The sequence below is a fragment of the Strigops habroptila genome, chromosome 4 (genome assembly GCF_004027225.2).
Source record: "Strigops habroptila isolate Jane chromosome 4, bStrHab1.2.pri, whole genome shotgun sequence".
NCBI classification, from domain to species: Eukaryota; Metazoa; Chordata; class Aves; order Psittaciformes; family Psittacidae; genus Strigops; species Strigops habroptila.
Window position 1 is genome coordinate 40505596 of NC_046358.1, and position 144179 is coordinate 40649774.

Sequence of the window (144179 nt, forward strand, 5' to 3'; positions counted from 1 at the left end):
ACTCTCTTACACTCTTTTCTATATTTTTGCATTGGATTGTTTGTGTCAATGTCATATTCGTATGTAAAGTTAGAACTCTGCAGTTGAAAATTAGCAACTGAGAATATTCTGCCATAAACAAACACAAAATTCACTTCTGATTTGAATGCATAATTGGAGCAGATGTTTTTCTTTCTTTAACAATTAATAGTTTTTGGATGCATTTAAGATATTTGCAATCTCAGCTGAGTGGTTTTCTCTGTCAACAATTTTTCTGTTTCTGAATCACAAAACTGACTAGATAAAAAGAATTTATAAAATTATTTAAAAATACTTTTTTATTTACATTATTCAAATTTTTAAATTTGAAATTTTAAAAATAGAGCTTTTAGGCGTATTCACTCAGTCACTTTAAAAATAACCAAATCTGGTTTTTGAAATGTTTATTCTTTTGGTCTGTGAGTCTTATGTCTCACATGTCACTTCAGTGTCACATGACAGACTACTTTTATACTATTAAAATAGAAATATTTATGTATAGTCCACTTGGTTGGGAATAGAAAGCTTGTGAAGGTGTGTGAGAACAGGAAAGATGAATACACCCAGTTTGAGTGGGCCCTTAGTAAGCAATGCCTGGCCTGCGATCTGATTAGCTGGACAGATTCAGAAACCACTGTGTAAATCAAAAGCTTTGGGCCCAAAGAAAAAGGACCATTATGAGTATTAAAAAATCTGTAGTCTTTCATTTTTTATGTGCTCAGTCATTTAGTATGAAAATACTGAAATTAATCTTTTTGTAAATTAAGAACTGCCATAACTGCCAACTCTTCCGTCTCATAGTCTTGTGGTTATAAGGTCTGCTTACACCTTCTCTTCTGGACCTCAGTTTTATAAATTCTTGAGCTTCAATTCCAAAAAAGTCTCTTGAATACTTTTGATATCATCAAACCCCTCCAGCTACTGTCTGCCCTTTATCTGCTGTTGTGGAGAAGCGTGGCTGTTCACAGGCACATCCAGCACTTGGATCCAAGGAGATGGGTCATCTGTCTCCTCTGTGTTGCCCTGCTTCACATTTTTTGCACAGCAGCCTCTTCTCTGTGGAGAGATATATTGCCTTGTTTCCTCATTTTGGCATCAGGCTGCTCATGTCTGCCCTGTCAGATCTGCAACAGCTGTATGCTTCTGATGATATGTATAGAGCAGTCAGAAAGTGATCCTGGGGATTAAAAAACAGAAGGTCTTGTGTTTAATAGGTGCTGACCTACACGGGGATGAATTTCCAACCCCCTGACCACCTGTCACTCCCATCAAGCACTGTGGGAATTAACAAACATTACAGGATTTGGCCCAGGAATAATGGGAGCAATTTGTAAAATGGGTTGTCAGATGCAGACTGTTACCAGTCTGCAAAGTTGTGTGCAAAAAAGTTCAAATGCTGATTGAAAACTTGATCCTTATGTTGCAAACCTGACTGGGTATCAGTGTGGGTATTAGAATAATTTCTACTGTGCTTCCATTGCATTTCAATGTTTAAGCAGAAAATTAGTTTAAAGCTATACTAAAAATAAATTAAAACAAAAAACTTCTTGTAAAATTATTAAAGTTGCAGTCAATATGTTTTCGTATACATGGAAAAAGGTTAACTAACATTTCAGTAAAAAGGCGGTTAATTTTACTGTTTCGTCATTACTGGTACTAGGATATGTACAGCTGCAGTGGTGGGAGAGTTCACTACATTTCTTAGTGCAGATGCCATTTCATATAGGGAGCAGAGATACAGGAAGTTGTGTTTCTACAGACTTTATAGTATATATTAATAGAAGGATCATAGTTTTTTTAAAAGGAGCATAGTGGGCCAAAAGTGTAAAGTTAAGTGTCTTCTCTTGTTGAAGAAAGAGGTCTGTGATGTTGCCATTTTGATGAGGCCGTTACAGTGCCAGTAATCTCTGCAAAAATAGTCTGTTGACAGGCACCCACAAAAATGAATAAAAAGAAGCCAACTATCAGTTACAAAATGCTGCTTCTAAACCCTCATTTCTAACCCTGATCATTCAAAACAGCAGCAGAAGCAAAGCTCATCTGAGATCGATTCTGATAATGAGAATTACTTGGAAGAAGCTTCACATTTAGCTTTTAAAATTAAGAAAATTTCACAAAAGGAGTGCTGGTGATCAGGATTGGCTTTTGAGTTCTGAGATGATTTACTGCAATGACAGGAGATATTGAACATCAGTTTAAAATATTTTGGTTTTTTTAATAACAGATTACATTCCTGAGAGCATCTCTGAAGGAAGCTCTGAAGTAACATAGGGGTGATTCAGCAGAGGAGTGGAATTCCTGGTCACATAAGGCAAACTGACTTTAATGCAGTTCAGATATGGCCATCGTCATGATTAACTATACTCTGAATTTCAACATTCCATTTCACCTTACTTTGCTAAAACCTGTGGCCCGTCTTCTTAGTTGCATGTGCCTCTCTTGCCCCAGTTTCCTTCCTTGAAAGAGGTGACTAAGTGTAAAAATAGGTGGCTATAAGTGTATCTAGATGCTTCCAGTCAAACCCAAACTACCCACTAGATACAAGCTGACTTGCACCCTGAAGCAAGCCAGCTGGATCAGTAAGCAGTGAAAATCCATCAGGGAAAAGGCAGAAGGGGAACAGAATGGGTCTAGTTCAAATTTAAACTTCACAGTGTACACAGACATGGCTGTGTTCCTGTCCACAGAAACAATTTGAACACCTATGCGAATACGGGTCATTAAAATATGGATATGATCTGTATGTCTAGAAACCTAACTCAAACCTAACAGACTTTTAACGTTTTCAGCTTATAGGAAGATTTTCATACTTTTTTCTCAAAAGTAAAATCCAATGACACTTCTGTTCTTAGGCTTCAAAAATAGAGACAGATTGATATGCAAATGTCCTCTTGTAACTAATCCTAGAGCCCTGTGTCTGCCAAACTGCCAGAACTTCACCCAACTGCTACAACTCTTGGCAGAGCAAGACATACACACACACACATATATATATAGGTTTACAGAACATTCTGCCATCATATTATTCTGTGGTCTGGAAAAAAGTGGTGCTTGAAAGTTTATGCAATGTTGCTATGAAACTTTTGAATTACAATGTAGATATATTCTATCACAGAAATTAGAAATAATTCACAAAATACTAGAGCATGATAGGTCCATGCTTATGATTCTCTTTCTTTGGTGAGAGGTACAAAGTGAGAGATGAAATAATTTATTTACAAGAATACTGGAAATGACTAGTTTCTGTGGTTTTCTGCTCATTGGGACAAATTATGATTTCTGACAGGGCCAGATGGAGCTGCGGTCTGGGCTAGCAGCATAGATCCTTGTCAGCAGTATAGAGGCCTCTAGTCCTGTTGGCCTTCATCTCTCCCAAAACTTGCATCAGTCCTCTCTGCTGAACCATGTGGCCTGCTCTTGGGAGATCAGGGCTTTGCTAGTTTTGGAAATAAGTCAGCTAACCTCTCTATACCTAAGTTTCCTCATCTCTAAAAATAGGGATAATATTTCTCCGCTTGGTGAGGTTACTTTAAGACATCAGCTCTTGCACATGTTTCTGCTGTTATTTGTGAGTTTGGGATCAGCATAATGGGAGTACTCCAAGAGACTCAGAGGGATCAGGCAAAATCTCAAAATTTCACACATTTATTTATGGTCAGATAATAGGTGATTTTTCTGTTAATTTCTAAAACCGAGACATTAATCAATTTATTAGTCAGTCCTTATGTACATGTTGATGCAGGTCTGATGCCACATTGACTCTGATGCCTTCGGTGGTTCTTCCCTCTGAGATTGAGATGGCTAGGCTCAAGAGCTTTACCCAAGGGAAACTTTAAGCTTTCCTGAGTTCCATGGTGTATCACTGATGTTTATATATGCTTTTCTGTGGGTCAAGATCTGTCTGGTCCAAAGCATTTTTCCCCTTTCACGGATCAGCTTCTGTTCCAGCATGTCGAGGATGTGTTAACAGCTGGGTGTCATCGCTTGGGTGCCAGCCTATTGCAGCTTGTTCAGAGAAGTGCTAACTGCTGGCAGATTGTGTGCCAGTTCTCTGATTCCTTCTAATAGTTGTGGACTGGGTGTTGTCAACTTCATTTTAACAATTTTTATGCATCTATACAAACAAGATATTACCAGGTATATTTTGCTTCTTACTCTAAATTGGTCTTGTAGTAAGCCTGGGTACAAGTCAAACAGAAATAAAGTGCAAATAGACCTTCGTGCTACATTGAGATCACCTGATGAAAACACTATAAAAATGTAAAATGTTAGTGTGGCAGCATAAGAATGTAACATTATAAACAGAGATATAGAAAACTTAGTTTAAAAATACATTAGGAAATGAAATATTACTAGTACTTGAAATGGAATGGCATCCAGAGCTATGATACTTTCTTTTTTGAGTACCTTTTTGAGTACTAACATAAATACTTCCTACTTGGAGGGGGTGGAGGAAGGGAGATGGGATGGCTGTATCTATACTGTAGAGGAGTTAATCTCTGCAGGTGTGACCTCTAATGTGTTCTGTCTGTCTCAGGCAAATTGCAAGCATGTGTACTATCCCATCACACATTCTGTTTTCCTGCAGAAGGAACTGGAAGTGTGTCAGCACAGAGGAAGATAAAATCCTCCCTAATCGATTCCCCCAGATAGTCAGTGAAACAGAACTGTGGAAACCCACTTGCCTTAATGCTGGGCTGTGTCCCTCACACTGTGCACCTAAGACCAGGACTAAGAAGTATGCTGTGGAGCATAACTGCCTATACTTACAGATACTGCCAGGGAGAGCTGTATCACGATGGTGACTTTGCCTCACTTCTTGGCTTCTACTGAACTTGAATTAATTCCTTTCTTCTCTTTTTTTCCCTTTTTTCACCCTTCACTTCAAGCTCCCCAGCGTGCAGACATGATAGCTGACCCTTACCCAGTAGAAAGGGCTGCAGACAGCTTCATCTCAGGGCACAGGGCCTCAGCTGGTAGAGATTGACAGAAATTAACTTCTAGCAATTTATTTCAGCTGAGGATCCTATTGGTCTGCTGGTTTGTTCTATAACCCTTTCTGTAGTTTGGCTAACTAGTTTCTTTTTTCTTTCAGCTAAATAAAAATTTCTAGGTTTAAACTAAAGCCTTGTGGCTCAAATGATTCTTTTTTTCTTGCTAAATCTCTGTTGAAATAATTTCTGTATCCAAGGACATTCTGCAAATTTGAATATGAACACCTCTGAGCAAGTCAATGTCTGTTTTACTTGTTTTTTATCATATTGCACTGAAACTGTCGACATTTAGTCATTCCAAATGCTTTTTATACAAGCCTGAAGTGTCAAACATGTAGTCAAGCAAGAGAACTTCTTGCGTATTTGAATGTATTTCAGTGAAAAAGTATACCTAGAATAAATAAATGTAAGTGATGCCTGGGTAGTTTTTTTCCTATTGGACCATGCAGTGAAAAGCTGTAGTATTCCTTCATGCTATTTCCATTTTAACCATGTGACGTGCTTAGCATAATCGGAAGCTAATTTTGGTAGACATCATAGGAAAAAAAAAAAAATCTTCTTTCTTCTTTTCTTTCCAAAATGAAAATTTTGCAACATCTGTAAGCCCTGCATGAGGAAAAGTCTTGGGCTGCTATACCTGGGAAGGCAAGAATAAATACGCTGTAGTGAAATTAGTGTAAATAAGGAGAGGGTGTAAATGGAGCTGTTTCACTTTTTGTAGAGAAGCTGGGGAAGGACCCAAGAAACATTCTTGGATTATTTTGAAGATTAAAAGGATTTTGTTAGAACTGTACCTATTTTTAGGAAAATTTACCTAGCACACAGTCTTCGACGCTTGTGGCAGAGGGGTTGGAACTAGATGATCTTTCAGGTACCTTCCAACCCAAACCATCCTGTGATCCAACTCTCTTAGTATATTTCCCAGGCTGGTAAAGTAAATTGAGAATTTCAACAGCATGTTTACAAGTGAGGGAGGTGCTAGTGAAAACTAAGCATTAGTGTGCTGGGGAAGTGCATGGAATGTGTCTCATAATCAGTTGTATATCGTGGAAAGGAGTGAGCCTTGGTGAAATACAGGGAATTCACTGTAAAGTAGGGCATTTTCTGTGTGGCCTAGGTGCATTACTATGAAGGAGGCAAGCACGGTTCATTTTTCTATAACTTCTAGTGTTAGAACACGTCCATAGCTCTTCAGATCCTTGTAAAAATCTTGCTGTAAGCCCATGAAAACCACATTTCTGACTTCTCTGGGAATGATTGATCCACCACCTGTACTGTACCCTGATGTACTTCTGATTATACCTACCCGAATGAGAGCTCTGCTGGGAGGTAGCCAGGTATCAGCAGAGCTGGCATATAGGGGTTTGCTTAGATGGATTGGAGATAAGGAGGAGGGGGAGATGCATGCAGCTGTAAGTCTTCACTGATTAGAAAGATAAGGTATGCATATTGTGGCAAATACATGATCCAGCTGTAACAAATCAGATTTACCTTCAGTCTACCAACTGCTTTTCGGTTAATATAGTCTTCAACTTCTTTGCCACCAGATTTCATCAGTCAAAATGTTATTGAGCCATGCACTTCCGAAGGGCTTCCTATTTGAAAGTGATTATATAAAACCATTACAAAACCCATATCTTAATGCTATTAATTTTTTGTGCAATTCAGCCAAAGGCATGTTTGTTGAATTTTTCATGAGATTGGTCTGGGTTATGCTACGACATGATTAGTTATATGTTGTGCTTTACTACAATTACAACCTTCAGTCAAGCTATTTACTTAAAATATTTAATACAAGTAATTTTACTTTGTGAGTAAAGAAAATAAGAACATAATATAAATCTAAGACCAGTGGGACTGAGGGAGAGGAAAAAAAAAAAAAAATTACAGTTTTCAGAGTTCCAGGAGCTAAATCCAAGCCAAAGTCTTTTCAGATCTTTGGTTCTGAGAGTTGTCTTATGGAGGGGTCTCTAGAGTACTGTGCCACCAGATCTACTCTACTTAATGTGGAGGTAACACTGAAGTCTGTTGAGTTTTGGTATATGCTCTGAGGAATGCTCCAGTTTCTATGTGCTTTGGATTAGCTTATACCCTTCTTGGAAAGTCTTTTAGTGCTGATGGAAGCACTCTGCAGTGCACAGTGGTCCCACAACTCCTCATCTTAACAGCAATGCCTTGTTTACCATTTGCTTGCCGCCTTCTGTGCCCTGTGACCACAGCAATGAGGCACATGGGATTAAGCATCCCAGTTTTCCAGACTCTTCTTTGCATTTGTTGCATCCTGCTGTGATTGCAGCTGGTTACTGTGGTGTGAATTGCATGACGGAGCATCCCTCAGAGCTGCTGACGTTCAGTAGTAAGGGCTCTGAGTGATTGATGGCCTGGAGTGCAGGATTACTGGTCTCTCCTTCCCTAAACACTGAAGGCAAACATCCTCACCCTGCATAAATTGGCTCATCTCTGGCTTTTTTTCTAGAAAGCTTTCTTTGTAGGGTCTATGTTTTTGTTGACACCAGCCATTGCCTGAGCCATCAGCTATAGCTGACGTGGCAATGGGCAAATCCTTTGCAGTGCCGGGAAGTGCACATGATTTTGTTGGGTTTGTTTTTAACTCAGACAGGAAAAAAATGAGAAACAAACTAGAGGAAAAAGGACCGCACTTTGGAGACCTACAGCAACAGGGTTTGTTTGGAAACAGAAGCAATGTGAAAACATTAGATTTTATGGTGTTCTAAACCCAATATTTCCTTCTGACAGCAGCGGAATTGTTGTAAATCCCCTTCTCATCTTGTATCTCCCCCAATTCATCAATCTCATAACTAGCTCACGGAAAAAAAAATTAATTAGGTGAGATTGAAGAAAACCAGTTAGTGCAAACAAAGTTATTTTTTATATTCTGATATTAATATCTCTCCTAGTGGCAAGTGACTTCACTGATTGTTCATGGCTGCTATCTTCAGTGTGCATGTTATAAAAAAACCTTACTGTTATTGTTATGCTCCCTAAGCTTCAGTAGAAAACAGAGCATTTTTAGGATGGGGATAACTCCAAATTCATGAGCAGCTGGAAAAAAAAATTGACCTTGGAAACCCATCATGTTTCAGGAAAAATGTAGGTGGCCCTCCATCCTTATTTCATTGCACAAATGGTTTTTTTCTCATTTCTCAGTGACAGTTTGTTCACTCTTCAGTGCTCAGATCTGTCCTTTCTCCATGTGAATTTCTTCTCAGATTTGTTCTGCCCACTGACTTTTATCTTTCTTTTTTTTGTCAGCTCTGAGATTATTTGTTCTGTGCTTACTCTGGTCTTAATCTTCCTTGCCACAGGGCCAGCCATAAGAGTCAGAGGTCATATACCTCTGGAAGAAGAGATGAATTTCCTTCCCCTGAAATCTGAAGTCCTTTCATTTCTCCCCTTTCCTCAGCCTGAATTTCCTGTAAGATCAAGCTTCTGGCGGTCAAGACAGAGACAGTACCTGGTTTTTGTAATATTTCTACTTGCTTATTGGCTAGGAAATTAATCTTTTCTCTCTCCTGTGGTTTGGGGTAGTATATTTGAAAAATTTCTGTAGAACAGTGTTTTAGGCTTCTTAACAAATTTGCCTTTTTTTTTTTTTTTTTTTAGTTTGTTCACATTCATTTTGCAGGGACTGCTCTTACCTCCATGTTTAAAATTGGCTTTTCACTTTTCATATTCACTCACCTCACCATGACCAGAATAATTCATCTGGTACATATGTGATCTTTCATAAGGCTTCCTTTTTATTTTATTTTCGCAAAACTGAGGAAAATTGGAAAAGGCATTTGGGAAATTTTTCCTGCTTCAGAAAAATAAGATTAACTCACTTGAACGCTTTCCGAACTCTTTTGGCTCACCGTATATCCAAAATAGCTCGACATAGAACTTCCAGATGAGTATATTGATTTAATCTGTTGGCTTTGGCAAATATCAGTAGTGTTGAGTAGACTATCTTCTCGCTGATAATAGTTAAGCAGTCGTGGATGAAATTACTTTGTTGTTAGAACAGTTTCCACATATGTGAAAGGCTCTGAAAGGCTCATAATCAAAGCCATGGGTAGTAACAGTAATCTGACCCTCAGTTTTGTTGCAGTGTGTACAAATTTTGGAAATTCTGCAGAAACTTCAAGTAATTTTGTGTCAGTGTGTGTTTTTAATTACTCAATATAGACTGTGAACCTTTTACTTTCCAATTTTGAATGTGAATGTTACTCTTACTTTAAATTCTTCAGATATGAGGTAAGCTTTTGCGCTTAAAGCAAACAAACAGGCAGGGCAATTGACATCTTGGATAAAGATGAATTTTGTGGCAACATCACAGCTGTGGAGTGCCAGCAATGCAGCTTGTAAAGCCCAGAGGGCATTATTTACTGAATGCTTGAAGCAGCATTACATGAGGGTCAGCAAGAAATGAAACAGTTTTTACTGCTAAAATTTTACATCTAAGTTTTTAAAGTATAACTTCAAAGTGAATCACTTTGCCTTTGTAATATTTCAGTAGTTTGAGGAGGAAAAATAATATAAAAGTATTCTTCTGTCCCTTTTCTATGGCTTCATTATGTTACTGACTTTCAGGCTTCAGTGAAGCAAAAATCCTTGCCCTCCTGATACTTAACACTGTTCAGACTTAAGTGGTGTCAAATCACTTGTGCTTTAACGTTGATGAAAATTTCATTGAAACAAATTCTTTCATTGTGGCACAGACTAATCTCTGACAGCAGGGGGGGTATGTTGTTCAAAGAGGTAAGTGCAGAAAAATGCTTGCTTGAGAGAAGTACTTGAAGGCAGAGGGTGTATTCTAAAATTGTCATGTCTAATGGTTCTTATTTCATGTGATTGAATTTTTTAAGATCCCAGTGGAGACTTAAATAATAATATTCCCATACATGGAGGTTGGGGGGTGGATTTTTCTACCTGAAATCTGTAGGACTTCTGAGGGAAAGACACCATGAGGTCAGTAGAGAATAGTTCAGTGTCTTTCCCCACCTCTCCAGGTTCTTGATTTTCTATCAAGTTGGTTTAAATGGATTTTAATCCTCTGGCTTTTAACTATGTCCTGTAGTATTTTAGTGAATGCCAAGTGGAGATTTGTAAGTGAGAAAGAAAATCTGCATGTGAAAAATGTCTGGGGAGCAGAGAAAAGAAGCTAGAGTGGAAAAGAGACCTTGGTAAAGTCATTTGTCTGGAGAAAATTAGAAGTCAGCAATGGGCGATACCATTAGCACGAATAGTGAAATAACTTCAGTATGTCTCCTTAGTTTTCTAGTAGTAGCATAATAAATGCTGAAATGATAAAAACTGCAGTTAGGATTAGCAAGCATGCATAGTTTGCATTTTCAAGTAAATAAAAAGACACTCAATATTTACTTGCATTTCAATTGTGTATCTTTTCTGTCTGTCATGGTGGTGAACAATACCTCGAGGACCCATTAGCAGAGGGGTAGCCATCCTTTTAAATTTGGGGTTGGTTCCCCCCTGTTGCTGAAGCATTTGGTTTTTGGAAGACTCATTATTTCTGCTCTTTTATTCAGCTGTGAGGAAGTGAGACAGGCAATTGGGATTTTGTTGTATTGATATCCCACTGACTTGTCTTATGGGCAGAGATGTATATTGTACTGTCCTTGGTGTTTGCAAATACATAACTCTGAACTCACAGTTGGCGTTGTAGTTTTATTTGGAGAAAATGTTTGTGTGTTTTATGTGTGTATAGTAGGAATTTTCAGGTTGATCTGTTACCATTAAACTCGTGATTAAAAAAAATAAGCAAGCTAGGACACAGATGTCATATCTGCAAAGTGTCAATGAGATCAAATGCTCAGATACAGTAAGTGTAAGGGGGTTTGATTGAGGCTTATGATATATTGACAAGGGGTTTGATTGAGGCTTATGATATATTGACAGCTTGCACTGATTTGTTGGCATGAGTCAAAAGTGGATGGAAATATGCATTAGAAACAAGATCTGGGCTGCCAAAATGTTTTGTCTCTGAAGCTGCTGGTACTGACTGTGCTGGATATGCCGGGCTGGATGGGTTGCCTGGGCTTGCTAATACAACTGTTGTTGTTTCCTGTGTTTTGCTGATTTCAGTTGCAGCAGGATTAAGATAATAATGAGCACTTTCAAAAAAAACTCCATCTGTTTTATAAAAGCATGTGCATGTTTTATTAAAATCAAAGTAGTCTGCAAATGTCTAACTTTGACCTCAAATTACAAGCCTTTAGAGCACATGGTACAGGTGACAATGAGTATAAACATGCACTAGACCTGGTTGAAAACATTTTTAAGTAGCCTATGTTATTATTAAGCATGTAAGGTTGTTAAAATGTTCTTAGTGAACTCTTCGTAAAGATAGCAGTAGTCTGAGGGAGGGGGGTGAGAGGTTGGTGGTGGGGGTGTCTGTGGTTTCTTCGTTATTGATGGAAAGAACCATCAAAGGTTTTAATAGCTGTAGCAATTCATGCATTTGTGTAGTTTCTGATGAACGAAACAGAAGAACGTGGTGGCTTCCTGTGTGTCGGCTTGTGGCAGGGCATGCACAGGTGCTTACCAAGGAGGCTGATGGAAGTGTACTCTCCTCAGAAGCATGGGCACTGCAAGGGGATACACAGCTGGGAAGTATCCCATTCATGTCAGGACTGCTTCACCCTTCAGGCAGGAACTTGAGAAGTCTTTTCTCCTGTGGCTTGCACAGTGATTGTAATTTGTGGGATTTTAAATAGATTAATCTCTGCTGATTATTCTCAAATGTTTGGACTTTTTAATAGAAACATGATGCATCCAAAAACTTATGGCATTAATTTAGGACTTCAGAGGAAGTTCTACAACTTCTGGATGGTCATCTTTTTGCAAGGGCACAGCTTGAACACGACACAGCTTCATGTGTTCAACCTCAGAATGTAAGCGCTCTTTTCCACGTGTTTACTGTGGGCAGAACTAATAGTCAACAACAGCAGATATTGCTGGCCACAAGCAATTTACTTCACACACATGTAATTGATTTTAAATTACAGCATATGTATTTGGATTTAGCTAGCGCAACAGAGAAATTTGAAGTTACATTATTTCAATGCAATGTAAAAGCATTGATGGAGCAGCATTAGGACAAGGGTTTTTTGGGCAAGGGTTTTTCAGGCAGCGGTGGGCAAGACAAACACTGGAAATAGTTCAATTGTGTTTATATGAAAGGTGCTGGTGTAGCACAGAGGCCTGGCAGCAATACATTTATGGTTGGTTATGAGTAAAATAATGTGTGTTGCTGCCCACAAACCTGCATAAGTGGATATGAGGGGAGCACTGAGTACTGCAGAGGTATGCAGCAGCGATCAGGTCTTTTGTCAGATAGGAAAAATCAATGAGATTGGGGAAATTCTTGAGTTTTTTGCTGCTTAGTCGTTTATTATTCAAACTTCTGGTAACTAAGTTCAATCTGAACAATTTTTCTTAACTTAAGGTCCTTCCCAACCCTAACTATTCTGTGATTCTATGATTGCTTCAGTGAAGGCATGTTTCAAAATGAAAGCTGTTTAAAGGTCAAACGTAGTTTGTAGCAGCGTTACCTTGTACTCGTTCTTTGGGAAGCGCATTCAGACACCTGATTGTAGCAAAAATATTTTTAAATATTTTTAAAAAGCAAAAGCTCTTTCTCTACGTGCTAGGAAATGTTAGTTTTGAATTCAAGTGAAATACGTTATTTCATTAGAGCTGCAGAGCAATGTATGAAAAACAGATAAGATTAGTGCTGTTTGTGCACTTTGATTTAATAAGGTCCATTTTCCTTTTGGAGATACCTTTCTTGGCATCCTGCCCCTCTGCCTCAAACAGAAGTCTTTAGCTACACATAGCTTACCAGCTTAAGTACACTTTAAAAATGGTAATTTAAAAGCCCTGTATAGCCAAAATAGCTCTGTTCCGGAACGACTCACAGCATGGTCTTTAAACAGAACACCCAGCTACTAAGTTGTTCTGTGTCACCTCAAAACATCTGCTGAAAAACAAGGCTATAATAGATACATTGTCCTCAGATGAGGGTTTTTTCTTTCTTTTTTTTTTGGTTTAGTCTTGTTAAATAGCCAGTATTTCATTTCAGTAGAATAGGGCCCTTTTCTCTTGCAGCAGGAAAACTTTCCTCCTACAAGGATAATTCACTATGCGTGCGTGCCTGTACTTTCTTTTACATCTTTTCTTTTAAGAGATTCCAATTAAGAGCTAATCTAACTCAAATGGTGGCTGTTTACCCCTCTTAGATGTTTCTTTCCTACCGTGCATATGGCTCTCTACTTCCTTCACACTCCTTCAGTGGCACTGATGCTCTTATCTCAGTCTCGATAAAAGGACGGTGTTCACATGGGTGGATATGGTGCATTTTCCCTTTACTCTCTGTATCACCACTCTAAACGTCTGCTGCTCTCTAGGTTTTGTTGTTCATCCACTCAAAGGAAGTACCATGTATTTCTCCTACAAGCATACACTCTTCTGCGGTACGTGGAGCACCAACACTGTCCTATGGAGGAGATGACCAGATCACTTAGGTCCTTATGCTATGGCATTGGCTTCCACCCAAAACTCCCTCCTTAAAAGTAGCGTGTAAAACGAGATGAAGTATGCCTATTCTATGAGCAAGCTTTGTAACTGTTTTTAGGTCTATGGGTCTAGAAATTCAGAAGATATAAATGGAAACTAAAGGTAGCTTTGAGATTCAGAGAGCTCGTAACCCAAGAAGACCCTTTGGAGGTAGTCAGCAGAGAAGGAATCTCCTGAGGCCTTTCTTTTTATTCATCCTTTGATCATAGTGTTTGCCTCTGAAATGGCAAAGTTTAAAGACTATCTATAAAAGCGTCTGCTATGAGCTAGCCCCTGAGAAATGATTGTATCTGTAGGCAAACCGGAAATAACATTTCCGCTGCCACATGAACTTTCAGACAGTTGAATTCTGATCCCAGTGGGGAAAGGAAAAAGGAACAGTGAGTTATGAAAAACACTTTTGTTAAAACAAATTTTAAAAAATATTCCAAGCTAATTGCATTCCATTGTAAGTATGGCTCCTGCTGCACACCGACCCTTCAGGTTTAATGTAAATAGCAAGTAAAATCACTTGATGTCACTTGATTAGTAATAATTTTATTTTAATTCACATCATGTCAACTCTTTTCCCATTTCAAAACAACTGGCCTACTGACTTCTTAAATTTAGACATGTTCAAGACTTTTGCAGTATCAAATAAAACAAAAGTACTTGCATAAGGAAGGCAACATATTAATATAACTGTGGTGTGGAAAATGTTAAGATTCCTAAATCCATGTTTTGTGTTTAATCATGAAATTTGCTTTGGCCCTTACATGTGTGGAAACATATTACTGCATGTCTGCCATTGTAGTACATAAAGTACTGGTGTTTCTGATGAGTTTTGACGAATTTGGGGATGAACAAAAGACGCAAAACGACAGAAGATACTGCAGGTAGATATTCTTTGACTGTTGGTCACTCAACTTTTACATCAAGTTGCACGTTCTTGTAGGAATATCAGTCTCTCTAAAAGCCTTGGGCACCTGACTGCATGCATTGCAAGACAGCCTGTTGGCATAAACGGATGTTTTCTTGTGCTTTCTGCCAAAATAGCTGTAGCGGTATTTGTAGCAAAAGAGTATTTTAGTTTATAGCCGCTTCTGTGTGATACATGAACCTGGTTAAGATTTTGTTTCCTTTCCAAACCAGGCTTTCCAGTAAAATATCAGCAGGATCATAGAATGGTTAGGGTTGGAAGGCACCTTAAGATCATGAAGTTCCAACCCCACCACCATGGGCAGGGACGCCTCACACAAGACCGTGTCACCCAAGGCCCTGTCCAACCTGGCCTTGAACACTGCCAGGGATGGAGCATTTACCACTTCTCTGGGCAACCTGTTCCAGTGCTTCAGCAGCCTCACAGTGAAGAACTTCTGATCATTGTAATGTTTTTAATCTCCACCTTTTTTTTTTTCCTTTTTTTCCTGGTGATCTATTGCCAAACCATTAAATCTTTTGTATACCTGCAAAATTTCATACAGTGGAACTTTAGCTGTTGCACCAAACAATGTGCAAGATCCTGAAGTCATTTGAACTGCCTTTTCTGTTTGGGTAGGCAGCATTTATTTTTCCTGGTATTCAGTACTGTGCCCAGATACTAGTTCCTTGGTAGCCAATTCTTCTAATGAAGAATGCCAATGTGTCCTCAGTCTCATCCCTGGCTTAGTGGGATGTGACTTTTGGATGCTGGAGTCTCCCTCCTGGCTCTGTTTGGTGACAGATATTACCAACCATACGTGGTCACTAGAGGTTCATGGCTCAATGTCCTGCTCTTCTGGCCACCCTTCTATGGAGAAGAGAGGAGGAAGAGAGAGTGATGTTCCCTACCCTTGGACCATCCCTGGGGTGGGGCAAGGTCCTCTACTCATGGCTACTGTAGAAAGAGTGTGGGAGCCTGTGTAGTGTGTCTCTGTAGGCTTGCTGATCGATAGCATTACTTTCTGCCCTTGCCTTTCATTTTAGGGGAAAATCTCCCTCTTGGAATTGTACTGGAGTCCTTTTTATGATCCCTCCGCCTTCCCACACTGCTGTCTGAGTGATCGTTACACCCTGATGCCTCGGGAGGGGCCTGTTCTCCATTTTCCCTTCAGGCTGAAACCTCTTCAGTTCCAGTCCTTGCCTGTGGTCATGTTGAAAAACGAGTATTTAATACTTGACTTTTCTGGAGCTTTCCATAAACCAAATAAGTTAGCCCCAAGCTAACTTATTGTCAGCTCCATGAACCCTTCTTCTGGCTTGTGTCATCCCAACACCTCCTGATGCAGGCATTCAGCTGGAAGAAGGAAGGTGCTTATCCGGACCTGCCTCTTTCATAGTCTCTCCTGGCCCCTACTGATGCCCGCCGTGTTGCCCACCCAGGCAGCAACACTTTCTGTGCTGTCTGACTTAGGCCACGGCACTGGGCCTTACTGAACACTGCTCCTCAAGCTTTGGATGCACTGGCGTTTGAGCAGCCATGGAGTCTTTATCACAATCTGCGTGCTGCAAGCTGTGATCCCGACCGTGCTGTGCTGAGGCTTGCAGCTCTGGCAATCACAAGGTCGCAGACACAGCCAAAATTGTTTTCCAGTGAGCAAGGGAAACTAAGATGGTAATCAAGATGCATCTGCAAATTGCAGTCAGTCCTGCCATCTCTCTCCAGTTTTACCTCTGTTGTGAGGAGGGGAAAAAAACAACAAACCTGCTTGAGAAGTTGGACTTAGGTGCGTGGCTGCTCACTTACAGGCTTCTTTAGGATGCAGCTGCAGAAGTGGAAGTCTTCTTACATTTAGAAGCACTAGGCATGATTGGAAAAATTGGAATACTCTGTATAGAAGGGGTAAATTTTGGGGAATCAGTAAAAACACTTGAACAAAATGGAATCCCTTTAACACAATAATTTTAAGCAAAAGGAAGGAGAAGACTAGATTAAGGTTGTCTTTCAGTGAATACCTCTTGAGGTCATTTAGCTTTTCTATTGTCGTTTTGAAAATACATATAAATATCCAAACAGCATCAAAATGTGACATGTTAACTAAATGATAGAGACATTTGTCCTTGATTTTTTACTACGAAAATTGCCAATGAATGCAGTCCAGGTTTCATCCTTTCTGGATCTAAATCAGCCAGAGTTGCATTTATTTCCTTAGCCCTGTTTTCATTCCCAGAATGAATGTTTATTAGAAATAGGTAACAGAAAACAAGGTCATCGTGTGCCAAAAGATTCTTCTAAATCTGATGTGTTTTTTGTTTGGGAACTTTAGATGTGCAAATATTTCTGTGGGTTTGGGAAGGGAGCTAGCTTTTTCCTTTGAGGCATCAATACGAGCATTTTGGGGCTAAATCCTTGTCTCTGCTGGGACAGGTTTCTAAGGTCCTGTAGAAAGCCTGGCTAGGTTACTGGTGAGCTTGGCACTTGAAGCCCAGATCCTGACCAGAGAGAGACTGCGCTGAGGGAGGCCAGGCCAGGGGAATAGCGGAACAAATTACTAATGACACCTAAAAAAGGAAAAATAATTTGGAAAACATCATGGATTTGGTGTTCGTGGTTCAAGTGCCGCAATTAGAAAACCATCAGTTTTCATCAGGGTTTCACTGACTGACTAAGCTGGATCCTATCCTAAAGCATAGGGACTGTGCTTTTGATCATTGGCATTGCAGTGAATTGAGGGGGAGAGGTAAGGAAAAAAAGACAGAAACTTAATCCTAACCAATACGTGAGAGATTTTATCATTTAGGAAAAAAAAAAAAGCCAAAACTGAACAACTTGCTCTGCAGAAGGGTGACCTCTTTTTGGTTCACCTGTTTTCATACTGGGCCCTGAGCCTGCAGAAATTCAACTCTTCCAGCAAGGAGTGAGTGTGGCTGAAGGTGTGAGCGCTTGCTCCTCTCTCCGAGAGCCCTGGGCTGGTAACACTGCTTTTTCTTGCCCTATGCAAGACAAGATTAATGGATGAGATTCCATTCACTGGGGAGAAACATGGTCTGCAGAACCATCAGAAAGCTGGTGACGTGGCTAGCAAAGTAAGAGCTGCACAACAATCTCGTGGAATACAGCGAGGCCCTACACAGCAAGTGTTTGTTGTCTTTGACGTTTCTAGAGGATTTCCAGTTGTTGGTTGGTTGGTTTGTTTTCCCTTCCTTTTCTTCAAACTACCACATATTCCTCATGTGATAAAGGTGACTTCCAGACTGATGGAGATAGAAAACCCACAGAAGGTAGATTTATGTAGTTACCTGCCCTGTGGAGTAGTGCTTATCTTCATCAGAGTGTGGCCACAGCGAGGGAAGGCTGGCTAGCCAAAGCTTTTGTCACTGGGAAGAAAAATATATCCTCAGTACTGGAACTGGACAGCAGATGACTTCTAGGAGTAGGTACCTCTCCCTGCGAGTTACCAATTCAAACTGCACCTGAATGAACAGGACCTGTGGCTGACTAACGACTGATGGGAAATGGATCAAGGTTCCAGTTCTAGGATGGACTCACATTGCAGCTGGAGCTCAGTAGCTTAGCTGTCAACAACCCCAGGAAAATGAAGCAAAAGAGATCCTCCTAGAGGACTGGAACATACTGGTAAGGGAATCTGAAGTAAATATTGTACCAGCGGTGTCTCACTTCATTCACATCTAGGAAGTGAGGGTGCCAGCAAAACTGGCAATACAACACTTAGCTTTGCTAATATACAAGCTCTACACAAAAAATCCTGTGTTTGCCTGTGAAACATTTTGTGCCATAATCCATTATCTTTGGCTGATCTCTCTCATGTGGTTTTGTGATCAGCTCTGATTGATAGTCTTTGTTAGGGACACATAACAGAAAACACGAATGCATAAAAGAACAAACAAAACAAGTAGGATGACACCAATCATATGGGATTTATAGATGGAAGAAAATGTTGCCATTATTCAATCTGTTTTATATGGTGTATATTTGTAGGCTAGAAAAAGTATATAAACAGTTACTTGCATTTGAAACAGACAACTGTATGTTGATTTATGGTTTAAAAAGTCTTTTGAGAGGCACGTATCGAATTGAATGCTTTGATTCTCTTTTTAAATCAGTGCTATGCTTGCAGTGTAAAAAACCCTAAATCCAAAACAAAACACAGCAACTACAGAAAGAATCCACACCAATTCTTGATAAGGGAAGCTACACGCCTCTCTGGCACTTCATTTGCATCTAGGTTATTTTCATCCATTTATTTTCATGATACATACATAATACAAGAATTTGGAGCAGCAAATACTAGTTACATTGCATGGCCATCCTGAGGTGATAACAAGCAATTTTGTTTAAAAGCATTATGTGTATGATCTATCCCTTAGATTGCCAAAACCAGGAATGTGCACGTGCATGAGATGGGAAGGCTGAGGTAAGACTTGGGACTGATCGTCCTGCTTATGGGATTTGTCTGGTTTTGCAGGATAAAGATCGCTCCTCCATTGCCAAACCAAAAAAGCCAACCTATGCAATTACTAAAAGGAGCTGGGGTAAGTTCAATATAACATTTTAAAATGTAAAATTTGGTCCTGCTTGGTCTTCAGAAGGGGAAAGACACAGACAGATAAAGCTACAAAGTTTATAATGAGAATTTCAAACTACCTTTTTTTAAAGTGCCTAATTCTGAAAAACAGAGGCACTATATTCATCATTAATTCCCAAAATAGCCAAGTAAATATTCTAAAACCTTCAAATTAAAACAAGAATGTGACTAAGTGAAGGGTTATCCTTTCAAACTGAATTCTTGAAGTGACTGAGTATATGCAACCATTTGTAAGATTTGCCTCTACTTCCTGAAAGACAGATGTGCCAGTTTTCCACAGGTGAAGGCCACAGTGCTTATTTTCTTCCTGAGAACAAGGACAGCACTTGAAACTCAGTCTTGTGCTGCCTTTGCTTACCTAAAGGGGAAGATAAAGCTCAATTACGAATTGCCAGTCCCAAGGCACGGAAGCTGGCTTTGCCATTGGCACAGCCCCACCAGCCAGCCCTGCCCGAGGTTTATCAACAAAGAGTAGGCTAGAAAAGTTCCAGAACTCCCTGGTCTGCCATGCAGCCACCTGAAAGATTTATTAGCAACATGAACACTGCATGGCAGGGGGGGTGGAACTTAAGATTCTTTCTAACCCAACCCATTCTGTGATAGATGATTCCATGGTATAATTTTATTTAAAAGACCTGCTGAGCCGGGCATACGCACAAGCCTGTGAGGAACCTCCGAGGATGTGAAGGGCATAGGGACTGGCTATAAACTGAGTAAGCATGCCAAAGAGCCAGCTCACTTTTAACATTGTTTGCCTCTAGATCAACCATGGAGACTTTTTGTACAACCTTCTACATTCCTAATTCTACAAGAGGTATTCAGGGAAAAGGGCTATGTAACAAAACCCAGCATGCCGTAACTTAGGTTGGGTCAGAAGGGAAGAAGCATGATGAGTACGCTGTTAAGAGTGGTAAATCTGAGATTTTAATGGTAATGGAGAGCTTTAGGACTACTACTATGATAAAACCAGAAAGCTAGTTTGGAGAGGAAAGAGAAGAATGTTTGAAGTGCCAAAATTGTGTTTATTAGTTAAAAAAAAAACAAACCCCAAAACCTGAACTGACCAGTGCACGCTCACAAGATCCAGCTATAAAGCTGGGCAGAAATGAAACCCATCTCAGAGGCAGTGTAAAAACTGCAAATTAAGTTTTTGATCACTGTCACCAAAGTAATTTCTGCTGTCTCTACGTAGTTTACTGAAATAGCAGAATCTGCAAGCTGTGATTTAGGAGTGCTCCTGGTTTAAATGAGGAGGGTCAAGATCTGGACAAAAAGCTGTCAGCAGATTTTTCAGAAGCTGTCTGTCAGCTGCAAGGTTAAAACTCTTTGCACAGGAAGCACAGTTTTCTTGGGGATGGATTATTTCAAGCTCCTGGAACACACTTCCACAGGAAGCAATAAACACCTTACATGTCATTTTCTTTTCCAAATGCACTTTCACCTTGTTTTTACTAACAAATACATAGGGAATTAGCATAACAAAGTGCATTTGACACAATGAGTCCTTGCTGACTGATGGATGGGAGAGCGCTCACATACAACTATAATTAACACCACAATAAATGCATTTATTGACTCGGTAAGGTTAGAAGTTTATAGTAGTAGTGTGGAGTAGCTTACAGTACTCAGCTGAAAAAACTAAATAACATTATTGCTTTTTAATACCATGGACTAGATTATGCATATTTTTACTGTGATACTTTTAAGGAATAGATCAACTGCATTTTTTGTATAGGCATGCTGGGGAAGAAGTATTGCCTTTAGAGCAAAATTAACATTCACCATTAAAGAACAGTGCAAAAAAAAAACCTGCTGAAAAATTTACAGTAAGCCACTAATTCTTAAGATCTCACAGTTTGTTAATAAAATCACAAGTATGTTCTTCTAACTTCTTCAGTATGTTAGGCCTCATTTTGAAGATGTATTATTGCTTCATCAGTAGCAATGCTGCTTTCAAAGAGGACATTTCTAGAGGCACAGACTTATATCTATAAAGAAATTTTGTTCCCTTCTCCCAATTCCCACATGCGCTCTTCAGAGCTACCCTAGCTGGCAAAATTATTTTATCATGAGATTCTTCAAATTATTTAACTGCCCCTACTTAATGCAGTTGTTAAAAACTGTATTTTAAATATGTGCTTATAATACAGTTAAGAGCTGTTCTGTGAGTATCACTTGGTTTCTTCCCAAACATAACAGTCAAAGCAGTTACAATAAAAAGTGCAGAAGAAAATTGTTAAAAATTCAAAACTGTAAAGTTTTACAGCTGAAACTGTGACTTTATAGGCAAGTAATTTTCTCTTAACCTTAAAAGCTAAATTTTACTGTATCAGAAACTTGTACTTCAAGTGTATCTTTGGACCATCAAGAAAAGACTGCACAAATCTAAGTATAATGGCTTTGGTAAAATAAAAGGGTAAGAACTTGAAGTAGTAATTCTCTTGCACTAACGCTGTTTGTCTGTGGTCCTAAAAGGCAGTTTTGTCCTTTTCAATTCTGTTAAATAAAGATAGTCTGGCTTTCAAGAAGAAAATATCTCCTAAAGAAAGACTTGACCTTTTATTCAAGCTATTCTTTGTTTACTGTAACAGAAACTATAGATGAGAACTTGAAAACGCTGTGCTTTTCAGCCAGTTCTGTCATACAACATAGCTCATGTCGCATTTAGAACGTAATAATGTGAAACCGACCCCCACCAAAAATATAGCAGGTTTTAAGGTTTATTTCTGAAATGTTGATATACACCTTATTAATTACAGATATTTTTTAAAAGTTATCATATTAATGAAATGGGGTTAAGTTTTAATATAATGACAAAATTATAGTTACGAAGATATCTGAATGTTGTAATAATTCTCTGTTGTCACTTTGCCATCCAGGTAATGGTGGTTCAGTCTTATTTCTGGCCAAGTTGGGACAGCTAAACATGAAGAGACAGAAAACCATTAGGCTGCTAATCTTATTCTTTCAGTCAAACCAATATCCAGTTCATACAGTAAGTACTTCTATCCTATGAGCTTTATTTGCCTCTTACAGCCAAAAGTATGCTGGTAATAGAACATGTACGCATACCCTCACACGAAAGGATCTAAGCTTCAAATATTAAGATTTCAATAAATCCGGGAAATAAAGGTACAGTGTACACAGTGAAGTCAACAAAAAAGTTAATTAAGCTGACTGAAGAGTTATAAGCTGGTAAGTACCATTTTTCTCCAAGTGCAACAAGAATTAATTTAGTTTTTTTAACATGTAATTTTGCTTAACAATTTATTCTCGCCTTAGTAGGAAGTAAAACCATAGGTGGTGACAGCTACTGAAGGGCTGCTATTTGCTGACCACCACGAATAATTTTTATTTTGCATTTGTATTGGAATGAGGCATAGAGACGTAATGGTGATTATAATGTTTTTAAACACAACTAGAAGATATGATTTTTTTAGTATAGGTATCGACAACATCAAGCTCCACTTGGCCAGTATTTATAAATACCCAAATTTGGGATGAAGGTTTAAACACCACAGTTAAACAGCAGTTTTTGACTTGTAAAAGTCTCTAGAATAGCCTGTAAAGACATGCTATTTGTGAAAATATCAGGAATGGGGTAATTTTTTTCATTAGTATTTATGTAAAGGCAATTATTACAAACTTGTTTACCTGCATTACCTTGAACTCACATTGACAATACAGGCCTTCAAAAGTTAATTAAAAATAATGACTCTAAACCCCCATTTCAATCAAATGAAAATAGATAAAAAGAACATGTATTAATCTTTCCCAAATTAGTTTGTGTGGGGTTTTTATATATATATATATGAAAATATAAATTTTTTTTTTGTTTGTTTTTTTAATCCATGGAGAAATATAAAGGTAAATAGGTCAATGCACAGCTACGGAGGTAATAAATATTACAGAAGTTATCAAAGGTACCTACCTGTTTTATAAACTGTATAGCATTAAAAAGTTCACTGCAGCCGTACAGGATGTGTTTGCCTTGTTTACCCTAAAAAAAGACAAGACAAAGAAATCAAGTGTTTAACAGAGTTGCAGAAGTGAAAAACTAATGGTATACCAAAAAAGTTCCCAAACCCCATCTTGATGATGTTGAAGTCTTACACTTCTGGCTGGAAAATGAACAGTTGTTCCACCAGAGGAAAACAACCCTGTAATTAAAGTGGAAAATGAGAGACTAGAGGCAGAAAGAAAGTGGGAAAAATGGGGCATTTCACACATTTAAACTCACTAGAATGCCAAGTTCTCTGACATATCTATGAATGGCCTGGGGAAGTTAACATCCCTACCTGAGCAATCCTGACCCCTACAATAACTTGGCACTGTGCTAAAAATAGTAATGACATTTACTGTTTTTGTTGTATTAGAACCTGAAAACTTCAATCTGCAATCGATTTCCCTATGATGATGACGATAAAGCCAGCACATTTTTTTGGTAAAGAGACTCTGAAACAAAGTGTTACGCTGATTTCGATTGGGTGCATAATAAACCTAGTGTGCAGTTTAACAGTATTCACTTAATAGTAAGGCTACCAAAAGGTTATGTTAGTATTTTGGAAATGAAAATTAGTTTAAGTAATACATAGTTTCAGACTGAGTTAATTTCCAGTGTTGGGCTAATAATCCCATGATTCCTCAAAGTTTAAGCATAGGCTTGAGAAACCTGTTTTACTGTTAAATTATTTTGCATTTTCCCATATTTAGGTACAAAATAGGAAAATAAGTCCTTGCTTTCACATATGTTATGAATTGTGCTGCTTCAGCAGAGAGTACCAGAAGCAGATTTGAACAGTCCTTAGCTGGCAGTCACACACTAACTGGGGAGATGGTAATCCTGGTTCAAGTCCTCATCTTTATTAATTTTGAGTCGTTTGTTGTAATAAGCTATTCTTGTCTCTGAGCAGGATCTTGAGCTTGCATCTTCCCACATTTCAAGCCAGCATTTTCTTAATCTTGATGCCTGAACAGGTCTGGTTTTGATCTAAACTGGTATTTTGACGGATTCCACTTTCAGCAGTATGACTGAATAGTATTTGTTTCTGCCTAGTACCAAGAAAAAAAATTAAACTATACAAATAAGCAGAGCACTGGAACAGGCTGCTCAGGGGGCTGGTGGAGTCTCCCTCTCTGGAGACATTCAAAACCCACCTGGACATATTCCTCTGTAACCTGCTCTATGTGGCCCTGCCTTGGCAGAGCGGTTAGACTATGGTCTTCAGAGGTCCCTTCATGCCGTAATGATTCTGTGGTTCTGTGAAATGGGACTGTTGTCTTTCCGGCAGCTCTAAAATACATTCCAGCCTGTTGTATATATTCTTCTAAAAGTGAAAATTTTAAAAAGTGTATGCTTTTTTTGAAGTTAATTTCTTAGTGCATTCAAACAAAGATCTCTATCTCCAAATGACTATTGGAGCCAAGTCAAAAGCACTCAACATCTAAAAAAAACAAACCCAAAACCCAATTCAACACTCTGCAGTCCAGTATTTTTTCATGACTGAAAATCTATGCTGGATTTAAATTTCTTGTGATATAACATCTATCACAAATTGGAACAGATTATCAAGCAGTACCTTTCCAGCCACATACAAAAGGACATTAAAAGACATGCTAAACTCTCCTGTATAAAACCATATGCTGGTCTACCCTTGAGGGTCTCTATGGCTTTCAATTTTGATGACACATTTTCAGCATGTTGAACCGAACTTGGCCAATGTATTTATTTTAAGGCATAATCTGCCTTGCTGACATAAATATTTGCTTTTTGATGATGTGAGATAGTCCGTTATAGCACAGAACTGCAAATAATTGGATTTGAGGGTTTCTCTTAATTCTCCTACAAAAACACCCAGAATGTCAAAGCCGAATGAACGTTGCTTCCTGTTTTAGGAAGATTTAAAATACTTTCTCTGTGCTTTCAGAGGCAAACTGGCAAAACAGATAGTGCTTAGAAAAATAAAGCAGTGAATAAAATCGTTGTGGTATCTGCTTGCAAGAACAGAGCTTTTTTCTGTTCTTGCAAGCAGATATCTTGCAAGGTACCTTCTGATTCCTCCTTTTTATTCTGGAGGAAGACTGATTGAATATTAGAATAATTAATAAGCTACATCTGTTGAAACAACAGATGCTGGAAGCGTACCCCATAGAAAACGCAAATGTTACTGGATAAGCCTGTAAGAGCAACCTGGGAGAGGCAGATAAGTCTCGGGGGAGGGGGAGGGGAGGTGGAATTAACGCTTTCGATAACTTTTGTTTTTTTCACGAGCAAATGGCTCAGTGGAATCAAAGTGGGGGAGTCTTATCCCCTGAGAGGTCATCTCCCACTGACCAAGTAAGCACTCTGGTTGGAGAAACATACAGAGCTCTTCAGCTGTGACAACAGATGATGAAGAAACCACTATCCATGGGTTCCAGAAGAAGAAAAACCACATCCAACCTCTGGCTCTGTAAGATCTAACATTACCATTCCCGTAGTTTTTAGTTCCTTCTGTCCTCTCCATCTGTTTACCAAATAACCTCCTCTTTGCCCTCTTGTTCCTCAGAAACTTCAGCTTCCTGCCTCTTTGTATGAAGTTCCTCACTGAATGCTATAATTAGTTATCAATAAGAATGTAAGTGCTAAGCCGAGCCTAGATGATTTCTTTAACTTACATTCCTCTTCATTCCTTTTCCCTACCCAGACTAGCTCTGTTCCAAAACAGCTGCCTGTTGGAGGTGGGGGGGAAACAACTTGGCACACATGTTCTGACTTTAAGTTCTTCAAGATTTACCTGGTCTTGTGCTTGTTGTGTGCAAGAAGTGGTTTTCAGTGACTAATGTTCCTTTTTTTTTTTTTTCTTTAAATCCTGGAAGTGCTTGAATTCCACCTCTACGCCCCAAGAACTGTGATGATGCAGCTACTTTTGTCCATCCACTGACTAGGCTGCTAGGGTAGCCAGCTGGAACCAGAGACATTAAGTCTGTTATATCGGCATTACAGAGCCAGTTACGGTTTTTTTCCTTTTGCATATAACACCTCTTATGAATTCTATAGAAGCAAATGATGCAGCATATCAAGATTGAAGTTCCATTAACTCATCAGCGAAAACTTCTAAATGGGGGTAAATAATAAATGCTTAGATATTGATGCCAATCTGATCTCTGCTTTGACAGACAGCATCGTATTTGCATTATGTTGGCTTCTGAAACAACAGACATTATGTTCAAGTAAGACTGTTGTAAAATAAGATACTGTTATCTGTAGGCTTTGTTTTGAACCGACTTCATATTGCTAAGTTGCATATCAAAAAGCACTGTCGTATCTCATTTGCAAGATTTAAGAAAACTAGAGAATTCTGTGCAGTTCCTTACTTTCAAGGCTATGATACGCTACAGCTGCTTTATTTAACAACAGCAAATGAAAACTAGTGACAGGACTCTCGCACAATATGAACAGCCAAACTGACAGTGCTTGATGTATAGTACAGAAGACAGGTTAATTCAGTTAAAACTACATCTGTAACTTCAGTTAGCTACATCAGTTTTCAACCACGCTAGTGTGTATGAAGACAAAATAAAGCAGAATGCAGTTCGCAATTCAAAAGTCCAACAAGAGCAAAAATACTGGAAACGGTAACTCTTTGTTGATCTGAATTAATAATCCACATTTTTCTACTGATTTCTTATATACTTTTTTCCCAGGATCTGTATATAGTAAGAACACTAAGCCTAGTTTCATAGACTCAATCTTCTACATACTAAATGTTACAGAAAACCTCCTAAAACTGGTTTCTATCAGCAAGTTGTAGACTATAAATGACGAAAGTGCACATACCTTTATGTAGTCAATAAGATTTTGGTATTCAATATAGTTGCCTCCTCCGACTACAAACACTATCGCCTAAAAGGCAACACATACATAATCAGAGTTTGTATTCAAATTCTTAACATTTCAGTAGTAAAATACATACCAAATCATCAAAGCTACAATAAAAATAATCCTAATCACACTGCAGTCCAGTAAGAACTGGATACAGAACCACTAGCTTCCTACCTGAAAGATAATAGAAGAGTTTTAGAAGGATGCAGAATAGCAAGCTGAGAGCTTTTAGCACGTCACTATCTTCTACTAAGAAATATTTGAAACATATGCAGTTCCAACATGTTACTTTTTTTGTGCAGAGCTGTCTCCAGTGTCCATAGGAGCAGTGAAAATATTTCCATGTATGAGTAAGAATAATTTGGGACACAAATAAAATACTTCCATTACAAGGGAATACACTATTTCCTGATTTCCCCCCCTCCCACTTACTACTGGTAATAATCTATAATATTACAGGTAAAGGCCATCAGTATCTTGTGGGCTATGTTTAAAAGGGAACAATTAATGAATAGAAAAAGGAGGAGAATAGAAAAATTGCATCATTTTTGTTAACATTCACTATCCAAAATTGTTTGACTACAGTATATGAATTTTGTAGAGATTTTGTTACTATTGACATTTTTGCTATGATCATCTGTTAGCCAATATGTATGACACCACACAGTATTTCTTTTGTTCAGGATAATTAGGAGAAATCTGAGACATTTGTATACTGCCAAGGTAAGATTTTGCTTATGAAACTTGGTAGTAAGATCAGATAAGTGAGATGTTTACTATTTGCAAATATTTATGTTGAAAAATACTGAAAGTTACTGGCATTGATATAAAATGACAACATCTACTGTTGTTTTGCTTTCTTCCTTTAATTGCAGAGACTCTTTAAAACACTGTCACTTAAAGCAGTAGTAAACACTGCTCTTTAAGGCAGGACAAAGGATTGAATCTAAAGAGCATTGTAAAGATCTGGTATTAAAGTGGGGGGATTTGAACTGCTGAGCACGCAATTACGATACTAATGAATCCCTGTAATTACCTTTAGAAGAGTTTTCTAGATTTTTTTTTCTTGAGTATTAGTTAATGCTTACATAGTCCTTTGAAGATAAAAAGACTTCTTCAGAATAACAGCTAATTATAATCAATATTAGATAAAACTAGTCTAAGTGGCTTTTGCAAACAAGACCTCTTGTTTTGGCTGGTTTTTTTTTTTTAATCTTGATCATCAAAAATTGCTGGTACTTCAAGAATTTTGTTTTGGGTTTTTGTTTTTTTTTTTTTTTACACATGGACATTGAAAAATAATTTATGTGACTTACCTCCTGGAATGGATTTTTGTTTCTTGGAACTGAGCTATAAAAAGAAATACAAACTACACTTTATATTTTGTTAAGACATTACTATAAATATGCAAAATAAGTATCATGTAAACATATTTCTGGAATGCAATAAAACATTAGACAAAGATGTAAATAGAACAGTAACCGACCTCCTGCATTCATTCTCCAAGTATTTTATTTAAAAGGTATGTTATGAAAAATCATTCATTCTACAGGACTGAACACATGGGTAAATAGGAGTTTTACTACACCAGTTTTAAGGTTGCTGTTTGAATCATAAGCTTTATGACAACACTTTAGAGCTTAAAAGTTCCAACTCTGGTGCTGCTAGGCAGGAGCAAATACAATGAGTAAAAAATGTCATCAGTGTTAGCACAGTTCCTGACACCTACAAATCCTGCCTATTGGAATCTTAACTAGGTAAGGCCAGTCAGTTTGCAGTGCCTGCGTTATATACTTACTGATGCTTCAAAACTGACTATTGGCAGCAAGTATGTGTTCTGGTGTCACAGCAACATTAGGAATAAAAAGATTTAAGGAGGAAGAGGTAAGTTACAGTTTAGGTGGTATAGGCTCTTCCTTTCCACCTGAATACAGTCTTAGACACAGGGAGGTAGCAGGGCGAGGGGGAGAAACCTCTTCTCCTGCATCACCCTGCACCTTCAGGAGGAAGGGAAAAGACAAAGACAAAGCTCTGAAGGGTCAGTTTGCTCTCCTGCCCGTTGCTCACACATTGCTACCAGCTTCCTGTCCTGTACTGGCCTGCAGCCTCAGGTAGTCAAATATGTTCTAACATAGAATAAAATGTTCTAACATAGAATAAAAGCAGAGCATTTTTTCCTTCAACTTCTCTTTTCCCTTATTTCAAGAAGTTTACTTTGAGTGATGAACAACAATTGCCTCAACATAGACTTCAGTGTATCAGAAGTTTTTTTTTAAGAGGGAATAGTTATCTCTAACATGTTGTTTTGATCTGTCATGAATACTATAGACTCAACATAAGTAGAACTGTTACCCCACTTCTCTCGTTTAATATGATATGACAAAATCGTATATGCTTTGTGCCATCCTTTCATTTCTGGGGGCAAGGACTGTTTATACTTGAGGTAAGCTTTACACAGGATATAGAGATACTGTTTTGCTAAGACTGAAATACAGTAATGCAGTTCCTACTCTGTTTAAAAAAAAAAAGGGTAGAAACACCAGTATTAAAACACTAGGCTGGAAAGAAAACTAGTCATTTTTAAATATAATTCCCTTAATTATACTATTTTATTTTGTTATTTCAAACTAGTAACATTCTTTCAAGTCAGCTAAGCTACATTTTTTTATCATCCACATAAATATCTGAAGGGAGAATTAGACAAACCCCTGTATGGCTATGCATATTTACATGAGAAAAACCCTTCAGCTTTAACAAAACACCTTTGTACAAAATTCCTTAAAAATACTACACAAGCACAACAAAACAATGAATAATTAAAATGAAACACAAAATACTGACGATTTTCTTCTGCGATGCTTTGGAGATCTGCTTATCTTTAAAATTATATAGTCTGTAATAATACTTTCCAACAAAACACATATTATCTGAAATTTGTTTCCTGTTACTAGTTATGCTGTCAGAAATAGACTTTTCATGTTTCAAGACCAGAGGAAGCAGGGACAGATTTCGATGCAAATAACTAAAACCAAGTCTGGACCTACTTTATCCATATTCATCCTGTAACAAAGCCGTGCAATTAAATGAGCTGATTACTTTTCCCAGAGGTCGATGAAAATTATTTTTAGAAGGTATGTTAAAGCAAAGTATCTTCTGTTTCTAGGGTACTAGAGATGACATTATTAGCCACAGTTACTGGTCAAAGATATAAAACAAAATGTATAAATTTATAAACTTCTAGTTTAATCCCTCTTGCTCTCTTTTATTGGCGAAATGAACACTATCCAACTCTCCCTTAGTACGCACATGAATGGAAAAGGTGCACCTGCACATACAAGAGCAATTGAAGTCAATTTTTAATGATTTTTTTTTCAAAGTAATTAATACACTACTAAGGAAGGGTTATATTCAAATAAAATTTGTATCTATCTGTTTAAAAAGTAATAGTACACCAAAAATTTTCTATCATCATCTGATGACTTTTTAATTTAACAGTGAAACCCACGAAGTTTCAAAGAAGCCAAGCAGTACAACTGTAAAGAATTCTAACATTTATTACTGCTAAATTTTAGCGCACATTGCTGTGACTGAATCGACGTACATGTCAGCAGCATGTTCAGTCACTGGAACAAAAGATTTTTTTTCTCTGCAGTGTTATAACAATTTATCTGGTTGAGCCAAGTTCCTGTTGTGAACACCAACTGTCTTGACTTAGAATTAATGATTTAAATTAATTACTCGTAGTCAGCAAGGAAAATAAACCCAAATTTCTTAAATTAGCCTTTTCACAGGGTACAAGGAAAGAAACAAAACTCATAGTAAACTCACCTGTCACTGCCTCGTAGCATCTTGGGGTCAAAATACCGGTAGTCATCTGTCTCCTACCAAAATGTACATTTTTATCTCAAAAGATTGAAATTTTGGCTTATGAATTTCTGCTTCTATCTATTACATTGAGCATCATTCAAACCAATGTCATTTCCCATTTAGCTGTCACATCATTAAAAATTAATTGTGGTGTCCACTAATATTTATAGAGCAGCATAAACAACAGTGAGAAAGCTATGAAAGGTGCTATTCAGCTTTTTGTTTCTGGTCCATCTAAAATTGACTGTTACACACTTTCCAAAAAATACACTGGTTTCATAATAAATCCCAACAGAAAGACAGCATGCAGAAACTACAATTAAGGTGTTACCAGCTTTGGAGGAACATCACATGGTTATAAATGCTAAAATTTTCCAGATTACAGAGATCTGCTATTGATTTAATCTTCTAAAACAAAACATTTCTATGGCAATGAATGCTAAATACAAGGCAGACCAAGATCTGCTACTGTTACGTAAGTTACCCTTTTCATTTCATGATTTATGACTACTATTAAACCAAAATTAAGCTCTTGAAGAAAAACGAGTTCCACAAGAATTCAAAAAGTCTGTCTGTCTAAACTATAGAAAAAAAAATTTCTTCTTTACACAAAACACTGAGGCACTTCCAGTATTTTTATTGGCAACAAGCAGGATTTTTGCCAATTATTACAGATGAAAAACAAAACTTCTTAGTAACTCCTTCTGACAACTACTTGGCTTTCTTCTGTTTCTATACTACATTTTCATCCAGGTACTGTGAAGTTTAGTTTGTGGATAAACTCCATGCAGGACTACAGTTGATTTCATCTGGGTGCTTACGTGCAAGATCTCTTGTGTTTTAATGGTTCTATAGAGCAGAAATAATTCTCCTTGATTAGTAGACAGATTATCTCAGGAATTTATTAGAGCTATATAAAGCATAACCATCTTTAATACTACAAAACTTCTAGTTTACATGTGGTATTTACACACACAGAAAATAGATCTATTTGCTATTAAGGACATTTACATAATTACATAAAATAAGTCTCTTATCCTCAAGTTTGGCTTTTAAAAAAGTTTAATTTACATCTAACTACCCACTGAATCTCTGTAAAATACTTTTGTATGCTCCACTGGTAACGTCAATTGTATTTGTAAAGTCTGCCAGCACTGACGATTTTGGCATCCTTGTCCGCAAAGGTGGCATAGCAACTTTGGAGCAATGAGAGAGCTGGGAACAGATAAATATTGCTAGACCAAAATTGAGAGGTTTTTGAGGAACCTTTAACTCAGATAAAGAGCTGCAGCTTCCCTGCTTGTCAAAATGAATTCAAATTAATGCCAGAACTAAAATCAGAGTTTAAAAAACCCCCACAGAATTACAAACATTTCCTCCTGAATATATTACTGCTCTGTTTTTTCGTTGTGGGCTTGTGTAAGTAGGCACACTAAAAATGGTAAAGTAATAGAAATGTGATAAGCTAGTTTTGGGTTTTTTTTCTGTCATTGTTTAAATACACCGTTCCTGCTGAAATAATTTCTGCAGATGCAGGGAAAGAAACCCTACTAGATTTTATTTGATTTAAGAAGTAGTTAGTGTGCCAGTAAAAACAACTGTATAGCAGTTTCCTTACACACAACTGAATTTGTGACTTCCCCAACCAATTCAAGAATAAAACTCATACTTTTGAAATGATAAACTTAATTTTTAAGATTTCAAATTAAAATGGTAAAAGACCCATGGAACTATCCTTTACTTTCAGCATGTATCTGTTTTTCTGCAGAAGCTAACATGACTAGTTTGGATTAAGGAAATCCCCCACTTCTAGATTTTTTTCATTGTAATACATGAAAGGTAGTCAGTCACATCCTAAGCCTGAAAGATACCAGTCATTGAAAAGGATGATACTAACCAAAATACAGTTCCATTCATATATATCACCCATAAGATTTATCTACCTCAAAGTCAATACAAATGTGTATACTGTATTGATGGAGGCTAAACCCCTTTTATGGCAAATTCCCAAAATATTAAAGGTTTTATTATCAAAGACTGTCCTTTCTCAAGAGTCAAACCATCTTGTGTAAGATATGTAGAAGAACCTCCATAATTCTATACTAAGTGGTGGTCAATGTCCTATCCATGGTTTAAAATTTGTGTATACTTGACAAAATGATTGTTTCTGTGCTAGGAAGATTCAAGCTTTTAATCAATCTCTAGTGGTACCAAAACAAAGCAACTATGTTATTAGATTTATGAACAGAACATTCCTTTATGAAAACATAATCCCCAAAGCAATTGCTTAAAAACCTGCTTTGAGCAACAGATCTTTCTACTAACACCTCCCTCCTCCCCTCCAAGCATATAGGTTGCTTTAAGGTCATCCATGAATGTTTCTAAGTACTTCAAGAAAAAGTGTAACTATAGTTAAACAATCTAGACAAATTAAAAAAAAATTACAGGATGGTATTATCGCCCATGAGAACTGCTCTATCTGTTCCTGCTTCTGAAAAACTCAGACAACACAGGTGTAGACTCATTTCCTGGTAGCTGTCCTCATGAGAGAAAGGAAGCAGCAGGGACAAGTAACATACAAAGTGATTGACAGACAACCCTACAGAGCATATAATTCTGAATAGGCTTAATATTTCAACTGACAATATTTGTGAATGTTTGTGGTACAAGTTGCACATTTAATATACTTTACTGCATTTTATATTTAGAAAGATTATTTACATTCATTGTAGTAATTCTTCGACTTCTCAATAATCTATTCTCATTTTGCTTTGCAGCTTTCATCTGTACATCTTACTGACACTGTGGTCAGTAAGATTCAATGAACTATACAGGAGATTTTTTTTCTGTGTTGTAAAAAAAAAATTAATTAAAATGTTAAGCTTTTTTTCCCCTTTGTATTTTGCCTGTGAAGCAATAGTTTTTTATTGTGGGGAACAGAAAAGGGCCTCAAACACCAGAAGAGGAACAAAGGCCACAGTAGAGCATTTCCACGCATTGACCTTTTCCAGATACAATTTCACTTCTGTTGATAGTACAGCAAATCTGAACATACCACAATGACTCTCTGGTTTGCTTCTGTTAGCGGAAACTTACTCAGAAAGTTGCTGTCGGTTTTCCTGGAGGTGAGGAGAATCATTCTTTGGGGCTTGCCTGTTCTATAAATCGAAAAGTACGACTCTCTGTTCTGGAACATGAATTCCAGTCTCAGACATGGCAGTGAAAAATGAAGCCTCTGTGTGACAGACTGGCTCAATCTCTACATTTTCAAGTGAGAAGACCAATGTTTTCTTCAAATTATCAAAGTGATCATGGTTGGTTTGTATGTGACAATAGCAGGTGAGCAAAAAAACCACCCCCTATGACTTGTAAACTTTTCCAAAACAAGTGTTAAACTTGCAGCCTGAGGAAGCTAGTTGTTGATTTTGCATTATTTTTCACCTACTTGTAAGTTATCTGTAATTTCGGCTTTCTGTATTAAGTGTTCTGAGTGACCTCTACTGGTTGATCAGATAAAATTAGCCCTGTACGTATTTTCCAAGTCTTGCAAATAAGGACAACATTCTGCTGCCACTGAAAACAGTGTCAATTTCTTGGTTCATTAAAGAAAGCAAATTTTCTGCTAACAATCATAAGATATACTATTTATGAAGCACAGTTTAAGAAAAGACAGGATTACTTGCATGTTGATAATTTTCATATTTCTCTCTCTTTACATATAGTTAATAACTGAAGGTGAAAGTAAACTAAGAGGAATGTTTTAAATCTACTAACTAGTGTGAGATATTACTTTTGTATCTATATAATGCTGATGTCACTAAACCAGGAAGACTGAGATGTGACAAACATATTAAAGCTTTCCAAATGACTTTTAACAGGTGATTTTTTCAGAATAATTTTGTGCACAGGATGGTGGTATATAAGAGTTCTGAAGGAACAAAATACATGGAAAGAAAAAACAAACTGCTTTGACTATATATCCTGTATAAAAATACTTATTTTTAGCTATTTTTAGCTAAAAATTCTAGTAAATGTCTTGACCACACAGCTAACACTTAAGTGCTTCAAAAGTTTGTAACTTATGTAAGTCTGAGTAAATTTTCACAGAAATAAGGGGAAAAGAGGACTTTTCTGACACAAAACTAACTGCCCGCAAACATAAAGCCTGCATTAGTACTAAAATATTTTCCTCTAAATTGCAAAGCTTTAAAGATGTGGGAAATGGAACTCTCTGACACATTTCTTTGTAACTACTTTCCTTCTGAAATCACACTCTTAAAAAAAAAAATCATCTTGATGCGAAGAAAATTTCAGCCCACAATTTAACTTTTAGAAATTTAGGAGCAACAGAAACTCAGGATAACACAAGATTAATAGAAGCTCAGAATAGATAAAAACCTCAAAACCATTAGGTCCAATGAGACACAATAAATTGTCATTGTTTAAAAACCATTTCTATGCAAAAAAATCTTACGAACAGCATGACTAGATGTAACTTCGTTATCATGGGAAAAAAAAATAGCCATGGCATATTACATGACAGCCTCAAGATTTCATTTGTTCCACCTCCTTCCATGTGAAGACAGTTATACTCACAGGGTTTGACTTCATCTCCATAAGGTTGTCCAGTATACGTGTGACTGGCAGATTCTGTAAAACATAGCGTGAAATTAATGGAACACTGAAATGCTTACCAAGAATTATTCACAGGAAAATTATTATTTATATTTATATTAGTTTACAGAGCATTTGAAATACTACTTTAAACTGGTTTTCGCTTATATTTTTGTAAAGGGTGAGCATTTTTATCATCACCTGAACTACCTTTCTGCACAGAAAGCGCAAACATCTGAGGAGCATCGAGCTAGGGGAGGCACAGAAAGTGCAAAAGAAGTGTGAAGATAGGAACAGAGTTGTGTTTAGGTATTGCTAATATATAAATTCTTAAGTTTTTGCAGTTCAAAGAAAGAATTGTAAAGCTGAAGACGAGAATTAAGGGTGTGATTCTGAAAAAGAACTGATGTCAAAGAAATGAGTAAAAGAAGCAATCCTGACAACAAATATTTGGATGAACTGGAAAGGAATAAACTGAGATGAGATTCAAGATGACTTTTCGTTATTTAAGATGGGAAATGTTAGCTTGGACAAAAGATCTGAAGTATTCAACAGTCAAACCACTTTAGTTAGAATAAACTGAGGGAGAGTTTACATAGCAACGGAATTGGAAATGTGTCTTGTTGACAGAATATATCAAAAAAGAACATTCCAAAGAATGATCTACAAATAACACTGAAAAACACTTTGTAAAAAACCCAATGTAAATGCCCAAATGACTGAATGAGAAATAAAAAGTTAACTTTAATAGAAATACCACAGACCTACATCAGGCTTAAAAATATGAGAAAGAACAGCATTTTATTTGGCTACCCCAAAACACCTGGAGAAGGAATTAGAAGCCAGGGAAAAAATATCCTGAAAACATTGGCATTATAGCTTCTTGCTCACTCAGAACCCAAAACAAAGGAAACCATTTTGTCAAGAATAATACTAACTTCTTAAAACCACACATGCTAAAAGAAATGATAAAGTGATTAATAAAAGATGAATAGGAGGTCTCATTTAGAGCAGAAATATTATCTATTGTTGCAAGTTTATGAACTAGTCTAGTTTGAGTTCACAGCTGCTCCTTTTCTGATGCCGAAATGAGTCTTAATTGCACATACTGGAATCTAATTTCTTATGACTGGAGGTATTCAAAGAAAATTTGAACATTATTCATTACTTTTCTAAAAACTGGAAGCTACAAAGTGACAGATCTACCCACCAGCAGAGGTTCATGTTTGTTTTTTTTTTTTTACTATCCAACTAATATTATTAATATGATAGAGGCACGAAGTTCTTTTTCTAAATGTTCCCAATGCTCATGTAATAGGCTTTCTTTGTTTATTTCAACTTACTTGTTGCTTCAGTACCAAGTTCTTCACTCCTTCCATTACAAACTGTGATCCTGTATTCATAACACGTGAAAGCAGACTGAAAAACAAAATAAAGATTATCTGTAAGACCTTCTTTTTTACATTTTCATTCTTAAGCTTTATGCTGACATCAAATTCCCATTAAAGTTGATGGGACTAAAGGACCAACTAATTAATATGGTCACGAAATATTTTCTTCAAACCGCATGACAACCCAGCATACAGGAATACACCTATAAATTAGCAGTTAGATCCTCACCTATCAGTGGAAGTCTTGAGTTCTAGTCTTTAATCCATTGAACAGTTTATTTTACAACTTCAGTAATGCACGGATTTGAGCGCTCCTTTCAAGTGGGTATCCTAATCAATTAACAGAGATTCTCAGTGTCTCCAACCAACCAACCAACCAGCATTTTTTCCAAGTGAGACAGCACTGGAATTCTAACCACACTGCACCACAGTTTCTCTACGACAGTGACAGCGCATTCCTGAAAGTAAAGTTGGTAATGAGGAACCAAATCCTCTCAAACATGGAAAGACCCAACTCCCACATCCTGTATGGGATATAGGTACCCTTAGCACAGTCATTACCTTTTCATGTCTTGAAATAAATAACTACACCTTTCAACAAGCAGATAGACACTCAGTCCAGGACATCCTAATGAAAAAGCAGTGTGTTCTTACACCCCTGACATTCTCCAAGCCCTGGAGAGAAACAGTTTTGAATACACAGGACTGTCCTTATCTTCTGCCACTGACTAAATAAGGTTCAAGATGATGGCTGTCATAGATCCATTTCCCGGTGCCAAATTCTTCTTCTATGAGAGTATGTTTAATGTGCAGGTGCAGTTATCACTATATTAAATTACTTTGTGGATTTAGTCACAGATACTTCTATTTTCCTGTGTGTAAGTCCTATGCACTGTTAAGGGGAGATGAATGCTTGTAATTGTCTGTAACTTAAAACTTCTTACAAATAGGGAAATGTCTTATTCTGGGCCTTGTATAGCACTAGTCACACTTTCAGTACTACTAAAGCAAGCTAAAAAAGCCTAAAGGCTTATAGAAAATTCATCAAAAGCATACCCCAAAGGTTTAGGCGTAGTGTTTCCATAGCTAGTTGGAGCTGAAGCCATCTTAGTGAAAGCCCTGTGAAAGCAAGGACAGAAATCAAATGCTTATCTCATAGCACATACTGCTGTAGAATGTTCCACTCTGGTCATCCAAAAGTGAAAAAACTTCTACTTCTTAAACTCTTTCAGGAAGTAACTATTTATTACATGCATCTCTCTTGTCTAGAAATGCAACAGTTAACGAACTGAAAGGAATTTGATTTTGTACTTAAAAGACAAAAACTTTATTTTGACACCATGTAAAACTAGAGTAACTGATTAGGCAGCATGGCCCTTTGGTTTAAACCAATAAAGTCTGGAGTCTGAACTAGCACAGCTTTTCATTTAGTAAAGCAAGTTGTTTCTGTCTTGGATCATTAAGTACACTACTATCTGTCATGTTCGAGAGTGTTCTGGCATTACTGGAGTCTAGTTTTAAAATAAGATTTGTATGTACTACCATAACAATGACAGCAAAAAATCATGCCAGAATTAATAGAATCATAGGATCATAGAATACTTAGGGTTGGAAAGGACCTTAAGATCATCTTCTTCCAACCCCCCTGCCATAGGCAGGGACACCTCACACTAAACCATGTCACCCAAGTTAACATTTAAGGATAATTTATGATTTATGCGAAGTAACACATAATTCTTCGGTAACAATGCTGAGTTCTGTGAAATATACCCAGTTATAGCCTCACGTAGGAGAAAAAAGAAATTACTTACTTCCATTGTTTTATGTAGCTCAAAGGAGCAAGATTACAACCTGCATCCGTCAATGCTTTTTTATACTGCTCCAAATCAATCTGAAAGTATGAAGCAGAGAATTGCAAAAGGCTGAAACTACTCTTAACTCTCTTTATGTGGAAAGGCAAGGTATCCTTATCTATATATTAAATAAGCAGTGTAAAGTTATAGCATTAACCAAAGCTAAACAGTAATTAAACGGGTCTTACTCCCATCTCCTACCAAGTAAGAAAATACAACTTAAAATGCAATTTGCTATGAGCATCTCTCCTTATGCTTAACAGTATTTGTAGAATTAAATCTTGTGCACTTTCAGATATGGGAAACTTTATATCTTTTATATCAGCATCTTTAAAAAACCTGACAGAATATTGCTTTCTGTAAAATGTCCCAACAGCAAACAAAAATGAAGAGGAGTTAATATACATTTGTAACAATACATTTTTTGCCTAATCCTACATTTTTCTTCTACCACATATCTCTACTGTATAATAAAAATCTTTCTTGAAATCAATCATCATAAGTTCAAAAGAAATATTCAGAAATTGTTTCCTGAATTACCCAGATATCGGCACAAGAAGCATTTCTCATTCATCTGCTAGTCAACTGACCCCATTATTCTTGAATATGTCAGGATAGAGTGAAAAGAGTGATATTGACATTTTGTTTTATCTACTTCTATTGAGCAGTGAAGCAGCATAATAGAAAGCATGCCAAGATGTGCCTTGCAGTAACTCTGAACTAAACATTCAAAAAAATAATCTTCCTTCTCACTAATCATTCATATCCTTTGAAATGGTGGGTAAAGCTCTGTGAGCAGATTCCCTGATAATACTACAAGACTTATTTGAAGTTTTAATATTTCCTGGGCATTTCACACTTCTCTTCAAGAGAAGAAGAAATACCTACTTAGTGCTGAAACGATATCAAAAAATCCTGTGCGGTAGCATTTGGTGTTGGAAGCTGTAAAGAACACACATACCTCTGAAGGTGCCTGAGCTGAGCTTATGTAATAGATCAAAAACAATCGCATTTTGTCTTCTGGAGTTCCCGCTGCAGTGAAGAAAAAATAAACATAAAAAACTACAGTTGTAACTATGCTGCTATGTTAAATGCTCTTCAGTAATTGTATATATGCACAGTCAGACTTTTAGTTAAGACAGTAATTGTTATCTACAAACATGGCTTTGTTCAGTGCATAAAACGGCAGAAAGACATTTAGCAATTTTATTCTAAGATGGGTTAGACTGGCTCACTGTGCCTGGAAGTTTACTTAAACTTCCCCATTTGCTTGTAGCAAATATTATTCTTCAAATAACATACTAAGTTATGTAGTGGGCATTATGTCTTTATGCAGGGATTGCAAGCATTAGCAGGGAGTAGATCCATGAAAGAAAAGACTAAAGAAAAATCATAGAAGTAAAAGCCACAGCACATTATTTTTTAACTCTACAATTTGTTTATGCAGCTCTGTGGTTGCCTGCACTGAAACACTTGAGGGCTGCAAAAGCACTAATGTGAACTTTTGGTCAGGAAAAAATGTCTGACCATCCAGCTTGCCGTTAGGAGGGATTTCACATCCTCAAACTTCTTTTACACACCACTCACTAGAGAAGAACACTGCTACAAATTCTTGGGAAGCATTATCAATGGCAATCAAACTACTTCTCTGCCAGATCAAAATGCTGATGTGACCATCCCTGTGTTATTTAGATTATCACCTACTACAGCAGATTTTGAACACTATCTACTTTTTTCTAGAAGAGAATCACTATTAGTAAAGACCACAGTTTCAGAAGAAGATTTCAGAAGTACAACTTCTCAAAACAACATTTTGAATTTGCAATTCAATTCTTCACTAAAAAAGTTTGATACCTTTAGATATAATGTTTTATAAAAATTAACTTTCTTGTACTTGTGGACAAGAAAAAAGTTTTTTGGTTTTTTTTTCCCTTTTTTATTTTGTTTTGTCTTCCCCCCCACCCCCGGAATGTGGATCATGTCAGCAGGGGATCATCTAATCTAACCTGCAACTTTTGTTTCTATGCGAGCATATATTTAGTTTGGCAGAAGTTAACAGTAAGTGCTGTCAGAATGAACATTTTATGACTTGGTACATTTTTTTCCTTGGAAATAAGTTTTATTAACCTTTACCAAATACCAGTAAGCCAGAAAATCAAGAACTGAAGAAACTTTGTATTATCTAAACCAAAAGCCAGATTTCAAAGTGGACATCCACTTGGAGCTCACATGGGTAAAAAACGCACTTAAACATTCTAAATATACAGTGTAACTGACTCTGGTTTCTGTAACTGACCTGGAAACTTGGTTTCCAGCTTGACAGTTTATAGCTTGTTTCAGTACTTTGCCGGTCACTAAGTTTCAGTTTCGACTGGAATATGCTGGGCCTATTTACGGTATCTACAAAACTAGAAGGTTTGTGCTCACAGGAGTGTAACTGATATTTTGTCTTACTAAAAGATCAGAAATTAAAAAAAACTAAATCTGCGACTGCATTATGTACACTTTACTAAAACTAAGGGAAACCACTTTGTTTGGCAAAAGTACTTTACTCTTGACATACTACTGATGTAAATCATAGCTGTGATAAGACCCAGGTCAGTTGCCTGTAAAATGTTCACTGTTTCTTTTCTAGGCTATGGTCCGTGACAGCATAGAGAGGGGGAGTGCTGAATGTTCCGAAGAAAACTTAACTTGGTAAATGTAGAACAGAACAATTTTATTTTCCACTCAAAAACCAGCAGGCAACCTTTAGGACTACTAAAGCAAAGCAAAATCACTGCCTCCCATTTTATCACTACTTCAGGATATAATAATATCCACTGAACTGGGAGGCAGCTAATAATAACCAAAAAGCAGTATTTTAGTATGACATAGTAAGAAACGGGATGCTGAAGCCTGAAGCTCTTAAGTGGTCTAGTCTAAGTGCTTTTGAGAAGACCTTTGCAGATACCATTGCCCACAAGACAAGTATTCCCACAGTATGCAAACAAGTAGTCCACCACTGAAAGCACTGTAAGACTTGGTGCATTAGTCCTTCAAAATATTTTCTGCTGGTATTTCTCAGTCAACCACACAATAGGAAGCTGTCCAGTTTTGCAAGATTGCATGTGCAGAAATAACCACTGTGATTTAACCTAAATCCTTGTTAGTTACCTTACACCTAGACAATGCATATGAAATGCTAATGTGCAACTGCAAACACTTGAATACTTAGCTGATGAAGGAAATCTAATCTTTCTCTTATGTAAAACCCAGGAACTTTGCTAATAAGAATGTTGATATGATACATAAGGCTTGGAAAACAATTTGCTTTATATTGCAATGTAAAAATGCACAGAAAATGTGGATTCAGGTAAAAAGTAATTGATCCAGTAGGAAATTCTAGCAAGCATAATAATTTCTGTTTTCATATCTAAGTTCATGCAAATATAAAAGCTGAAGTGAAAAACAGTAAGTGAATGGTTGATTCTGAACATGGAAAGGGACTAGTCTGTATTGATGCTTAATAAAAGTACATATTCTTATTAGCTTCATATTAACAATGAATGTCTGTACTCAATTACAGACGGTGCCTGACATCAGATTTCCTGACGGCCTGCTAGTTTCTAGACTTGATTCAGTATGAGATCTGTAAAATTTTAGCTTAGGCTTCCACTAACCATGTACTACTACTTCTACTGCCTTTTGATTCTATAGTGCAGACACTAGTAAAACATTTCTTTTTTAAGTCATATTCTTTCTATAGATATGAAACATTGTACAAACTCCAAGCAGACATTATGTCCAGTATGTAGCTACAAGACTGCACACATAAGCATGCAGTAAAAAAAACATTTTCTTAAAAGTGCATACTGGAAAAAGAGCAGGAACCCTGGGTCTCTCAATGCTTGATGTTTCCCAATACACTTGCCAATATGCAGACAGGCCAGTGATCATAACTTAAATTTTACAGTCTTGCTCTGCAGGTTATTTTGTTCCAGCCAACTGGTATCGGATCATACTGAAATCCATCAGAGGGTTGTGAGAGGTTAAAATGATAGTTGATGCTATGATACTATGAAAACCCATTCTAGTCTTAACCTTTTACAGAGGGACCCCTAGTGACTCCTGCTAACAGAGAACCCAAGTATCACCCAGTGTGGAAAGCCTTGTCATGTATAAGCTCTATATGGAAGAGAAGCATCGCACTTAAACAATAAAAAGAGACACGACACAGCTGGGTCAATGCATGCAAAACTTGAGTCTCTCAGTGAACTGGCCAATGTATGTATGTGTTACAAAATGTGCAGTAGGATTTTAAAGAATCGGTATTGTTTAGACCACACAATTCATAGAATCATAGAATAGTTAGGGTTGGAAAGGACCTTAAGATCATCTAGTTCCAACCCCCCTGCCATGGGAAGGGACACGTCACACTAAACCCATGGTATAGTAATTAATACTGGAGAAGCACAAAAGTAAAAATATTTTGGCCTTCAGAAACAAGGGGTTAAGAAGGGATTTTAGTGGAGCTGCAAAAGTGGCCAATATTTTGGTTATCACTCAGTCGTAATACTAAACTCTCTAGACTGCTACTATTATCACTAAAAGCTGTCTTCTTTACAAGTCTTGCACAGGTTGCACATAAGCTCTTTACCAACCCTGAAGTCCCAGCAGGTACAGATTTACAGTATATCTTAACAAATTTTAAAGTACTCACCATCTGGGTCAGAAATCATGTCCAGAAGAGATTTATCCAGAGTGGATTTGCTCATTATCTTCTCCTCATACTCAAAATACACATCCAGCTTTCGACTCTGTTTAAGTGTTAGGGTTAACATCTTAACGCTGTGAAAGAATACTTATTTCCTCTTTAAAAAGTTTTAGTTATCAAGCTGTTTTTAAAAATAACTTTTTAAATAAAGTATCAGTAAAAGTGCATTACAATACGCTTTTATTAACTCTCAGAAAATTCATGCTTATGTAATTCTCATATTAAAAGTGAAAATGGAAGTTAAGCAAGGTAATTCTGACATGCAAAATTTAAACTGGAAGAGGAGCTTTGTTTTCAACTATGGTTTTGCCATGGCTGAAAACTACATGCCATCATACATAGTGTTATGCTGTAATAGGAAAAAATAATGGTCAAGGGAATATTATGTCACATATTGTGCTGAACCTCAAGTCTCTCAGTCAACAAAGCAATTACTCAATGCAGATAAATGTAGGAAATTCCTAATTACATTAAGGCATCATCCCAGAGAACAGCTGGCAGCTTGGGCTGGTACCAAAATAACTACTTCAAATCAAATTAGATTATCTTGCTAACACTGGAAAAGCAGTTTCTCATTATACAATGACACATACAGATCAAGATGAGAAAACCCTATTTTAGGGAGGATGGCACAGAGACTGCACAAAAGTAATGAAGCAAAAGCTTTATGGAAGACATCACATGCCCGTGCAACTAATGACTGCATTGCAATACATCTGCACTAACAGCCCAGCTCTGCACTTCTCAACCATCGTATCATGCACTTCAATACAATCTAAAGATAGAAAAATGCATTCCAAAACTTAATCCGTTACATCACACATCATTATGAGCATTTGAACATTAGAATGTAGCATCACAAGAAATGTTACAACTACTCATCTTACAAAACCTTAATATCCAGTAATTAACTAAATACTGGTGTTTGGACACAATCAGCTATGTATTGGCTCAAAGAGGACACCAGCAGAGCGGATCTCCATCTCGTTACCTTGGAAGTATTTCAGCTCCACATAATGCTCTTTGGGAGACTGCAATGATATTGCCAGTGAGGCAAGAGTCACTGGTGCTCTTCTTGGGTTAAGAGATTCAAGAAGTTTTGTCTTATAATGCTGAGGCATGCAAAACTGCTATGGCACCTTCTAACCCACTGCAGTGGTTGCTGTAATGTCAGCAACACCAAAACTTTAGAAGTCTCTTTTTCACATGGTTTTGAATTCTACTAAAATTATTCCTGAGATCACAAATAAAGAAATGGAATTTAAAAAAAAAGTATTTCACTATCCCCCCGAAAAAGGGAAAAAACAAAGAAGAAGAGACAGAAAGGTACTTCTCTAGCCTAAGAATTTTAGGATATTTCACCTTCTGAGTACTGTAAGCTCATAAAAAAAGGAGCTGGAGATGAGACTACAAAATAAAAGAAGAGGTAAGTCACAAAAATATTTTAATATTAAAAGGCTTTGGCAAACAGCTTATGATGCAGATAGCTATGTAACATTTCTATTTCTCATTCACCATCTACTGAACTAATTAAGAAAACCAGTTGCTTGCAGAAGAGCAACTTAAGTTAAAGCTTTTGTGGAAGCTTGTAATTACAACTTATAAAATTAATTACCATGAAGATTTCTCAAAAAATGACCACTCACTAAAAAAAGAGCTAGAGCTTCTTTCAAGCTGTATTTACCTTGAGCTCAGGTTAGAGGAGAAGTCACAGCCAAATTTTGGTAGTTATGCTACTGTAAAACCTTGGATTAATCCCGTATGTAGCCAAAGTTAAAGTGCTTATCAGAGGCTATATTACACTAGTTTAACATTTTAATAGATCTGAACTACCAGCCTCTTTCCAAGACCTTACGTCAGACGTAGTCTGGCATCCAGCACGTCAAATGTGTTCTGTGACTTCAATTCTACAGCATCTTGGAGACTATCTGCATTATAGTTTTCTTAACTCTCTCTAGAGAGATAAAACAATTGCAAAGAAACTACTGCAATTTTTCTAGCCTTTCCATTACATTCACTTGATTTTTGTATTTTAACTACATCTGTATCTCCTTACATGGACATAAATTCCATGTTTTTAAGTTTGAGGTATTTTTCCCAGACAAAAGGCATCCAACAACCAAAGGATTGTCTTGAATTGTGGAAACTCAATGCTGTTAAGATAAATATATTATTGTTGAATTTGGCAATGCCCATATTATCTTAGCTGGTGATCTGTGTAAGACAAATTTATTCAGAAGGAATGTAAAAACGTAGAACAAAAAAATATTCATTAATTCACTATACTTGTTTACAGATCAACTTTGAAATAAAATTATGTAATTCAAACATGAGAAACATAATTGTAAGAACTGATTTACAATTGTTAACTTATTTGAAGCAGAAATTAGGTAAAATTCTGCTCAACCATGTGCAACTTTATGACTGTTTGACCATGACTGCTGAACAAAACGGACTAACGGCAGCAAAGAAAACTCACTGGTTGCGCGTATTTGCTATACTTTGAGCCTAAACTGAAACATTCAACGTGCACGTACACTCATTGTCTTAAAAAATACTGGACAATTACTTTTGAAATGTGAACTCAGCAGTCTTTGGAGGGGACCAAACTGAAAATCCTAAAACTTCAGGTGCTTTATTTCTATCCACAACAGGGACATCAGAGGTAAGCAGCAATATAAAAATCTCAAGACTCTCTTTTCAATGTGACAAAAGCACAAACTATAAAGAGATGGATCAATATAGTGAGTCCATTCAGCTGCTTCCTCACCAGATAACCAACGAAGGTTACTAGCAAAGATGCTAATTAGTTTTTCTTATACTGGCTTCCTAGGATTTAGATGGCCATCAAATCAAATTTCATACAGATTACCGAATAGCCTTAAACACTACTAGTTACCTTCTGACAGATTTCCCAGATACGCCACATCAATGAGACAGTTACTTCCTGAAGAGCTAACTTGTCTAAGAAGTGCTGATAAGAAGCAGATGTCCCATTTAATTTAAGTAAGTGCAATGGCAAACTCAAAGACATGCCAAGAGGAAAAGCTGGGGAATAGGAGCTAAACAATCCTGTAGATTCAATTATAAAAAAGACAGCAAAGAAGAGGTTCTTATCGATGCCAAACTGGCAAGCAAGGTGAAGAAAAATAGTAATAAAACACAGTAATCAAATCAAGATGTATTCACATTTACAGATATTCCCTTTCTGCGTCCTGCTCTTAATCTCCTACCATGACATCTTGCTCCACACCAACTTCATTCAGGAGACCTTTCTGTCTGCCAATTTAGAGACAGGACCTGTATTGCAGTTAAAGTGCTACACTTCAGCTCACTTTGTCTTTTTTAGTTTGGGTTTTGCCTGTTTGGCTTTTTTTTTTTAATATATGTGATAAAGCTTTCCACTTAGCATCTTTAGAAACAGGCTGTTCAGAAGCCAAAATTTCTTTTAGGGAAAATTACTGAAGCGCATGGGAATCTCTACCTGAGCACTGTAGTCCAAAATGAATACAAAATTCCTTCTTTTTTAAGCAGAGAATTGGAAGCAGGACCCACTGATATCTCTTGGAGGGTCACTTTTGTAAGGACTTGCAGGAGGCTCTCCTATCCTCTTTACAGTACCAAATTCTTCCTTTTGGAGAGAGAGAGAGAACATGCAGAAGAAGAGAAAAGAAATTTTCTAAGAAATTACTGGAATTTCTCAAAAGATACTGACAGAAAACAACCAGAACTAACAGTCCCCAGAATGAGTGAGGTTGGTCAGGTAATTATAGCGTGCTCCTAGCAAGAGGAAGAGAAACCCTGGGAGAAGGCTGAAAGTGGCAGCTCCACCAGTTCCCTTTGACTGAACTGCACAGAATAATGCCAGAAAGGTCACTGTAACTGAACTCAGAAAAAGCTGTTGTTTACTGTAAAGTTACTCAATTATCAGTTCTGAACTATGAAAAAACTGCCTGGACCACTGTAACATACATATTTCACAAACACATACTGTTTCTGTTTACATGGTAAGACAAAAATGTAATCTCATTTAAAACAGAGTAGTTACAATAGTGGAATTCCCTTACAAAATATGAACTTGATAACTTGAAAGTCTATTGGCAATGATAGTAATGGAGTCATTCAAAGTATCAGGTCTTGAGATCAAGGAAATTCAGATATACATGATAAGAAAATTACGTAGGAATTAAAAAAAAACAAACCCTAAACCAAACAAATGTACGTAATCTAAGACAGGTAATAATTCAAACAAAAATCTGCCACTTATACTCACACGTATAGAATTCTAGCAAGATGTTATGTAATCTATCCCCTCTCCAAGTATTCATTTTAGAAAAGTGTATGCATACATCTTTTCACAGGCCATGATTTAACATACTTCAGTAATCCTTGTATTCATACTAGAATGACATGCAAAGATAGGAATTATTGAAACTCCAGAGCAGCTAGAAAGATGCTCATATTTCTAGTGCTCAATCTGTTATCTGTTGGATACAGTCCTTCAGTCACCAGCTTCTTCAAAGAAAAAACAATCAATGCAAAACAAGGATGCATTTGTTCTAAGCCCTGACAATACATACTTGATGGTTCACTTTGTGAAATAAGTGATGCATTCTTTCCACTATTTCACTAAACACTAAGATATGCCAGAAAACTGCCAGGACCCTTAAGTATGTGATTAAGTTCTGTTTTCCTCTTGCTGTGTTTTAGAAAATGATCCAACAGAATGTGGAAAGCAGCTGTAAACTGAACACGAAAGTATGACCACAAGAAAAAATAAATTCCCTTAGTATATCTAAAGCAGGTCTCATAGTATTCTTTGCACTGCTTCATATATATGTAGTGAAGAAAAACGCTCAAATACTTAATGTAGTAAAAAATCACAATGCACCATGCGAACAGCCTATTTTAAAGTATGAATGTGCTTCCAGATTATTTTAAAAGTGAAAATATAGTAACCCAAAAAAGAGCATGGTGCCTTACTAGCTCCTCATGACCTGGGCACTTGCCAAAAGAATTCTCTCTTATCCTAATCTGGTTTAACTATTGAACTGTATATAAATCCTATTAACCACAGCCTCAAGGTGACATCAGAATTTCTGTAAAAAGTACTGGCTGAGATACTGCCCTTTTTGAGAGTACTTCTGTGGAATCCATGAGGTAGCATATCATCCTGCATGTTAAAATTCCACAGCTTGAGATAGAAAGATACTTTTTGTAACACTGGAGAGTGAAAAGAGGGGAGAAAATGGACAGGACAAAGCAGTTGGAACAAAATTTACTTATCATCATTATATTGAATAAACTGCATGCCTATTTGTCTCACGATCTTCTTTGACAGTTATACAATAAGAAGGTAAAGAGCCTGAGCACTTTGCAATACCAGAATTAAAAATCATGTATGCAGAAACAGATCACCACTCTCTGGGAACTCTCCAATAGCAGGCTCCCTGTCAGAGGAGAAAGCCTAAGGGCAAGTAAGAGTGCTACAGCAGAAGCACCTAGGGTAATTCCTTCAACCTCTAGGCAACAGAAAAGTGTGTCACTGTCACCTAATAGAGAATGACCAAGTGCATCTGACTCCAGTCCACTGCTAAGATGACACTGGCGATTAAAACTCGTATTACTGCCGTTCCACGTCTTACTCTGACACCTGGCTTCTAGCCAAAAAATGATACATAAAATACTACTGATGTAGACCTTAGCGTCTCAGTATCTTCCTTAGAAAAGTGAATTTACAGACAAGGCATCAAATAAAATACCAACATTGTCAACTTTTTTTTTTTTTTTGCCATGGTATTAATGTACTGCTTTGAAATTGCCAGATATGAACACTGACATGCTTAATATTGCAAAAGCACATAAACTATCTCCTACAGTAACGAGCCAAACATAGACACACTTACATCTCTTTCCCAATTTTATAAATATGTAAAATTAATTTCATTAAAATTCAGAATGAATCCTTTGTTCACTTACAGTAGTTAGTTTAAAAAAAATTGATAGCAGTAATAACTGAGGACACATCTTAGGCACTTTACAAATGGTAAAGTTAGCTTTGAAACACATCACCTTCCATGAGTTATAAATAGCATGGGGTAAAATTTCTAACTTGATTTTCAGTGAGTCCTGGTGCTTGTATAGCTTTCAGAAACAGAATTCCAGTGTTTCTGAAAGTCTCATCTGTAATTTCTGTTCTCATACTGCTTGAAAACAGATCCATCTGCCAAGTTATCCTAGTAGTAACCATGGTCTTAACACTGAAACCGTCTGCAAGTTCTCCAATACGAGAGCAGCAGACTCAAACAGAAAAGAGGACAAGCATCCTTCTGAAGTGCTTAAATTATGCGCAAGACATCTAACAGACCCTGCTGCAAAGACCAGTTTAGCAACTTGCATCATTATTGCCACACCTCCAGATATCATTTTCATTGGTGAACAGGAAACAGTACCCTTCTGATAAACACATACAGAACAGAAAATTGTTTAGACTGAAGTCATAACTTGCCATGACACATCTCTGAAGTAAACAAAACACTTCCACCAAACTTATTCTAGAAAGACTTCAACCCACAATAAAGTTGTGGCCATCATAAAAGAAGAGAGTATACTAGTAAATTCTGATAATAAAAAAATTCCTATGTTTACTTCACTTTCCAAGCAGAGGCATTCAAAATTCATTCCCTCTCAGCCTTTAACACTAAGTAATGTTATACAGTGATTTCTGCAAAAGGTAGCACAATTGAGAAGGCTCACTTTCTTATCTTAGTTCACCTGCTCAAATATATTTCTCCATGTAAGGAGCACTACTGACAGAAAACTGAAGTTGGAGACCAATCATACCTTTATATGCTCCAAAACAGCTGTTGCAACATTTGTATGAAGATCAATGAGCCTCTTCTTTTCCAGAAGTTCTGGAAGAGAGCTGAAGAGATTAAATACAAACTAACCTGCTGAGTTGCACAGTTAGTTGAATTGTGTATTATATACAGTTGGTACAAAAAACTTTACAGCATCACAGAGCAGTTTGGGTTGGAAGGGACCTTTAAAGATTATTAAAATCTAAAATTACAGAATACAGGAGGATTGGAACTGAAAAATTACAAAGTATAGATATAATAATTCTCATAACAGAAGGATATTATCCACGTGTAATGTAGTAAAACAGGTTTTTACCTTGACTAGCAATTTAATATACCTTGACTAATAATTTAATACTCCTACTGAAAGCTTGTGATCAACAACAGATATATGCCCTGCTTACCTACACAAATAATCTACTAGAATTATGGTTTATATAAGCAACATTTAGTTCACATCTGACACACAAAAGTGTCGATATCTGCCAAATAGTAGTTATACACTTTTCTGAAGGGGGCCAAGATTTCCCTTAATAATGCCAGATACAGAAAACAGTCATATAGAGGATAACTGAACTGGGAAACATCCTGATAAAGTTTTAGTCATACAAAGAAAGCTTTTCATGCTTGTCACTTCATACCCTGCTGCCTTAATCTGAAAACCAGCATCCTGAGAAGTACAAAACTTTAAAACTTTATAGGGGAGCTTACAAATACCTGCTTGCTTTTTTAAAACTGATCCATCACACATCCTCTGTAATTCCAATCAAATTCTAATTACGGCACAACATACAAAACAACTTTTCAAATTCACAAAGATATAACTGATGCAGACACATGATGGATTTCAAAGGACACTGGGCATATCACCCCATCTATCCTCAGAATAAGAATCATTCCTTCTTCCTTCTGATTAGGGTCTTCACGAAAGGCAGCAAATTGAACATTTCCCTTCTCCAAGGCATCAGTGGAACGAAAACCAGATTTACAATGAGGAACAAGTCTAAATCTCAAACTTTCAGTGTCATCCATGGCAGCTCAGTCTCCAAAGGCAGGGAGTAAACTTCCCATGCAGAGTTCTTAATGACTATAAATCTTGCCAACAGATGTTACAGTAATTACATTACTCAAAATGTAATTGACTACACACTGTGCAAAGCAAGCGGATGCTTCAGGAAGTGGGTTTCACTAACAATTTATTTAAGGAAGGAATGCAGAGGCAGGTAGTTGGGTTTCTCTGGTGGAAAAGTGTAAGCAGATCTATGATGCACTTAAATTATTCAGCTTTGCTGAGGAAACACTCCAAATCCATGTGTAGAGGGCTCATGCACACATGCTGTGGAAGTTGCATGTGTAAGTACTTGTCAAGGACATTGCATTAATCTTTACCAGAATTATAAAGCATTTTAACTCTAGTACTAAGTTGAATAGCCTACTTTTAAAGCTAGCTATTTTGAAGGATATAAAAAGTGAAATGACAGAAAGAATTAGAAATGGTTCCAAATTAATTAGACAATAAGGCATCATTGATTACTTACCTGACAGCTGAAGTTAGCTTAGCTGTATTATCAGAAAGCATACTTATTGCTCCTTCATCCTCCCCTTCTATACCCTGGTTTTGGGGAAGGGTTTGGAAAGAGGAATAAAAGTAGTCACAATAAATACAAAGATCTCATGTGCAAATACAGTCAGTACATTTAGAACCTATTTTCTTATAATGGTATTAATGTCTGGATTGTGTTTTTTACAGTTAGTATGGAAGTTATACAAATGTAAAGCAAATACATGCACGAAATTGAACCTTCTCATGAAATCTAGTACTTCTAGTCCTACTTTTAAGATTGTATTAAGCCTAAAACTCAGCATGTGGTGATAATTTAGGGGGGAAGGGGGTGACAGGGGAGGCTAAGCATTTCTGCAAGTCCTATTATGATTTACATAAAGCATATATAGGGAATAAAACTTACCATGATACTTTTAAGTCTTTTGACTTCATCTTCTTGGGCTCTGTAGGATTCCAGTTCTTGCTGAACTGACTCAGCTACCTCTGGAAAAGGACTAAGGCAATACTCTGCATTAGGCTTAGTTAAATCAACAAACTGAAATGCCAGAACCAGACAGGCTGCATGATCAAGATGATAATGGAAATATTTTCAGAAATATCAATACACAAATCATGCAGCAGTGTCGAATCAGTGAAAATAACAACATCTTACTGTAGGTTTACTTAAACTTTCTAAAATATATTCACTGCTTTCAGTATTTCCATAGAAATCTCATAAGAACGATTTTGTGCTCTGTAACAAAAAGCTAATACACAATATGGACAATGACCATTCACTATGTGGTGGGTTGACCCTGACTGGACACCAGGTGCCCGCCAAGCCACCCTATCACTCTCCTCAGCAGGATGGGTGGGGAGAAAATAAGATGGAAAAACTCCCCAAAACTCACGGGTGAAGATAAATGCAGCTTAATAAAGAAAAAGCAAAGGTCGCGTGCGAAAGCAAAGGAAAACAAAAGACTTTCTTCTCCACTTCCCATTTGTAGGTGATGGCTGGCCACTTCCCAGGAAGCAGCTGCTCCAGAAGACAAATGTCATTAAAACAAAAAAAAAATAGAATGTCCCCCCTTTCTCCTTTCTTCTTTTAGCTTTTATTGCTGAGCAGATGTCATATGGTATGGAATATCCCTTTGGTCAGTTTGGGTCAGCTGTTCTGGCTATGTCCTTTCCCAAGATCTTGCCCCACTTGGTGAGGGGAGAATGTTGGAAAGACAGCCTTGATGATGTGCCAGCGCTGCTCAGTGGTAGCTGAAACACTGGTGTGTCATCAACACCTTTCTAGGTACCTATACAAAGCACAGCACTATGAGGCTGCTAAGGGGAAAACTAAGTCCATCTCAGCCAGACCCAATACACCTTAAAAATAAAAACTTCATTTTCAAAGAAGCTTAAAAATAGAACTACCATAATATGAAGAATACTTAGAATTTATATATTAACTATATTAATATAAAATTTGTACCTATACAGCTTACCTGCCCTTATGCTTTTGCCAGAATTTATCAGACATAGTTAAATCATAGGACTTCTTATTTTTTTTCTTAGGTCTAGCACCTGCTGGAGAACTTTCTGTTCCTGTTGATTCTTCCAAGTTAACTCTATTCAAATGGAAATCCTTAAAAAAAAAAAAAAAAAAAAAAGGAATCTTATGTAAATATTTGATAGTTTTTAATTATTTAATCAATTTTTTATATTCAATCAGTTACCTTCTAGAATATTTTCTAAAAAATATCAACACAGCTATTTATTAGAATTTCATAAGACGGCAGGACACAGTTTACTAACTAGATAGTAACAACAGCAATGTAAGAACTCCAAAATTACTGACACTCATTGAAAAAACATCAAAAAAGCAACAAATATTAAGCAAAGACATCTGATTGTCTCACATGCAATCAGTCTGTGACACTACACTCTGAATACTGTTTTCTGTACACAAAAACATTTATTTAGCAATAACTGAGCTCTAACAACTGGCCAAAACCTTAAACTATAAAAGTTCCTGGTTGCAGACATAGAATGTTTTGAGGGCTGAATTTCACTTACGTAACGACAGCAAATGTATCAAAGCTGCAAAGAAGCTCATGACGTCAGCAGCAGGAACATCCACTGTGAGGACTATTTAGTTATGCTTTCACAGTTCTTTTCCAATTATTTTAAACACTAGTGAAATAGTGAACGCATGATAAAGCAACAGTTTGCAACAAAGCTGCCATTTCTTCATATAGCTTTTCTTCCACGGATGCATGAACTTAGAAACTGCATCTTTTTTGCTAGGTGACAGAGTTATGCTCACACAGTATGTCACCACATTGCTCTCTGCATGTCTTCTGGTTCTTTACCCCATTACTTTTGCCAAGGACAGTTCTGTGTTTCCTGCAGCATACATATTCCCTCTGCTGACTTCATTCTAACCCTTTTCAAGAACATTTAAAATTCGAAGGTCATCTATGCTTGCCAAATGATTATAAAGAGTCAAATCTTCAACTATGCAGAACCTGCCATGCATCACTTAGAACAGACGAATGTTTTCCAGAAATAAAACTCCACCATGTCACTACAGTAACAAGAACTAGACCACTGTAAGTTAAACTGTCAAAATTTTAAAATGGCTTTAGTTATCGCTTGGCAGAGCTCACACTTAAAATGAAATACTATAAATGAACCATGCCAGAATAGGAACCAAACTAAGCAGCTACTCAAAGGAAGTATATGCAGTGAATGAGCACAAACCTCATCTTAAAAGACACGTTTAATGTTTCAGAAAAAAAAGAGTATTTTTTCAAGTATGTATGTTTAACAAAAACTTAAAGGAAAAAAAAGATTCATTTTATTGCAAATTAAGCTGTGATTTTAAATTGGTTCACCAGTGGTTAAATTAACTCACCAGTGACCTGAGTTTCCAAGTTAGTTGTGGCATTTACAAGTTTTACCAAAATAATTCTCATTGATTAGTGTTCCTCATTTCACCTCCTCATTTTGTCTTTATAAGACTTTCTATCCATGCTTCCCATTTTTCTGTACCCACTTGTGAAACGTTTTTTATTCAGAAATGGGAATCTCCTCATACAAGCCTGTTTATATGTAGAAACACCACAATTATAATCTAAATGGATCCAGCATACAACTTCGTGGCTGGGTTAGCATTTAGTTCAACATCCCACAGAATTTCTGGACTGTTGTAACAGAGCTTAAATAAAAAATGATTTTAAATGATTTAAAAATGCAGTTTACGTAATCATCACCTCAGTTAACACTTTCGCTGTTACAATTTACGGCCTTTTCAAAGGCTACTGCGGTTATTTAATGAAATACTATGCTCGGTACATGAAGAACCTGGCATGCTTGCCTTTAAAGTGAGTAACTTGACTGGTTTGGAAATTAAACTTCTGCCCTTGACATGGAATCACAGGCCACATGGTTACAATTTCACAATACAATCCTGTCAACTCAATAAAAATTAGATGCAATATGCAACATTTACCAAGTTGTTCCAGAGAAACTACTGCAACCTCATGCAGCACAGACAAATATCCCATGATTCTCAAATCATTCATCTAGTGTCATTCTAATACTTCTCCATATTTGTAGCACTAGTTGTCCTAAGCATCCACTACCTCTTTGATCCCTCTGCATCTTGATGCACCCAACTCCTACCCCAAGGCATACTTGAGGCCACCCAACACTACCTTCTTTACCTGGCAGCTGAGTAGGAGGCAAGTATGTGGAGCTCTGCATGGATTTATTATCTAGTAAGTGAGCATTTGCAGATTAAATGGTTGGCATGTGACAAACTGAAGTAAGCACAGACCTTGTGCAATAGTGTTTACACTGGTAAAAATTCTAATTCAGGTTTCCACCCCTTCTTCATTCCCTTCTTTCACTGATTTTCAAAAGAAATGTGTAGAAATTCAGTAGTTCTGTTTGCAAGTCTCTAGGCAGCTCAATAGTTGTTGGAGAAAATAATTGTGAGGTTTTCGTATATGCCTTTCCTAAAGCAATCAGGCCAAAAGATTTTTATTTGTAAAAAGCACCCTTAAGTTTAAGAGGAAAGGACTTTTCTTAAATAATGAATTACATAAATCAGAATTTAAGAGCGTCCTAAAACATCCCATTAGTGCCAAAATATTTTCATTGTAGAGATGCAAGTTTCTGGACAACACTGTATGTATGACTATGCAGTTCACAACCAACTCTGTATACAAACACATATGTACATATGCATACTTTACATATTCTTCTAACACTCTCAATAATAAAACCAAAATACGTCTCAAAGATATTTAAATTACTTGTATGACTAATTCTGGAGTATAAAAAAGCCTCCAGATTGTAATTATTCTTACTCATATATCTTTCATTATTTACTTCATGAGTATACATGAAATGCATGAATCTTAGGTAAACCATATCTGCTTTCATTCAAGAACATTTCTACTACTACTACTACTACTACTACTACTACTACTGGTTTTATAAAATAAACTTGAGGAAACAAAAGTGATTTAAGGCTACCTGAATTTCCGAAAAATTATTATATTAAAAATACACTTGGTATCTCTATGCTGGACACTTACACCACCTTGCGGGGAAAACCAGAAATAGGTATTTTTAGAAATTCAAACATATTAAAATCAGTTTAAAAACCTCATTAAAGGTGTTTATTTTCCAAAACTGAATTGCACTTAATGGAGTCTGGAGTTTACATAACAGAAAAGATCACTAACTACTGAATTAAAACATAAGACTGCTGAATAGTCTATCTTTCGATAATATCAAGATTTCAACTTTTTAAACATTTTAGAAGTTACTGCTAAATAAACTTTCTGGATAAAATCTTCCAAGTTGTTTTTTACTAAACAACTTCCAAATTAAACAGACAAAACAGATTTTTGTATTATGAGAACATCTGGTATTAATAACAAACTGAGTGAAAAAAAAGTTTTGGTAACAAAATCAGATTTATTCTTACCAGAACATCATGCACTAAAGCTTGGTATGTCCATGTATGATGTAGAGGAGTTGCTAAATCTATGTTTCTGTCAACAAGGACTAATAGGGGCCTTTGGAAGCTGAAAAGATGACACTGTATTAGTATTTCTTCAAACATGTTTAGAACACCTCAGTAACAACCTCAGTGATATCAGCCACCTTCTGCATCATGTACTTCAAGCTAAAAGCCAAACTGCTTACTGCAGAGTTCCTCCAGCCTTCCCCAAAGCATCTGGGGCTGATGACTGCCAGAAATTCCATTAATCACAGTCTTAGTAATGATAAAAAGATTATTTCTTTTTGTACTAAGTGAAATTACCAATGCATAAATATTGTTACTACTAAATATAGTTACTACTAGCCTTTTAGGTTATTAGCTAATATGTCTTCATGTGGATACACATTTGCATGCCAAGCAACTGTTTGAGTGGCTATTATTCCACCTTGATGCCCATTATAAAACTCAAATATAAAAATCTCTCTTTCAAGGGTTTTTAATTTCATCCTTCTCTTTGCTTGTATATGAAGTTCATAAAGAAAAAAATTATGAACTTCTAAGATGCATTGTGGTAATTCCATCAATACTCAATTTTACGGAAAAAGCATGCAGACATGCCTAAATGTCTTGGGTTATGGCTACATGAAAAATTTATTGTGAAGACAGGAAGGCTGTGAATCATCAGAACATTATTGCAACCATTTCTCTTAAGCACATTAACCCTACAGTAAATGCGATGGCTAAATTAGAGTGTATTTAAACAAAGTAAAACCATATTAATTCCATGCTCTGGATTTCCTTGCGGTAAGTATTTTCATCTCAAGAGCCTTAGTCATCCAATTCTGAAAACCAGACTACAGATCTGAAGCTATTTAACTGGTTAAATGTTCTCATGTTTCCCTTTCCTGGCATTTTGATTTTCTGAAAAGGGAAAACTGTGGTTACAATTCAGTTCCAACGAAAATGGGGGAATTGGTATTTCACAGCTATTCTCTCTCCTAATACCTTTCAATCTCATTCAATTTTGCCACCCTTGATATTTTCTGTCTTTTATCCAAGTTCTGCTCTCAATTTGAGATAAAATTATGATGACTATTTTATATCCAGTTAGCGGATCATAACAATTTCCTTCAGCTACAGTCTTCCCAACATGCCTCCTCACCTTTTCATGTACAGTGTAAATGCCTGTAACACACTTTCCTAAAGCAGCCTGTGGAGAATTCAGCTATCTGAGGGATACACAGGAGGCTACTGAAAACACATTCTCAGTTGCATGCGAACATCCACAATGTCTTTTTCTCACTCCTCTTTCCCCTGGAAGGATTCAAATGGCCATGACCTAACAGTCGTTAACTATCTATTTATCCAAGTGGTAGTCCTTAAGCAGTCCTCCTCTGGTAGAGACAGGAATCAGCTGAGAAACACTTGCTTTTTACATAACTACAACAGTGCTCACAAGTGAGAAAATGGGCATTTCTTTCTTTTTAATGGACTAAAGATTGCTAACAGATATGTTCAGACATCCAACTGGATATTGTGGTCCTGTAAAATTGGCGTATTTGCCTGGTTCTTGATGAGCTTAGAGGGTGAACAAAATTATGTGGCTTGTTAAATAATTCTTGTCTCACTGTTCTAGGACCGCACACTTATTAGCTATAAAAGTTTTCAAACTGCTTATGCCAAGAGATTGGAAAACTCCCTTAACAGTATGTAAGCTCTTTCAATATAGAACTTGAATTCCTGTAAATTCAATTTTCAGCACAGTGGTGACTTATCCTAATGAGATATTTCAGACAACTGAAATATGAAAAATAAAAATACATAGTTATTACTAACATCATACCTGAACTGGCCAGCTCCAAGTGTGTCACCTGTAAAAAGGCTGTTTCTGGCATCTCTTAGATTTTCTCTGAGCTTCTTATCTAATTTCTGGGGGGGGGGGGAGGGAAACAAAACAGCTTTTAATAAACCAATGGTTTCCTAACCTCTTTATATGGTCAACATTTACAGATTTATTGTGCTGGTTCTGTAGTTTATAAATGTCTTAGCTGCAGGAAGCCTAAATATGCTGTACACAGGAAAGAAATCTCTTCTTTCTGTTTTCTCCCTCCAGCATTTTTATCTACACCCAGGACTACACAGAAGACGTTTCCTTTATGTGCACTAATCTCCCCCCAGGCAATCAGCACCCTTTCCCTAAACATGTGAATAGAAAGTACCAGTAAGAGGTACCAAGACATTGCCACACTCTTTCATAAAAATGAGGTTACCCTCAGTATGAATGCATGCACGCTGAGTGCTTAGGTTTAATCAGTATTAAGGCTTCATGGACAAAGAAAGATGTGTAAAAGATGGAAGAAATGAAGAACAGTGACCCCCAATGAAGACAGTGCTGCAGAGACTTTTAACTGTGATTTAGGTTGGTAATTTCATCCCTAATTGCTGATTAAGTTCAGTCAAGTTCAGTTTAGTTTGATATAGTAAAAATGTCTTGTACTTACGGGGTTTCCCAGTAAGATAGATAAGAATTTCTAAGACACACAGAAAAACCCAGGCCAGACAGCCATGTTTTAAGCTCTGTAGGTACACCTTAATGGTTGTAATTATAATGCCTGTCAAAAAATCTTTATAAACTCTAGATTAGGAATGATTATTCATGTTTAATTTTCTCATCAGCTGATTCCGTAATATTACAACTTCCACAGATGGGTTCCATGGAACTAGAATCAGAAAGGAAAACTGGTATACCTCCTTCCCAGTTTTACTTCCTTCATAAGGAAAAGGATACAATGACACTAGATGTCTGCCTAGTATTGAGAAGATTAAACAAGGTGTCAGGAAAATTTTAAAAACAGTTTCTTACCACTGCCACCATTTCAGCTGCAGTTCCTCTTGAGCATCTGATTATAGGAATAGCTCCTAGTAAAAGATACATTGACTTCTACATGTATTATAATTTTCAGATTTTAAGTTAGTGTACTTTCACATTTTTAGTGACATACTGAGATGAAATTTTTCAAGTGGACAATACAAACTTATATTAAATTTGTCTTTTGCAGTATTTATCTATGAAATAAAAAATATTGAATAGAAATATTAAATAAAGTTTTACAAAAGTAAGTGAATACCTCATACAGGAATTTATGAGAGGTACAGTGTGCACTAGAAAGATAGCTAATGTGCTGTGGAGGGGACAAACTATTTCATATAGAAGCATTTAGTTTCAAAAGGTTGAAAGTCACATGAAAATTATAATAAAAATCCCAATAACACATCACAATACGTCAGTTACAACTCACTGCAGGGTAAGGTTATTTTCACAAGCATGTTTTTCACTGGCTTTCCGGTTTCAAAATTTTTAACTACGATTTCTCACAGCTCATATAAAAATATGAAAATTCTAATACCATAGAGTTTAAGTGACTGAGTAAAAGAGATTTAATTTGTATCATGCTAACACTTGAAAGAACTCAATATGTCCTAGGGAAGCTCCCTTGAACGGACTGCCCTATAGCGATCCCCAGCTCCCCATGTAGGAATGCTATCTTAGACTGACTGATTTCAGTGAGAACTTGTATTAAATGTCATCGCTGTGAAAAACATATGAGCTAAGCATTAAGAAAACTCACAATGAAAATAAGCAAATTTAAAAAAATAAGTAAATTAAATATATCTTCTTATTCTTCCAGTTATTTCACTTAGATCTTTGCAGAGTTTATGTAAGCTTCACCCCTCCCCCCCCTCTTTTTTGCGTTATTTGTTGTTTGGGGTTTTTTTTTTGAGAGCTACAAATCTAAAATCCAGTCTTAAAGCACTATTAATCTTCACTGCAAACTAGGATTTTGTTAAAACAGTGAATCCAAACCTTTGCATTTCAGTATTCTTTTCCTATTGATACTGAAGACTAAGACTCGACACCCATGTAGGACAGACTTTATTGTCTTTTGCAGTGATGTATAGCAAGATCATTAACCCACCCCATGAACTATTGAGAATTCTGTCACAGATCTAATTCTGCTTTTCATTTGCTATATCTCATTGAATACAGATCTTTTCTAAAAGGAAAGCATATAGAAAACATGCTAAAATTTGAAAACTTACCAAGTGTAACAAAAAAACAGAAGAGACTATCAACAATAGTGTCCATTATAGTTTCCATTTCTGTGTCCGTTATATCTGGTCGGTTAATGGCTAAAACAGTGTGGAAAAGAGTTAAGACTAGGGTTAAAGAAGTTTATGCCACTTTAATATGAGAAAGCAATCCTCTTCTTACCTAATGGCTGTTAATAGCCAACAGCTTTTATTGCAGAGATCAAATTGTGAAATGGCCCTCTTAGCACATCCATTTAAGAAAAAAAACATGGGAGAACTTAATTGTTGCTCACTGTATAAGGTCAAACACTACACAATCTTTTCCAATGATCTCTGACAATGCATACTGTAACTTCTGGATTGTGTCAGTACTGCATTATTAAAAACCTCCTGGAAAACCACATTACAGAACAGAAATGGCTGTCTACTTGGAAACCATTCTTCAGATATAACATCCTCAATAATTACTTGTATAATTTAAAGAGAATTACAGTACGCAGATATCTATATTTAAAGATTCCAAATGCCACCACTTGTAATGGAGATTCCTTTTCCTTCTTTACTTTTTTTTTTTTTAATAAATTTACAGTCAGTCTCTAAGTTAGGGATAATTCCCAAGTTTTAAAACATTTCACACTACAAATGGAATGATTTCCCTCACACATTTAGGTCAGAAAGAGAGACATGTAACAACATTTCTATTAAATAATTAACACTGACAGGAATATAACAGCCAACAGGAAACAGCAAACCTAATCTTATCAGAGGTCTCGAGTTAAGCACTATCTCTGAAGTCACGCCATAAATCCCACGCTTGTTTGTTTTACTTTACCTTTAAAATTTTCTCACATAACTACCTGTCTTATACTCTTCCTTCAAAAATGAACTTCAAAGCTCTGAACATTAAGCCTTCCATCCTAAACTTATGCACGGGCAGCTACAATCATTCTCTAACTTTAAAGGTGTTTTTTCCCCTCCGGCTTTGTCCTCTAAGAACTTCAGGCAGATGAGTTGTATTAGCAATTTATGTCAGCAGCTATTCTTAGTAAGTCAAACTTTTTACTACGCTGCCGGGATGCAGCAACAGACGTGCCCCTGTTGGCAATTTTTTTTCATTCTGAGTCCAAGTTTCTGAAATATCAGCACCCAGAAAGACAGCCTGTTCCCAGGATCTGTATTTTCATATAATTCCTAAAGCTTTGAAACAACTGGGACTATCATTCTGTAGTTACCTTCAACTAATGGTCTCCCAGTTTATATGGGGAAATAATCTTGGTTTTAGTCCCCTGCCTTTCTCATTTTTAAAACTTAATTCTCTCCCTATTATTATGTTTAATATACTCATTTACGATGTTCCAGTAATCTACACACTGTTGGTGCCTTCTAATTTTGTGTAACAAACATGCACATTTTATGAGCACATACCTTTTTTTTTTTTTGTACCACAGCAATCAACACAAATATTCAATATTAGTGCTGCATAGGTCAACCTTTGAGAAACTCCATTAATAATCCTTCAATAAAATGTTCTATTGTGTTTTCTATATATTCCTCTCTCTCCACTGTAACAAGTTTATGGGGATGCATCTATTACAGGAAAGTAAGCTTAGATCTCCTACATTTTCTTCTTGTTTTACAAAATTGATCCATATTTGGTAAAGAAGCATTCAAAAAGCATCAGTCAGGATGTCAAAAACATGGACTTTATACCAATACTGTGTACTCTTCCTTCTACACAGTCCTAGAAAAACAGAACCAGAGAAAGCCTGAGGGATTATATAGTCAGTCCTCTTACCCAAAGATGAGTTTTGCCCAAGGAAGTTGTGAATGCTCCATCCCTGGCAGTGTCCAAGGCCAGGCTGGACAGAGCCTTGGGTGACATGGTTTAGTGCGAGGTGTCCCTGCCCATGGTAGGGGCGTTGGAACTAGATGATCTTAAGGTCCCTTCCAACCCTTACTATTCTATGATTCTATGATTCCACTGTTACTTCTGTATTGAAACTAATTCCCAAAGCCTCCCACTCATAAAAATGCCACAGCATTTATAGGTACTCTATTCTAATATTTCACTATCTTTTATGTTAGAAAGTGCTCTTAATATCTGACCAGAAACTTTCTTGTTGCAATTTAAGCTCTTCACTTCTTGTCCATTACTACATGGACAGAGAGAATGTGTTGCCTCCTTTCTGTCTGTGAAAGCCTTTTACGCAATCGAAGAATGTTATCATGCTTATTTGTCCTGATATTACCTCTCTGTAAATGCCATCATACAGCCAGGAAATCAGGACACTGAAAATTAACCTTTTCTGTCATATTTGTTCTTAGTTCACCCGTTCAGTTACATGTGTGGCCACACATGGCAGTGCTGCTGCAAAAACAGTAGCTGTCTTTCCTCACCACCAGATTTACACTGACTTGTGCAGATTATGAAACTATATACAGACTGGCAGTTTCTTGCTAGGGTTACTCTCCAAAGGCAAAAAAAGACCATTTCTTCGCCCCTGCACTCCTATTGCCTCACACAGTGAGATGAATCGGATCAGTGCTCTAATGGAAACCTAATCATTCTCTATGGGAGATGAGATTTCTGTTTGATCAGCTTTTGGAAACAGCCCACTTCTAGATTGATTTAAATACAGTGTGAAACCACCTGTTGTGTGGCAAATTTCAGTGGCCTAAGAGTGGAAAACAAACCGCACAGAAACATACAAAACATTTTCTGTCATTTAAATTCGAATTCCTTGTCAGCTAGCTGGTATCTTATGAGAGCTGCTCAAGTATCTCTACATACACACAAACACATCACAAAACAATTATTACTAAAACTCTTAACAGCAGGTTTTAGTGGGAAAAAAAAAGTCTGCTTTTCAAACAAAAATGCCCTTCAGAAGAGGCTTTTTTTCTCTTCTGTGAGACAGAACTCAGTATTACAGATCCAGTTTTAAAGAAAGGTACCAGCTCTGGGAATCTGGCAAGAAAGGAGAAAAATCTCACCACTAAATGTTAGGCATATGGAAAATTCTCATCTCTACCTGGTCACTAGTGAGTATTCTGTGCATCTAAATAAATCAGGAATTAATTCTGTAACCCTGTGTGTAGACACTGTGACTACACTAAAGTAATGAGGAGCTGCTGCTAAAAAAGGGCTGTCTTGCCTCTGACTTACACAATTCTGCTTCTTCCCTTGCGCTGGATTTGCAGATCACACAAATGAGCTGTTATTTTCTAAGAAATGAGTCAACTGAACAAACATTCTGCAGCTCCAACACTACTACTTCTGATGTAAAAGTAGGAGAAGACGAGGGAAACTACACCCGGGGCAACAAGACAACCCACCTTGTAATAGCTAGCCATTTGAGCTACAGGGGCAGGAGAGGTAGAGTGGTAGTTCTCTGTTGATTTAGCATATTGAATGGGTCAGAGGAACACAAAAAAAGGGAGGAAAACCATGTGGACAGTTATGCCAACTAGTATATATGTTGACTTGAGCTGCCATAGCACCATAGATGTAGAGGTAACTGACCTAAGGCAGCCACTTGTTTTCCCTGCTAAGTTCCAGAAGAGGTCCAACAGAAGCCCCAAGAGAAAAAAAAAGGCTTCCATGAGGCTGACTTCATTTGCAACTCAGAGACTTCAGGAAAAAGCTGACATGTTTGGCTCACATGCTTGCAGAAGCAATCAGCATTTATTTTCTAGAAAGTCCTTTCCCAGATTCTTCCTGGTGCTACTCTAGCCCCTGATACTAACCATCTCCCCTTGCACACTACCACATTTTCATGTCTTGAATAAGAAAAGGAGATACTGACTGGTCACTGTCTAAAAGATACAAGAAACTATCAGTTAAAGTCATCTTTACTGTTCTTTACAGTGAGGGTGGTGAGGCACTGAATGGGTCGCCCAGGGAGGTTGTGAATGCTCCATCCCTGACGGTGTTCAAGGCCAGGCTGGACGGAGCCTTAGGTGACATGGTTTAGTGTGAGGTGTCTCTGCCCATGGCAGGGGGGTTGGAACTAGATGATCTTAAGGTCCTTTCCTACCCTAACTATTCTATGATTCTATTCTATGATCTTTCTTGCTTTGTATTCCTTACAGAAACTTTCCAACTGACCATTCACACACAAACAAAACACTTAATTACTTAAGAACTGCAGATTAGTGGTGCCTAAGCACAGCAGGCACCCGCAGCATCTATCTACATGTATAAACAATACAAAATTTTTCCTATATTACTTCATGCAGAAAAAGGCCTACTATCCATTTTATATCTATATTGCAGTTTTGCTTGACTAAATTTGTTATTTAAAGATACATAGTATTTTTCAGTATTATAATAGCTGTGTTGTAAAGATGCTGAAATGAATATCTAAGAACTGCTTCCTTTATGACTCTAAACTACATCTAGCAGATAATCCTGAATTCTGAGCAGATCAAAGCAAAATAAAATCACTGCTTGGTATTAGCTACCACTTCAAGAGTAAATTTCAATATTAGACATTTTGGTATAATTTTTATACAAATTCTACTTACCACGATAGGAAACAAGTTCTTTGTTTTGGTTACACAATACAAACATGTCATCTTCTAAAGTAATAAAATTAAGATACTGATCAAACACCTAGAAATCAAGGAATAATGGTCAGAACAGCCCAGAGTGAAGCATAAAAAAAATCTCTCTGTGGTTTATTGCTACTTCTTTTTGAACATTTTACAGAACTACCCATTAAAATAAAGAAATTAAAGATATCATGTATCAAGCCCATGCAAGGATGGAGTGATAACACAAAACATTAGAGCACCTGAAAAGTGCTGAAAGAAAACAGTTCAAGTATTTCCGTGGACAAATTTTTAGTAGCCAAGCATCACTGAAAAAAACACATATGGAGGACATTATAAAAATTACAGGTTTATTTTTTATTAATATGAAGGACTACAACATGAACAGGGCTGAGCTCTCAGGCAGGATAAAGGAAAGAGGGCAATATCTAAACAATGAGAGATTATAGCCCACGAATTCTAGTTTTTCTGTAATATACCTGTACATTCAGGAAAAAAGTTAAACCTCTCTATAGCATGGGATATCACAACCGTAAAAAACATTTAAGAGGGTTAGTTCACAGCGCTACACCAATTTACTCCTGCTGGAGACCTCAGGTTTAAGTAAGACTAGCAGTTTTCATTTCATTTCACTTCACAAGAGTTTCTTTCTCTCATGTCAGTAGTACTCTCTAACAGGAGTGAGAACAGGTGAACGTATTTAAGTATATAAGAAAGCAATTAGTTAATAATTTACAGGTTTTGGTACAGACAGTGAACAAAAAGAAGAGGGTAAATACCTGACACCTGCCTTTAAATCATAAAGGTGCAGGAGTGTCCTGAGTAACAGTGTGTATGTATGAAACATCCACCTCTACAGTACACTGCTTAATAAAATCACAACTGCACTAATACTACACTTTTAGTGTATTTAGGAGCTAAAAACTCCATCCCATTATATATGCACTGGATGCACTCATTGAGCTGATGAGATCAGGAATACTCTGAAACCACTCTATTTCCCCTCATCATTTAGCATAAAGTCTTGCAGCATTTGAACTTTTGACTAAGCTGAAGTACAGTACTAAGCTGCATTACTGAGATGACTGTAGATTCCCTTTGTCACCCAGTAAATCTATGTCTAACATTGAATCTAGCCAAACATTTATTTTGTTCATGATTCAGTCAGAAAAGCTGTATTTGGCACTGACGTGGCCACGCAAGAATGCAAAAACACCTGCAATGGTAGTATCTTTAATATTAGAGACTGAGGGATTTTCTTACCTTAGCCACCTGAGTTACTGCATTAGCGCCTATGGCAGCATTTGCAATATCTTCCAGTTTACTTCTTGAAATGGCAGAAATAAAGTTTAGATAATAAGATTCATAAAGCTGGTTTCGAAGATCCTGAATGAAAGGAAAAACACAAGCTTTTTCCTGAACAAATACTAATATATGTCTGACTAATTAAAAAACATTCACACTTTTACTATGTGATGTACCAATTAACCACAGTTGGATAAATTTTTGGAAGTGTTTAGCTCTCTGTTCATACAGCCCTGTACATCATGTTTCCACTACATAACTAAACATAACCAACCTAGCACAGAACTGCAAAAAACAGGAAATGAAATTTAAGCTGCCAGACAGCAACTACTATTCTGTAACTTACCACTGACCAAAAATCCCCTTTCCTCTCTTCCCTTCCCAGAGAATGTGAAAAGCTGAGGTTAGCCTAGTCCAAGCCTCCCGCTCAAAGCAGAATCAAATAAAGCAAGTGGCTCAGGATTGTGTCCAGTCAAGTTTTGACCATCTCCATGGATGGAGACTCCACAAACTCTCCAGGCAATTTGTTCCAGCGTTTGCCACCCTCATTAAAATAGCTTTTTCTTATGTCTGAATGGAATTGCCTGTATTTCAATTTGTGCCCACTTCCTCTTGTCTTTTCACTTCCAGAAGTCTCTCTCCAAAAGAGACGATGTACTTACCTTTCTACTTTCGGGGAAGTTGAAGTTTTGTGTGTAAAAATTATGGGTAATATTTTTTGACAAATATAGAATCATAGAATAGTAAGGGTTGGAAAGGACCTTAAGATCATCTAGTTCCAATGCCCCTGCCATGGGCAGGGACACCTCGCACTGAACCATGTAGCCCAAGGCTCTGTCCAGCCTGGCCTTGAACACCGCCAGGGATGGAGCACCCACAACCTCCCTGGGCAACCCACTCCAGAGCTTCACCACCCTCACTGTAAAGAACTTCTTCCTTCCTTACATCTAATCTAAACTTCCCCTGTTTAAGTTTGAAGCCATTACCCCTTGTCCTACCACTGCAGTCCATAAGGAAGAGTCCCTCCCCAGCATCCTTATAGGCCCCCTTCAGATACTGGAAAGCTGCTACGAGGTCTCCACGCAGCCTTCTCTTCTCCAGGCTGAACAGCCCCAACTCTCTCAGCCTGTCTTCATATGGGAGGCACTCCAGCCCTCTTATCATCCTCGTAGCCCTCCTCTGGACTCGCTCCAACAGCTCCATGTCCTTTTTATGTTGAGGACACCAGAACTGTACGCACTACTCCAAGTGAGGTCTCACGAGAGCAGAGTAGAAGGGCAGGATCACGTCATTTGACCTGCTGGTCATGCTTCTTTTGATGCAGTCCAGGATACGGTTGGCTTTCTGGGCTGCAAGCGCACACTGCTGGCTCATGTTAAGCTTCTCATCAACCAACACCCCTAGGTCCTTCTCTGCAGGGCTGCCCTGAATCTCTTCTCTGCCCAACCTGTAGCTGTGCCTGGGATTGCCCCGACCCAGGTGTAGGACCTTGCACTTAGCTTGGTTAAACTTCATAAGGTTGGCATCAGCCCACCTCACAAGCGTGTCAAGGTCCCTCTGGATGGCATCCCTTCCCTCTAGCGTATCAACCGAACCACACAGCTTGGTGTCGTCAGCAAACTTGCTGAGGGCGCACTCAATCCCACTGTCCATGTCGCCGACAAAGATGTTGAACAGGACTGGTCCCAACACCGACCCCTGAGGGGCACCACTCGTTACAGGTGTCCAACTGGACATTGAGCCGTTTACCACAACTCTTTGCGTGTGGCCATCCAGCCAGTTCTTTATCCACTGAGTGGTCCATCTATCAAATTGATGTCTCTCCAGTTTAGAGACAAGGATGTCGTGCGGGACAGTGTGGAACACTTTGCACGAGTCCAGGTAGATGACGTCAACTGCTCTGCCCCTGTCCATCAGTTCCGTGGCTCCATCATAGAAGGCCACCAAATTGGTCAGGCAGGATTTCCCCTTAGTGAAGCCATGTTGGCTGTCACCAACCACCTCGTTGTTTTTCATGTGCCTTAGCATGCTTTCCAGGAGAAACTGTTCCAAGATTTTGCCAGGCACAGAGGTGAGACTGACTGGTCTGTAGTTCCCCAGATCTTCCACCTTCTCCTTCTTGAAAATGGGGGTTATATTACCCTTCTTCCAGTCATCAGGAACTTCACGTGACTGCCACGATTTTTCAAATATGATGGACAGTGGTTTAGCAACCTCATTCGCCAGCTCCTTCAGGACCCGTGGGTGGATTTCATCAGGTCCCATGGACTTGTGCATGTTCAGGTTCTTAAGATGGTTTCGAACCTGATCCTCTCCTACAGTGGGCCTAAGGTCTTCATTCTCACAGTCCCTGCATCTGCTTTCCAAGACTTCGGTGGTGTGGTCAGAGCATTTGCCAGTGAAGACTGAGGCAAAGAAGTCACTGAGAACCTCAGCCTTCTCCAAATCCATGGTAGCGAGTTCTCTCAATAGCTTCTGGAGAGGGCCCACATTGTCCCTAGTCTGTCTTTTATTTGCTACGTATCTATAGAATCCTTTCCTGTTATCTTTCACATCCCTTGCCAAACTTTATTCTAATATATAAAATATATAAGCTATATATATGCTAATATAATATATAAGCTATATATATGCTAATATATAAGCTATATATATATGCTAATACATAAAAAATGCAAGAAAAGGTGTTCAGACATGCACAAGGAGTAGATACAGAACAGCCACACTCCAGTGCGTGCAGGAGTATGCCACATGCTCTGCTTTGTGTGCTCATTTGAAACATTAAGAATGCAAGTTACCTGGCACATTCTGTCAATATTTTCTTCTGTTGGCATTACAAAGTAAACAGCTGGAACATCTGGAATAGCATCCCGATCTGAATGCAAAAGCCTGAAAGGAAGAAAAAGTACATCTTTAATGTGTTCCTCCTCTGATTTGTGTAAAATTGTAAAAGTTAAAGAAATTATTTGTATAGACACATTTAATTTCCTACAATTTCTCCCTACATTTACCTAGACTTTTTTGTAAGAACAAGACATTAAAAAAATAGCAAAAATCATACTTGTATTTTCTTCGACTCAATAGATGTCAATAGAAACATCCATTAATAGATGTCTCCGAAGTTTATTCAAAGCTTGAGGAAAGGCTTCATAAATCTTCAAAAATAGATGAATTCATTCAGAGGAAGGTAAAATACTGCATCCACAAAGTTCATATACCAATTATAAATTCTTGACATGATAACAAAAAACTTGCATATCTCATAGTATTAAACTTGCCTTTACTGCTTCTCACATTTCTCTCACATTTCTGCTGATATGTCAACATGTTAAACTGTGTTTCTGTTTCTAGCCTTCACTTAGGAAGGACAATGAACTAAACAAATGTAATCTGGAGAAAATGAAAGGGAAAATCTCTTAAAACAATACTTAAAGTTTCCATCTGTTTGACAAGAGACAATTAAACTCTAAGTGTAAAAAGAGAAGCAGAGAACATGCACAGCCCCATGAAACAGTTTGTGCCAAAATAATTGTTACATATATGAATACAGAGGGATTTGTACTGACAGATTCAAAAAAATACCTATTGGATAATTTTTATTTTTGAAGAGGGGCTTCCTGTACTTAGTAAGAAATCCTATTGACCAATGTATGGAATCATCTCTCCACTCCCCGATTCTGAATAATACCATCAGATTTTAGGAACAAGTCAGGATATAATCTTTATTTCAGTAGTTATTCATTGAATGATTTTCAGTGTTCATGATTTTGGGAAATATTAAATCAAGTTCTTTTTAGGGGGAAAAAAAAAAATCCCAATTTTTTAAAAGTACTTACAGATGCAAAGTGATCCCCATATCTCTCAGCTCTTTCACTGACAGCAAAGGTGAGATTATATCTTGGCCAAATCTGTCATAAATGAGAACCTGAAAAAGATATACATCTTCTTACAAAGTGCTGTAAAAAGTGGATACTGCAGAATATGGGATACAGTGGATATAGGAATTCCAGTTCAAGGAACTACTACTCTAACCTGAGAAGTGCTAAACAGTTACCAATTAACAATTAACAATTAATTTGGCATGGACTTCCATGCATGCTTATTAACAAATAACTTTAAAAAAGAGTGACGAGAAACTCAGTGATAAAGGGGTAATAATCACTTCCATCTCCTGAATAATGTCAAACAGGAATTTGCTGTCAGAAATTTGTTATTTTAAGTGCAGAACTTCTCTGACTGCATTTGGGAGAAACAAAGGAAGAAACAGAGAGGGGAAAAAAAGGAACTAGTGAGAAAAGGCAACAGAATAGATGAAGAGATGAAGAGAATATATGCTTTATAGTAGCAAAAACTTCTCACACATTACAAGTTAGTTACTTTTTTAAAGCTAACAAAGACAGCTTGAGCTCAGCTTGTTCTAAATTTAAGGCTATCAACAGTTCTTCCCTTTCTGTGGGCTTCACCTGTAAGGTATCACGCAATGAGAAATATACCTAAGTATATTTCAAAAACATCCTCCTCAGTTACCCATTAAAATATTGCCTACATAGTCAGTCACTGGGTCTTCAAGCAGCCAGTATCTCAAATATGTATTTTTCTAAGCAATTCTGATACTCAATTCTGTATATTCATAACACATGAAGAATTATTTTGTTAAAGTTCATAAAATAGAGAAGATGCTTGAGTTAAGTAAAATTTGAAAATCTGAACTTTTTTTTGAACACTATAAAATTCTCCTATTCCTATTCAAATAGTTCTTACCTTCCATACTGGTTCTCCTGTGCTGTTTTTAACAGGAGGAACATTGAAGTTCAGCATACGTTTCAAAGCCACTGGAAAATAAAGCAGAATAATGCTTTATTATCCTTACACTTCAACAACAGAAATTAAACTCCTTAGCAAGATTTTATTATACATATCCTTTGAGAGGAAAACCATCATAAAATATAAATGCAAAAGTCACGTTTCATTATTTTTCTCCTTCGTGTGATGAGAAATATTTTCTAAGAGGATTTGCTCTATGTTTGACTCCAAAGTGACACAAAGGCCTCAGAGAATTTGTTGGTGAAGAGTAAGGCAAAGAAAGCATCGGGTACCTCAGCCTTATCCGTGCCCACCACCATTAAATGACCAGCTCCATTTAGCAATGATCCAACGTTTCTCCTTATTCATATTTTCGCTACTAATGTCGCAACAGAAGCTCTTCTCATTGCTCTTGACATATGCTGCAGATCTCAACTTCAGTTGAACTTTGTCTTTCCTAACACCATCCATCCATGCCCAGGCAACGTTTCTGAAGTCCTCCTTCACAGTCTGTCCCTGCTTCCTCCTCCTTTGCACTGCCTTTTCAAATCACGCTACCAGCAGTGAACCTTTCATTCATGTTTAGGCTGAATGCTCTTTGGGGCAAGGATCAGGTTTTTACCATGCTTGATGATATGCTTTGACTGGTTATGAACCAGGGTAAAGGTCACAACAAATAGTGCACATATGTGGTAATACAAACACCAAATGATAATAAGTTCTTTCCTTTTTCTGAGTATGTTTTAGTTGTCCAATCTACCTCCTTGCAAATGACCTCCACAATGGGAGACAACATGGTTCAGTGGTAAAGCTTGACCGAAATAACGTTAACAAGGTGAAAGACAACAGAAAAGAATAAACCTGTATGGAATAAGAGCTCAAAACCAGCAGGCTGTATTAGAAAAGTAGCAGAGTGAAGAAAAGTAAATGATTGTAAAGGAACTTTAAACAGCACTATAATGATAGATGGCCACAGGAATGAGACTACAGAAAGTAGACTTCTGGTACAAAAAGAAAAGGAAGAATACTAGTAAATATTTAAGGTCCACACAGAAATTTTCTGTGAAATTTTCTGAGATTTTCTGGCAGATGATTTTAGGCATTTCATGTTAAATAAATGCACCCAGAATCCTCTGTACCACCAGAAAAACACTGCAGTTGTTGAGGAGAAGGTGTCAAGATTACAGCTCAAACTACTAACCAAAACCTTGGGGAGTAAGCGAAGTAGAGGACTATGGAGTTGTCGTCCTCTACGCTTCGTGGTATGTTCAAATGGGTGGCTTAAGATTCCATAAAACAGCATTAAGATCGAGAAGCAAGAGTCAATTTTGGACTCAGAGCAATATGTAAGGAGGGCCAGAACCCTTTACCCACACAGAAAGCCTCCCGTGTAATTGGTCGTATCTAATCTCGCGCTCCCAGTTACCTGACGGTCAGTACACAGTCCGACGGCCCTATATAGTCTTAGGAGGAGCATCGCAACTGCAGCTTTGGTTTTGCACAATTAAACGGTATTTCCCATTGATCCCTGCCACGGGCAGAAAGGCAGCCGAAACGAGGGAGCACACAACCCGCTGCCCGCGGCCTCGGAAGGGCTCCGCGCACGTCCCGGGCAGCGGGAGCCCCTCCCGGGCGATTTCCACACCGCGGCGGCACCTCGGCCACGTCCCCAGGGCCGCGCGGGCACCCGCGGCCCTGCGCCTCTCAGCGGGGCCGAGCCCCCTCGGCAAAAGCTGCGCCCAGAGGCCCCTGTAGCCCTAGTCCTGCCGCTGCAGAGGCGGCTCAGCGGTGCCCCACCGGCCGCCGGGGGAGGAGGAGGAGGGGGGAAAATGCCACCGCCCTGTTGCCAGGAGAGCCAAACCGGGCGCGAACCCCCCGACGGAGGCGAGGCGGCGCGGAGATGCCTCCATCCCGCCCCGGGGCCCCGCCAGGGCCACGACAGGGGAGGCAGGCGGGAGCCCCGGCTGCAGCGCGGGCCCGACCTTGAGCCCTCCCGCCCCGCGAGAGGCGGCTGCCACAGTCCCCGCGGCGCGGCAGCCGCTCACCTGTCTGCTTCTCGCGGATGCCGGCCGCCATCTTCCTCCCCCGCCAGCCCGGCCGCGGCGCCGCGCCCCGCCCACCACCGCGCACGCAGCCGCCAGACGACGTGGCGGCCCGTACGGCGGCGAGGGGCGGGTCCCCGCCGACCCTCCTCAGAGACGTCCCCGGAGCCGCCAGGTGCGGTGTATCTGCTGGGTTCCGCGCTGCCGCCCGGAGCCCCGGAACCAGCCCCGGGCTTGAGGGAGCTGCATCCTGTGGTTTAAATTGGGGCCTGTGCTTTGCCGCAGCTAAGAACATAAGAACAGACTCAGATCTTTCAGACTACAGGCTGGGGCTTTCACCTTTGTTTTCTCTACCCCCATCCCCAAGCAAAAGGTTGCATTAACAGTTTTTGCTCTTCTCTCAGACTGAATTTCCAAGAATCACCTTAAATGCTTAATGGTCGAGGGCAGCTCCGTGGCACTCATATTAACTGCAGGAAAAGGACTTTTTTATGTTTGAAAAACAAAAAAAAAAAAAAAAAAAACAAAAAACCAAACTTTTGTGAGTTATGGAAAAGAAAAATAGTTAAAGGTTACTGGCCTCTGCCTCAGGTAGCACATACCAGCACGCAGCCTTCCTTCGGCTCATCACACTGTTACAGCTGTGCCCTTACACAAGTCCTGCAGTGGAAAGAGCCTCACTCCAAGTCAGTTTTGGATACAAAGGGATCGGTGTAAACATGCTATGGATGTATATAAAGATGTACGCAGGTCCCCAAATGGAACTACAGACAATAGCGATAACATTTCCAGAGCTAACACCCATTAAATCATCAAAATAATACCAGTGAAGTTACATATTTATTCCAAAAGAAATTTAACTTTTTATTGCACTTCGAATATATACATGGCAGTTATTTCCCACAATTACCAATTACTGCAACACTGATGCTATACCTGCCAAGTAGTGTTGCTTGAAGATGCAACATTTCAGGCACTGATCCTGCAGTTCAAGTTAGAGCTAAAACTATTGACAAAATTATACTTTGTGTAATATTCCAATTACCATAAGTTTTAAAAAGAGCATTGTTTCTGCAATACAAAATGAGAAGGTTCCATTGATTTTTTTTTTTTACAAACATTAATATTTTGACAATGATTTTTTGTATACATATGATTTCAGAAGTTTTGCATTCCCTTAAGTGAAAAAAGGGTAAAGCTTGAGCTTTGAAGCGCTTTACCATATAATACAGAATCTAGAAACTTTAAAAGCATATTTTGCAGCCTGCAGTGTCATTTATTTCTACTTGAATGAGAATTTTTGATACCATTTTCAAAATGCACATATAGAATATGTGAATTAATGACATACTCTGCCCTGTATTTTACATATACCTCTCTAAATCCTCAAGTCTTCCAGTCCCAAGACTGAACATCTTAATGAAAAAAGTCAAAGCTGCAGCACACAATGGTTTAGACCTTAAATATGAGCCGATGATACTAATTTTCTTTTGACTATATTTCACTCACTGACCAGTTAAAAATGCTAACAGCTTTTTCTAGCAAGCATCTTTTGCATGAGTGAAAGCAAGTCACAAATTTCTTATCCCTTCATTTTTCAAACATATCTAATACTCGAGGTTTGGTTTTTGGTTTTGTTCTTCAGACCACTAATACTAATCTATTATTGTTTTCTAGAAAACGATCAGTCTAGAAAATAAATAGCTTATTTGTTGTGCTAATTCCAGATGGAAGCTCAGGGTTTGATGCAAAAGCTGCAGGGTGAAGTTCTTTGGCCAAACACAAATGACTGCAGTAGTTCTCTTGTGGCCTTGACAAATCTTGTAACAGCTGTAACTTCTACAAAAATCTATTTAATACACAACGCTAATGTAGATGCAGTCAATGTCCTTGTGTTACAGAAATACTGAAAGTAAGCAACTTCCCTAAACTATTTTCCAGATGTGCCTCAGGTTGAAGTTTATGTAAAATGAAAACCACCTGATAATATTGCACTTCAGTGACCTGCTATAGCAACTGAAAACCTGATGGTCATTATAGCTACAGAAATTGCTCTTATGGTTTCCAGTCAAGAGACCTTTCTGTGGTTTGAGGGATTGGAAGTCAGCTTATTCAATGGAATTTTAGTGAACAGTTAAGAGTAATTTTAAGATTGGTCTATACAAATGTTGAAAATGAGCAGAAAAGTTCCTCTCCACGGTAGTATTTAGGAATACAATTTGAATATATCAAGTATTATATTAGAATGTCTAGATTGAGCTGATCAAAGCAACAAGGAAAGAACTTGTCTTGAATGTTTACACATCAGTATTAGAAAATGAGAACAAGTTCTAAGAAAAGTCTTCTCAAGCAATATTGAAGACTTTGTGAATTCCATGTTTTGATAGAGTATTGTATAGCAGAGTTTTAAAGTTAACTTACAAATGACATTAGTTCTACCTTTACATAAAACCTATCAACTGCTGAATTCAAAACTAATAAGCAATAAAACATGTGAACCCTATTTTTAGCTCAGGTACTTTTTGAAGCCTTATATTCACATTACCTTTCTTTCTCCACTGAAGGTTTTAAAATGCAGTTTATAACTTCCAAGTTCTAAACCATTTCCCTTGCAACTGCTGGTACCAGAAGTCCAAGAACTGTCCTTTAAAATTAAGACACTCGTGTTGCTAGTTCTGTAAGTTCTGTACTTCTCATACAGAAAAATAACATAGTATTACAGAAGACATTTATCTCTGACTAGGCAAGACAAAGGAAGACTCCATTGGGTACACCACTGATTTTTAAAGTATAATAATCTACCTGCAGGAGTCACATTGCTATGTTTTAAAAATATGAACATACAACATGAATCATTATGCAGATAAATTTGCAAACCATGGTAACAGAGCATTCTGAAGGATAAGAATATAAAGAAGTTATTAGCAGTATGACATTTAAAAGTTACACAAAGACAACAAACGTGGAATATTATTGGAGAAAAAAAATCAGAATGGAATGAGAAAACACTGTTTATAAACAGTCGAATGACATTCTCCAAGACCTCATATATTTATTTTAAAGGAGACTTTAATATGCTTTTGGCTCAGAACCAGAAAAACCTTCCCCAGATCAAGAAAGAAAGAAGCTTTAGCACTTTAAGAAATATTTCAAAATACCTGCCTATTGTTTAATGAACAATACCCATTTGCCTTTTTGTCTTTAACCCTTTACAGCATGGTCTCAATTTAGCGAGTCTTGACTGCCACTTCCAGTTCTTGAGTTGCAGCACACTGCTATGTAATTAGCATTTTGTAATACAATTTGTTAGTTAGAGGAATACTTGCAATAAACCTGAAACCAGATTAGCCTGGTTTTGGTGTTAGTTTTTTTTTTTTTTTTTTGAAGCACCTATCCATTTATAATTTATTGTGGATGTGCCTTCTTGCCAAGGCACCCAAAGTAAAGCAATCCTGCTTGTATTTACAATTAAAACCAAGCTATATTAATTAAAAAGTATACAATTATTCTTCAGCTTTTCAGTATTTTGAAGAATGTGGATATATATATAGATATATACTAATACATATCTATCTTTATAGATTGATAGCACAGCCTATGCTTCGGACATAGTATAAGGTGGTCAAACTGACAGGGAGGGAAATAATAATTTAAAAAAAAAAAGAAAAAAAAAAGACACCTACTCACATTTACAAAATTACACTTAAATGTCCTCTTAGTTTCATAGTTCTAGTATTAGTAACATTAAAGTGTTACCGTGTAGGTATCTTATGGCTTACTATTTATACAAATACTGCAGAATTGAAATATATTTCATACAGCTGAAGTTGCTCAGAATGCACCTACATTTGAACAGGAAGAGTTTAGGCTAAAAGCTAGAAAAGTGTCAGGCACTGACAAGCTCGATGGTAGACTGACTTTAATTTAACGAATACTTTTAGTGTATATACACCTATGAAAAAACTGACTTCCATGGAAGACAAAGTAACATGTTCTAATGAGCAACAAATTCTTACACTGAACAACATTAAGTCTAACTCTAAAATTTCATGTTGAAAGACCACTTATTGTTGCACATTTGAGATTCACTTCCAGGATTTACTATTTTGGCTACACGTATAATTAAAGGCTAATGTATAACAGTAGAATGCAGAAATGTGCAAATATCAAAGATTTTGTCTAACAATAGAAACTCAAGTTCAAACAGATTCTGTTCTTGCACCTTATTATTTTGCCTAGGTTTTCTCCAGAACTTAATTGTATCTTAATGCACTAACCAAAAAGACCTTTCATAAGTTTGTATGAATCATCGTCCCCCCCCTCCCCCCTCAAAAAAAAAAAATCAATATAAAAACAATTACTGAAAAAACTATACATGGAACAACTGAAGAACTGCATCAGAGTTTTACTTGAGACAAAGCTCTACAGCAATGATCTTCAAAATGTACCCGATTTGACTTTGATAAATAAGCTACTGAAGTATGTAAAGCAATCACCATACTTACCTGTGGGAAATAGCTAGAATGTTACATAATTTGGCAACATTTCATGCTTGTCTACAGCAAAAGTAGACATTTAAAGTACTTCTGCAAGAGGCTGCTGACTCTTAAAGCCAGCTTCAAAAAGGAAGATGTTTCGACAGGTAAAGAGCATTTTCATCTGAAAATTGTTTTCCATCTTACAAAATTACTACTTTTAGCACATCTTTGGGAGAAAAGGCCGAGAGTATGCTGTCCCAAAATACAGTAGCGATTAGCAAGCAGACATTCCTGCAGAGATTTGGAAGTTTCCAACATCCAGTTTAGTAGCAAAAATTTTATTCTCTTTCAACTCTTAGTGCATTTCTGATGGTGAACTCCATTTTATTTTTAAACTGCTCATATGTCTTCGTTATAGGGAGCTCTAAGCAATTAAGGAGTCTGTTTCCAACAGGATACCTTATATGCAAAAATTTAATAGTAGGTTCAGGATCAAACCCAGCAGGGGGTATAGAAAAAGAGCCTGTTACAAAGAGCAGAATATCTTCCAACGTCACTACAGACTCACCACCTAAAAAAAAAAAAAAAAAAACCACAAAACCAAACCAAATAGGATTAGGTTGTATTATTTATTCCCTATTACCCATAAACCACTATCCTGCATGTTAAGTGTTAGATGGAAAAAAACCTGAAATCAGGAAACCCAGATCCATACCGTGAATTAATATGCAGTTATATGGGCAAATAAGAAAAATGTTTGCAAGAAAAACCCGCTTAGGTTAGTTCTGAAAATTTTTAAGTGATGAGGGAAGAAAACCTCTTCACAAGAAGAGACCACTGGTTTTCATCTTTTTTGACACACACATTATCTAATAAGAATAAGTTAACAGCAAAGCTAAAGAGAGAGGATTAAAGGATTTTTCTGTACCACTCAGGCTGGGGGAAGGTGCCTTTTGTAAATGAAAAAAAAAACCAAACCAAAAACCAAAACCCCCTCATCTTTCAGATATTTACCCCTCTCAAGTTTCATTAGAATTAAGTTTCAGAAATTATAATTAGTAAGGAAGAGGGGAAGAAGGAACAATAAGGAACGGACAGTGACTTCAAAACCTTCATTTATTTACTGTACTGAACTCTCAAATCCAAACCCTGTTTGCATACCAGCAGCTAAATACCCTAAACAGGGAAGGAGGAAAAGGAAAAACAATTACTTACTTTCCACATCTTGCAAATAAGCCATCCAAAAATCAGCACCTTCAACTTCATTTACATCTGATGAGGAATGGATTGTAAAGAGATCACAAAGAGTTTCTGCTGAAAGTCCTTCAGGTTTGTGGCACAATATACTAGAGAATGCATCCGGATGCATTTGCATTTTCTCTAGCACACCAAGAGTTCTCAAACCCTGCCTAAAACTAGGAGGGAGGAGAAGGGGAAAGAAGAGCAAGCATCGATCAAAAAAAGTAGTAACTAACTAATTGTACTTTGCATTTTATAAAGCTGTAAGACTAGACATAATGAAGTTTTCCCATCTGCAGTCTCAAGTCTGGTCAATTAGAGGTACATGGTACATCCCATTTTATCTTATTTTGGACAATGCATTTAATTCTCATTTTAATAATCTGTTCCTGTGGAGCATTTCAGATTGAAATACCAGTGATATGCAGAAATTAAATTTGCTAATACTTGACTATATAACCATGGTTTACTTTTAATCTTTATGTGAGAACATACTGAATTTCTTTCTTACAAATATCCCTTTAGAATATTTTTCATCCCTAGACAAAATTAGGTGTCTTAAAAGATACCTTTCACTTGGCTTCTGCAGTCTGCATGTGTTTACATGTTATTATTTCTCCCTGTGGCAAATACAGATAACAGTATCCTGGGCTGCATTAGAAATTGTGGTGCCATGGGCCAGGGTCAAGAGAGGTGATCCTTTCCCAGCAATGGTAAAGCCACACTTAGTGTGCTGTGTCCAGTGCTGGTCTCCCCAGTACAAGAGAGACACAGACATAGTGGAGAGAGCTCAGCTGAGGGCCACTAGGATAGGGGACTGAAGCATAACCCTACGAGGAAAGACTGAAAAAGCTGGGTCTGTTCAGCCTGCAGTAGAGAAGGTTGAGTTGGAATCTCAGTGTGTAGAAGTATCTGAATGCAGTATGCAAAGTATGCAGTATGCCAGGCTCTTCTCAGTGGCGCCCAGTGACAGTACCAGAGGCAATGCGCACAAACTGAAACAACAGAGTTTCCATCTGAAGAACAGGAAATTCTTTTTTACAGTGAGGGTGACCAAGCACTAGCATGGGTCACCTAGAAAGTCTCCATCTGTGAAAATATTCAAAAGCTGTCTGGACACAATGCTGGGCAACCGGTTCTAGGCAGCCCTGCTTGAGCAAGGTGGGTGTGGACAAGGTGACTTCCAGAAGTCCCTTCTCACCTAACACCAATTTGTTTCTGTGATTTAACTGAATTTTTTTTTTTTAAAAGAAAACCAAACAGCTCTGTAAGCTGAAAAAATATTCACTAGTTACAGTGTACTGGATAAGAATAATTTGAGCAACTGGCTTTACAATTTAACCACCATACTAAATCAGAATTAAAATTTCACTTCAGTTGTTTACTCATCATTTCTTAGATATCAATAGGCTAAATTGGTAAAATTCAGAATAAAGATGTTGAACGTGTACAGTCAGTGGTGTAAAACATTAACAGATAAAGTGACTAACTCTTTACTTACTATCAGTCCCTGACAAGCACGCTCATGCTGTACTTCCTTTTGCACATTTTAAGCACATCTCCAGAAATGCACAAACCAGAATTTTCCCATAAACAGGCTACTTATTACCTTTCACTTTTAACTGGCTACTTTTAAAATATGATATGGATTGGTCAAATATGCCGCTTGAAGAGGGTCTTCACTGAAAGACTAATTATTCTCAACTTTATTAAAAAAATGCTCACAATCAAAATTAGTTTTCATAGCTTCTGGAGATTCAGTTGATTCAAATTTGTCAAAGATAACATCATAAATGTGTTAAGTATAAACCCAACTACACTTGTTGGAAAAATTAGCATCCGATGTCTTTTTACTGAGCAATTGAAGAATGCAAAGTGGAAGTAAGGTGAGAAGCCAATAAAAAACAACAAAAAAAAAGTCAACAGCTGCAACTTTCCCAGCTATTTGAAGTCATCACTACCTCATGCAAACACCAATGCACCAATTTTAAGTAGGCCAACTTACACTTGTCCACATTATTGCCCTCCTAATGGCACACAAATTCCCTACTTCAAACTCTGGAAAACTGATTTAAATTCTAAGCCATATGCTTAATACTTCTGAAGTTTAAAGATTTTAAATTCAAGCAATTCTGCATTAAAAATGAACATAAGCTAGAGAAATTAGGTAGTGCAGTCTTTTCATGCTGCTGCACAGTGAGACTGGAATTTGCCATGGTGATAACAGTGTGTGGCTCGATTAACAACATCACTTGGGAAAAACAAGACTTTGTAAAAGCAAAGAATTCCTTACTAACTACCTTAACCTTGGAAAGCTAAAGGACTGATAAAAAAACATCTGCACCAGAAGGTGCCAAAGACAAAACAAATACTAGAAAAACCAGTAGTTAACAAGAAATGCCAGTAACTGGATGAAAAGTAAAGGTGGCAGGGAGACATCGTGACCACTGACTCAATTCAGGACCAAAAAAGCTCCTCGCTCCTTTCCCCCCCTTCCTTCGTGAAGTATGCGTGTTAATTTACATGGCAAGCAAGAACAATTTACCCAGTAGAAGAGTACTAATTAATCATATATTTGGTAACTCTTGACCAATGAAAAGTAATTTCTTTGCTCTCTGAAATGTATATTATCCGAGGTACACAAAACTAAGGTCTGCTAGCTTTGCAGAGCTTCCACCCAGTGCCCTATTTTGCAAAATAGCTGACAGTAAAATACCTTGACTCTCTGTGTATATTGGCATTTCGCACACCGGGTAATGATCCCACTTTTGGGACAACAATGTTGTTTAAAACTGTGAATATGTCCTCTTCAGAAGGTTTAAAAAGGAATGTGACCAAGGAGCAGTGGAATGGAGTGGAAATGTAGGGAAATCATTTCAGTCTTTCAGTTTAACTAACTAGTTACAGCTGCTACTTAATCCACTGAAAATTACAGTATGTTGGTCTAAACGGAGAATAAGTAAGAACATGTCAAAGTTAGTTTTAGAAATGTGTTATTTAGTATTTTGGTGAGGAAAATATCCAGGAAGTTTGAAAATTCAAGCAAACCTTTCTAAGGGTGAAATAATTCTCTTGATCACATGGTGGATCAGTAGGTCATTCACCAGCACATCCTTATCACACAAAGCTGTAATAGGTCTTAAACATCCAGCAGCAGCAAGGAACTCATAGCAGTTGTTTATCGCAGATTGTAGGCTGGACAGATTATTTGCATGTTTTATCTGTATCGGAAAATAGAAAGTAAGGAATTTATTACATGCGTGTGGATATATATGAAAAATAAGCTTTTTAATCTGAAAAAAAGTTATATTCAGTAAGCCCTTATTTATCTCCAAATACAGTCATGAACAACTTGCCAGTAGTTTACTTTAATTTACCATTTTTATTGTTTCTGCGACATCAGCATCAGCAACATCTTCCAAAGCTGGCTTCACATTCTCTGGACCATAGACAAGACAATTGAACAGTGTTTGGGAAAAGAAACCAGGAGATGGGCCACCGTGAACCAGAGAAACTGCGATCATTTTACCAGCTTCAAAATAAAGATTCTCTTTTACAGCTGCAAATAAAAAAGAATATTTACTGTATATGCATAGAATTTTTTTTGTGTGTTGTTTTTTTTTTTTTTTTTTTAAACAGAAAATCTTATAATGCAATTCCTTCTTTTTTTACAGGAAATCTTGTAATGCAATTCTTTCTTTCCTTAGGAGATTTAACAAATGAAGACTGCCGTCTCCTGCTGGTTGAAACAATAAGACTGGTATTTTTTACATAGAAATACCACATTCTTTTTACTCCAACTCTTCAGCCACTATCAATGTTTGGGAGGAGATGTAATGTCCTTCTGCTTTGTACCCAATGCACGTTTAATTCTGAGGCATAAGAACTCAAAGAAGCCAAGTTTGGGTCTTTAGACATCATGCTATCAGAGATAATGTTCTAGAAATTTGAGGAAAGGAAAATAAGGAACAGAGAAAGTGAGTCAGGAAGAAATTCACTTGTAGAGAACAAATACATCAATTTAAAAGCTCCAAGTCTAATTATATGCTGTATTTTTTCCTCGGTTGTCATCAACTTTTCCAACTACACCAATTTTTTTTAAATTACCAATCCACACACCCCCCCCTTTAGAATTGAAAAGCAAAAAGATTCAGAAAAACCCAATTTCTTTCCATCAGGACTATAATTGTGAACTGACAGTCATACTGGCTGAAGAGTAGAAAAAAAACCAACCAACCTTTCAAGTTACATAGTTCTTAATGTATTCTTGAACAAAGCATTTAATTACCTTGAAAATCAAGGGACAAGTTCTTTGCAGAAGAGCCCTCAAACAATGATGAATTCTGAAGGTGAAGCATTAACAACTGGAAGAAACGGTGTTTTTTTGCAGCAGAAGTATCTGTCTTTGATCTACTTTTGCAGTTTGTGAACTTTATTTCAATGGTGTTTGTAGGACTGAAGTTACGCTGTCTAAATCCTTTTAAAGCACTATTCCAGATATTTTCTGCATTGATGTTAAGCCTTGTAGTTTTTGCAATAACTTGCAGCCTTAACTCCTTCAGTATATTAGAAACTTCCCTTCTTTCCTTTCTTAAATGCCTACAAGAAAACGGCATGTATTTTCAGATTAAATCTATGGTTCATAATTAGCTACAGTTATACACGAAACATCCTAAAATCTATTAAGAAAAACACCCCTTTAAATACTTTGGTACATTTAGGTATTGCCTACATTTTATCTGCAAAATATTTAGTGTAGATTATTCAAATTTTAACTCTGTGGTGGCAAATTTTAAAGTACTTATAAGAACTAGAAAAAAAGGAGGTAAAAATAATTACCATGGCATAAAATGAATAGTTATTTCCTTAATTCAATTACACCAACACAGTGCCAAACAATTCACACTATTATTCTACACGTGAATAACGTGAAACAAGTGAGAAATTGAAGAGCTTAGCATGTTTGTGTGTTAGAGATGTTTTGCAACCAAATTAGAACACACTGTCAGCTATTCACTAATATTTAATCTTTGTCACTATAATCAAAAATACATTTGAGTAGGGAGAAATGTTGCAGTTCTCATTTATAAAAGACACCAGTCTAAATAAGACCTCTGCTTTGTTTTCTAATTTGCAACAAAACTATTTCAACTCTACCTACTAGAACTAATTACCTCATCAAAATTTTTAGAATATGTTACAGGCAGAATTCATAAACTAAGTACTCACAACAAGACAAAGAATTTTATATCCTTAAACTGAATATTCCATAGTAAACCATTTACTTTACCACTGATTTTAGTATTATCACAAACTAACCCTATGGCACAAATGCCAAACCATTGAAAATTCAGGGCATGTCTAATTTGAAGAACATAATTAGGATTCTTTTTATTCCCCCCTTTCTAAAGAATGGCTAGTTATTGTTCACAAGGACAAATATACATTTCTGGGTTTTGATCCCCTCACTACCAAACCTAAAAATTCTCAATAGGTATCACTCTTTTCTCCTCACCCCCCTCTAGCATTTAGAAAGAGCAGAAGATTTATTAAGTTGTGATTTCCACTCTTCAGTGTACTCATTCCATTTTTCCAGTGACTACATACACACACATACAAATATATACAGCCACTATATATACACCCCCGCCATGTTCTGTAGGAAATACGGTATAAAGCGATGTGCTAGATTACTCTTCAACATAGGAAAAATAGAAAAAAATACTTTTTCCTCAGGGACCAGCTCCTTTTTGACATCAGTGGAGATAAGGACATCCTCACCCCGTTGGATGCTGGAAGTTCTACGTGTGAGCAGGTTGACAAGTTGTTCTGGCACATCATCTTTGGTGAGCTATAATCCAAAACAGTATTTTGAAAAGAGATACAACTGAAGAATGCATAAACACTACTTATTTGAAGGTAACAACATAGTTTTCCGCTATTTCAGAACCAAATCTCATTTGTATGTTCATCTACATGAAGTCTACCAGAGCGTGAACTACAGTTTTAAAAATAACAATTCAGTATTTCATTATGTGGTGGTTTTAGGGTTAGTTTTCAGTTGCATCCCATACATGAGATGGAAATCCTGACTGATACAGCAAGTAAAACCTAAAAATACTAGTTTCTACAGACTTGAAAAGTTTTCGTTACAGCAGAGGAAAACATTATTCAAACAAACACCTCTGTAAGCTAGATTTCTAGCATGCTAATTACATGGAAAAAACACTGATGAACAACCTTAAGTTTTGCCATTTGTACATTCAAAAGTTACCTCTGAATTGTTAAGATTGCTTTTACAAGGATTCAATTTTATCAACCTAAAAAACTGGTTTACATGCCACTGAATGCAAATAACAATAGCAAATTACAGAGTCGTGGATTAGTAAACTTCAACCACTAAACTTTACTCCAATTTTATTCAGTTTGCAATTTAGTGCAAGAAGTTTCTCTTATGGAATAAGCCATGACATCCTCATGTTTAAACAGTGTTTTATGTTATAATCAGTTTCTGTTTGAAAACAAAATTACACACCGAAGAATATTGCGTTGAGATCCAGGTGACTGCCGAGGGCACTTTGGAGATGGTTCTTCCAGCAAACAAGTTGTCCCATCTGTCTTTTCAGAGGCAGCCAAAGAACGCTTTGTCTGTTTCCTATAGTTCCCTGTATGATTACATTATACTACCTCAGTAAATTTGCTAGCTGTATACCACACAGTATTAAAATTTATCATTATAAGAAGTCCATAACTTTACCTGATTTTGCCAAGATATTTCTGCATTCCATGCACTCCCAGTTTTGCTCCCATGACTTCATAGATGAACAGGCCAAATGAGTTCCACGGGAACCACAACACTGGCAACGCTTTATTTCCCATTTACTAGAATTACAAACTTATGTATTTAGAATTAGACAGAACAATGGTTCTAGTAAAACAAAGAACACTCAACCCTAAGTGTAATCCAGACACCAAACTAACAAAGCATGGTTTTATCAATGCGGTAGCACTGTATATGATCAAGGGGAACTTTTTTCAGACAAGATGTACCCACAATTCCTGGCTGCAACAAGAAAAAAACCCCAAACAAAACCAACCCAACAAAAAAACAAGCTACCCTTGTTCCAGCATCTTGTATTGAAAGAGGCTATGAGTTAGTGTGCTCCCCTGCCTTGAAGACAATACTTGCAACCAATATTTTCTCCTCACATTGCTAGCCAGCAACATCATGTATTTTATGAGTATCCACTATTCAGCTGTTCCAAATGGTCATTTTTTCCAAGTAGCATATCTGATTAGCCTTATACATTCTGAGTAAGATTCTTCATTAATGACAGTGTTTAAGTATCTGTTAGGTTTTTGTTTAGATTTCTTCAATTTTGCTTAAACACACAATGAAAAGTGTGACTTATATTAGTTCAAATACTGGAAATCTAATGTATGACTCTTAAAGGCAAAGTAAATCCTGAGGTGCACATGCCATGAAGGAACCAAGCAACGTTTGGTCAAATCTGTACAAAACTAAGTTAGTGTCTACAGAGGATAATCTACTACAGTACTATAGAAATAACTTCAAAGTAGAGGGTCTGACAGCTTTGAGTATACTCATGCCAATGGAAGATACGCATTTCAGAAACACACAAATAAAACATGAAATAATGCAGAAAATAAACTTGTTAAAAATTAAGCAAGTGGTAGAGAAGGATAACATTCTTCCATGGCCACTCAAGCCTCTCATTAAGCTATCAGCAATATTCTAGCTGCCATTTGCATGCAGAGGTATAGCTTGCAGCTACACTGCTTTTAGATTAATTTTACACAGCTAGTTAATTTTCAGCCAAGTCTAGTACTTTAGAATACTGTTAAAATTCTTTAATCAAAGAAATTCATTAACGTATTCTAACAGTTAAATTGTTGAATTAATCTTTGAATGAAAAATACACAACAATAGGCACATGCTAGTCTACATGTTATGTGGATATACATATTCTACTTCAGCTCTGTATCAAATGAGAACCAGGACATGATAACTGATTGGTTTGGTTTTCTTGGCTTTTAAAATAGAACTGAAATATGATTATAGAGAGTAAACCAAACATTTTATTTGGACATGGTGTCTTGGCTTGACATTAAAACCTGATGCTGAAAAGTATTAAAGCATTTAAGTTAAAAAACCCCAAATAAACAAACAAAAAAAACCCCAACCCAAACACCACCACACCACCAAAGTACTATTCCATCCTAGGTTATACCTTCCTGCAAAAGAGTCATACCTATCAGGTTTACTGTAGTCTCTTCCTTTCTTGCAGAGACATCTTCTAATATCACAATGTTGATAACATTGCAGTAGATCTTCATATGCATTCTCTTCAAGTTCCCAAGATGCATCCCTATAAACAAGGCAGAGGATTTGTTATTACATCTGTATTTCTGACTGCTTAAATGGGTTACTCTGTCTTTACAAAAGATGTATATAATAACCACATGAAGATATCTCAATCACGTAATGTTCTAGGCAACAGACAACTGAAAGGGGAAAGAAAAAGGTCTAGAAACAAGAATACTACTATAAAATACACAGTCAGCCTTTTTCTTGTGTCAAGTTACTGTGATTGAAATATTTATTATTTTTCACATGACCTCAGCGCATGTTTGTCTCTTTCATGTTATTCCACTTTGTCTCTCACAGGGGACACGGGTACTTGTTTTGGCAGTCTACTTAAGTTACCACTGAAAATGGTAACTTACGAAAATCACGAAAAGTAATTCAGAATTTTCCGGGCCAGTATGGCAAAGTTCATGAAGTATTTTGACTTTTCTTCCTCCCAGAATCTTCAGATTCTGTCTTTGTGTCTTATTTTGAGCTCCATCTAACGGTGGAAACTTATGAAAAAACAACTCAGAATTTCAGCAGCAGTTGTTATACTAAGCATATCCTTAGCAATCCCCTGGGAGAAGATGGAAGCTGTATGGCTGAGTGATCAGTCAATCTGCCTGGACAGAAATTCAGATAATTTAAAAACTTGGGCACAGAAAATACAATTCTCTGCAACCTCTATGTTCATGTGAAATTTTTGTTTTAAGAAGTGTTTTGATCTTTTAAACAGGTCCCTGGTTGAATCACAGCATAAGTGAATTTTCAGAACTTCATGCTTTATGTTTGAGATGACTAATCTGGACTTTGACAATTTTTATGCATAACTAAAAGGAAACAGGCTAATCCTTACCAAACCAAACAATTCTATCACTGAAGGCAGAACTGAAGTTTCACATACTAACAGATGCAGTTCTATAGAATAAATTAAGAATGGGTCTAACATCCTATCAAAGTTGTTACAGAAGAGTGATTATCGGTAAAATTACTTACCTTTCTGGAATGTATATGCCCATTCTCAACATTTCTTTCTGAAATTTGTCCTTGTTATTACATACTGTGCACCTAAAGAAAAATATCCCAGCACTCAAAGCTTGATACTGGGTCAAGACAAAAAAAAAAACAAACACACAACAAAAAGACAAAGCAATTATTGAATTACTACTATCCTCAGGATGCTAATAAATAATGCCTTAATATCTATAACCATTACGTTCACGGATATTGTCCTGACATGGATGTTAAAGATGACATCAATCATGGTGTCACTTCATAGTGAAGCAAATGGCGAGCATTTTCTCTTCTTTTAAAGGACAAGAGCTCACATGCTAGAATCAGATTTGTAAACAAAACCACAATCCTTTTCAGTCAACCTCTTCAGATCTAGAATGAGTTTACAAAATGAACCTCGTAACTTTTTCCAGCTCTGGACTTACGCAGAGAGAACCAATGAGGGATAAATAACATTTTTAGCATTTAGATTCTGCACGTAATGACTTGCAAGAAGGCAACTACTTAGGTTTGATTTCAAAATCCAAATTTTTGTTCTCAATTTTTGTTCCCAAAAATAACAAAAGGCATGAAGTGCATCACACATACAGAAACACAGAGGGGGGGAATTAACGGCATTAAAAAAATAATCCTTCTTGTAAGACACTTGTCTCCAAAACACAATTGTCCTTCAAACATAATACATTTCCATACCTACTGCCTACATTAAACCTAAGCAATTTTGCACAATTTCAAGCAACTGCTTCTTTATTTTTAAACACAATAGAAATGTGATCTCTGGGAGAAGAGAAAAAGAAATGGAGAACCTGTGTTACCTGCAAGCATTCTCGATGAAACCAAGCATTTTTACAGCAAGGACTTTTCAATACAGTGTATATTGGAAGTTGTTCAACCAAATCCAGGCATATTGTACACTGTGAAGTTCCTCCAGATTCTTTAACTGGAAACTTTTGGACTGGTTTATGTTCCCAACAGTAAGATCTAAAAATAATAATATAAGGTTCCCAATCAAAACAACATTTGAAGAACCATCCTCATAAAATTTGAGGATAGCAAAATGAATTCCCTGTTGTACGTTTTTCACGAATAAATGCTGTGTGACAAGTTAAAAGGCAGACACATAGTAGTTTTGGCTGAGTTATTTTCCTTCGCAATAGCTTGTATGGGACTATGTTTTAGATTTGTGCTGAAAACAGTGTTGATAATTCAGGGATGTTTCAGTTATTGCTGAGCAGTGCTTATACAGAGACAAGGCCTTTTCTGTTCCTCACACCACCCCGCCAGCAGTAGGCTGGGGGTGCACAAGTTGGGAGGGGACACAGCAGGGACAGTTGACCCCAACTGACCAAAGGGGTATTCCATACTGTATAGTGTCAAGCTCAGCAACAGAACTGGGAGAAAGGAGGAGAGACATTCGGGGTTATGACATTTGTCTTCCCAAGTAACTGTACACATGATGAAGCCCTGCTTTCCTGGAAATAGCTAAACACCTGCCTGCTGATGGGGAGCAGTAGATTAATTTCTTATTTTGCTTTGCTTACACATGCAGCTGTTGCTTCTCCTATCAAACTGTCTTTATCTCAACCCACAAGTTTTTTCACTTTTGCCCTTTCGATTCTCCCCCTGTCCTGCTGGGGATAGTGAGCAAGTGGCTGTGTGGTGCTCCGCTGCCTATCAGGGTTAAATCACAACACATTTAAACAACTTATGTATCTAATGGAGGAAGTCAATAGAACAATAATAAGGAAGCAGCATGTTGGCAACTGACACTCTTCAAAATACAGAGATCATTTACCTTTTGGTCGATATAACGTGTTTCCTGCCCTCAGAACCTTAAGTTCTTCCTAAGTTCAATGTTACTAAGACATTAAAAGAGCATTTTTGAGTTTGCATATTGATTCTGCAAAGTCTAAGTAGCATGATAAATTTCATAATTTAGCTTATTTTCAAAGATGTAAGACAGCCAAGAAATGCAGTTCTAGATGGAAGCTTTCTGGTAATGTATCATTTTTATATGTGCTCAACTTAATACAAGTCATTTAAGAAGTTAAAGTGCCTGCCAGACTTCAAACCACCCACCCTACAAACTATACTTACAGTAGGCAGAATAAAGCCATTACCAGATGCCCCCAAGAGTATTTTGACTACAGCAAGATTCTGGACAGACAATAGTAAAAGAAAATAAAATCGTTTTTTAGACATCTGATATTAAACAGATTTCTCCTGTGGTCCATCTCTAACAAGCAGATCTAGAAGTCTTGTGCTTTGAAACATGATGGAATAGCATACAGTGTGTTTTGACTGCTGAGAGATAGGCAGCCAGAGCATTGCCATTTCAACAAAGGCACAGCAAAGGAGGTAGGCAAACAAAAAACCCAAACCCAACCATTGTGCAATTTATTTCAGAGTTTAGAACTTAATGCTCAATTTTATAAACAATATAACTATTTGTAGAAGGACTAAATTATATCCTTAAAAGTGTTGAGAATTTAGTTTACGGACACTATGTATGTAATACAAACGCTTGGCCTTCATGTTTTCCACAAATCAGGTATGTTTTTCCTTAGATAACCTGGATGTCATTTATAATTAATAGCTAATCCAGTGAGAACATGAAGAAACAAATCACCCCCTGTATAAATACAATGAATTAAAAATGAAAAAGCAATAAAACCCCACAACTTGCCTGAAGTCTTCCATGAACTGGAAAATACATTCCTTTTGTGTCCCACAAGGAAAATGGTAACTTCGTTTGCATTTGGGAGCTACACATCCAATTGAAGCACCTTTTTTCCTACAGATGTTACATTTCTAGGAATAATTTTGTCTACATGTTAATATTGCATTATTTCTAAAGTCAAAGTAAAATTACAGCGATTAAACCAATAGAAAGTGGTAATAGTGTGTAAGAAAGAATTTCAGCCAATAGATTCTGTGACAAGACTATTGTGTTTTAGCTCTATTTCAAAGAGTAAAGATATACAGTTATTTCAGAGACTTTGATCATGTATTGTTTTCTATGCATATTGACTTGTGATACATAAGCCAAAATACATGTTATTTTACCAGTACCTATAGCTTAATTGCATCTATAAAATCAGATAATGTCAGCTTGAGGCTCAGCATAATGTCATACGGTATTATGCATGTGTAATTGAGTCTTACTCATTTATCTGCAACATACCCAGGAAATAAAAATATTAATAAACTTCTGCAGGCTTCCACAAGGAAGCCCTTGTGGCTTCCAAGCACCCAATATACTTGTTACTTTAATGTAAAATTCAGGTGCTTGAATAGGCTCAGCACACTGCCCATTGGCAAGAAAACAAAACAAACCCCACAGGTTTTAAGTTACTTTTTCCCTACTTGTAAAGGCCAAAGACTTCATTATTACCAGTTTTGAAGCTCTATTCACTTCTTTTCTAATATCCGTGATTAAGAATCCATCTACACCTTCATCTTCTTCCCCTCTCTGCCAAATGCCACTTGACATCAACTATAAAAACAAATTAAGTATTTTAAAACATTCACCTACCTAAAGATTTACAATTACTTACACTGTATTTGTCAAGTAAGAGAAGTTTAGTCTAACAAAGCTTGTGTGCAAACATTTTAATGATGGAAAATTTTAAAACTGATCCAAAACATCTATACATTTTTGTCTGGTATGACACAGCAGGGAATAGTAACATGAAAATAAATATTTCATAACATCAAAGTCTTAGGTAAGACAGTAGAACCCAAGATGGTGTATTCTACCTTCTTTTGAAAGTATACAGACTATTCAGGTAATTGTCAAACAATTACTTTCAGAGGAAGTAAAATTAAATTAGTTTAGTTAATGTGAATGACAATTGTGCTGTGGAGATAATGAAGCACAGCAGGAAGTATCTGTACTGAAGTGCAACCTAAGAGGAAAAGTAATTCGCTTTAGAGGAGAATAAATAAATAAAACAGAATCCAGTAACTAGGCAAGTCAGAAGAGCCTAATGATAATTCAAAGTTACTAAGGCATTTACATCACAAACTTCAAATCACTAGTTTCACAACTTGATGCCTGCTATATTTTTTACAATATCATTTTATAGTTCTCATTTTATAATTTCAACACAGCATAATTTTCTAACTAAAGAGTTTTATTAATATTTCAGTCAAATAAACGTAAATTTTTATACCAAACCCAATTGAGAATATATTTTTTTTTTCCAAATGTGAGACATTTAGCAAAGAAAAAAATCAAACTGCACCACTAACTGGACTCTTCCTAGAACTCCTCTTTTCTTATATAATATTCATTGTATTTAAGTAAAATCACAGGGTTTTGTTTGTTTGTTTTTAAGAAGCAGCAGGGACCAAACCTAAATGATGACTGCAGGAAGCTCATCACAGTAAAACATCTCGTAAGTCATAAGGATCAGTGTTCGAAGCATGCCCTTTTCTAGCTGTTCTGCTCCATCAGGAAAGGCCTTTTTCCTATCATTTCATACGGCTTTATACACAAGGCAAAATCATCATGAACACACCTATATTTCCTTCCAGCTACTTAAAATTTATTTAAGGAGAAAAAAAAATAATAATAATTAAAAAAAAAAACCCAAACAACTACGTAACTTCAGAAAACCTCCACTCTGCCTAGGCTTTGAAGGATTCAATATACAACTTAATAAGCCATCTGCAATCAACACAATCTTTACAGAACTGGTTGAGGAAAAAAAACCCCAACGAAACCAAAAAACAACCAGAACACCCAAATTGCTTCTGATATTCTTGAGACTTTTTTTTTTAAACTTGGGGAAAAAAAAATTCAAACTGTGTTTATTAACAAAAAAAAAAAACCACCCCCTATTTTTTTTTTTAAGAAGTTGTATTATTTTAAAGACCTGCAAAAATTTAGAGTTTAAAACGTAGTTTATCTTTAAGAATACGAATTTTGTAAATTGTCAAGTTTGATAACAAAAGACACTCAATTGTAGTTTATGTTCATAGCTTTGTTCAAATTACAAGCTTTTTCTAAATAGTGATACTGTAGCTGTACATGATCAGTAGGGTGCATATTACTAAACTGAAAAGTAGGACTATTTCTTAAATGTTACAATGCCTAAGTAATGTCGTAGAATAACTCGCAGTGAAGCAAGAACTAATGAGAAACAAGAAAAAACTGAGACAACTTTTCTCTACTGTTTTTGACAAGGGGTGGAATTTTCACATTCCAAATTTCAAAACTATATTTCTCCTATAGAAGCGAATATGCAGGTGCAATCTTTTCCCTTTCTCTTAATATGAACCTTCATTGCTATAACAGTTTGGGAGAACTCAGTAAATTCATTTAAATGGATCATGAACAGAATTTAGTTTTGGGTCTTTTTGGGATTTATTTTATCTGCTGCACGTGACAGGTTTCAAGGCTACAATTTCAACTTAACAGTTCAGGCTTTACAACAACAAAACTGTTACAACAACTGTTTGGACAGGTTATTACTATTTAATATGTTTTATTCATTTATTTTTCTGTTAAAACAGACAAGCTCCAAGATCAATTCCACATACTTACCAAACAGTAATAATGAACAGTGAGATTGTATTCCACATAGGTCTTTTTTTCTCCATACTTTTCAGGGCAGTCATCTGTCCGTCCACAGAGAACACAGGCTAAAATATAGAATCACGTTTATAATCACATAATGAGTGTACCTGAATTCCTATGATATCAGTTGTAGAGAAGTAATTTTCATCTCTGTTAATCACATGCATCTTGAAGTAGATTATAGATAAAGGACGGCAGGCACCCCTCTCTGCTTAATGTTAAATTCTATAGTAAATACAGAAGAGGCACTATTTTTTCGTTCCCTAGTTACTAAAAAGAAAATACCTCTCCAGTTCCACCTGCCTGCTAATTCAGGAGAGGACTATCACCCAAGCTAAATTCGTAAGTCGACTGCACTCCTAACTGAAATGTTCTTTCCAAAACACCTAAAGATAATTATCAAATGGCTAACAATGTCCAAATATGTGTGAAATATAACTGCATTTAGTATTGTACATAAAGATATCACCATATTAGAACCCATGAAGCAACTTAACTGTTTCTTTGTATACCTTTGTGATAACCTTTGTGCAAAGCACCTGAATGGTATCCTGACTGTACCAAGTCAGATGCTACCAGTGCTTTTAAAATGTGTACTAGTTTCAAAACATTCAAGGATTTGAGACAACACTGGAGTCAACTAAAACCTACGGAATTTCCCCATTTCTGCAGTTCCTAGCCAACTAACAGAATTCCACTGACATTTAATATCTTCCCTTCAATTCTCAATAGATGTAAGATACATTTTCAATATTTTATCACGAACAGACATAGTCATGATGAGACTAGAGGTTCTGCTTCAGCCTAAGAAAGTCTTGAATGATACACTTCAAACACAGCTGTGTGTGATTAGGTTATTCCCAAGGTTACTTTCTTATAATATCTGCAGGAAAAGCTATTTTAAAATATTCCAATTTCAAGCAAACAAATCCAAGGATGTTTACGAGTTATTTCTTTTTCATTCCCTGACACAAGTGGTTCCAACATAATTTGAGTACTGAAAATCTACCTGTTCCTTGAGCCCAAATAAAGCAAGTTATTGCTGGTATTATATATGCAGATTAAAGTTTTCTACAACTATTAAATAAAAACCTTACTTACATGGACTTTGAATGTGTAAATCATTGTTTTTACTCATCCTGAGCTTTTCTAGCTCTCTGTCATGAAAAAGAAGCGAGGTGTTAAATACATCTCATGCATTAACAATGACCATTATGTACCGCTTTTACATTTAAATCGAAGAAAAACAAACAAAACCCCACCCAAACCCAGTAAACTAAAAATGGGATCGAGAACAAAAGAATACTAAAATTCAGCTGTTATTGTAAGACACAGGGGTTCAGAAAGCAGGATGCAGATGTTCTTAAAACATATTCTCAGTCCAGTGAAACATGTAGCAACTTTTAACTATTTCCCCAAACTACCAAACAAGGTATTCTATTTTTTCTTTGAAAATAAAGTCCAGTGCAACAGCTGGTTACATACAGACTTACTTGTACAGTAGAGTTTGTAGTTATCTTAAACATCAAAAATAATGAGCCATGGATAACCAAGGAGGTGGCAGTGACTCCAGCTCAAATAAAGATTGAGGAACCCCGAATTAAAAGTTAACTCGATAGGATAGTGATGTAACTATGAAGATAGTCTCCACTGTTTGAAGGAAATGATGGATCCTGGCGTAGTTGAAGAAATCCTGATCTAAGATGAAAAACAAACAACAACAACAACAACAACAACAAAAAAATCGGTGAGGGGACAGGAACATGTATAAAGGGGAATTTATGCTATTTAGAACTATGTACTTTACATTCTGAACTGGGAAGTAATTTATTTAGAAACATCGACCTAGCCCACATTTCTTTCAAACATCACATGCCCCTAAAAATGAGATCCCCAAGATATATTAACGTGGATACAGGGGGAGCTGGCCTTTACTGTGTGTCACACCACACATGCTAGCCCACCTTGGGAAAAAAATTAAAAATACTTGTTTCTTCACTGCAGCACGATTATTCTTTCTCTAGTGCAAAGTAGAACCCTTTTTGGATCATATCTGTAGATCTTTGACTTGCCTTTCTCTTAGGAAGCTGAAGAAAGGATTACATGAGTTTTGCAAGACAAAGAATCACGGGTGACTGTCTACAGCTCCATGCTTGACCTCACAGGTAGGCAGACAACTTCCTTCACACACGCCAAAGTAAGCCGGGAGGCAGCCGGTAACAAACCCAACGTCCAAACCAGAAGCCTGACAGACTGAATGAGCTATCGGAGTTTTGGTATTTATAGTTTACACAAACAAATTCGTGAAGCTCTTTCACTGGAGTTTTAGGAAGAGTTCTATTAAGAAACAAAAAACAAATACGAAAAAGGGAGGCAGAAGTCTCAGGCATTACACTTTGTTAAAGAATCAGAGTAGCTCTGCACAAAAGACCTTCCTCTAAAAGGAAAAGAATCGAAAAAAAATAAACAGTGCCGCAACCGAATTAGGTCAAGAGGCTCCTAAGAACACACTGCACCGACAGCCCGGTGAAATAACTGACTACGGTTTTCCCAGAAACACACTTCCCTTTTTCTAAACTACAAAAAATAAACAAACTCGATCAGGTACCGGGGGAGCGAAAGAGAAGCACGCAGCTCACATTCCCTTCTCTTCGGCATTTCCCAGGAACGGTCACCGTCAGTTTCACCGTCCTGAACCTACCAGAGCGACAAGAGCCAGCCTCTATATACCACACAAAACCAGATATTCACCTCAGTGTGTTGTAAAAAGCCCTGCCAGGTGGAGAATGCACATACGTGGCTGGGAACAAGAAATGCACCCTTACATTTCCCTGGCTCCATCAGAAGAGGGGTAAAAAAATCGCTACCCCATCCCCCCTCTCCCAAATTCCTTCAATTTGGTTCAAAGTCTTCCAGGGAAATGAACCCGGAACCCAAATTTGCAAATTAAAACGGTATGCGAGAGCAACCATTGAGGCTCCGGGCACAAGTCCTAGGGCGCTTTCCACAGGAACAAAGCAGTGCCGCAACAGCCTATTTGCAAGACAGGAGCACGTTGTCACGCAGTGTTTGTGAAAACCCAAGTGTAAATAGAATGTGTTTACCTAAACAGGCTTAAAAAAAATCCTCAGAGCGGATACTTAAGTTTTGCTGACTTCTCTGTCTCTTCACTGCTCCAGAACAGAAAGTGCTTTAGAGTTTTTTAATGAGAGGATAGGAAAAGAAAAAAAAAACCAAGCCAGCCCCCGAGGCCACATTCCAGGTACGCGTTTTCTCTGGCACACGGACAAACGAACCCTCCCGGATCCCACCCGTCCGTGCTGTCTGTTCTGGACGTACACGTTCCCCTCGCGGTGTACAACACGACGCCGTACCCTGGAAGGAGCCCATCCCCCGGCACCCGCCACGCTTCCAGGCCCAGCTCACTAAGGTGCGGGCGGCCACTTACTGTCCGAGTCCCACACGAGTCCCACCACCAAACTTGGCCGGCGCCTTTTTAACAGGCAGAGCGCCCGTGGCGGTATTTGTGGAAAGGGCCGCCCAGTGAGGCCCCGTCCCGCCTCCCTCCCGCCCTCCCTTCGTCCCGCGGCCGCACTGGGTGACTCTCGCCCCTCGCGGGTTTCGCTCCCCGGAAATCACGGCGGCTCCCGCTGCCCCTTCGGCGGCTGGCGGCTCCCGGCCCCACGCCCCTCCACTCGCCCCCTGCAGGGCAGCGCTCCCCTCCCTACCCCGGGCTCAGCCCGCCCCGAGGCCACAGGGCGAGGCCTCAGTCCCTCAAGGTGTTACTCACCGGCGGCGGCCTAGCTAACTGACAGGCAATTCAAACGCCAACATCCGCCGCTGGGCCGGAAGTGGAGAGCCAGCCCTACGCCGGGACCCGCCCACCGCCGCGCCGGGCGTCCGGTACGTCGGCGGTCAGCGGCTCCGGTCGGGCGAGGCGGCGTGCGAGCTTGGAGACCGGCACTTGGCCGGCGGGCGCGGCGGGCGGCGCTGGGGGTGAGCCCGGCGGCGGGAACCGGCGCTGCCCGGCTTCTATGGCCGCCGCCGCGCTGAACAAACCCCTGCAAACGGCCGTGGCCAGGTGGCGGCGTGTTGGCAGTCTGGCCTGTCTTGATCAGTAACCGCTGTCCTGACGAGGCGCAGGTCATAGAGTTGCAAGGCATCTTAAGAGCATCTAATTCCAACCCACCTCCCTGTCACGGACAGGTGACACCTTCCGCTAGCCGGGGTGCTCAAAGGCCCCGTCCAACCTGTCTCCATAAACTTTACCCTCAGCTCAGCATACCTGGCAGTCTCTTCCGGAAAGCCTGTTTTGGAGTATTTTGCTAAGGAAGCAGGAAGTTGGTTTTATTTTTTTTTTTTTTTTTTTTTTTTGTTTGTTGTGGTTTTTTTTTTTTCCCTTAGTGTGTGTGTGTTTTGGTTTTTGTTTGTATTTTCTCCTGAGAAATGCACTTTTTTTTGTTTTTTAATATACTATCTTTTTTAGCTTGTTCTCAGGGGGCCTGAGCTACCCCGCGGTAACGCCAGCCGCAGTACTGACCTGTGTTCCCTGTAGCTGCTGGGATACCTGCCTGGGCACAATGGCATTGCTGCAGTAAAATGAAGTTTCTCAACTAAAGCTGTGTATTTGATGCTTATGCTGATGTTTTGCCATCTGAATGCAGCTCTAATGGCAGACTGTCAAAAGGAAGCTGTAATATATACCATTATTTCTTTGCTGTATGCTGATAATTTCCAAATACAGCATATTGCATTTGAAGTCAGCTTGTATGTTCTGTTAGATTTTTTTTTTTTTTTTAATAATTATTAGCAGTCAGGAAAAACCTGAACATTTTTGTTTTCTTTCAGTCTTTATCAGTCATTCAGGTAGTCTTACACAGAATGGTGAAAAAACTCTATAGGAAGAATTAACATTTTAATGTATCTTTATGTTCCATATTTATGTAAAACTCTGACAAGCAATAGCATCCTTCTCTAAACATCTGAAGTGTGGTAGGCTGCCTAGAACTCCAAATCACATATGGAGATGCTCAGTTGTGCCAACCCTTATTAAGATTTTAGGACCTAACCACAACAGCAGCATTTTATACTCTATTTGGTCATATAGTAATAAAATTAAAAGAATAATCAGCTCCTTTAATTGGTTTTAGCAGGGAGGTGGAGAGCTTACCTATATTTTTTTATTATTTTTTTAAATCACGGACTCTCTTGGTTCCTTTGTTTTCATATAACCCTTTGAAAAGTACTAGCTCACTATTTACCACAAATCATAAAATGATTAGGGTTGGAAGGGACCTTAAAGATCACCTAGTTCCAACTTCCCTGCCATGTGCAGGGACAGCTTCCACAGGTTTCTCAAAGCCCCATTCAACCTGGCCTTGAACACTTCCATGGATGGGGCATCCACAACTGTGGGCAAGCTGTTCCAGGGCCTCACCACCCTCACAGGGAAGCATTTCTTCCTGATATCTAATCTAAACCTACCCTCTTTCAGCTTAAAGCCATTTCTCTTTGTCCTATCACTACATGCTCTTGTGAAAAGCCCCTCTCCAGATTTCTTGCAGGCCCCCTTTAGGTATTGGAAAACTGTTTAAAAATCTCCTGTTATCTTTTCTGGTCCTTGTTTGAATGTTTTGATCTGAAATCACTTCTGACTGTTTGCGATGTCTCTTGAATTCAAACATGCCACCTTGGCAGCAGGAATTTCCTCACAAAACAGCAATTTCAGATCTCCTGGTACCAAGTTGCTCAGATAATAAGCAGGTATACGAGCAGCAGTAGTTAGGCATGCTATTTCTGCTGTGAGACAGTGTGGCTTCACCCCACAGAGCTCCTCTGCTGCCTGCATTGCCGTGTTCATTCTGGGTCAGGAGCTTTACGTGTCTATATAAGTGTAATACCACTTTGTTCCACTCTTTGGCCTTTCAGATAGGACATGAGCTAAATTACTTATAATATTTTCCTTCCTGAGCTAAAAGTTTAAATGGTGTTTCCCTTTTGATGTGTCTGAACACTGTGATTCACAATCAGCAATCTATAGAGGGCAAAGCTATTTCATTGTGTAGATGGACCTTGGGGGAACAACCACAATGTCGAGGTGAAGGTGGTTACATACATGTTAGCCTTCCTCCTGAAGTTGAGAAGGTGCTTAAAATTACCTTTCTGCATTTGATGACCAGTTGTAGTTTATGTTTCTATGGGTTTTTACTTGCTTGCTTATTGAGATTTTTAGGTTCATTAAAAAATTTAGAAAGTTTTTCCTTTTTCATCTTGTAAATGAGAGGCAGGAAACCTTGCACTTATCATCTCCCAATCCAAACAAAAAAACTCTAGCCTGTAGGTGTAAATATGCTGTTTTGCTTGAATGTTTTGTATTATGTTCGAAAGCTATGTTTAAATGTTTGTTAATACTTGCCTTGCAGAAAGCATTTTGTAGAGTCATTAATTGCAGGTTGTGGGTGATACTGATGATACTTTGTGAAGTATTTGATTGAGATGCAAACAGGCAGCCACAATACCTTTTCAAAGAGTAAGATACATCCTGTTTTTTAAAGGACAGGAGAACACTGTTAGGTCTTAAAGAGAAATTTTATATATAGCTTTATATATATATATAAAACCTATATATATATATAGGTTTTATATAGCTTCTTCAGCACTCTGAATTAATTTATGTAAAGAGAAATACTTTTGGTAGACTTATGAAATATTCCAAAAGAAAATTGTATCTTTTTTTCATAGAGTAAGCAGCTTTAAGGAAAAGAGGTAGGTGGGGAAATGTTTTGATATTCTACTGCCACTTAATTCTTTTAACGTTGAATTCTTTCAGTATTACTTAAATCTTTAAAAAAGGGTAAGGTTTGTTGAGATGTTCATTTGAGTGTACAAATATTTTACATAATTTGGGAGAGAAGTAGCCTTGCTTATGAAATTCCTAACACACCTCAGGCAATAATCTTATCTATAAAGGTTAAGTAGAATATAAAACATTTTTTTTGAGCATTTAAATAAAATACTTATTTTAAAGGTGGGCAGGGTTGTTCCTTTGAGGACTGGTATTTTCTGTTTAGTTTACTATGGAAATCTTGAAGTTTTTATAAATAAGCAGGAGTAAGCAAAGTTAGTTTAAATCTGTTGAACCAAAGTACTTCAGTCAGATAGACTGTAGTCAGATTACTTATTGAGTAATAACTAAACAAGTCCATGTCAGTGCAGAGGGATAGAGGTTACCTTAAGCCATCCCAGAAGACTAAGATGAGGAAGCTGTCAGTGGATGCGGATGCAGAAATTTCTCGAGCATCTTGAAATCAACCAGAAGTGTACATCATATGATGACTTTTTTATTTGAAGGTTTCTGTCTGTTCCCTCCTCAGTCTGTTACTTCTGCTAAAAACTCATGGAGAACCCTACCGGAGAGGTGATGAATACTAATTTTTCATTCTCAGTAAAATACAACTTCCTCTTGTTTTGCTGATCTTTAATGAGGAGCCCCAGATTCTGGAAAGCAACACTGAATTGTCATTGAGGGTTGACCATCATTTAGAGCTGACTTTAAATTCTTTTCACTTAGTATCCTGCCGGTCTTATTTTCTTTTCCTTTGGCACTGATGTTCTGCACATCATTCACAATAACATGGGTAAGAACCTTATAATTTTTACAGATACAGGGACAAAGCCTCACACGCCAAAGAGAAAGCTGCCCTGACAAAAATGAGTTGGCTTTCTTTTTAAACGTGTATTTTAAAGACCTTTGGCATTAATTGTGACAATCAAGATGTGAATTTTGACTTCTCAGACAATGGTAGATCATCCTTCAGTGGACCCTGTAACCCGTTCATCAGCCCAGACAAAACAGAAACACAGGTCCACTGAAACTGGTTTTGTACCCTGAGGGAGTACATAGTTGTCATGTGCTGCGCAAATGCCTTTGAATTACATATGAATGAAGATCCTAGCTTCAGGATCCAGACTGTTCCAATTTTATTGTTGGTTTGTAACACTTCATCGCTTTTCAAAAGTTTGAGATGCTAATATAGGAATTTCACTAGGAAAGATTAGTTCTGGAGTCTGACAAAAGCAGAAGAAAAATGGTGATGGCCTCAGTGACCTCTGCTGATGTGCTTCACTTAAGTAAAAAGCAGGAAGGTATCGGGATTGCAATAGATACCTGAATTTTGTTTGCTGCAATAGAGTCTGGAAGGGAAGGGCCTATGCAGTGCAGTTCAAGGATAGATGTAGGGAAAATACCAAATAAGCTAACGCCAGCCAAGGAAGTGTTATTCACTGGTGACAAATGAGTATGAGTCTTGGTTTTTTCTATTTGTTACCAATGATTTCTTTTGTATTTACAGAGAAAGGAAATTTGATCTTAAACCTCTTTATTATCTCTTCTCAAGCACTGAGATGAGCTCTGAAATGGCTAGACGACCTGAAATCTTGATTGTTTTAGTGATTATGATATACGCTGCACCTGAATTCAACTGTGGTACCGTTACATAACTGTTCTGGTTTTAATTTACTATCCTCCCATTCCACTGAGGAAGACTGCCTTTGAAGAACGCAAATAAGGTTGGTTGAGATGTTGTCTCGTAAGCATTATCTCACTGCAGAAATTTAGAGCTGAAACTCACTACCACAATCCATGATTATCCAGACTTCTCACGTTCTGCAAATTGCCCAAGATCTGAAAATTGGCTAGACAAAAGGTTAAAAATAGCAGGAGATTATTTAGTGCCTTGAATACATTCTTTTATTGGATCACTATCAAGGGAGCACATCCTTTATTCTTTTCAAATATGCATATAGTTACAAATAACGAATTTTATTATAAAATTGATAGTTTTTAAACCAGAAGCATGGGAAATTATTCCTATTAAAAAGTCTGTTCTGTTCAGGCATTTTTCCTTTCTTTAAGGTATGAGTTTAATAGAGGAGAACATTCTAATATGCAGCTATAAGGCCACAATACTGGAACTGTGCACTGGGGCCAGCTCTGGGATGTAATTTAAAAGGCAAAGAGAAAAGTGCTGGTACCTGACATTGGTCTTTTATTATGTTAATAAAGCTGTGTTTCTTATGACTCCGTTTGCTGCATGAGAAACGTAGTACTCTATTTGTTTCAAGTTCTGCGTTTGTTCTGTTGATCTACATCTTGTTTATGAACAATCAGAAGAGAACTCTTACTCATATCAAACTATTCATACCAAATTATTAGTTAGATGCTGTAGCGGATGTAATATGTCCTAAATGACTGATCTCTTGCTAAGCCGTATTTGGCTCATATATGAAGACCTGAAATCACCCTGGGTGAATTGAAAATTGGAAAAGAAAAAATTTTCCTCTTAATTTTTGTTTTGATAGTCATGGCAGAGCAATAAGTACCCTATAAAATTCTATCATTTTTTAGCTGCTTAGCTACCAAGTCACTCTCAGTTGTCTAGAGAATTATTTAAAGATGCCCTATTCATCCACAGGTGTTGACAAGCACAGCATGTAGAATGCTACTTTGTCCTAGAAGTGGTGTACTGAACACATGTAATAACTTGGGAGAATGAGTGCTAGTAGGTAAGAATTTCTTCAATCCAGTGAATTTTCATTAGTACTCTCGTCAAAGGAATATAGGTTTGAGTGGGAGAGGGCTTAGCTGTACAAATTCTGTGGATCAACTGTGGTTCATTAAAACCAGCAGAGGGTAAATGAGCTTCTTTATTGACGTGTACTATTTATACCACTTTTAGGAGAGCACTCTGTTTGCCAAGTTTACTCACTCAAAATAATCTGTGGATATATATAAACTGTGAAGTGAATGCGTTCAACATTCAAATTTTAGCTCTGAAAGCACAGTTCACTATAGTGCTAATCCTTTGCTCAGTGTCCTAGATGATACTGCTGTGCAGACTGTGACTGTCAAGGTAGTGATAGTCAGATCAAGCTAGAGTTGAAACCTGATCATCCTGCCTATGGAATGATGTTTATTTATATCAGTAATTGCTATTTTATCAGAGCTGTGGACCAATTTACAATTTATTCTTAGCTTTCCAAATTATTAATTGGGCGGTGTTATGTATTTGACTTTACATAGAAAACAGAACAATATTTGGGACATTTTTGTTGCCCTGTCATGGAAACTCTGAAGGTGAATACTGGGCCTCCTTCCTGAGGTCCAGCAGAAATCAAAATTAACCTTGTTTGACGTCCACACGCCCCCAAGACAATGGTCTTCACTTTTGATTCCAGTTCCTTTTATTCTGATTGCTATGGACTCAATTTTCCTTTCAATGACCCTGAACAAACATGTGGCAGCCTGGGGGGTGCTGCTTTCCAAATCTCAAACTTCGCTAGCAAAGTTACATTTTAATTGTTATATAAACAAGAGTTTCCATAATTACTTCATCTGAATTAAATACTTCTGAAAAATTACAATTATTGCCCTGGGGACTTAACCTGTTTCTTGTTTGTTTGTTTGTTTGTTTTCTGTGAAATAAATTAGATCGTCAGGGAGTGACAGTGTAAATTTCTTCATGCCGTTTAATTGTACAGTCATGGCGACTGAGCAAGCAGATCATGTTCTGAGGTCTGAGTCTTTATACCATCTCAGCAGGCTGCAGACTTGGTTACTTGTAATAGGCAGGGTGGTGGCTGCAGTGGCATAGGTCCCTCCTCTAAGTTATAAAAAGAAAATAGAGCATTTCATTTCATATGTTAGTACAGAGTACCAGTCACCACTAGTATGTGATCTGAGCCAAAGACGTACAAGGAGAAAGACTTTGCCTCCCTCATCCTGGTTCTCTGCAGGACAAGGCTGAGCCAAGTGGCTGATGAGGCTGAGGTTCTTTTCCACATTCTTGCACTGGCCAAAATTGTCTCATTTCCCCCTGTGTCAGCTTTCCAAGCTGTGGTGTATGAAAAATGATGCCGACTTTCTTTGCAAGATATTTTCAGCACCGTTCTTGGAAGAGATAGGGGCATTACTACCAACTGATTTTCCTAAGATTAAAATTTATACACTTAAGCATAGGTTCTGAAACTGGTTTACTTGAATACTAGAAAAACTCTAAAAGCATTTCATATATTAATCAACTGGCTTGCTGTTGTTATCTGTTGTTGTTTCTTGAAGTGTAACAAAGTCAAAGCTTGGTATAGAGTTGTAAGTGAAAATTACAGAAAATCACCACTAGATGGAGTCAATGATTTTCTAAATTATTCTTCATCGCTCAATATAATAGAGTTGCAAAATGATTATGATCACTGAGTTAAGTGGAATATGATAATTTAAGTAGCTCACCTGTATCTTGTTATAATTGCATTATCTGTTCTTTAAGCTTTACAATTCTATGATTTTTCACCTCATTTAAAAATATTTTTTACAATTTGGTGCTGAATAACAATATTTTAATAGAATTCTGTATCAGACTTACAACATCCTGTATTAATGCTCACATTCGCTAACTACTCAGGTGTCTAAGTTGTTCTTATGATTCTCATCAATCCTGTCATTTCAAAGCGTAAGTTCAATTCTAGTGGTTTCATCCTTTTTAGTAATTATAAATTGATAAATAGGGCGAATTACCATACTTGTAATTTTTAGTTCATGTTTAAATAAAAATATTGTTATGCACTGTTCTGAAAAGCAACTTGGAGATCAACAACCATGAAATCCCAGTTGTTAGAAGTAAGCTGTACTAAATTTACAAGCAGAAAGATTCTTCTGTCAGGATGTGCAAACTTCACCTCAGACCAGGATTATTTTCATTTCAAGTGTCATCCAAGTGAAACTAGTAATTTTTTCATGTTGCATTAGTTAGTATAGTTTAGCTTCCTTATCTGAAGGTAGCCAGCCAGCTTGCCAGCCAAAAATTTCATTCATTTTTATTCCATAAAATATAACTTGTTTTCACCAAAGAGTTGTCCAGATGTGCCAGCTTCCTTCCCATGGGCCGTTACTAGCGTGTCACTTCTGAAGTGCAGAGTATACAACCATGGTCAATATTTTCATTTTCTGAGATATTTTGCCTTGCAGGCAGACCCATTGTGGTTGTTTTTTGTACAAAACAAAAAAAAGGAGAAAAAAATTCCCTTCAACCACACTGCTCTTCTTGGATTACAAGTACCAGGCAGATTTTTGGTAATTTGTTGAAGAAAACCACTTCATTTCTGGCAAAACAAGCACATGGCAGTACTTAGAAGGACCCTTTCACTATTTAGTGAATATAATCACAAGTTCAAAACTCTTTTACCAATGCTGGATCTCCTCTAACACAGCTTTTACCTTATTTTGTTTCTTCTGTTAATAACAAGAAAAAAAGTAATGAAAAGAAAAATCTCATCTTACCCTTAATGTTTCTGTTGCTAGGCAAATTTGTTAATGCATTCGGTATATTACTTTTACCCAGCTTCTTAGAATATTCATTTGTACTAATAAAGGAATTTTGGAAAATAGAAAAATTTTGGATAGTATACTACATAGTGAAAAAACCACACAAAGATATTTATTATTTAAATACTATAGGAAAAACAATGAGAAAAGTATAACTTTAAAATCTGTTGTTGGCTGTAACTATACAAAATTATAACTATTTAAAGAAAGCAGATGACTTGCATCTTATTTTTAATTACCCTTATCAAAAAGTGATAATGAAAAAAGCATAACAGATTTATGTGAATCCCTTACTCATCTGCTTTTTGTCATCCTGTGTTTGGTGAAAAACATGAACAAAGCTGCTGAAGAAGAAAAGAAAACCAGACTTTTTGGGCCCCAAACCTGTGCTTTGTTATATATCTAAAATCTGTGCCCTGTTATTCTTGTATATTATTACTGTAGAGCTCAAACAGTCATATTCAAGCCTATCTGTAGGTAGCTTTTTCTGTTCAAGTTGCTGAAAGCCAGACCAAGAATCTGTCTAAATTCTGCTGATTATTTTTGGTCAAGTATTGTCCAAAGCACAATTATTTTGCAGACTAAATTCATGTTCTTTTAATCAACTACTGCTGCAGGGCTATAGGTTTAAAAATGCACATTACAATTACTTTCATACATAATGATGTATCTGAGACTTTAATAGTTTGTGGTGTCTTTTCACATCTAAAAAAGTAAATGGGTTTATGCAACAGTTGTGTTGAATAAAGGTCACACGCTAACAAATGAAATGGAACACATTAGAATAAGCAATTTACATATAAGCTTAATTTTGTAAAGCTTACAAAGATTATTTTTAAAACATATGTAGGCTCAGAGTCAGCTATATTGTGTATCTGATGATATAGTCATCCTTCAGAATAGTTTGTTTCATTATCCAGTTAATTTCAGAATTATACTGCATGGATTTGACGTGTTTGCTTTATGCATTCATAGCTGTTATCAAGAACTTTAATGGCTTACTAACCCCCACCTATGAATAAAGCTTTTTCTTTTGTAAAACTGGAAGGATGTGGCAGAATAGAAGCAAGAAGAGTTTTTACACCTCCTCTTGTCAGTCTGAATGATTCACTAGTCATGGTAGGCTGTATGCTCCATATCAATACAATTAAATAATCAGTACCTGTAAGTTAAATCACTTCTCACACCCACTAGTAAAAATATGACAATAAAGCTATTCCCATTATAGTTTTCTTTTTTCATTGAAAGCAATTACATACAGCTTAGAGACTACAGCTACAAGACATAAAAAAAGATACCTAAAACTTCTCTGTAGATAATAAACTAAACAGAAGAAAAGATACATTTCTGCAGAAGTGTAGTATGTGATTTTTACAGGGACAAGACACTGAGAAATGGCAAAGTATCTTTTGTTTATTTAATTGTAGGCCTTGTAAATGTCATTAGGATCCCAGACAAAGAGTAGTTTTGACTTGAGAATTAACTGAATGATGCAGTAGTTACAAAACTAACATATAAAACTTTCTTTTTTTTTAAAAAAGGTGAAGCATTGTTTTAACCCTTAAACGCATGCAGTGGGAAGAAGGTGGTTATTATTACTGTGGATTGCATGGCTAAATCTTCTAATAACCTGCTTTGGGTCTCGTCAGCTGAAAAGCTCTGCTAATTCCATGTAAAACCTGTGGTCCCTGTGTTAGATTTCCATTAGAAAGAGAGGTGGCAACAAAAGTTTTTTGCTACCTGCTCACAGGGTTCTTTATCGAGAATGAAGTTGTTTCCAATGTGGTTGCTATAGTGTAAAAAATATCGTTGTGATTAATAAGAATTAGTATCTCTGAACTTGTGACTTTCCGAACTGTACCAGGCACCATGAAAAGTCCAACTCGCTGTCTTTTTAATTTGATTTTAACAATGCCTTAAAGAAATAGTAAGAAAACAATAAGGTTAATCTCTACAGCTTTATGTTCTGCAATGATTCCTGCTGTAGAGGTGAACAGGCCAACCTGGAGCTCTCTGCATCTTAGAAATTCAAAACAAGTTAACTCTTCAAGTTACCTTTAAAGTTAAAAGTTACCTTTTGTTGAGTAATAAGTACCTAAATAACAGATAACATAGCTAAACTCTTTTTGTCACCATCAGCATCAACTTACAAAACAAATCATTTCAGGGAAACTCTAGGTAAGAAATTTAGATGTTCAGTCTAAACAGTACAATCAAGCATTAGTATTTTGAGATGTCATGCAACATTCAACATGAATTAAAGGAGATTATATATTATATATCATACAATGTCTCTTGGTAACTTAGGTAACCATTTTTATGGAGGGAGGATAATGAAAACGTCAAAGTGGTGCAACTGGTCATCAATGAAAGACTAGAAGAGAAAGCATTTCAAGTAGGTTTTTTTTGCAGGAAGGTTTTATTTTGACTTGTAAACTCTTGTATATAGCTCTGTCACCCTGGAACTCTACTTTTTACTATGAGAAAAGATTTTAAGTCTTCTTTAGGGAAAGAATTCAATTTTGGCCTCTTAGACTTTGTCTTTTTGCCAGATATAGAACGAGCATAAATGCCTAATTAAAAGGCAGATGAGTTTCTGTCTCAATAAGAATTCATATTGAAGTTTCTAAAGCAGGGAAAGTATTATACAAACAAGTTACAGGGCAGAGCAGGAATTTTTGAGGAATACATTTTGACAGACTCATTTTGTTGGCTTGCAGTGAAATGGAGTGCAGGCTTAATGTATTGAAGTTTGAAAATAAACTTAATTTGGCACTTATCCACAAAGCTTAAGCAAGTTATCTTTATTTTATAGCATAATGCAATGCCATTTTAGGATGCACAATATGTCTTCACTATTGACAAGAGTCATAGAAGGGGGGGGGCCACACTGGAGGGTTTTAGGACAGAAAGCATTACTAGTCTATTATGGGAGATGTACCTGGACTGCAGGAAGCAGGACTGAATAATGCAACAGCAAAAGTTAGTGCTGATATTAAATCAGGAACTTTTATTAGAGTGCTAATCTGAAATGAATAAGTGGAGTTAACATATCTAATAGTTTACTTCTCGAGGATGACTGCATGCTAGCTATGCAGCACTGGTTACTCCACCACCACAAAATGCTCCCTCACCTGCCCTGCCTCTTCATATTTTCTGAAGCTCGGTCCTGTTGTGTCTTTTAGCAAAGTATACCAGCCAACTAGTGTGCATCCGTAATGCTTTCTGAGAGTCTTTTAAGGGCCAAGCCATTCATGTGCTCACTGAAGGCTTCCAACATGAACGCTTCCTAAGCCCTTAAAGTCCCGTGACATACCATGCAAATAATGGTATGCTGAAGTGGCCTTTGCTCCTCTATGCCTAGTGTTGTTCTGTAGCAGAGGTCAGTGCAGAAAGGAACAGATAAGAAAGAGAATGCTGAGATTTTCTGTTCTTGTCTGTCCCAAAAGATACCTGGTGCCATTTAAGAGTTCTCTCTGCTGAGTTTCTCACCTGTGCTTCCAGGCTGGCAGTGAGGTTCACAAGAGTTTTATGTCATCTGCTGTGCACCGACCATGCACAAATGACCTTTTCCTTTTCCTTTTCCTTTTCCTTTTCCTTTTCCTTTTCCTTTTCCTTTTCCTTTTCCTTTTCCTTTTCCTTTTCCTTTTCCTTTTCCTGTTTCTTTCCTTTCTTTCATTTTCTTTTCTTCTTTTCTATGGCTAGGCTACCCTTTGACACAGCCTGGAAGAAGGAAGGGAAAAGAGATCTGCTCAGTTTGTCAGCTATTACCTTGCAGAGTAGCTTAACAGGTACAAATCGTACTTGAAACATGCAGTTAACCCTCACTAATAAAGTCTATTGTGATTGGGTGGGGGTGCTAAATATGAGAGATTGTTAAAACAGGTTCTGTAGAAATGCTGGCAGGATTTGCTGGAGCAGAGGCTCCAGAGGGTTGGGGCAGGGGGAATGCTGCTTTTGGAAACCACAGACTGGAGGAGGATATGAGTTGCAGCTATGGTGATCCATTCAGGTCACGCAAATTAAAGTCTGGCAGGCCCACTTCCAAGTCTGAGCATACACTGTGCTTTATTTGTGACAACACTGCATTCTGCACTGATGCTATGCATCCCCCCAGCAGGTGTGTTACAGACCTTGGCAGCACCAGTAGTCCTAAAAACACAAACCAGGCAAGATTCTTCACTATGACGGTGGTAAGACACTGGCACAGGTTGCCCAGAGAAGTTGTGGCTCCCCCATCCCTGGAAGTGTTCCAAGGCCAGGCTCAGTGGGGCTTTGAGCAACCTGGGCTTGTGGAAGGTGTCCCTACCCATGTCAGGGGGTTAGAACTGGGTGATCTTAAGGTCCCTTCCAACCCAAACCAGTTTATGATTTTACGATAACGGACTCTAATTAGTAAGATTTGTAAATGCAGTATTACAAACTGAGCAAATGGCAGCAGGTGTCTGTTTCCTTTATGTGGGCAGATCTCTGCAATGTTCCATTTCCTGGACTGGCTTAAATTGAACTTTGGACAATTTTTTAAAGTTTGCCATGATTTTCCAGTATTAGGTGTGAGCCACATTTACATCAGTACCTGACTCATATCAGTAATTGGATCCTTACTCACACAGCTTAGTGAGCGCTCTGCTTATAATATTTAAGACAACTATTTCCTTTCTGAGGCAGAAAAAGTACTGTGAATAATTCTGCTATGCAATTTGTGATTTCATTGTGTAAGTCTTTGAAGTGCTTCTTCTGATTATTTATATGTCAGGTATTTCTCCTGATGCTTGCCAAGACTCAAGGTATGTCCTTATATGTTTAAGACATATTTTGTATGCATCTCTCTGCCTTTTGTTTATTCAACAGTTAATAGAAGCAGAAGGATACAAATTAAGTTTTTGTCTGGAGCACTGACTGATTAGTTTTCCAAGAGAAAGGCATCAATGGTATTATATATGTTTTTAAGATGCACAGCACTAGTGATATTTATGAACACATGGTAGGTGTGCATAAATGAGTAGGTTTGCGTGCATTTAAAGTGGCATTTTATTGAAGAATCTGAGGTGGGTTGTCATGGAGATTAAAAGCTTAAAAATGCTATTCATTGGTATTAGTTGTGTTTGCTGGGCATAAGGATACTTGTTCTGCTACTTTGAAACTGTCATTGTAAAAATAGTGACACACTTACCTCTATTGCAAGGGCTATTCTAGCAGGCTAAGTGAATGAAGACCTGATGAGCACATTCAACTTGAGGAAAATAAACTGTGATCTGTATTTGATCAACATTACAAATTTAGTTTCTAATCTGCTAAGATGCTTGTCTTTTAACTGTGTAGTTTTTGAGGCTATTTAGAAGGTGGCAGAAAATTGTCAACTCTTCCAGACCTTCCTAACCCCTACAAAGAAAAAATAAAGTTCTAGTCACTGGTAAACGAAAAGATTTTCTTTAGATGGAAATGATAGAGAAATGAAAAATGTCAAGTATGTTTTGCTAGCATTTGCTTTTACATTATTATATAATTTTTCAGCTTTTTCTGTATAAAAATCTCAGAAATTTCTGTTGACTTTTCCTCAAGTAATTAGAATAAAAACTTATAGACAAGTTTACCTCTGAAGAGCATTGTTTTCTTCATGAGATCATTGATGTGTTACAGTTAGTATGGTTGCTTTTTTAACCAATAAATCAATGAAAATGCTGCAACAAATGCTGCATACATGCACAACATCACACACACTCTGAATGACTAATACAGTTTTCATAACAGACTTGAAGTGATGATTATTAACTAGAATTATATATATTTATATTTAAACTGACACTACAGAATTCTTTTGAGTCTTGACAGATATGTGGAATATTTAAATGGAGTAATTGTAGTTACCAGACCTCCTGGGATTAACCTGCTGGAAAGAAAGAGACATTTTGCAAAGAGAAAAATGAATTTATAATGTGGAAAAAAGCTAAAAATGAGGTTATGGTGTGCCTGTTTATAACCATTTGGGAGGAAAATATGTTTACATGAAGTCACTAATACACTGTAGAGATATACTTCCCTTACACTTAATTATAGAGGGACTTTGTAACTTACTGGGTTCTGTGTTTCCTGGAATAGAATAAGCAACACTGAAAGGAAACTTATCAGTTATTTTATTTTTGTTGCATTTGTGTTTAGAAGTTGATTCTGTGCTATTTATATTTTCATCAGGAATAACTCTACTAAATTCAACATGTTCTATGCCAATATAGGAAAAAAAATACATACAAAAGAGAAAAATACCAGCCTTTCTCTCTGTGGCACAAACTATTTTTGGGTAAATCACACTCTTTCACTTATAACTGGGACCTATTCTGTTAGGCATACTCAGATTTTCAATTAGTTTAGTTTCGTCAATGACAAACACTGCCAGCTAAGCACTCCTGAACTGGAGTTGAATAGAATCACAGAATCACCACATAATTTAGCTTGGAAGAGACCTCTTGAGGTCATCTGGCCCCTTGCTTTTCCCTCTCCCAAAGCAAGACCAACTTAAATAGGTTACTCAGTACCTTGCCCTATTGAGTTCTAAGTGATGGTGGTGCCACAACTTTTCTGGGAAACCTGTTCCACTGTTTGGCTATGGTGAAAATATTTTTCCTGACGTATAATTGTAATTTTCCATGTTGCAATTTGTGTCCACCACTTTGCATCCTATTGTTGGGTGCCCTAGAAGGACTTAGGCTCTGTTCTTCCTTACGCTCCTAAGTAGGTGCTTGAAGACAGCAATAAGATCAGTAAATTCTCCCCTTTGCTTATTCTTCTTAAGATTGAACGAACCCACTTCTTTCAGCCTCCTGTTGTACACAAAGAGGTCTGGTGGTTGATTGCTAAGAGCAGAACTAGAAAAATTCAGGATTCAGTGAAAAGGGGTTGCTTCGGAAGAGGGAAGTGATTAAGTAGGAGAGAGATCAAGTGTTCCTTTAGGGACTTGTGAAGACCCTAATGTCAAGTGTGTGTCTTATGCAACAGATCATGCCATCCATGAGCTGGCAAGGAAAACTAAGCCACAAAAACCTATTAAACTACAAATCTAAGAGAAACATTGCCTTCATGGGTATTCACTCATGATCTACCTACATGCTATGATATTATCTACAGCATAACTGAAAGTGTGGCATGGTGTATTACAACTATATCTTCCCACATTATTGAATTTTCATTTTATCACAACTTTTACATTATATACAATAAATATGATGTATTTTTTATTAATTTAACATATTTATCATATTTTCTCACTATCCTTCAATCAGTCATGACACCATAAGTAATTTTCTTCTCCTAAATGCTCCAGGTTAATAAACTGATAATGCATGACTAACATGGGGTGAAACTCACACATGACACTCCTTCTCTTTCTGCCATTCAGCAGCTGCCATTTAGCAGCTAAAACCCAGTTACTACCATTGCTTTTCCTGTTACTATGGTTATTAGCTAACTTCAACTGCTATTACTAGCAAAAAAAAGCTGTCACTAGCCTCTTTTTAGCAGCAAAAATTTATCCCTGTTTTCCCACAGCACAGTCATTCAGCCTTTACTGAAAGCTGCTCTTGCCCAGAAATAGTACTTGCTGCTATGCTCTTCGGTCTCTTTCTCCCCTTGCCCAGGCAGCAAAAGAAGATTTCAAAAGATATATCTACACTATAAACTGCTGCTGTGAACCATGCAACTTGTTAATTAAATACAAGCATTTCTTTGCAAAACATTTGGCCATAGATTTCTTGAAGGTAATCCCATGGAATTCTAATTACAGTATGATTACCCCTTTCCTGAGAAGTAACCCTCGTAAATGAAGAGTAAATAAAAGAAAAAAAACCCTAACAACCAAACAAAACCAAACATGCAAAGTTCCCTTTAAAATATTTCATCCTATTCTTACACCATCTTTTATCTTCACCAGGGTAGTGCCAGCACCTTGTAGTTGTGCATTAAGCAAAGTGTATAATGAGTAGTTCATTCTCTTTCTTAGGTTCTCCTCAGGGGGAGAATTAAATGTGCACTCATACATCCTGTTTTGGTGGAGTTTTATTTTTTAATTTTTTAGAAGATTTATGCAGAAGATGCCTTAACTGCAGAAAGTTGTCAGAATGAAGGACTTAGGGGACAGAGAATTAGAGAGCAGAACATTATTACGTATCCTAGTAACTATTCTTTTAATCCTGTCTCAGCCATACAACCACAACGGGGCAGAAGGAGGAATAAAGGCCCATTTCCCTTGTTTCCTGAATCTGCATGTGATTCTACAAGGCAAGGCAAGCATTGAAATGCTTAACTGTGGGGAGCTCTGCTAGACAGTGGGATCTTCTCCAGTGTGTGGATAAAGGTAGGTAGTGTCATCCCACTTGCAAGCTGTCCTAGGGGGTTTCTTTTCAGGAGCTACACACAGTAGAGCCAAGCCATCTTGGAAGAGAGTCTTCAGTGTAGGTCTTGGCTATTCAAGGAGAATGTACTGCCTAACAAACAAGAAGTGACAGATGTGTTTCCGAGCTCCTCTTGTTTGAGGCCACATTGCACAGATATAAAGTCTTCGCTGAAGGTGAGATGCTGGGCAAGTACGGGATTCAAAGTGTTGAAGGCTGCATATAGTTCTGCAAAATGTCTGACTGCCCAGCACCTATATGTTAAAGAAGTTTTAATCGGATTTCTGTCTTTTTCTGTATTCTGTCTTTGTATTTTTTTCTTCTGGATTGTCACCATGAAGGAAAGGTAACATTGTAGCAAAACTAAGTAAAATCTTTAGATATAGCTTAATAGATGTCTCCTTTTCTTCACTTTATTCTTTCATGTTTTACTGAATATTGGGAGAATAAAAAGACAAGAAAGAGAGGGAAATATTTGCCTAATATGAAAGAGAAAATTACAAAATGAGCATTCAACTTGAAGAGAATGTCAGGGAACAACAGTACCTTATACTGCACTCTGAAAAATTGTAAAAAGTACAAAGGTTCATAACATATTGTAAAGAAAATTCTTTAGAAATTGCTCTGTTATTTTGGAGGTAACAGACACACCATATGCTGTGTCTGGCAGTTGCTATGGCAACTACTTTTAAAATTTAAGCATGGGGAAACTATTGCCTAAAATCTCCATGACTTGGGGCCAAATCTTGCATGATGCTGAGCACCAAGGCAGAGTAAAAAAAGACATAAAGGAAATCTTAAAATACCTTTCTTGTTAGCTTCTGAAATTTTATCTTGAAATACTTCGTATTTGTTTCTGGAGATTGCAAGCCCTGGACTCCCGAGAATATTGAAAAAGGGAAGAAAGTGATGATTGCAATATCTTACATTTAATACCATGCAAACTATTTGCAATGAAATATAGGAAAAACCTATTTGTTCATAGAGGCGCTTCAATAAAAATTGTGATGTTTATCTGAATGTCACCTTTTTGTCACTGTTTTATGTGTGTGGCAGTTCTTGCCTAGAAGTCAAAGAATAGTAAAATTCATGAAGGAAATAGATGGGAAAGTAGTACATCTTAATAATGTCAGTACTTGTTAAAAATTAGCATATATAGATTTGTTTCTCTGGAAAAGTAGTTTCAAGCTTTGAATAATGTTTGCACTATCCCATCAGCGGCCTGCATAATTCACTGCTGAGGCAAAAGAGGCTTAAAATAACAAGGATGTTTCTAAGGAAAAATTAGTGCAAATAAAATTAAGAAGATTTTGTTCATCTTCACCCAAAAAGGTCTGTTAGACCATGGTGCAATGAATGCTGTTATAAACAAGTTCAGCAACTGGATTTCTGTGATCAAGCTGCATCATAAATTCTACCTTGCCCACATGCGTTCTCCTAGAGAAGTCTGCAAAGGAGGGACATAATTTAGCCAGAATACAACAGTAGTGTACTGTAGCTCTTAACAAAACTACCTATACAAATTACACAATGTAGCCTGGAGTCATTCAGTACCGGTCGCAGTAACCGTTAAATCACAATAATGGTAAATCAGTGTTACTCTTTCTATAGATGTCCCCAGGCTTGCTTTGAGGTAGTGCCCATGCTCCTACCTTATATTGACACGTATCAGATTAATCATTACCAAAAATGTTGCATGTTTTGAGCACATATCATGTAATGCTGGCTTTTTAAAAAGTAAATTATTATTTTGTTTAAATCTATTAAAAAATCTTAGGTTATATGAGATGCCTCAAGGAAAATTTAATTGGTCTCAAGGGCATTCGTCTCATGCTGTTAGGTCACACTGGGCTAAGAACTTCCTGTGAGTTTCCCCTCCAAAATAATGTATCCTGAGAGGTATTATCCATCCTGATTCTAGCTCTTGTAAGCTGCTACATATTTGCCAGTGCTGTTATTCTCCAGAGAAGGAGTTTCAACTTCAAACCTACTGCAGGCACTAGTCCACTCAGGGCTCTTGAAATGAGTTGTTTACATTGTAAAGAAAAATTTATGTTTTAAGTGCACTACACTGATCATTTTTCTGTCTTCCTCGCTCTGCCTGCTACTCACTAATGAAGGCGCCTTAATTTAACTTACTGAAAAATTCTTGATAGACAGCAGCAATTGAAAAGGTTAAACTGACTTGCAACTAATGTGACATTCACTAGATTATGAAAATGGCAAATACATTCCTTATCTGAGAAATTATTAATGTGTAGGGATCTGAAACAAGTAGCAGAGTTTGGAAGAAAGCGAGGAAAAGGTTTTCTTTTTTGACTGCCAATCGCATTTAAGTTTTGACCAGGCAATTGTAAAAGAATCAGGACTGTACTGAAGCAGATTGGATTTAGTCTGGCAGAACCAGAGGTTAAAATCTCAGCTGTTTTTTGGACCTACTATTAGAAAGGGGTTTAGCATGTTTTCTTCTCTGCTTCTAATTCCTTTCTGGGGAAATGGTGACCAGCTCCTTCTCCTTTATTCCCTATCCACGCAGGTTGGGACCTGAAAATCACTGCCGTGTCTGTGAGAAAGACCGTCCTAGCTGACTGCTCTTCCTTTCCCTGTCCTCCGGCTTTATCACAGTACTTTCTGGCCTTCTAGAAATGTCTAATATTTGCTTGGCAGCCCATTTCTGAAGGGGATATACTTTGTTCACTGACAATTCTGGATGTCACATTAAGGTATTTGCTTGCAAAAGCTGACCTGCTGCTGAGTAGACATTAAGGCACTGATGTTCACAGTATAGCTGATAGCTGGTGGAAATGAAATAATCTGTATTGACACATTTGGAAGTTTCACATCTTTTTCCACTTAACATGCTAACGTGATAATTGCTAGACGATTTTTCCAGTGACATGTCTCCTTTTGTCAATATTTAGACCTGTGTATAGAAAGCTTATCTATCACACCTGGCTAATTTTCACTTAATTTAAAAATAAATGGAACATGTTTAGTTTGCAGGGTTAGCAGAACAAAAAGAGGTTTTTATAAACATTTTTCTTGAAACATTCTTTGAAGGATAGGAAGAGATAATGCAAAAAGGATACAGAATCTGGCTCAAATGAAGCTAGATTCCATGAAACAGTCATTATTTTAACGCTTAAATTAATTGAACATTGAAGTTGAGACTGTTTTGCTTACCATTTAGTGCAAATGAAAACATAATGCCAAATAAAAATAGCAACAAATACCCAATAAAATCACTTAGTAGAACACTCTGGGAGACAGAAAAATTTTTAGCTAAAGTGATTCTATGTTTCATTGGACATTTGTTCATAGGGTTTAAATACTGAACCCCGGGAGGTTGTTATCCAAACAACTGATTCAGCTGGGCTTCTATCGTAGCATTTGTTTGTTGTGTGCAATGACTTTCACTATTAGTGATCAGGTAAGAATTTGTCAGTGGTGGAACATATGAACATTTTGAGTACCCTGAAAGAAATGGAAACCTGTGTTAGCGTTAGTTTTCTTCAGCTTGGGTGCCTCTTCCAGGACTGACCCTCAGGAATGAGTGTAACCAGAGTGATCTGCAAGAATAGTTATCATGACCATGAAATGAATCACTTAACTGTTACTTTGAAAGGTTGAAGTCACATTTCTTCTACATGCAATTGTCATTCTTGCCTTAGTTCTACTTTCGCACCAGTTTCTCGCAACTGTGTCCTGCCTATTGGGGTGGAAGGTTTATTCTCTTGTCTTTAATAGCAGCACTTATGTTGAGAAGTATTGTGTTCAGCTACTTAAACCTCTTATTCTATAACACTTTTTAAATAGTTTTGCCTTATTGTGGTAAACACTGATATTCTAGTCATCGATGGAGAATTCCATCATGGTCCACTTTTACTTAGCCTGAATGTTGATGAGATCTTATATGTAATAAAGGTGTTTTACAAAGTTTTCAGTGTTATACCTATGATATATCATAACTTTTGGATACCAGTAAGTTAGTTAAGGTTTGTGGGGTTTTTTTTCTCACCTTTTTATTCAGCTAATAAGAACCCACCTTTGGGTTTTGCATTTGGAAACTTTTGCATCGCAATGTGAAGATGATTTGCAACGTGCACCTACATATAAGAAGGAATAATTCATACCTTTTTCCACCAAGTTATCATTCTTAATCCTCCTCTAATGTTAATTTGTTTCCAATATCACAAATATGTCATCTGAAACTTTTGTCTTGTACATTTTTATGAGATCCAAGAAAAAAATCTTTTCCTGCATGACTGCAACCATCACAACAGCTTTGTCTTCTAGTTACATGCTTATTGATACATTTCTGCTTTTCTTTGCATCGCGTGGTGCAACTTGTGCTGAAACGTGGAAACCGAGACACAGTGCTTCTTTACTGAAAATCTCTGAAATTGTTTCCAGGTGTCTTAGGAACAAATCTGGTCTTTGTCATTTGGCTATATTAATATTCTGGTTTAATGCCCATGTATTAATTTTTATTTAACAGACATTATTTACTTATTATCTCTCAGTAGAGGTTTTTAATTTATCATTCAAATAGCTGCAGTTGCTTATGAAATTTCTCAAATAGTTTGTATTTGATATCAGGGATTCTGTATGCAGCTTTTAGGGGTTTTTCAGCTCCCTATACTTCACCATTATTGTGCGGGCCCTTAAAATCAGAAATGTGGGTAAGTGGAAAGAAAAAGTGCTTTTACAATCAACAGTCTTGTTTGAAATATTCTGAATTATTCTGTCTTGCAAGCCTTGCAAAGGACTTTGAAAGTCTCTCTCATTCTGCTGAAAGATTATGTCGTAGCTTTCTACAACCTGCAGACACAGCTGAATATTCAATTTCCTGAGTGATAGTGCTTTTTTCCACAAAAATCTGAAAACCTTGCCCTCATTTCTTTCAACTCTCAGGTTTCTATCCAGACTAAGAGATTCAGATGGTTTATTTTTTTTACAGAAAAAAAATCCCCGCCAAACTTGACCCAATCCCATAGATTACACGTGTCAGAGCATTTGCAGGTTGCAAGTTACTTGAAAAGGTCAGGATTACAATAGGTTTGTACCCTTTCACAGGACAATACCCATAAACTTCTTGAGCAATAAAACTGAACTGCAGCCCGTAGATCCAACATTTTCATCTTTCAGATTTTATCACAATCTTGTGATATGTGGTGCATTTCTGTATGTTTCAGCTGCTAAAATTATTTGTAGAGATGGGAATCTGAGGATTTGTTTTAATAAAAAATATAAATTCCTAGACTTCATGTTTCTCAAAATTTAACATGTGATTTTGATTTTCATAAGAGTTTTAAAAATGAAAGTAAATAAAATTCTAAAGCGTATTATTAAATACATATTTTAAAATTATTATATTTTTGGTCCCAAAACAAATGACAGGGAGTGTTCTATGATGTTTGAATGTTTGTGGTTGATAATATTGTGAACCAGGGCACGATTTTGCCAACTCCATACCATTTTTGGAACCACCAATTTTCTGTAGGGGTTTGTCATTCTGTAGGTGTATTTAAACAGAAGGGGAACATTAGGACTGTAGTAGAGAAGTACATAAAACCAGTGAAACCTGGCTTTGCCTTAAGACTAGACAGTGTTATAATCACCCTCCACAGCTTTACAAAACAAGACTCTTGGTTTTGCATTTAAATCTGTTTGGCAATATGCACTATGTCTCCCAGCCATTTGGCTATTTGTAGAATTTGCTGTATTCAGAGGGTTTGAAATACTTTAAAACAAATGGAGCTGAATAGGGATCTTAAACCATTTCCTGATTAGTGTGTCTTCTAGCCCCTAATGTGCCTTTCTAGGTCTTAGTTATTTCCTTTTCATAAAAAAATAATTGCTCCTAAAAATGTCTGGTTGGATTTCTTTTGTAAAGAGAGCCGAACTGAGGAGCTCTAGGCAGATTAACTGGACTGCTTCACTTAGTAGGCTCTCTGAGCTTTGAAGAATGCTTCAGAAGTATGGAATAAAGCTCTTTTTCTTCCTATTTTTACATGGGCTAACAACTTCCCAGTCTTTTAATTTGCTGTCCTGTTGCATTAGAGTTCATTATCTTTGTGTTACAGTTTAGTAATTCTCTGTGAGTTTCTATCCTTTCTCTCTTCTGAGTCCCTGCTGAAAATGGCAATGCAAGTAACACAGCAGAAGCTTGTATACAGACAGAAGATATAATGAGAATAGCGCTTCTCATGGGAATTAAATGCTGTATCACAGGGTTTCATTTGCAAATATCTGCAATGGAAAAGCATGTTTAAAAGTGCATAGATTGACTATTTGGAGTCTCTTCACTTATGTACTATGCCTGCACTCTTTATATTATAAAACAAGTGATGCAGTTTGTGGTTGGTTGGGGGTTAGATATGTAAATTTGGAGGAAACAAAGTCAGAACATGGTTTTAAGGTACAGTAAAGACAAAAATGGCTTTAAACCTACAACAGAAACACAAAGCAATTTGCAAATATTGGTTGACAATATCTTTACAAATGAGAAATTCAAAGAACAAAGACCTCAAATGACTTCTCCGGTGTTTGGCCAGATGGTGGCAAAATACAGGTGTTTAAATGACAGTTCCCATGTCCTAAATTCTCAGGGAGATTATCACATTGGATTTGAACACACAGTTTTTGTCCTGAGTGGAAAACCTGACCAGTCTTGTTTCAGTCCAGAAGAAGTATTTTACAAAATAATCATAGAAGGTGGGCAGGTTGGATATGGATAGTTCACAGATGGAACTGCTAATTCAGTGAAATGACTGGCTGTTGTCATAACTATATGTAGTTACAGTTACTAACTGGGAAAAAAGAGGATATACTGTGTGGAAAAAAAATATATGGTGGCTCTTGTATAAGATTTGTTCCCTTTGGCTTCCAAAGGATCTTCCATTGACTCCTTAGCTTTTTTAATATGAAACTTGGGAAAAGCTTAAAATGCCAATGGAGGTATTTTTTCTTTTAATGACAAAGAATGCAAAACTTCCAGAAAGGTAATCTTGACTTTCAGAAGATCTTGTCAGTTCTGTTGATGTCAGTATCAAAAGAAGTTAATAATTATCTGAAGAAAACACATTTCTCTTAGTTACTTTCTTTCTTATACAAAATTTTTCAGGTTAATCACAGCAGCAGATCTGCAGGAGTATGTACTGTGCACCTTCACTTTGCAGCACATTGTCTAAATGCTACCAAGATTCATACAGGCAATTATAGCATTGTATCTTCCCTGGCATGACTAAACTTATGTTTGATAGACTGCAAAGAGAAAAACCTAGTAGTTATCTTAAACGTATATTTCTGGTAGAGTATAATTATACAAAAGAGAGGGTTGCCTTTTTGCTATCTATAGGTCACGTGTTTGGCCATATCATTTAAAGGGGACTATAGCAGATGTTGAAGGGGAACAGGTAACATGGAAATTTTTGAATGAATTTCACTTCTGTATGATTGGTATTTATTTGAGACAAATAAACCTCAGCATAACTATTAAATGTTATGAGTACTTCAGCCACAATGGGCTCTATTCTGTGGTCCTGACTTTAATCTGTATACCACTAGTGTTAACTTGTGAAGCCACTGGAGGACTTCCCAACTGCCATCAAGATCAGTTCTGAAAATCATATAGATGATGAAAGAAATAAAAATGCCTTACTGCAAATAAAGCCATGGTCATTTTTTCTTTTCTATAAGGAAAAAAAGAAATTTTAATACAGTAGTGCTCCTTGGATTCTCTTTAAAATTTCCTTCAGAATGCAATAGGATAATCCTGTCTACAATTTCCTTTGGTTGGGGATTGTGCAGGATGATTCAGACAATGACATCTTCAATTCTGTTCAACAGGAGTTATCAGCAGAATAATGCACAGCAACATTTATTCATTTATTCATTATGTTCCATTTTACAGAATTTTTAAACATCTTATAGCTTAAAAAGGCATGGGTTTTGCCCATTCTATTTCCTTCAAAGCTGCATCCATGAAAAGTAAAAGGAGCTTGGAAATGCTAGAAATTAAAAATTTCTCACATACTAATTTGCTCTCTTTTGGGTTTTTCATAAAGACAAACCAGGCAGCACACTTCTGTGCCTTAGTTTCCTCAGCTGGAGAAGGAAGGGGGAAAAAAAGAAGCTGTGCTAACTCCCACATGTATCAGGAGGATAAATGCATTTGATAGGCTTGAATGGAAAACTTTACATGAGGATATTTACAATAACCAATGCTTTATTTTGCCTGGCCTCTCATCAAAAGAAACACAGGGTTAATTCTGGAAGCTAATTCTTGGAGCTACGCTGTTGTATAAATCTAACCTTGGTATTATTCAGCGCTATGTTCTAAAAAACACCACACTTTTTTTTCCTCTCTCTCTTTCCTTCCCCCCTTCTTTCCCCCCCGCAAATAATACTGCACCATAATTACAATTGCTGTAGAAGCAGGAGCTAAGCAATTAAATTCCCCATAGGTGTCGCATGTAATTGTTCCTAGCGAATCAAAAGATTAAACATGGCAACAATGCACAGCACAAGATAGCCTAAACTCAGTTTTTCCTGCAGAACTGCAAATAGTAGCAAATCAAAAGACTGTTCTCCTTAATTACCACTGTATGAGGCATCAAGCTAAAAGCAGGCTCACTCTGTAATGTTTTCTATACAATTACAGTATGTACATACAATGCAAGCCTTTATGCACCACCTAATAGACAATATTATACACACAATTATTGCTAACTTTCATTTTACAGGGAGAAATCACTGGTGAGCTTAGGACATTGGCCTCTCAGCTTCCCCAGCAAGAAATGTGTTGACTAACCTAAGGGAACAGTTTTACTTCCTGAAGCCAGTAGAGACTATTTATACTTAAACACATTTTTTCACAACTTACAGCATGTTGTATTAGGTGAGAGTTTGCGAGCTGGATGGGCTGCAATCTCTGTGAGCTCTGCAAGCTGGAGCTTGTGGAGCGCTTTACCAAGTTTGCACGTTTTCTCTCTTTCTTGATTCTGAAATCAGCTACCCTGCTGGTCAGAAGTCCATCTGGGAGTTGAACTTAAGTCATCAAGAGTCAAAGAGCTGAAACAATAAACAATGTGGCTTTTTGGGGAAGAAATTGTCATTCTTGTACATTAACGTAACGTGTAGTGGTCAAATCAATATTTTTTGTTGTTGTTCTGAGCCAAAAAAAAAGTACTACGGCAAGCTGAAATATCTGTCATCATCCTCCCTAGCACTTTTGCCAGGATTTTATAGCGTTTCACGTCATTATTTCTTTAATCAGCTTTTCAAGTGCTGTAAGGCAGCAAGCTATCCCAGTAATGAGTTTCTTCCTATTGTAGGTTAACTGCTTGTTGAGATTTCCATTCAGTTGGAGAAACCATCTTGCTCTCTGACATGTTTTTACTGATTATCAGGGTTACTGGATAGACTGTGCACTGAATTTTAATTGGCATCAAACTATATATTTTTAGTGAGAAAATGGGAAGTGCTTTTCATAAAATCCTTGGGAATTCAAGAGCTGTCTTTGAGGAGAAACTGATTCATAAGATTTACTGATTCACACATCAGAAGCAGATTATAAATCAACCTTCCCATTTATGAAATGTTCACCTGAGGCATAAACAAAGGAAAGGAAATTGTGAAAATCCTTATTTAAACATACAATTATTGATGTTGTTATAGCAAGTACTATTTTAATTACTGTACAAGGTCACCAGCTGGCAAGTGAATTCTAACTTCCAGCATATTAACCTGTTTTTATCTATGAATTGAAACAACTCAGTTGTACTAAAAGATAACTCCTAACAGTTGCATTTTATAAGGGTTTCTTTTAGCAATACTAGTCCACCAAATAACAGTTATCTTTTTTTACATTAATAAAATGCAATGTTGGAGAAACAGAAAAGGAAAAAATTTATTTCTCAATAAATTTTCTGAAAGGATGGGAAGTGAAATAATCATAGCTAAGCACATTTGCACTGTTTTTAATACCAGTAACTAAAGATGCACAGTTTAACATTTTACAAGTGAGTCAGAAAGAAATACACTTAAGTTGGAGTGCATCAAACATTTGTTAATTATAGCACAATAGACAATCTCATCCTCCTGGGAAGCCTAGGTGCTATCTTTCCAGCCTGTAGTTATGAAATCCATTACTTTATCTTCTTGAAATGACAGAAAATATTGTCTATTCCTTCAAATCTTCACAGTCCAGCCAGCTGGGGGGGGAAAAATGAACTCTCTAAAGCAGCTTGTAATGCCATATATTTGCCACCGGTTAATTAAAAGGTAATGTCTGTAATCCATATTTTCATTAGTAAAAGGCAGGTAAAAGGATAAAGAGAATCATTAAGGAAAAAAAGAATCATTAAGAAATACTGTAGCCAAGGTAACACCATATTTTGGTGGAAATGAGACACACACTTTTTGAGACCATATTATTAGTGATGATTACAAAAACCAAAAAAATTTCGTTATATATACTAGCAAAGAAGTTGCATCTATATTTATTCCTTTATAAATGTTTTAAACACTGCAGCATGAGCCAGCCTAAAGATGAAATGCAAGGTAGATTTTCTTCTGATTTGCATGAGGTGATAAGCCACTGTTAAGCTACAAATAATGGAAAGAGGGGAAGTGAAAAATGTACTAATGAACATGTTGCAATGTAACTCTCCCAATGACTCTCTCAGAGCCTGAGTCTATTTTCCTTCAAACATGGCCTGATTTGCAGTTGTTTGCACAGTTATTAATAGTTTAATTTTATTAGTTCACTGCAGAAAAAACTGATTTACATCTTGTGCAATTAAGTGATGAGTCAGATTCAATCACATACTAATCTCGATTACTCGAATGCAACATTGAAGGTGACCTCAATGTGTTTTTGACATTGAACTTACAAAAAGCATTCTGAAAAACAAAATTTTATATTGTGTTCCGAGAAAAGTAGATGCCAAAAGATGGAACTTCACTGCCTCTTGCAAAATAGGGTGACTAAATTCTGATGCCAGTGACACCATAATTAATGAACTTCTGGTCTTATGCTATTGTAAATTTTAGAAATGTAGCCTGTAGCCATCTGGTGAGAAAGGTAATCTTGCAAATACAGAAAGAATATTTTAGGATGGGAAATAGTCTAACTTGTATGCTCAATAGCTATGTGGGAATTTGCTGCAGTAATTACCCTCCTATCATTAGTGACAAGTAATTGCTATAGCAACCCCACTGCCACCTGTCTCACACACTCTTTCTCTCTTTCAAACACACACACACACACACACACACACAATCACACACTCACACACTCTCTCACTACATATTCATAGTATTGAAACAAAAGCAGAAAAGCCAGTAGCTTAATGTCATTTATTGAATCACTGTTTTTTTCTAATGAACAAAATATAACCTCTTCCTCCCCTGCCAACTCCTCATAAATATTTATTAAAAATAAAATGTTTGTGTTGTAGAAAATAGTGCTGTTCAACCAAAGTATCTCTATTCAACACTAATTCTCTGAGGGAGAGAAAAGAGAATTCTCACAGCTTGATTTCTTTTTTTACTTTATTGCATACACTGGGCCTGAGACTGATTTTGCAGATATGGATGTGAATTCTAACAAAGGCAACCATCTAACATATGTAAAACTGGTTTGATATTCACAACCAGGGCAGCTGAGATTTGTTCTCTTTCATTTAGGCACATCTAAGCCCCCCATGTTTTCTGCAGCTCTCTGTCAGGTATTGCTTTATCACATACGAGCACTTGCAATTTGTACACAGTATTTTTATCTTGTTGGCAGTTGGTGGAGACTGAAGAACAGGCTGGCTATCAAGGTTTCACTATGGCATCGGCTAACCCTGCTGCTAGCCTGCTATTTTGCTACCACTCTTGACAATATCAGTGGAACCTGACTTTGAAATCCTAAAAACAATCTGCAAGAGTTACAGTTCCTTTGTATTGAAAAGTACCAGAATTTGCTGTCCCCTATCATTAGTCAGTGAAAGAAGGGTCTGTTGCTGAGCCTTTTCTTCTGTAGCTTACGAAATGTCAGCTTTGCACCCACAGTTACAAGCATTCATCATAATGCGATGCTCCTGACACATCAGCATAGGACATAAAATTGGCTAACAGCTTTGTCACCGCTAGATGTCATCAAAATACCAATAAATAGGCTTCAGACATGCAAATTTAAAAACATTAGATCTCGCTAACCCTATCACTCAGCGTGTTCTAATGTGAAGATGAAATAAAACAGCATTTGAAATATGAAAGAAGAGTAAGGAAATGCAGGAACAACATGCCTTGACATAAGCCATTTGTGTCCTGCATGCGTATTCCACCTCTTTTGATCAAAAGAGACCATTCATATTTAGTTCTTAATATATGTATTTCTTCCTAAATAAGACACAGATTTTCTCACTCTGCTCACTCTATCTAAAAATAACTCTGTCCTACAGCTCTTCATGCTGCTGAGGAAGAGAAGGGAGATGTCTAAATGAAGTACAATAGTATTCTGTTTTTTCTCATAAAGAAATCATATGGAATATTATTCCAGAAAAAAAGCTTGGATGCAAAAAGTAAAGTTATGTAACATTTTCATGGAGATGAACGCTACTGTTTTAATTGTTTTGTTGAATAAGAAATAGATCAACTGGGTAGTAGTTTTAATCTTAAAATGACCTTACAGACTTTTAGTAAGGGCACTAAAAGCTATCTGCTTCCTTAAATCCACAGAACAACTCACTGCATCTGCTAGCAATCTGAATGTTTTATTTATTTGGTGTAGAAACTAACAGGAAGAAACCTGCTTCTGATCAGCTCACCATTTAGTGTGGAATGGTTGCTGGTCATGGGAAACATGGGTACACTTCAGCTTTCAAGAAGGAAATCCATGTACTGTCCCTTACACTATTTTTCTCATCTATTTCTGATTAAATTATTCATTCTTTTTCCAATGTTCCATCTCAAGACAATATGGCCTGTCAAAATACAGGGTTTGCAAGCAGAAAGTAGTATTCATTTCCCAGACATGTGTAGTCCTTCTGTGCTAAATCTTTAAGCAGTATACATTAATCCAAGGGATTTGTTGGTAAATTATGTTCGATATTTTGTCACCCATATGTCTTGAATTGTTCCACGTATTTGAAGACTAAAGGGTCATATATATTGTTAATGGGAAAATTCTGCCTGTTAACAACTGGGAATAATTTAAAGACAAATTAACAACAAAAAAGAAAATTCTGCAAACATGTAAACCAGGAAATGCTGTCTCAAAACTTTATAAGAAGAGCTACCTAATAGCTTATAATGCAGAGGAGACAAACAGGTTTTTTTAATGTCCATCAGCAATAATACTGTGCTATAAATGAGTTTCAGGAGTTGCAGTGCTTTCTTCAAAAGTGTCAGGAGTGCATTCAGCCAGTGCCCAATATCATGACTTACTAAGAGCTTCTTGTAACTCTGCTCTGCTGTTTGTTGAGACTGTTTAGTGTTTTACAGAAAATACCAGTTGTATGGATTCAGGTCCCAGATTTGAGTCCTTCAGAAAAAAAGAATCCAGAGATTTCCCTGAAGCTTACTCTTAAAAATTAACAATTCACTCCATTATTTCTGCTCTCAGTTCAGCTAACCAAATAAATTAAGTTTACTTTCAGCAAGGAAGAAACATTTGTACAATTTACCTCCTGAACACCAGTGCACAACTAAAGACGAAAACCTGTGACGGCGAGTATGAAGATCCAGTGACTGCTCAAGACTCTGGTCTTTAATAGCACGAGCTTCTTATTTCTGCTCCTTAAACTTAAAAGAGCCTGTTCTCTTCCTGATGCTACCAATTAAGAGCTCCTTCTAGAGGAGGAGGCAGAGCTTCCTGGGGACTGTTCTAGGAGATTGTACTCTAATAGCCTGGTTGATGCCAGCAAGAAACCTCGCAATAGTGCCTTCATATTTGATGATGGAAATAGTATGTGCAGCTTGTAAGTGCATGGGCAGCATGGCTGGTTATTTCTCTAATGTAATAGAAATAACAGAAGAAAATATCCAGTTCACACCTGACTGTGGGTTCTGCAGACCTAAGGAGCATTCTATTAAAGTCAAAGCCCATTAGCAGTGTGTAAACAACATCTTAGACACTGACTGTTCATGTTGAATATATTTTTAAATGTTTTCAGTTCTCATTCAAGGCAGAAATGTCAACACTTTTGCCAGACAGTAAAGGGCAGACATTAAAGGGTGCTACAATCTTGAGGCTGCCATCTGGTATCCTTGAGTGCCAGTCCTGATGGAAAGGAGAGGTGATACTTAAGGATGACAACGGAGAGGCAGTGGGAGGGATTGGAGGGGGGGAAGCCTTTGTCAGGAATTTATGTTGCTCTTTCACATTGACTTTTCACTAAAATCTTACGCATAAATGATTTTTTTTTTGTTGATTTTTTTGGTTTTTTTAATTGTGGAGATGAAAACTGCTGTCCTCAAAATCTGCTTGGTATCTTATGAAATCTCAGTGCCTTATACATGTGATTCAAATACAAATAAAGGATTGATGGCATTTGTAACATCCTCTACAGAAGGCATATTGATGGGGATTCATGAGTCACAAACAAATTGCACATGTGAAAGCAAACTGTATTGGAACACATTGCACTTCCATCCAGAGGATGTTTAAGGAGGCTAAACACTGCAGCTTACTCATTATGGGGGAAATTGCATTTTAAATGGTAGTGGAATACCTTCTCTGACACAAATGGAGAAGGAAATTTCTTTTCCTTTTTCTTTGTTGCCAAAAAGGGAGAAGCACCATCACCCCAGTAGGATGGCAAATTTTTGAGGAACCGAGAGGTTATGTTGTTTCCTCCCCACTGGACTTATGCTGGAAAGGAATTCCTGAGTAATTCACAGATAAGTAGGGATAAAGAAGTCAGAATCTATTTTACTTTTTCTGTCAAAGATCAATGGTTTTATTTCTCTTTCTGACCAACTTCTATCCTTAATAGACCAAATTTACATTTACATCCAGAGACTTTTGGTAAGATTCTAGATTTCTAGCTGTGATGACAGATATTTGGAGTCACTCTGCCTGAAAATCAGTATTTATTTTTCAGATAGCTATACTAAATATTCATTCAGCTAATGAAGGTGGATGGTTACCAAAAGACTAACTACATGCTAGAAAGTCAGTGTGTATTTTGAACCTCTATTGTCCCTCATGATACGGTAGACCATAATTCAAAATAAATTGTACTTCTAAAGACTGAGACACTTAACTGGATACTAGTATATTTACACTGGTGTACCTGAAAGCAAAGATAGCAAATATGAAAAACATTAGACCAAGATGTTACTCAGATCAAAATTATGAGACTGGCTGGTGCTGCAAAATCAACCATTAAAGATCAAGGCTTCCATTCGGAAGCATAACTCACAATGTGAGTTGTATCTTCCAAGATAGGTCATGTGGAAAATGATGCCAAAATAACTAGTAAGTCAGTGGCAATCTGCAGATTCTTTCTATCTCCTTGCAGACTGATCATATTTTTAAAGTGAAAAACTGGGGTGTTGTGTTCGGGGGTTCTCAGGGAAACATTCTGGCACAGGGAAAAGGAAGCTGGCCAGAAACTCAGGAAAAAAAAAAAAGGGCACTCTTCATCTCACTTTCAGTGCTAAAATAGAAAACTGGGACACTCTGTAGTAAGGACAGGTTGGGATAAATTTTTATCACTGTGTCACCTCTTCCCTGTCTCCACTCTCAATTTCATTCATTCAAATCTATCTCAAATCTTGCCCTCTTATGTCAACATGCACACCACCAATTCTGTATGAGTTCTTACTTTTTCTGCACTAAGTTTCAGCAACGTGATTCAACCGTTCTTAGCTTAGAATCTCCCATAATTTTCCAGTCATTAACATCTAAGAGAACTTTAGCTCTCTTTTCAGAAATACTCCCTCATTTCATGTTATGATTTTCTCTTCCTGCTATTTGACCATTTTGCACTCAGGACCAATACTTCAGCACTTTGTTGCTTCATGACACTTTGAGGCTCAGGGTACTACTCTCCTCTCTTTTTCTACATTCCCTTCCAAGATCAAGCCTTTTCCTTTGATTGAAAACTCACCTTCCTTTATTATAAAGTCCACAAGTCACCATATCCCCACATGCATACACCCTGTCCTGCACTACCTCTTACTGACTGAAAAGTCTGAGCTGTAAAGGCAATGGTGAATTTTGTATGAATTTTTTATTATCTCTGCTGGTGAGAAACAGACTTAGCAACCTTTTCATTCTCCCTAGTCGTCTGCTGAACTACTGCAATATCTTTTACAATATTTCATCAGAATTAATAATTCTCAGATTTATAGGAAGAAGAACATACACTTTATTACCAAATTTCAGTACAGTCTGGAGAAAAAAATAGTAAACAGTAATGAAAGAATTATCCTTCACAAAACCTGCCTAGAGCAATAATGAAAGAGGAAAGCCAAACAGTTTCCTCAGTAATAACTTGGAAAATATATGAGACTTTAAAAAGAAAGTAACTTGCAACCCATCACAGTAACAACAATACTATCAACTTATATGTGGTCATACATTATAGTGTTCAAAAGTTCAATTTTCAGGAAGAACAGACTTCCACAAAGCTGCAGAAAACTTTGGTTCTCAGACCACAAACACTAGTTCTACAATGGTGGAACAACCATGTGAAACATGGAAACTTTACAACATGAAAAACTCTAATGCTTTGGAATTCGATGGAGACAAAATCCATTAAATTTAAGCGTGCATTACATCTTTGCAGGCTCAGTGCTTGAGTAGAAAATGCATTCTATACTGTTTAAATCTGTACAGTAGATGAAGACCTGTAAAAACAGGGACCGAACTCAGCCAAAATCATTGTGACTTTCACTCTTTAAGGTTTTGATCTGCTTCTTCTATTATTTGATAAGATTATCAGATTTGGAAGGTATTGTGTTTAATTTGCATTCGGTTTAAGAAAGTAGTTGTCCTAGAAGTAGGTCAGAGTTTGATGAAAACTGATCTGTGCTATGTTATAATGGCATAACCACTTGGCAGTGAGGACTTTTAGGCAATTGAAGAAGGAAATAAATATAGCTACCTTGAATACAGGTGTGTTAGTATGGTGAGGTTGTGGAGACTCCTTCTGTGGAGATAATACCTGACTGGACATGGTCCTGAGCAATCTGCTCTAGCTCACCCTGCCTGAGAAAGGGGTGGGACTAATGACCTTCCAACCTCAACCACTCTGTGATTTTATGATCCTCCAAAGCTGATTTTTTCCACTAGCTAGAACTAGCCAAGTTTTCCTACCAAAACCATTGTTGCAAAGTAGGATATACAGGATATACCCTACTTATAAATATGATCTTGTTACCACCAGGAAATAAACTGTCAGTTAATTTAATTAATTAAAAAAATAAAATCACATATCAGATGAAAGCTAGCTTGGAAGAAGCCCAGAGGTCAGAAACTGAAATCTTTGATGTATGCTTGATTATCTCAGTATTCAACATATGTACTTGCATGATGCTGTCTGTAAGTTTCTGAAAATGATGAAGATACTCCACGTTTCCAGTGGGTGTAGAAAAGATGAAAACAAGCAAGGAAATGAACTTCCTGGATAATGTAATGGTAATAGCATCTCTATGCCCGTCTGAAACTTCATTTAACCAGCTAAGGTTTACAGTCAGTCCTTACAGTGCCAAATTTGTTCAGAGGCTAAATCAGCTTATTGCAAGTGAAAACACTGCAAGCATTAATGTAATTTCTGAGTTTGACACTAGGCACAGAACCTTTGATAGAATATAGGTAATTTGTGTCTGGGCATTAAAGTCTTACCTATGCAAGCTACATCAAAAGACTGAAAAATTCTGTATTAAAACCATAAGATGATTAAAACCTCAAGAACTTGTAAAATAATTCTGCCAATATTAAGGAAATCTGTAAAAGAAATTAGAGTTTTGAACGAAATTAAAATGATCAAGTTTTCACTAATATTTTGCTAATTTGAAAGAGTTTGGGCCTGATTTTTCAGAGCATTTTAAATAACAAGCATAGATCCAACTCATTTCAGTCACAGCTGTGATCACTTGGCACTTCTATGTATCTGCCAAGGATGACTCAAATAGGTACCCAGAAAATGTGGCCATTTTTAGCAGCCATTAGCAGCCATATGTGAAAATTTTGGTTTAAGTGTCTCGATTACCATCACATTAGAACTTTGTGGTAGATTTAGTTCTCACTGTTACCATTCAAATCCCTTATCTTTCACCTACCGTTTCCAGACATACTCTGCTCCTACAGACTTTCCTAGTTACATGATGGATGAATCAGTTTTCTCTTGGTCATTATTCTCCCTCACAGTTTATCTTCGATACGTTTCCAGAACATAGTGTAGTCTATTCAATTAGGCAAAATGTGAAAAAATTCTTGCAAGAACAGACAGATAAGGACTACAGCTTAAAACATATGTATGAGGGCTGAATTAACATTGCTGAATCAACCCTAATTCTTGCATTTCCTAAGATTTGAGTTTCTAACTTAGAAAATTAACATTCTTGCACTGCAACATGTACGATTTCAGTTTCTTTGCCAGAAAACGAATAGCAAAAATTACCTGCATAGGAAGCATGTTGCATCTTGTATATAATCACCAACACAGAACTTCAGTAGTATATCTAGGAAAATAGCTGGTAAGTAGTAGGCTATTGTCTCTAAGCTTGCTTCACAGGTATTTTTCTCACAGCAAAAGAATTCTGGAGCAATTAAGGGGGAAATAGTATAGTTATGTTGGCAGATTGTGGCCCTGCTGCTAATGAGCCTGTGGTCTTAGTAGGTTTATTAGAATGTATGCAGTTTGATACTGACATGCCTAAACCACTTTCAAATTTGACCTCATCTCTTTCAGTTGGAGTACATTGGACTGTATGGGCCTGTCAGCTGCTGGATAGAGTTGATGGATGCCTAATGCACATAGTGTCATACACTAATGAGTTAAGCATGCCTACTGTTCAGGAAATTATATTGCTCAATTCTCAAAGGTTCTTACTAAGACCTAATATGTAGTATTCCTTAATACAGCATTAACTATGCCACCTGAAAGTTCATAACTTGACTGTAATTGACTGGACAAAATTGAGGGTTCTGGTCCAAAGCATGCATGAGCTAAGAATTTTTTATGAAAGGCTTTGATAGTGTTAGCAAACCTTTGGAAAATATTCAGCATCCAACACCTGACATAAAAATTTCAGTCCAGAGTTTGAAAATTTAGCAGATTTAATGCAAATCAAAACTGAATATTAAAATGGTAAAGTGCTAGACAACCTTAACTCTAGACATTTTCTAAAATTACTGTCTTTTATGTGTAGAAGCATGTGTAAAAGTGATAATATAAAATTACTACCTACTACTCCTTATCTGCTTTCAAACAAATTAAAAACTACTGTACAGCTTCTATGATCATAGATTATTTTCTCCCCTGTATCTTCAAAGGTGTGTAAGTCATTTTTCATACGTCCTCTTCAGAAGGAAAATGAACTTTTGTTTCTGTTTTCTGTGGTGACATGTATGTGACTAAATATTGTCAAGGATGTATAAACCTGTATAAGTAATTTCAACCAGATATTAAAGGAAAGATAATGCAGATCTCTCTCAAACTTTCAGTTGCAATAGATACATATTCTCCATCAGAAAACAATCTTCTGTGTTAGTAACCTCATTATTGTGACTTTCTCAAATGATGATTAAACCAAAGACTGGGGAAAAAGTTTGATATGGTTGTCTTTCATGATATTACTAATATTTTACAATATATGGCAGTGATGCATAACCTTTCATGTATGTTTACAAAGTAATGACATAATTGTTCATGCTTGCCTGATAATTAAATGTGTTGATGTTTACAATTAGATGTAACAACATAAAGATGGTCTGAACATTTGCCAATGTATCCTCTATTGGGATCTTTTAAAAATAATATGCAGTAGCAACTAATTAGGTGACTAATCTTTATGGCAATTTACAAATGGTCTGTATGATACACACACAAGCAGACACACGTATACACATTTACATTTTTACCTATCTAAACGTAATTAGGTGGATAAAGTCAGCACATTTTTAGTATAAATGCCTTACTTCAGTCTAAGGCACATTATCCTTACAAAACACCTGACTGGTTTTAAATTGAAATACAATATATATGTAACTGTGAAGTATTTTATAATAAAGTTTACATTATCTGACATTATGAAAAGACGTTTTTCTTAGTGCTGTGATTTGTATATATATTTTAGATTAGTAGTGTGAATCAATCAACTCCTGTAGAGGAATGACAAAAAGGGTCATTGGTATGTCTGACATAGAATTTGCATAAGAATGGTTGGGATTTGTATTTTGATAAGGTGTTTATTGTTCACTAAATCTGAAAACCTCAAGTGATTTTTTTTGTGATGACATTTTAAAGGACAAAATGCTATAAGTATTGTTGCTTCAAAAAAATGTACAACACAATCTTTAACCATTGCAATTAACCACAATTTCCCTACAGAAAAAGGATAAATTATGGGCTATTTAAATAGCCACAAATAAATACTAATATATTTCTCTTTTCCAGCGTTCCTTGGGAAAGCTTGGTTTAACTTTTACATTTTCAAGATTAATGTGACCACTGTACATTTCTGAAGAAACAAACAGTTTATTATAACTGACCTGTAGGAAACTTAAACACAGCAGGGACTTAATAACCTTTGTTCATTGCAGCTTTACAGAACCTAGAAAAGGGACCAGTGCATAAGTACTGCTTAACACATTTGATATGTTACAGTTGTAAAACTGTAACCATGAGCAGCTAATCTAATTTAAAAAAAAAAAAAATCAGAAGTGATTATTAAGCTTCAAGGGAGCTGTGAACAAGTGTTAGTGATTGAAGAATATGTGGGACTTCCATTCAAATAGTCAAATTGAGTGATCAGCCCCTATTTAGGAGCCTTTTCAATATATTTTATACCCCAGGGAATCTAGATCCAACCAAGAGCCATGGCCTGTGGTTGTTCTGCCTACATTTGCAACAGCTTGAGGTATGCCATCTCACGTGGCTTAGGGAAATTGCTGCCAGCATAAACCAAATAATTCCCTCCCTCTGGTCCTCAAGAATAGCTGGAAAGTGTAATCTCTCATTATCAAACCTTCTGCTTTATTCTGTCCTGCTGTAGCTCAGTGTCACTGGCCTTGTTCACAGTCATCGCATCTTTGTCACAGATACATTTTTTTAATGTGACAGAACTGCATTTAGTAATCACGAGTTTGACAGATATGTATCTGCAAAAGAAAAGATAGAGAGGGTAAATTTGGAAAGTTTTTGTCAGTTTAATGTAAAAATGTATACATTTTTGCCCATGTAGGTTCACACATTTCAATTCAACAGATAAAGCCTTGATTATGACATAACCCTACATATTCTTCATTTAAATAATGATGGCATCCTACTTGAAGTCTTCAGTGTTCATTTTATCCATTCCTATAATTCCTTCAATCATATTCATTTCAGAACTTTCAAATTTAATTTCAAAAATCAAACATTGAATTTTAGATTTGTCAGGAGCATTAATCTATTTCTATTATTTATAAGTAGGTAAGTCTATCACTTAAACAGATGTCACTAAGGCTAAATAAGTGAGTGCTCATTTGCCACTGTCATAAAACAGCCCAATGGTACAACCTCACCATTCATGCTCACACTCAATCTACTGCATGTGTTTCTAGCCAAGAACTTTCAGATATAATTACTTTACTAAAATTACTTCACCAGACTCTAATTAGCAACAGGGATGCCCTGTCTCACAACATCCAATCAATCTGAAATCATTAGGCTTCAGGGTTTTCTTGCTGTCATATAATCCTGTAATTCATCAATTTATTGATGAGAATCTGGATTATTCCTCTGGATTCATTGCAGGCCAAGTTAGGAAGTATCTTGTGGACTACATGCAAAATTTCGTGAAATGATAGGGGTAAATAGGTTTTGTGAAGCTTTGTCAGGCTGGTGTTAAGTAGAAAGGATGGACTGCTGAACTGAAAGCATGAAGCTACTCGACAGAATATCTGAGGAACTTCTGAGGGATGTTGTATATTTATAAATGCTAAGTAATCTGCCCAGTTTATGGCTATCAGTACTGAATGATGATATTCAGTGCTGAACTGGCAAGGCAAGTCTACAAACAACTGAAAGGCTTATGATTTTTTGTTGACTGCAAATGCTCTCAAGCAGATCTTGTTCTCTTCTGGTCTGTAGGACCATACTAGTGTAATCAGTAGAAACAGGATCTTGCTTTCTGCATAGTGGGGGAAAAGGCAGAGGACATGCTCCAACATCTTAAAACAGACTCATTGGAAAGGACAGAACCAAAGCACTGTTACTAGAAAATCTGGAAAGACCATGGTGTTCAACATTTTATAGCAAATCAGAGGCAGAATCAAGACTGAAGTAAAAGTTTTCTGAGAGCATTTCTATATCCAAACCCTAAAAATTGTATGTAAGACAACTTACACATATATCGTCTTTCCAGTCACTTCTGTTTAAAGAGAGTTTATTAGATATTAGTGTGTTATGTAAGTATAATGCATAACAATTAGAAAAACAGGAAGAAAAAAAATATAGCTGAATTTATATACCCCAAAATATATACTGGGAGTTGCCCCAAAGGGCCACTACAAGAAGTAAGTCTCACTTATACAAACTCAGAGCCCTTCTCTTTGAAGTATGATACAACATATTTTTGTAAGAATGTGTCATATGGAGAAGGAACAGCAAAAGCTTTACAAACACAGTGTTATCACGTTCCTTGAACACGGTGCTCTTTCACAATCAGATTCTGGAACCTAATTTTATTTGTCCCATCATGGCTAGCTTCCAACTCTAATTCTTCTCAAGAAGTTCCTTTAATAATAATTGGGGAAACGTTTCTCTCTCTAACTGATTTCCAATATACCCCAGCTTATTTTCCTCAAAAGAACAAAAATCAGCACTGCAGCTAGAAACAAAGAGTTTAAGATGAGTGGGGAAAAAAGAATGACTGGACAAGACTGTCTCCCGCATTCGTTCCATTGCACATTAACTCACCTATAGTACGTATATCTCTTCTTTCTACAGGTCAGTGGCCACCTTGCCTTACACCCCCTAGTTTTTGGAATAATATTCAATCTACTCAGTTGTGGTTTTATATGTGCTAAATTAATTTACTGGACTTATTCCACTAGTTTTACTGCAGGAAGAGATCAAGGCATAGAAATAACTATGTGATTGTCTCATGTTTATGTTGAGAAATCTTGAGAATACCAGCTAGATTCTTTCTTGGGAATTCATTGATCCATCACTATCAAAATCCCCTGTTCTCACTTTTTTTTTTTTTTTGTTAAAATTGCATACAGGTAGACAAATATAGTAAGGAACTGCCACCCATGTAGACAGCGTAACACACTGTGCCCAATATTGCGTTTGCCAACTATCAGATTAAGTAGTGCTGTTCAGATCTTCCCTATTATGTCAGTAATTTCAAAGCTGCTCTTGGAAAAAGTTCGATATTTTATATTGAAAGTCATTTGACCAACACATATATTGTGACATTTCATCAGTAATAAAACTTAGTTCAGTAGTAGGAAAAAGACTGATTGACAAAGAAGACCACACAAATTACTTCTGCTTAAGCTGAAGTTTGCTGGTCCTTATAGCCTTTAACAATGCATATATCCCTGGATAAAGATACATATAATTCTGAAATAAAGTCTAAATTGTTCATTTATTTTGTTCCAAAGCTTTTGCTTTACCAAGAGGAACTTGGTTTCTATCCTGCAAAGAGGGCATAGTACTATCTATCCCTTTTATGTATCTGCACCGCTCAGTAGATGATCTGCACAGACTGTCAGACATCAAATCTGGCTTAATATGTCACTATGACACTTCCAATATAATTACATGATGCAATATTTTGCAATGACACCTGCTGCATTTCTCAGATGGCTACATTTCTCTCAGAGAAGTTTCAGGTCTATCATGAGCTAAATTTTGCAATGTGAGGATGTGGTTTATGAACAACCACCCTGTAGACAATGGATTATATGGTGACTTGCAAATTCAGCCTTTGTATCTAGTTCTTCTACTTGGAGATATGTTTGATTTATAGTTTTTAACATTTTTTGGACTTAGAGTTTTTGTGTGTGTGTCTTTCAATGCAGGTGTTTTAAAGGAGAAGCTGAAGCATTCAAAACCCCATCCAATCTTGCTTTAGATTTAAAATATACTGAAATTTAATTAAATTGATGATTTTGTTAAAATGCTTCTTTGCCATTAACAACGATAAAATGATTTTAAACCTAAAAAAAATTCCCCTTGCATCTTTTTCTTTCAGCTTTTGCTTTCAGGCATATTTAATGAGGAAGTGGGGTCATCATTAAAAAAAAGAATCTTTTTTTTGGTTTTAACTTTGTCATCTAAGTGCTTATTATAAGCACCTCATCAGCTGTTAAGAACTCTTGAGTATTTCCTTTTGGAGAAGTGTAGAAGGTAAATAATGCCTAGAAGCAAATAAAGGAAACTGTTCTTCAGTGTTTCAAGTGATTAGAATGGTATAAGCTAGGCCTTAGCTACAGAGGCCTGCTTGGTATTGTGTAGAGGTGAGACATGAAATAAAAGATAACAGGCATAGAAAACTCATCAAGAAGGAATTCTGATGGGAAGGTCAGCCAGCTTTGTTACAATCGATGGTGGAAGCAGAAAAGAAAAAGGGATTGGTACAAAAATGCTGAGAGGGATCTTCCAATGGTTAAAAATAGCAGGAAGTTATCTGACTCCGAAGCCCATTGAAATTAAGGGTCATTTGTCACATGAAAAAGACAGGTGGGAGCACAAGGAGATGCTTCTCCCCTTGGGAAAAAATAGCATTAACCAAGCATGCTGGTTATTCATTCAAAGCCTAGGAATGGAGAATTCCTTCTTTCAATCACCCGTTCCAGCTAATAAGTAGATTTTGGGATAGAGAACATGGGTTTGGGTGTTCCAACAATGTTGTTTCTCAGCTACTGAAATTGTAATTTCCTTATATGGAAATCAGAGTAGATGCCAACTTTTCTTTGTTTTACATTGTACTGGTCTTGTCACAGGTACTCAGTAAGTGATGGTTACAGATTTCAGTGACTATTATAACGTACATTTTATCCTCTTATCCAGTTTTACTACTATTTTTTAAACTGAGCAATATAAGCCTATTCCAATTAGGTTCTTGTTTCCATAAAGACTAAATTACAATTTGCTTTTTATGTAAACAGTTAGTAATGACACTGTCCCAGGCAAATGATGAATAACTATTTTGCCTTGGTTCTTAAAAATGCAGTTTACATATTTCATAGTGAGAGGAATTGGACTGAAACTGGTGTTTTCTACAAACTCATTCTATATTCAGAGGAAAGTATTATCCCAACAGCTCTGCTGTTTCCAGATAATTTTATTCAATTACCAGATGATTTCATTAAAGATATATTTAAAAAGATCATACCTGTGCTCCATCTTTGTTGATTGCTCTCAGATATGAATGTGGGCTAAATTTACATAGAACCACACATGTACATTCCTGAGTCTTTGCTAAACTATTTTTTTCCTAAGCAAGTGACTTTGTTAACCTTTTTCCTACTGCTTCGTAGCACTTATTGTTTTCCATTACTATTTTTCTCTCTTGCATAGTTGAAGGACAGAAAGCTGCACCCACAATCACATGACCTAAATATTCACTTACAGTGAAATATTTTCAAAGCAATGACCTTCCAGAGCAGGCTACAAATTTGATAGTAAAAGCCATTCTATTGATGCTTCTCCTTTCCTTTGTTCCTTTCTCATAAGGAAAGTAGATTGGAAATACAGCAATTATTCTGCCTGGAAATTGAAAGGGATTTTTGAGCAACCTTGTACAATTGAGCTGGCACATGTAAAAACTGTTTCTGACTCACTGAGCTGGCATATACTGCTAAATCAGCATTGGCAGGGCTCCAGACAGCCTGTCACCAACACTGGATATTGCAGTAAGTACCAGTTCTGAGTATTGTATCCAAATTTGTTTTATTGAGTTGTTTCATTCAGTGCTGCAAGGTCTGGCTTAAGAAACTAAAGCCTTGAACTAAAAATAAAGAGACCACAGTGAAAATAAATGTATGCTAGCTGAGCTATGGTAACTGAGCATGCTATTAATAAAAAGACTTTGCTTAAATTCCTTTCAATGCCCATTTTTTCTTACACAGACTTTTAAATCTTTTACAAAGGTTTCAGTTTATCAATTATATTTATGAATAGTTCAGAAAATAAAAACATAGACCAAAACATACAAAGAGTGATTATACAGTGCAATAGCCATGATTTTATCAGCGATCTCTTTTTCTGGAAATGTTTTGGGTTTTTTTTCTTTTTAGATGAGGACATAGGAGGGGATATATAAGGTACTGCTCTTTTTCATAGGTAACTAAGTAAATATTGGTATTAATTTCTCATTTCAGTTTACGCTATGTCATATTTTCTTTCACTTTTTGCTGACTAGGGTCATCCATAGAGACAGAAATCACATTTCAGCTAATCATGCAAATTTACTGATCTGTGATAATTCAGTTGAATCTGGGCTGTATGCTTGGTATATAAAAAGTGACACCCACTTTGGACAAGATTTGTCCTGTTTGAACTTAGGCACATAATAAGGACCTTCCAATATACTTGATGGAAAAAATAGCTATGTCTTCAGTAATGTTCATTCATTAAATGTAGTTGGCTTTAGAGAAAGAGAACATGGTAGAGGTAAAAATATCAGAGAAGTAGCACTTTATAATAACGGAGCCTGGGATCATGTATCCTGGATGCCAGAAAGCCTGTATAGCTTTAAAAAGTGTGAGCTCTTCATTACTCTTACTATGTTAACTGGATTAAAGATAATCTCTATCACCTAGCTATGATTCAATACCTTCTTTGATTGCTTACTGAGTGAGGCTCACAGGCTTTTGGAAAATAGGAACGGAACATAAAAAATCATCTAATCTACTCTCCTCTTGCAAAACCGAATGAACTGGATCTGAAGCACTCCTGATGTATCTTATGAAATCTGGTCCTAAAAGGCTTCAGACTTTTTAGAGATGGTCTGACACATTCCAAACAATTTCTTTGTGACATATAAAAACTTTTTTATTGTAGATGCCAAGATTATCAACTCTCCAGTTAGAGCAGAGACAATGTTTCCAATAATATGCTGGGAAATGCTGGAGTGGTTGGTTGTCCCCCTCTGCAGGTTCAGCACATACTTCAAAATGGAATAAATCTTTGGTTAGAGAATAACTAAATTCATCTGTCTTGAGACAATGGTGAAATAAAAGTATTAATTTAAAAGATTGTCATGGTGTGAGCCCAGCCGGTAACTCCGAACCATGCAGCCGCTCGCTCACTCTCTCCCTTCTTCCTCCCCCTGCTCCCAGAGCGATGCGCAGGAGAATCGGAAGAATGTAATTCCCACGGGTTGAGATAAGAGCCGTCCAGTAACTAAAGTACCATACAAAACTACTACTGCTACCACCAATAATAATAATGATAAGGGAAATAACAAGGGGAGAGGATACAATTGCTCACCACCTGCCAACTGATACCCAGCCCGACCCGAGCAGCGATCTGGGCCTTCCGGGTAACTCCCCCCAGTTTATATACTGGGCATGATGTGCCATGGTATGGAATACCCCTTTGGCCAGTTTGGGTCAGGTGTCCTGTCTCTGCTTCCTCCCGACTTCCCCTCCTCCCTGGCAAAGCATGAGACTGAGAAAGTCCTTGGTTGGAGTAAACATTACTTAGCAACAACTAAAAACATTGGTGTTATCAGTGTTGTTCCCAGGCTGAAAGTTAAAAACACAGCACTGCACTAGCTACTAAGAAGGAGAAAAATGACTGCTATAGCTGAACCCAGGACAAAGATTAAAACAAATAAAAAAAGATAATACAGGTATTAAGACAATAGGTATGGAAATGAAAAGATTACTATACCTCTACCTAGTACTTAGTAAGTTCCAAAAGTACTTAGTAAGTTCCAAAAGTTTTTCTCGCTCTATTTGTATCTAGCTGTAAAGCTGAAATATTCTTCATGTTTTCTGGCTGATGTACAATCCTGCATCTTAGAGTTGTATTAATGGAAAGGAATCTGTCAGTGGGGAGCCATATCAATTTTATAGCAGATTATCTTTGAGAGCTATTCATATTCAAAATCCCCCTCCCTCCCACTCCTTCTGGTTTTCTTAATATTAACTCAGTGGTGAAAAGTTTCCTTTCATCATTCCGTTGCCTTCCATTCCCAGCTTTGAAAATGCCAGGGTCTTCTGGGCATGTTTAGATGCCGTTATAACCGGCTGAAATACTTGATGTTGCTCAGAAGTGAATCATTAACAAATCAAAAAGCAAAATGCTCTTTCCTACCTCCTGAAACAATGCTTACTCATTGATGCCTTCATATTTCTGAAGATAAATTGTACTTTACATTTCATGTAAATGTGTAAATTGACAATCAAACTTCTGCAAATGGCATTAATGCTTTCTTTTGATGAAGAGTTTGTCACTTTATTGTTCTTTTTTCATTAAGATTGGGTAATAAAAACTGACTGGCTCGACGGCTGCACGCGAAGAGTTGTGGTAAATGGCTCTATGTCCAGTTGGAAAACAGTAACGAGTGGTGTCCCTCAGGGGTCAGTGTTGGGACCTGTCCTGTTCAACATCTTTGTTGGCGACATGGACAGTGGGATGAGTGCGTCCTCAGCAAGTTTGCCGACGACACCAAGCTGTGTGGTTCGGTTGATACGCTGGAGGGAAGGGATGCCATCCAGAGGGACCTTGACACGCTTGTGAGGTGGGCTGATGCCAACCTTATGAAGTTTAACCAACCCAAGCGCAAGGTCCTACAGCTGGGCCAGGACAATCCCAGGCACAGCTACAGGTTGGGCGGAGAAGAGATTCAGAGCAGCCCTGCAGAGAAGGACTTGGGGGTGTTGGTTGACGA

At 37.1% G+C, this 144179-nt stretch overlaps 2 protein-coding genes across 3 annotated transcripts; both read right to left on the bottom strand.

The window, feature by feature from the left end:
* Positions 1 to 21811: 21811 nt before the first annotated feature.
* SCFD1 (sec1 family domain containing 1) lies at positions 21812 to 73873 on the bottom strand. 2 transcript variants are annotated; one of them, XM_030481618.1, is made up of 25 exons: positions 73673 to 73873; positions 71586 to 71656; positions 70661 to 70749; positions 69623 to 69713; positions 66783 to 66905; positions 65493 to 65580; positions 60975 to 61064; positions 59737 to 59792; positions 58717 to 58802; positions 56856 to 56955; positions 53359 to 53498; positions 52287 to 52377; positions 51858 to 51931; positions 50303 to 50384; positions 43406 to 43502; positions 39665 to 39735; positions 38662 to 38741; positions 37907 to 37969; positions 36803 to 36878; positions 35442 to 35495; positions 30807 to 30859; positions 28295 to 28328; positions 26934 to 26999; positions 23046 to 23114; positions 21812 to 22034 (listed from the first exon to the last, which is right to left on the bottom strand). In XM_030481618.1, the coding sequence occupies exons 1-25, from the start codon at positions 73701 to 73703 to the stop codon at positions 22011 to 22013; spliced, it is 1899 nt and encodes a 632-aa protein (XP_030337478.1). In that variant the 5' UTR covers positions 73704 to 73873; the 3' UTR covers positions 21812 to 22010. The 2 variants fall into 2 exon arrangements, with proteins under 2 accessions (XP_030337478.1, XP_030337479.1); XM_030481619.1 differs by lacking the exon at positions 66783 to 66905 and having other exon boundaries at positions 73673 to 73739.
* Positions 73874 to 74487: 614 nt separating this feature from the next.
* G2E3 (G2/M-phase specific E3 ubiquitin protein ligase) lies at positions 74488 to 98232 on the bottom strand. The gene is made up of 17 exons (XM_030481617.1): positions 98146 to 98232; positions 95849 to 96053; positions 95457 to 95512; positions 94323 to 94420; positions 92166 to 92267; positions 91458 to 91582; positions 89587 to 89752; positions 88754 to 88860; positions 87660 to 87776; positions 86144 to 86268; positions 85922 to 86051; positions 85112 to 85237; positions 83675 to 83985; positions 82764 to 82945; positions 82435 to 82607; positions 79363 to 79562; positions 74488 to 78718 (listed from the first exon to the last, which is right to left on the bottom strand). Exons 3-17 carry the CDS (start codon positions 95491 to 95493, stop codon positions 78486 to 78488), a joined length of 2232 nt encoding a protein of 743 aa, XP_030337477.1. The 5' UTR covers positions 95494 to 95512; positions 95849 to 96053; positions 98146 to 98232; the 3' UTR covers positions 74488 to 78485.
* Between the last annotated feature and the right edge of the window lie 45947 nt (positions 98233 to 144179).

Bases quoted from the DNA above. Each gene is read 5' to 3' on its own strand.
- G2E3 (XM_030481617.1), bottom strand. From the start codon at position 95,493: ATGAGTAAAAACAATGATTTACACATTCAAAGTCCAT. The intron at 85,238-85,921 runs GTGTGTAATTTT...TTTGGATTATAG, and splicing joins TCTCAACGCAATATTCTTCG to CTCACCAAAGATGATGTGCC. The intron at 78,719-79,362 runs GTAAGTAATTGT...TTTTTTTTTTAG, and splicing joins TTATTTGCAAGATGTGGAAA to GTGGTGAGTCTGTAGTGACG.
- SCFD1 (XM_030481618.1), bottom strand. From the start codon at position 73,703: ATGGCGGCCGGCATCCGCGAGAAGCAGACAG. The intron at 59,793-60,974 runs GTAAGTTTTCAA...ATCTTTTACTAG, and splicing joins CTGTTTTTTTGTTACACTTG to GAGCTATTCCTATAATCAGA. The intron at 56,956-58,716 runs GTATGATGTTAG...TCATCTTTTCAG, and splicing joins CTTGGAGCTGGCCAGTTCAG to CTTCCAAAGGCCCCTATTAG.